Here is a 134448-nt window from a genome sequence, read left to right as displayed (position 1 = left end):
ATGCCCCAATTCGGCATTACCTTGTCCATAACCATAAGTTCAAAAGGAGCATCTGAGTACTGTGCCTGATAAACGAACATCGACTCATTTCACCTTAGATGTTGAGAGATTCTTTCACATAATATGACTGGCCTCTCAATGAAGCAAACCCTAATGCACCTAGAGCCTTGGAACTCACATGACCCTCGTATAAAAAATTGCAGTAATCTGAGAAACCAGGGGGACTGCCGACCGAGGCAATTTCCCAAAGAAATTATAAAACTACCAAGGGCAACCTCTGGCATACACTAGAGAAACGGATCATGTACACAATCTTTTTCTTGGCATTGGTCCGGGAGCACGGCAGACTGGTCTTGGCCTGGACCCTGCCTCCGAATCCAACTCTCTAATACAAACAGAAGTCACCCTCGAAAATGGACCTGAGTAACTTTCAAACTTTTCCATAAAACTTGGGTTTCACGTCTCCGATATAGGTGACCGCTGACCAAGAAAGTTTCCAAGGAGAAGATCAACCTGCGTCGGCATTTAATCTCACAAGACAAACCTCTCTGCACTTAAAACGATCAGAAAAATTTTCGGATCTCTCAATCTCCGGAAGCACAGAGACAAGTGAATGAATATCAAGATACGTCCCAACTGAGAAAAGGAGAAAATTTCAAAAAATCCCTTCAAAGGGGGAATGATCCCTATAATAGACGTCTAGTGACAGAGAGAGAGGATTTCAAAATGTTTAAAGAGAGAGAGAGAGAGAGAGAGAGAGATTGTAAAAAAACTATCCATCACATCTTGTATCAAAAACTCTTCAGATTATCAGAATCTATACAACCAGAAGTCATGCCAACAGAGAATTTAATTCTAGGAGGGAAAAAAAAAAAGAATACTATCATACATCGACTTCCATAATGGAGAAGTTAAATAGCAGTTTCTCATATATGACCCAATTCATCAGACATTCCCCGCTTCACCCCCCTCACAAGTTTACTCTTGGCAACTACCTCTCATTTCTCCATCTTCAATGATGACCAACTCTTCTAATAAATTCTGACGTGTGGCTCACTCATTTCATCTCTCCGACATTCCTGACCATCAGGGCACGCCTTCCACTGAAGACCCAAAAGACAATCCAACAATCCCCGACAGCAGTCTCTAAGCACATTGACTATATTATGGTGCCCACAGATCCAAAACAAATTGGAACTTTTGACCACATATCCATTTCACATTACTGAGTTGAAGAAAATTGGCTGGGTAAAACATTAGGCACAAGTACAGCTTCGTTAGTCGCAGCTTTTGTTGCAGCAATGTCTTCCATCTGTTTCCATGTCGCTTCATGTTTCTTCTTCATATCCTCAGCTTTTTCTTCATCCTCCTGGAACTTCTGCAAGCACTCCTCAAATAGCTCCGGATCAACATCAGAGAATATTTTCCGAACATTAAGGGTCAAGCTCTGGACAACCTGGTTCCAGTGATTACGACAATTTCTCTCCAGAGCAGGGAACACTATTGGCAGTATAACACTTCGATTTTGTCTTATTAAGTTCTCAATATGATCATTGTTCCACAAGTACAAAGCCCTTTCTGCCACCTGAAAGGAGCAACCGTTTACCTAAACTTGCCATAGTAGGGAAATTACATGTATAAAGAACGAAAACCATGAATTTAAACACGCCATAATCATGCAGAAGGCACATCAGAGCACCCTAGACCCAAGAAAATAGATGAATTAAACTACCAAACAAATTGATTTAATTTGCTCGTGTATGTTCTCAGAAAAGAATGGTGCTCCATGCATGACCACGGTAGATACATCGGAGATGCTTTCTTGCATGGACTTACACGAATCCCTTATCTAGGGTAGTGAGCACATTCATCCTTCTAGCAATAAATTTGATTCTAATTGCATACTACACCCACACATCATCGACGCTGACATATCCAAGTCACCATTTCACAACGTTTATTCCCTGGAATAAAGATAAGAAAATCGATTTAATTGCAGACACCAACCTTAACATACCATCAGCCATGGATCAATTAACACCAGCCCATTTATAAGGAATTAAACAAAGGGCTATCCAAAGAAAACTCTTAGCTTCAAGTCCTTTGAGAAAATCGCCTTCAGGCAAACATCCAGGACTGAAAGATTTTTGCAGCCTTGCATACAAAGGAAAACATCCACGAGAAAAGGAGAATTTTTGTGCTTAAGTAGGCTCAATATTCTTAGGAAATCTATATTTAGAGGAATGAACGAAGACACTATGGTAAGATTCGGGTACTTTATGACACGTGATTTACTTTTCATGAGTCTGGATTCAGTTGTAACTGATGTAAAGTGAATGCTCAAAAGGTTCTTTCAACTGCGAATCCTGTGATTTTCTTGAAATCAGGGGAATAATGACGGCCCAGCTACTTAAATGTTAAAATTAAAGAATACAACATTTGGTAACAAAGATTTTGGTCATAAAGGACCAGTTCCAGAGATATTCCTCAGTTTAAAAATTGTTCTGTAGCATGCTTACCTAGATATATTCTCTGAAAAAATTACAACATCTTGATCTTACCCTTCTAGGAAGGGGATTGCAGATCCACCACTGACACAGATAGTACCATCACCCGATCGTAATTCACTATCCCAGCGCTACACCTTCATCACAGGATTCCTAAATACTACCACAGTACTATCATGGAATCAGTGTCTAAATGCCACCCAATCCATCTCAGCGACTACTTAGGGACCTACTGATCACAAGTGCTCATTTCCACCACCTCAACTAGTCATCCATCGCACCAGTGATCGCCATCCAGTACATTTACACCTAATGCTTCCATCAATTTCAGTGCATTCAGCATCTTAGGGGTGCATGTTTTTGCAATTGAATCAGATAATGGAATGATAACAGAGAGCTCAAATTGGAAGTGAAATCATTAGGAATATTGTAATGACCCCAATCTTGGAAATATACTTAGTACCAATATTAATGCTTTTGCTTCACCTGATAAATATCTACAACAAATCATTTGAAAAAGACACAAGCCCATCAACAATGAAAAGGCTTGTGAAGGGAAGCCTGATCAGAAAGTTACTAGAAAAGCTTAGATCCGATCTTCACCAGTCCAATAATCAAATTTAAGTAATCGTAATTTCATCCAATTTATCACATCACTTTCACATTTCCGTTATTGTTCTAAAGAAGGAAGGAGAAACATTACTTTATAACTCATCATCCTCAATATCGTGAATTCACCATATAATGAGTGCAAAGAGAACTGAACAGACAATGAAAGTCAAAAAGATCACATGTCACTACTACCACTAATTCTGATACATGTAAATATAGTGTAAATGCCTAAAGGAGTCATGAGCAGAACTTAGAAGGCAGTGCTATGGGCATGTCCAAACCAATATTGTGAAAAATCAAACATATCTTCACTACTATTTGTCCCCCAAAAATTCCAAACACAATTTCATGATTCAGCTTCATTTTCTATTATACGATCTCAACATGCAGCAGTTTATCATCATAAACATAAACGTGTGTGTGTGTGTGTGTGTGTGTGTGTGTGTGAGAGAGAGAGAGAGAGAGAATGGTTTTGTGCTACCTGAAAGTGTGAACTGCTCAAGCATCGCGCAATTTGCCTGAAAAGGGGCACCATACATCTCTGGAATTCAGGTGGCTGAGTTGCTTCCAGTATTTCTTCCAGTTCACTTAAAAACATGACCTCCTTTGAGCTATTTGTCACAGGCCAATACTTAAGCAGACCCCTAATTATTGTGTCTGCGAGTTTGCAGTCTTTCTCCACAAACTGCGTGATGCAGTAAGACAATTGCTGATGGTACATTGGCAAGCATTTAGGTTTGTGCAAAGGAATAAGAGCCCTAACAAGGAATAGTTTGTGTTCTTCTTTCAACGGGAGAGCAAACCCATTGATTATGCTGCCCAAAACTTCTAAAAGTTCAGCAATCCCATTATGCTTCTCTGTTTCAAAGATGAAACGAAAGAAGATGTTGTTGATAGCTTTTCTGACGAACGGCCGATGTACCATAAACTTTCCATATATTCGATGCAGAATTTGTTTCAAATATTCTCTTTCTCTGGGATCCTCAGAATCAAAGAGATCTAGCAGCTTCAACACAAAAGAGTGATCAACATATCTCTTAGCCAACTTTGCATCAGTTTCAGGTGATGCAACAAACCTCAGAAAAAATTCATATACAATTTGCAAATGAGGCCATGCAGGGTCCATCAAGGGCTCTTCCTCTTCCAAGTCAAAAGCTTCAAACACCTTGTTCTCCCGAGGTTGAGGGGTGAACGACCTAAACAAATTCACTGATACCATTTTTATGATCTCTTGCATTACAATTTCAGTGAACTTTCCATTTGCAGAAGTGACGTAATCCACAAGCTCGAGCAGTGTTTGCCGTTTAATGTCCTTCTCTTTTAAATTCTTTGTGGGATCAGTAAAGTCAAACAAAACACAACACATGTTTAACTTTCTAATAAACAAATTCTGCTTCTCAGAGTTTGGTACGTCTCTAAAACCGGGCAACGCTTCATAAGAAGCAGGGGTCACATTATCATACTTTGAATTCACAAATTGGGCAGGCTTACGTCCATGACCATTTCCCAAATTTGAAGCAGAAGTAGGACCTGGAAGAGACGCATTGCCCAAGCTATCCAGTCTATGACTCGCAAGATCGCCACTCCTCGAACCCCCGCTGGACTTCATAGACGAGGCGACCGGGCCTCCATGGTCACGGCTTTCGGACTTGGACGGCTTCCGTGGAAGTCTACCCAGTATCTGCTTGATCATATCTCGAATGCAAAACACAGGGAAACCAAAATATCTCCAGGCGAGCAACGTCCAGAATCTAAGCCACTCTAGTCAGAAGCGAGAACCTTGACTTATCTATCAAGAACAGCTCCAGACGCATGAATCCTGTCAAACCAAATGACAAGCAAACCTTATTGCACGAATTGATCTCCCGCAAGCAGAGACACTTATGCAGGGTAAAAATTGACAAGCAAACCACAGAACATGGCATCAATCAGAGTTTTGCGTCAAAGAGACCTCACATTTTGCTGCATCAAAATGTCTGAAGTGTCGGAAGACCCTTCTTATCACTAAGAAGACCCCTTGACAGCCTCTCTGCGACCCGAGCCGCAAGGAACACCAAACCTAAATCAAGTCAAACTCCGAAACAGCCCCAAAATCTACGCGAACGACGAACCAGATGATTAAGCCCGAAACCGATTTCTTCAAGCGGCAATTGCCCTCCGAATCGGCCCGATCAGTCGCGAAACCGAGCTTCAGCGAGTGGCGACGAGATCTGGTACGATCTGGAAAAAACGAAGCACGCAAGGCAGGTACGAATCAGCCCGAAAAAAGAAAATAAAATAAACCCCCAGACTGTTATGGAAATCAACCGAGCACGAGTTCGAGGAGCCAACTCGCCCGACCGAAAGCCAAAAGCGGGGGAGTAGCAGAACATCAATGGGGAAATCGGAGAAACTTCTCGGCACTTACGGGAGCAATTCCTGTGACTTCCTTCGGAGAGAAGAAGAAGAAGCAGCAGCAGCAGCAGCAGCAGCAGCAGGAGGAGGAAGAGACGGAGATGTTTCGCGTCTCACTCCTCGCTTTTGAAAGTTGAACCCGAGCGGAGAGCGACCGAGCGACCGAAACAGCGAGAGCCTCTTTAACGACAACTACAAAATGACAGACAGAGTCAAATAGGAAGTGGCGACTTCTGAGAGTCCGACGAGCGAGCGTGCGAGCGAGAGAGAGAGAGAGAGAGTGCGCGCGTGTTTATTTCTCTAATCCATATAATTAACTCCTAATTGATATTACCATATTATGATATTAACTCCTAATTTGCATCCTTCCACACTTTTGTTTCACAAAAAATAAATGATTCGAAAAATATTGTTCTAGAGATAATTATTTGTATTGTGATACAAAAATAAACAAATTAAGAAGAATTTCATTGTCCGAAAAAATATTGTAGCATAAATTATTGTCAATAATAAGCATTTTTTTGGTTGATTAATTATTTCAACCGATACAAGCAATCATATTTTGAAAAATATTTTTTAAAATTATTTATTTTTTACGAAATAAACGGAGCATTCTACTATAAATTTACAAAACAAGGGGCGATTAACCGGCACTTTCGAAGTACATAGAACTAAAGAGGAAACATAGAAACTGTGGGGGGCGATAATGGAAACCTCTTTCACCGTCGGTTCGTGTTTGAATTGAAATGAAGATTCGTGGCCCCTTTGGTGGGTGTGCTTTATCACAGATGAATAAGGGCACGACATTTGCCCGCGGTAGACGGATTTCAACAATTTCAGCTAATGGCCTCCACCACCATTATAGTATTGTTCGTGATCACAGGCCACATATAAGCGAAAGGTACTTCCATGTTTACGAAACCTGTAGGTAAATTAACTTCGCTTAATCTTCACAAGTTTGAAATTTAATCGGCTCGAGAATTGACCACTCCTCCTTGAAAATCCCCCCAAATGCTCTCGAGAACTTGCAGATTCCTTCTCGTTAAGAGCGACCGTTAATTAATGTCCTAAAGCACCATCCTTGATTTCTGATCCCTTCCTTAAAAAAGCCTAAGCTTGAGTATCCTGACATTTTATGACATATGCAATCATTAAGTGGTCTTTAGTACCGATCGTAGCAGAAATGAGTGATTCAAAAACCTCCCCAACTTCGATCTCAAAAAAAAAAAAAAAAATATCCCTCTCGGCCTATCCCCACATCAAGATGGTGCGCATCCATGCAATCAACTCAATCCAAGGTAACCTCCTAGATCAGACAACGCCGAATTGACCCGCGCGTCCTGACAAGCCCAAGAAACGTCGACGGTCAGTACTGATTTTTCATTCGCGAGGAATTATGGTTTTCATTCAATTTTCTGACAAGGAAGCATCAAGCTAGACTAGCAAGACAGGCTTCAGAATTAAAACCCGGAATTGTTCTGCCACATGCAAGGAACCACATGCGTCAGTAATCAGGTGGTCCCGTTTTGCAATGAAAGCTGTTGACATTGAGATGAGGAGGAGGGCAGATATTTGGCAGAACCGCACTTTCCCTTTTGGAATGCATACTATCATAGTGAGATACGCTGGGGAAAACTAAAGAAGCAGGCTTATCACAGGAAAATAGAAACCCTTTTTGCCTGAGCTCAGGAGCAGAAAAGGCATTGCTTCTGGATTCTCATAACTGAACCGCAGGATGCACATCGATCTAGAAAAAGACATCCCAGCTCTCTTCTCATGACAATCAACCCTGTTTGGTACCGATCTGATAAATGACTAAATCCAAGCAATCCATGGAAAAACTAACGGCGGCAACAAGAACACCTTTGACGACCGTAACATCAAAGCAAAGCTGTAACTCCTATAGAGAATTGGAAGTCACGTATGGTTACGATCTTCTCTAATAAGCATTGCAGAAAGACCTTTCATTCGGGAACAGAGTCGGATGCCATGAGAAAGGCGTCTCCGTTAACGAGCGGAATGGAACAAATGACTAGTGTGAATTTGAAGTAATTCAAGACTAGGGTTGATGCATAAGGGCACGTAACCTCTTCCTTTTAGGTTTTCTTTCTGGCGTTCGCAAGGAAAAAAAAGTCACATCGATTTAAGGTCCTTATACCACTTGAAACTATGAGGGAACCCAAAAGGCAAATTATGTGCATTCTTCAAGTAGAAGAGCGGAAGGAGAGATGCATCTGCTTCGTCACAAACCATGTTCTGCTCTGACATCGACAAAAGCCTGAATGGAGGGTTCTCTTCCGACAAAATCAGAGATAACTTCAATAGGATCCTTCGCTCCTCCAGGAGCTAATACCTGAAAAGAAAATTATGAGATGATTTAACCATGGAACAGAAATGAAAAACTACTTCAGAGTACTCCATAAGCACTGAGTTAATCATATAGACATGCTCATTCAAATTTCAAGGAACCAAGTGTTGCTCCCAGGTGGAATGAGATAACAAAAAGAAACTCCACTTGATTGAAAGCACATACAATATATATCTAGATGCCAGAGAAAAGTACACATAAGGCAAAAGGGAACCTCTACTTTGAGAAATCATTAGTGAGCAATGTTCTCTTCTGAGAGAACATACTCAGATAATCTAATTGAAAATCACAAACAAATGTTTCATCTGCTGCTTTCCAACATGACCTACTTATGTTATAGGTAGATTGTTTTACCTTATTCCTAAACACCATTCCGATATTTTGGTTGAAAATATCATCCCTGAACTTCGAGAGAAAAATATCGGTGGCAAATACCTGTCAACTGTAGTGTTAGCATCAATACTGAGGAGGAAAAGGTCGTTATAGATCAACCATCGTTGGAACATTTTTAGGTCATTATGATGCTCAGGTTGAATGCATGTGTAAACAGCTGGGAAAATGAAGAGCTGGTAGAAAAGATAATGAATATCTTATCAGAAGAAGAAATTCCATCGTTCTTCTTCAGACATCAATAGTAATGCCAACCTCACTCCAGATTCTACTGTAACAAGCTGCTTCGTAACCAATTGCACAGCGTGGAAAACAGATTGCTGGATTGGTTCCTTCCAAAATCGGCAATCCCAGCATCACCTAAAATAGTAAAGAAAAGTATAACACCAATTTCTTTAGACACATCTCCACAACTACATCCACAATTCAGTTTAGCTACCTTTGGATGGAGATGCTTATATAGCTCGACAATATCGATGTCATCAGCAGAATGTATAATCTGATCGAAAAGGCCTGACATGCAAACAAGCGTGAGAAAGAAATGTTACTCACGCAATTGATATTGGATATCATGATTGTCCCTGCGAAAGCATTCACATGATTCCAATTGAACATCTTCTTTCTCTGTTCTATAGAGGTGTCGTACATTTCAACGTAATGAAGGTGACCCAGATTCAAACATGGAGCAGCAGGCAGAAAAGGCAAACTCTAAAATTATATTTGCAAATGTTTTTGGGAGAAAAAAGACCAAGGAGGTTAGTAGAGCCAAATGGAAGAGGGAAGGAAACATTTCTGGACACAATTTCCGTTCACCAATATTAAGCCAAAGAATTTTCTTTTTATACTGTCCACTGATACTAAAAATTTCAAATAGTCCAAAAGTAATATTCAATCAAAATCTTCCATACAGCTATGGAGCATCATCCGGCCCAGAATCCACTGGTGCAAGAAAACCAGTTCTACCTTAAGTGATCTTAGTAATCCACAGCGTTCACTTTTCTTTCTGTTGAATATGTATGAGTAATAGGCAAGCCAGCAAACAGCTCCATCTGACAGGTCTGAATTCTACATTAAAAGTATGAGGAACAGAATACTCACTATAAAGAATTTCTTGCTTCAATTTAAGTGCTGAAAAACTGTATCGCCACTTTTTTAGTGATCGGCACATTTCATCATTGACTGGCTTTGTCAAATCCTTCAAATAAGAAGAGTAAAATACATAAAATTTACACTTTGGATCAAATGGATCTGAAGACAATGTCTGTGCAACCATGTGACTAACTCACCTGATGGAAGCCAGATATCAACTCTAAGCATAGGCTTTCATAACACCTGAAAGGTCTTGAAATGTTAGAAGCCGGAGTCATCCAAACATGGGACAGCATCATTCCTAACTCACCAATTTTCAAACACTTGAGCAGGGATCTCCTCAAAATCCGGACTAACACGCAGCCCCGAGAATCTGGCAAATGATGCCCTGTTGCAGATATGCTGCATCTGAAAACCGAATGCCACCCAAATGCCACAAAAGAAAATTAAAGCCAACCTTACCACTATTCCATCAGCAAAATCAATTTCTTAAATTATGACCTCTATAGGGAAGAAATAAAGTTTAAAAGAAAGGAATGAAAGAAAGATCAGTAGCTTTACAATTCACTTCGTTCTTACATATGGAAGTACTTCTGGTTTAAAGCGTTTGTATCGTTTGATATTCACCAAAATGAAAAAAGACTAATCGAGTTAGAAATGGAAGCTTGACAACGATTTCCCATTGCTCACCACAATGTCCTTGGCACGCTCTTAGAAGTCAACATTGCGAAATATAGAAGAAGATGAAGACATGGACCCGTAGAGCGAAATGCTATTAGGTTAACTAAATCTAGAGCGCAGGCAAGTGATACATTAGTAAATTACCAAACGGAGGTATCTCAGATGCTTCAACATACCACATGTCCAAACTCATGGAAAAAGTTGACCACTTCAGAGAATCGTAGAAGACCAGGATGAGCACCGATATCCTTTGGGAATTGAGTTATCAGCAACGCCACTGGTATCTAGCACAACAAAAGTCAGATCATGTAAAATATTTCGGCAGGACGGCAACTTTTGGGCTGTTGACAGTAAATAGATCACCGAAATGAAACAAACATGGGAATTATTTCATTTATAAACATATTAATGAGTGAAACCAAGCAGATGTTCGTAATTTGTTATAAATTATATACTCTTTGGATGTTTCTCTAAAATCCTAATAAGCAAGACAACACTTCTGAGGAAGCTCCAAATGCTACACAAAGTCCTTGGAGAAAGCAGGTATCACACTGCACTAAGACCAGAATAAATGATGCATGCAATGATCACATGACCTGCTTCGAGCATTATTCAAGTGTTCATCCTAGGGATTCGGTGCTCCGAAAGCTAAAGACAGGTGGACAATATCTCAACGGAAAAGGGTCAGCCAGAGTTCACATGATATGTTATTTGTACAAACCAGATAACATGCCATATGACTTCAAACCCATAAATCTAACCTGAACCAGAACTTCCAATCAAGCAAAAAGCCAAGAGAACTTCATTTGATGGCCAAGCTTGGAGATCAAAAATATGCATAAAGGTATAATTTTTGTGGAACTAAGGCAAAAAATGATTTTCCACCAAGTACAACGTACAACATACTACCTCAAATAAAAGCATGCTCCAGAAAAGAAAAGATATTTGAAATCACAAAGAGGAGTCTTGTCATGGGTTAAGCACCTGGGCAACATTATTAAAAGATAACGATCTGTTCTGAAGAGCAACCACACATGTGTGACCGTACTTTCCTTCTCTGCAAAGAAATTCAAAATTCAAGTAAACAAAGAATTAAAAGTAACCTAAAGCTTATAGATCAAACACAAACCTTTTATACATATCAAGGTAGAAATACCCCAGGAGATCACCGGAACTTAAGTCAATAACTGAAAATAATCGAACATCACAATGCCAAACCTCAGGGTCCGCAATTTCTTCAAATCTCAAACCTGTCAAGCAAATGCATGGGTGTATAAATCACACTGTCTATAAGGACAAATAAAGGACGCAGAGCCAATTGAAGTTACCAAAAAGGTCTTGGAAAACTTTAAAGATGCCTGACAGAACTAATTTGACAGGAAAATATTGCTTAATGGCTCCAAAATCTAGATCAAAGTGCTGCTCTTGAAATGTCTTTATGTAATACAACAGATCCTCGATTCCAAAAGGGACATCTCCTTCCTCTTTTCTCTGAAACCAAAAGAAAGCACCATAAGACACTACAATTAAAAAATATTACTGTCCACCCTAAATCAACGGAGCATATTTGCACCTTCAAGTCCTTCAATACTGTCAGTTCCCTATCAGCCATGTTTGTCAAACTGGCAGAGATGTCCTCTAAGAACTCAAAAACCTGTTGCATAATCCATATAGCAAAAACAATATTAATAAAGATCTGGATGGAGAGCTGCAGTACTGAAATGTATGGTCATTCTACTTTAGAAATGTCACACATCCACCTTTGATAAATGGACAGACTCCACATACCAGTAAGAACAACATCACACAGATAGATATGTTCCATATGAATGGAATGCAAAAAATGGTGATCACTACTCCCTATCCTTGAGATTTATCTCAAAAGCGTATGTAAGAAGGTCTAGTGGCAATATTCAGCCAAACAAAGCAAAAATATGGGCATCTGGAACATCCTTTCACAAGTAGGCAAATGTCTTTTAGCTCTTCCGAGGAATGCAGGAAGCTACTCCATTTGTTATCAGAAAAAAATAGTCTGATCTGCCAGAAAATCTACAGACAAGGATCTGGTGATGGCCGCAACACAAACTATGCATTTTAATGTGTGATCTCTAGCTATATAGTCATTCAAAGGCATCTACATAATGCCCTTGATTGCAGGGGATAATACTCGCCAAACTATAGATGAATGACAGACTCACATAATTTCACCATTTACACGCTGAAATCATAACCATTTTTGTACCAAAAAGTTACCAACATCTCAACCCTCTCCACAATTCTTAACAAAACTAATCAGCAAAAAGCAATTCCGAAGAGAAGAACAAATACAATAGTACGACGCCTTTGAAGTGACAACTCACACACACACCTTTGATGGTTTTCTTGCCATTCTGCAGTCAAGAGCATATTCTGCATAATTTGAGTAGCCAAGTAATTTAGCTAATTTATGTCGAAGCTGGACCTGCATCACGAGGACATATATAGTCAACTTTATATGCCAAAAGTCCCAACTGCAAGACCTCAATAATGCAGATTCAAGGAAAATTAAGATCTTTGTTAAAAACTCGTGCTAATTCCACAATGTGCAGGCTTGAATATATGATGTAAAAGGAATCCAGAATATGAAACTCACTAATTTACTAATGAGGAACTTCACTAAGGAAAAGTAAGGAGACTAAACAAAGTTTCCATGACTAGGCGCGCACTTTTCCAGCAATTATGCTGCAACAGTACTGAACTGTCCTACTGCCAGCTCTTGGCCTTGATGTTTCATTCTTGTATTGGAAATATATCCATTATAAGGAAAAGGGGAGAGAGAGAGAGAGAGAGAGAGAATGTAATGAGAATATATGGTTCCACAGTATATAAAGGAGAAACTTTGAATAGATCAACTCAGCTGATGAGAATATATAGATTGTGCAATAGTTCTCAAAAGTATCAATAAGACAATGATAGCAATGTCAAGCCAACTCAGCACAAAGCATTTCTTCTCATGCTTTTTGATGTCTTGTCCATGATAAAGCCTTCGGAATCCAATGGAAAATTATGCAGCCAACACTATCTCGATATACTGAGCTTATAAGGATACAGTGAATGCTTAGAAAAATTATCAACAAAGTGGTGGGGATTGAAAAGGAATTCTCTCAATCCCAATGTCACATTGAGTTATAATTGTTTGACGAATGCTGTAACCATTGTACACTGAATAAATAAATGTTTAGACTTTGAAAATATGCTTGTCAGCAAATCGAGATGATTTTTTACATCCAATATAAATATTTAATGCTGATGAAACAAAAACAGGGATGCAAGGTGTACCAGATTTTCTAGAATAGACAGATTGATTTCCCCACATCTCTTTCCATATGCTGTTCCTACTGTCCTCCTGGTTGCCCCCACCTTCACAATAAAATGTTAACTCTGTGAATAGATGGAACCATCCACATTAGAAAATCCATCAGAGATCAACAAGCGGTTCATTTCGGTAAACAAAGAGGGATCCCCCAGAAGATAAACACAACAGCTAAATGATGGGACCAACTGCAGATGTTTAGACGCTAATGCTTTTAGTTGTAACTCAGAAAATTATTAAATATCTGCAAGTTACAAGCGAAGAGTCATTTTGTTTAGGTTGTTTCACTGCATGGTACAGTTACCATTTACTAGTAGATATTTTCCAGATGCCAGTGCTTATTGGGCATGATTGTTTTTTAGACACTCATTTGCAAAGATCTCAAGTCAGCTGTCTTATGCGTCGCCATGTATAAACTTTTAGAGTTTTCAGTGGATAACAAATAACAGGATCTCTGTTCTCCAGAAAATTTGTGTACTAGATAATTTGTCCAGCCACAGTGGAACAAACAATGCTCAGCTGCTACAAGTAAAAGATATGCTTGAGGAAGTATAAGAAGAAGTGCATCTAACAAGCTTATTGTGGCAGCATCGATCAGCAAGAACAGTTCAAACTGCTATCATTTACCATTGAAAACTAGATCATGTCCCCATCATGCAGACAACTTTTTAAACAGAAAACGCATTCATTTGTCAATTAATCACCACAAAGTTTGTGATGACATAAAAATTGTCAGAACTAACCCAGAACGAGTTGTACTAACATTTCGAATCGAGTTTAAGGAGCCAATTATGCTACATATGTCATCTCTGCCGAATTAAATGAGTTGTTACTCTTTTGAGTACTTCTAGTTAATTCTGTATCTGAGGTTAGTAGACGTCAAAGGTCTCATCTAACAACAGAACAACATATGCTGCATAATCTGCATGATATTCCCTGTCTCTTAGTCCAGAAAATGACGGTCATGCCTCCATCTCAGCTATAATTGGCTCAAAGCTTCTTCAAAGAGCATTATAATTCAGGTAAAGAGAATGTTCTCATCTGAAATTGACTCAGGTACCCAGAATGCCAGATTTCAAGCAAGGAAACTCTAAAATAGAGCAATGAAATGGTCAATGAATAACAGCATTCAGAAGAGATGCCAAATAAATTACTCTACAAATCCAGAAGATAATACCTTGCAGAGATCCAGCACTGCTGCAACATTTGGACTTCTAAGAGAAACCTTGTATTTATCATTCTGAACTTTGTCTAAATTCTACAGAGGAACATATCCAGCACAAATAAGAAGAAATAAGATGTATGAAACAGAATGCGACCGAAATTCCAACCAACAGCAGCAGAAATAAAAACCAATATATCCCAGCTTGAAATTTTCGGTCGGGATGATGTTATATCATATATATGAGAAGCAAGGTCAAGGCAGTTACAAAAGTTCTAGTACACCTTTCATTAAAAAGGGAAAAAGCTCGACCCATGTGCTACGATGAAGCCAAACAGCACCACCAAAATGGAATTTATGAAGCAACTGAAGCTTCGGTCTTTAAGACTCAGTGGTGGCCATCATTGTGATGTCTAACTGTTATACGCCCATTAGCTGGGCAAAGAACAACAATACTAACCTTAAGGAACTCAGGTGGCAACCCATGTAGCTCACTCTCACTGAAGAGAAGATAACTGCAATCATCATTAAGGTTACGAATATATTGGCAGCTTAGTTCATCAATTTGAGATTTCAAGCGCTGCACTTCCTCTCTTTTAGCTGTAGCAAGATTCAATCCATTCCGCTCAAAGTCTCTCACCTGTCACTGATAGGAAAAAAAATTAATATTTGGACATAGCAGTTAATACAACTCAAATACACTCTAAGAGGATCGTGCAACTTTTGAAGCATCAAATTGTGGAGATTTTAATGCAAATGAACTACAGATGGTGGATATTTCCGTACCAGGAACTGTAGATAGCAAGACGCTTCAGGATTCATCCAATCTCCCCTCGTCAAAAGAGCTTTCACAACACGATACACATCTTCACGGAGACTGAGAGGCTTGCACAGAAGGGACCAAGGATCAACTTACAAATATTCAAGTGATGCAGAATAATGTTAAGACCATAGCTGTTTCCAGGGTCCATTGGGGGCCAACACAAACCCAACAATTTTTTTAACTAAATCTTCTGAAGACAAGAAGCGTCTATAGGGACTACCTTTCATGATACTAAATGTTTAATTTCCCAATTGTTCTACTACCAAATTACATGTCACATAGATTCGGGGTTTTCCCAAAAATCAAATTGACAAAACAGGTATTCAATCACTGTCACTTCCAGAAAGGTGTTAAGCCGAATCGCTAAACATCCGGCCCTAGTCCAACCATTCGTAAAACTTTGTGATTGCATGCCATATGACTCTCTCCATAGGTATGTGACCAGGCGTTTTACCATTCTTAATTAAGAAAGAGGGCAATAATCAAAGCAGATAAAAACAAATGCCACAAATTAACAGGAGCCACTGACCTGCAACTCAATTTGTGTGCATCAATCCTACGCTCTGCTTGAGCGCTAGCTTTGCGCACATCATCCGACACCGAAACCATCTTTGGGAATATACAAGACTGCATAAGTGGAAACTCTTCCGCCTCTAATTCGGCTAGCGGCAACACAACATTCGTGTAACTAACCTGCACATGTACATGTTTGTTACGGCGAATAACCATTGAAGCAAAATCAGGAACAAAGCCGTGCAAAGCAAAGTGAAATGACGGCAGTTCACTGGATAGCCATGCCTTGTCAAGAGGCACCGAAGCGACCACATCGTGGACCTCCTTCGACCTGGCGACTATCCGGTCCGCTAATTTCGATATTTCCCGAGCGGAGAGGCCAACTCGTACATCCGAACCACGAAGATCTAGCGAAGTGACGACCAAACGGAAACAAAATCAACTTTCGAACGAGCAAAAATGCAACTGTAGAATCGAACAAGTACAAAAACGAAAATCCACCGCATAAAATGTTCTACAAGTCCAGGAACGAAGGCCGACACGCATGAATCGAAGCCTTTGCCGAGAGGCGCAGTACCTTTCCTCCTCCGATTCCTTCCGTAAGCTCTGACGGCGTAGACGGCGAGGTTGACGGCGAGAGCGAGGACAGCAGCAGCTCCGGTGAAGGCCAGGAGCTGATTCTCTCGCTTCGGCTTGCTCATTTTCTCACGGTTTCCCTGGCTTTCCATGATTCCGAGCCGGTCCGTTCTCTTGCTCACCAAACGCCACCTGCGAGGGAAACTTTTGGTCTTTCAGAGGGAAGAAAGCGAGATTTGACCTTTTAAATATTTATAAAAAGGAAAAGCGCAAAAAAAAAAAAAAGAAGAAGACGTCGCGGAAGAATCTAATTTGTTTTGCCTTTTTTCCACAAAAAAAAAAAGAAAGAAAATAAAAGCGAGTGTCCGGATTTCGGGAGGAACTGCGACTCGCGGCCGGCCACTGATTGCGAGGCCCGATACGATGTTTGTCTCATTTGTCCTTAACAGGTAATGTCGCCCGTCAAACTTAATCATTGCCTTCTTTTTCGACTTGGCCATTGTTAACTTCTAATTTTGCTTTTTCGACCCAAAAAAAAAAAAAACGTCTAATTTTGCTTCTTTTACTAAGGCCTTATTTGGTTCAGCATTGCAAATGAGCATTAGGGCTCTAAAGTCCCTTGGCCAAATGCAAATAGTATTTAATTCATTTTTTGGCTCACTTTGAGAAGATGCAATCGCATCTCGAATGCTCTTCAAAATCCTTTAGTCCATAGAGGTATTTTGGGCTATAGGACTTTGCGAAATGCAACTAATTTTTTTATTATTTTAATTTTGTCACATTCGTTTGCCACCGCCGGTCGGCCGTGCCGCCGCCTTTTTTTCAAAAAGAAAAAATATTTTACAAAGTTCATTTTTCACCAAACAATATTTACGTCAAAGTTGCTTTCCAGTGTGTTTTTAAAATACACTTTACCAAACACTACTTACATTTTGAAAAATGCCTTTAACCCAACGGTATTTGTATTTTCTCAAAATTTCTTGGCCAAATATTAAATCAAACAGGGTCTAAGATTGCATTCAATATATACTCAAACAAAAGGAAAAACTAAGATTTCATCGCCTCTTCTTTTCATTTAACTCTTCCTATTGATAAATCACGAAACATTATATCTCTCGATAAATAAAATCTTTTGACCAAACATTCACTCTGTAAGATTGGGTTTGGTTTAGTTTTGGGCACTGGACTTTTAGCATTTGCAAAGTACAGTTTTGCATTGCACGGCCTCGAGATTGGCAAATACTTTGAAAATGCTCTCCAAAAAGAAATGCTGTCAAAATGAGTTATAATAAATTCATGTTTTAATCCAAATTTATTGAGGTGGATTAAATCTAGGTCACCCCGAATTTAAAAAATGTAGATCGTAACGGGTTGCAAAGAGAAAAGCCCAAAAAAGTATGAGTTTTAGTGGGTTCGGTTAAACACTTCAACCTAGACATGGCCAATATTGAACCGGGGCCCGGAATCGGCCCGTTGACCGGGCCCACGGTTCCATAATTGTCGGAACTGGCCCGGAACCGCCGATTTCGGGCCGGTTCCGACCTGATTTTTTTTTATAAAAAAAAGGAGAAGGCCCGGGAAAAAGAGCTATTGGGCCTACGAACCGGAATCGAAACTGGCCCGAAACCGCCGGTTCCGTGGAACCGGCCACCTCTACTTCAACCCACCTAATCAAAATGGTGAAGTTAAGAAAAGAGGTCTCGCTTCCTTTTCAATGGCCGCTCCTCTCTTCTATCTCCCTCTTCAATTCTACCGACTGTGATTCATGAGCTCTCTCCCTCCTCTTTGATGTCAACCGATCAGCGTCATCGTCATCATTGTCATCGCATTCCTTGCCACCGATCTCTGGTGGCACTCCAAAGAGCCAAAACTTACATGTGCCGTGATTAATTGTATTTCGAGAAGAGTCAATGTCCCCGAGGCTTAGAACTTACCCAATAGTCTTGTTTTCTTTTAACTTCCTAAAAAAGGCAACAAGCCCAACGGATTATTAATTGTACATTTTTTAATAACCATAAATGTCTCACGTGGAGAGAAATTAATATCAACCTCTATTCATAGTTATATTCATAATTCAATGAGGGCATTGCTTGTCACGGGGGCAAGATTCACCATCCTTAGTCTCACCTCTAGCTTCACACCCTCGCCTATGCCGGATCCCCGAGGTCCCTCACTTTGATGAGCCGATTTACGTGATCGCACATTTTTCGGAGGCAACAATTCAAGTAGAAAAATTGATAAGAGTGGAGCCCATGTTAGGTCAGGTACGGATTGGATCCGGGTCGGGTCGAGTACGGGCCCCGTAAAGTAATTATTAGTCGTTATTCAGATTCAACTCTCGAAATTAAAATGCTTTCTACATCCAAAAAAGTCAACGAAATCTACTCGCTTTCATTCATCATGGAAACTCGACGGGCCTCAAACCTTTAGAAGAAGTAAAAGGCCATGGGCTGAACCGGAACCGTCTGGGCTTTGCCACCGTGCGTTTCGTACCCGAACCAGAAGAAAGTGGCCAGACCGAAGACGACGACGACGACGACAGCGACGAAGTTGATACCAAAACCTCTCAAACAGCCTCTCAATCACCACTGCGAAGCTCGAGTTCTGGTTCGTTGATCGTCTCTCGACCCGCTTGGCTTCGCCGAAAAGGACCAGCGTCCGTCGCATTCCGGCGAATCAATGGCTCCGAAACCCAAGGACAAGCCGAAACCCTCCCCGTCCCCGTCGCAGCCGCCGCCGCCCATCGAAGATCTGTTCGCGTCTCTCAACAAGCACATCCAACGATCTGAGTACAAACAAGTCGTCAAGGTCGCAGATCAAGGTTCCAATTCCTTCCCGGCCATGTACCGTCTCCTTCGATAGCTTCCGTCGTCCTTATTGACCTCCATTCGATGTTCTTCTTCTTCATTTTCGACAGTGCTGGGAATCGCTCCTGGGGATGAAGACGCGATTAGATGCAAAGTGGTGGCTCTGATAAAGAACGACAGCATCGAGGAGGCTCTGACCGCCATTCAATCAGCTAGGAACCTTCCAATCGACTTCAGTTTTCACAAGGCAAGTGCTTAAATTATCGAAACATGTTGTGCTGGTGTTGCGGTTCGTTTCACTTTTCCGCAGGTTTTCATCTGAAAGGCCTTCGGACTGTTCATGTGTTGCCATGCTGTCGTTTTGATTGATTTTTCTGAATTCTCGTCGAGGTGGAGTGCACGATGCTGCTGAAATAGCATAATTGTGAGTCGAGTGCTACTGGAATTGAATTTCTATGTTGCATCTTCGTGGCTCTAGTCAAAACATTTGACTCCAAGAGGGGATAATGTGACTCAACATGCAGATGAGTTAGGTGATTCTTATGGAAACCTGTTACATGTTGATTCTGAAGTACTATCTTAGGAAGTTATAGGATAGTGGAGTTTTGGTCCGTGAAGAATATTTACTTGCGAGCAGCAGTGATGTCCTCAAGTGGAAGAAGGTCATAAGGCGCCCCCGCCCAACCCTTGCACTTTATAAGTGGCAAAAAGAAAGAGAAAAAACCTTGCTCTTGTTTGACTGAGGCCGTGAACGATTCACTGTGCTTGTACATATCTTAATTACTCACTGTAATTGGTTATCTGAAGATTATGAAAGAATTTTTGCTCCATTACATGTTTTCTTGCTTTTTGACCCACGCATGTTTTAGTTTAATCTCGAGCTTACCGAACGCATAATCAAATCTGTTGCATGTTGAGAAAGAAGAACAGTTCAGTTGTCTCTTTATTAATGTCCTTCTTCCTCTGTTGGCTCTAAACAGGCATACTGCTTATACAGACAAAACAAGCTAGATGAAGCTTTGGACTCTCTCAAGAGCAAAGAGAGAAGTACTTCGAGCATGCTCTTGGAGTCTCAGATTCTGTACCGTCAAGGCAAAATGGATGCTTGTGCAGATATTTATCAAAAGCTTCAGAAGTCTAATGTGGAATCACTCGAGATAAATGCTATTGCCAGTTTGGTTGCAGCTGGAAGAGCCTCAGAAGTGCAAGGAACATTGGATGCACTCAGGGTCAAAGCAACTAGCAGTTTTGAGTCGGCATACAATACTGCTTGTTCTTTAATTGAAAGAGAAAAGTATTCGGATGCTGAACAACTCTTGTTATCAGCTCGTAGGTAATATACATTAATGATTCATTGCACTTATGTTCACAGGTTCGTCACTTTATTGGCACTGATAGTGTAATTTTACGGGCATCTATAAAGTCCTGATTTTTTGCATGCATTCACTATGGTTTCTTATCATTTGGTCTCGGGTAACCCATGTCAATTCACATAGCTGTACCTTTTATCCAGACATTAGAACTCTTTGACGGGATTTTTCTGCTTGATCACTTAAGAGGTGCTTTACCTTTTATTTTCTGTTTGCCAAATCGATGAAGCAAAGGTTTTTCTGTGGAATACATGCCTTGAGCACTGTGTACTTTGTTTTCACTGAATTTCTAGCACGTCATTTTGCTAATGGGGAAAACTTACCATGTGGCCTAGAATTTTTCCCTTAAACCAATATGGAGTGAATTAATTGGAGTATTGTGATTATTTTTTGTGTGTTTGTTAAGTTCATAATATTCAGAAGTGATGAAGAAGACTCTAATTTTCAATTTACTTCTTTCTCATTTATCTATATGTGCTTTTAGGAATGCATTTGCACCATTTTCCCACAGTATCTCTGTTGTTTACCTCTGGAAACTCTTTATGTGGTTCTCCCCAGATTTACGACAGACTGGTGTTGTAAACTGTAAAGTAATGAACTAAGATAGCTTCTTGTTTGACTTTGCCCTAAAAATGAGGATTTGCTCTGTAATTCATTGGTGTTGTTGGCGTACAGGGGCACGCCCCTTTCACTCCTTCAACTTTCTTTTGATTGGATTTCGCATCTCATCCACGTTTTGTACTTCTTCAGGCTCTGAAGTGAATAGGAAAATTAGAATGCTGAATGCTGATGTATTTGAGATCTTGTCAGAATTGGTCAGGAAACTCTACTGGAAGAAAACTTAGATGCTGATGAGGTGGAAATTGAATTAGCTCCTATTGCTGTCCAGTTGGCTTATGTTCAGCAGGTATTTGAAAATTATTTGATGCTTCTGCCATTGTGGAGGAGGGCTCCAATCATTTCTTATAAATATCTCTTGGCATGTAGCTTATGAGATGATGCAACTTTTTTTATATTTCTCAGATCTTTGGACGCAGACAAGAGGCCATTGAAGCTTACACTGGCATCATTACTCGGAATTTGTCAGATGAATCATCTCTTGCTGTGGCAGTGAACAACCTCATTGCTCTGAAGGGGCCAAAAGATGTCTCTGATAGTCTGAGAAAAATTGACCGCCTAAAGGAGAAAGATGCCCAGAACTTCCAGCTTTCTCATACAGTGGAATTGAAACTTCTGCGAAAGCAAAGGGAGGCAATATACACTAACCGAGTGCTTTTGCTCCTCCATGCAAATAAGATGGATCAGGTTGAAACCCACATTTTCTTTTGTGCTTCTCTACCAAGTGTGCATTTTTTTTTTTTTTCAAAATTGTGTAGATAATGGGCTAAGTCTGCCAACGAGTATTCTTTTGCTTACGAACTAACTTTGTTCTTTCTCAAATACTCAGGCCCGAGAGCTTGTTGTTTGTCTGCCCAACATGTTTCCTAACAGTGTGGCACCAATATTGCTTCAAGCTGCTGTGTTGGTGAGAGAGAACAAGGCTGGCAAAGCTGAGGAAGTATTAGGGCAATATGCAGAGAAGTTCCCTGATAAGTCCAAGACTGTTCTTTTGGCAAGAGCACAGGTTGCCGCAGCAGCTGGGCACCCTCTTGTAGCAGCAGAATCACTGAGCAAGATACCCGACATCCAGCACATGCCTGCCACTGTTGCTACCCTTGTTGCATTGAAAGAGCGTGCGGGTGATATTGACGGCGCAGCTGCCATTCTTAACTCGGCGATCCAATGGTGGTCAAATGCCATGACTGAGGACAACAAGCTCTCTTCTATAATGCCAGAGGCAGCTTCCTTCATGCTCAGGCATGGCAGGCAAGAGGGCGCTGCGCGTCTTTACGAGGAACTTGTGAAAAGCCATGGAAGCATAGAGGCAATGGCTGGGCTCATAACCACGGTCGCACGGGTGGATATTGGCAAAGCTGAAGCTTATGAAAAGAAGTTAAAACCATTGCCTGGGTTGAAGGGCATTAATGTGGAGAGTTTAGAGAAGACTTCGGGCGCAAAACAAGATGAAAGCTCTCTTCGTCGCGGACTTGCTGAAGCACATGAGGAGAGCAAGAGCAAAGAGAAAACCAAAAAGAAGAGGAAGAGAAAGCCTAGATACCCCAAAGGTTTTGACCCAGCAAATCCAGGTCCTCCACCAGATCCAGAAAGGTGGCTTCCTAAGAGGGAGAGATCTAGCTATAGGCCGAAGAGGAAGGACAAGAGAGCTGCTCAAGTAAGAGGCTCACAGGGGGCAGTAGTTAGAGAAAAACATGAAGCTGGTGCTAGTGGTGCAAATTCAAGTGCTCCTAATTCAACACCAAACCAAGCTAGCAGCTCCAAAGGGGCCTCACAAAGCTCAGCTGCGGATAAACCCAAGCCTTCTAAATCATCGAGGAAGAAGTCAAGGAATTGATTTGCAGGTTTCGCAAATTTTGTCGACAGCTATCCATCTATTTCCGGTTCAGAATTTCTCTTTTGATCTGTTTGCGGATCACAAATTTCTCATAGCTATCGCATCACGTTCGATTGAATTTAAAATCGCCAGGACTTGCAGATCTATCCTTGAGAAGAATTTATACAGACGGCCTAACGTCGGCAGGGTCTTTGCTCAATATTTTCTTTTCCATTTTTTTTTGTTTTTTGTCGAAATTTTCTTTTCCATTAGTCAGCCTGTTTTTGAATATTCCAGTCCTCAGAATTTTTGCACATGCGAAGTGCTCCTTTTTATGTTGGATTGTTATTTGTCGGCGTGCATCGACTGCGTGCACACCCAACTTTTGCCTTTTTGAATTGGAGGCAGGAATAACCTTCACTGCTCTTTTGAATTGAGGTATGGACTTTTGCCCTTTTGAAGAACGACCTTCACTGCTTGAAGGTTAGGACGCGAGGGAATTTCACTCCTTATAATAAGCCCTTGTAGGCACGAAAAAGGTTTGCGTGAATTCGTACCCGTGCAAATTGCGCATCTAACTTCTTTTTGACTAGCACGGAGAATGACCCATTGATTGCTATAGTTATAGTCGCAGAATACGGGACTTTTGATGGAGTTCTGAATTTATATTTTATGGGAACACGGGAATTTTGATGAAGGCCTGAATTTAAATTTTATGGGAGCGATGTCACCAGTAATGAATACTGAACACTCTTTAGGAATTGATGATGTTGATGTACATGAAACCATGACTCTCGTTTCTATCGACTTTGGACTCTTGGGGATTTAAAAAAAAATTTGAAATGTAACATTATTTTGATTTGAGTAATCTAAATTTTTACATAGCATGTTGGTACCCTCGTTGACTTTCAGGTATAATTTTTCTTGTCTAAAAACTACGGTACGGAAAAACTGACGTAGATATTCCTTTTCCCCTTTCGGAGGGCTTCTTCCCCGGTTGTAGAGATGATATTCCTCCGCTAATTAAAACACTTAGCCGAGTTGTGAATGTTCTATATTGCATCCCTAATCACTAATTAACTGCTCACTAATAAGTGATTCGGTTTTCACTGTTCAACACTCCCACGAAAGCTTTCACATCACGCGCTCCTCTCTTTTTCTCTCTCGATCGACTCTGAGAGGGTCAGCAGAATAAGAAAATGCAATGAGCTGAGCTACTCTCTTCCACTCCACTCCTTGCTGCTTCTCCGGCTCAGTTTCATTCGATCCCCGGCGATGGTTCCTTCGCTGCTTCAACCATCACCGCCGCGGCTTCTTCCTCTCTGAACCCTAACCACCACCGTCGGCATTCCCCGGAAGAATCCCTAATCCTTCCGCCATGTACTTGTCCGAGAAGCCTCGCCCGATCGATTTCTACAAGGAGGAGCCCGCTCCTCGCGACATGATCATCGAGGTCGTCTCCTCCAACGGCGACATACCGCCTCACCACCCGCACCAGCCCCAGCCGCCGCCGCCGCCGCCGCCGCCCCCCCAGTCGCACCACCAGATGATCCTCGGCGAGAGCAGCGGCGAGGACCTCGAGGTCAAGGCCCCGAAGAAGCGCGCCGAGACTTGGGTCCAGGACGAGACCCGTTGCCTCATCGTGCTCCGCCGCGAGATGGACTCGCTGTTTAACACCTCCAAGTCGAACAAGCACCTTTGGGAGCAGATATCGTCCAAGATGAGGGAGAAAGGGTTTGATCGTTCCCCGACCATGTGCACGGACAAGTGGAGGAACTTGCTCAAGGAGTTCAAGAAGGCCAGGTACCAGGATAGAGGGTCGGCCAAGATGTCGTATTACAAGGAGATTGAGGAGATTCTGAGGGAGAGGAGCAAGAATGGTCAGTATAAGAGTCCGACGGCCTCGGCTTTGAAGGTCGATTCCTACATACAGTTCTCTGACAAAGGCAAGTATGAATATACTGTTTTACATTTCGTTAACTAAGTTAAATTGGGAGGAATTATTTGGGTGTATGTGCTGTGTTGGTGGTGTTTGTCATTTAGAAGCTAAATTGTTGCGATCAAAAGTTGCCCGGTTAAGCTCCCTAAGCTTGTGTTTTCTCTTTCCTCTTCTGTGAGATAGGAATTGCAAATAGGCGATAGCTATGCTCTGTCATGTCGTTTCTTTCGCGTGAAAAGATTTTTCGTGAAGTGTTAGCCTTCAGAGTTAGAACTACAGGGCGTCAGCAGAAAGTTTGTAATCATTACGAAACTACTGAAGAACAAATTTCTTCTCCTATAACAAGTTCATTAGCAGGTAGTGAATGACGGTGTTGGTTGGTTATTTAGTGCAGAAGACGAATTCTCGCAGTCCTCAATGTGATTTTTGGGACTGCTACAATGAGGAATTGTCTTTCGTGTACAGCATTTCTCAAGAAGTTTTTGATTATTTCTGGAGTCAAGTTTGAAGTGCAAACTTTCTTGTATCAATAGTTGTCCAGCTGGGGACGAGTGTTTGTATGTGGGACCTAAATTGTAGAGTTGGCTAGCTTCTATTGAGGGGATGCATTCCATCTTTCTTGGCTAGTCTAGCTGGTTTCTTTTTCTTTCCTTAGGGTGGTGAAGGTCGCCATAGCTTTTGAAGAGTTAATTTCGTTCTTTCCTATAATTGCAATGCATGCGCATGGCACTTCGTTTTACTCACTACATTCTACATGTTCCAAGTGAACAATGTTGACTTCATGATGTCCAGTCATCACCAGTATATGTATAACTGCAAATGCACATCCAATCACTCACTCCATTATGTTTGCTTCACTAATTCATTTCATCGGCTATTCCCTGTATTTACAAGGGTAAATAAAATCTGATGACATTTTGTTTTGGTATTTAATCTGTTTCTTCTAGGAACTCTATAGTACAATGCGGAAATTGTATTTTGTGAGACGAATCTTCTGTTCTGTTTGATTGGCGAGAATGAGACTATCGAAGTTGGATAAGAAATATATAATAAACAAGGAGTCTGAACCTAGATCACTGCATGTCTATACCTTGAAACTGGTCGAGTCAATTTACGAGTGAGGATTTATTGTACATATAAGCATCCATATAGTCATCATCCCAGGGTTTCTTCCTTATAGAAGAGACAAATTCGATGAAAGATGATACTTTAGTTTCTCTCTTTTTCTAGAACTAGTACCTTGAGGGACATGCCAATTTATGAAAAGACGAAGTGACTTACAGTCATCAAAAAAAGATGAAATGCAATTGTGAAGCAATTGTGAATAGTACAGTGTTCTTCTAGTATGAAGGAGAAAAGGGGCAACAATTTGTGTTATCAGTATTGTGAATAAAGAGCTTTTCATACCTTTATCTCCAAAGCATGGCTATTCTAAAGTCATATTTAGTGGTCCATAAATTAATTAACCTCGTGTCGGATTGTGCTTGTTGATAAACATGAGAATCCAGAACTTCTTATTGCGGCTATTATTCATTTCTCTTTATCTAAGTGACCAAATGCATGATGAAAGAGATGAGGACCTCCTTGCCATTCCGCTGAATTGTGTGTCTGCTAACCGATCGAGGACCACATTTCGGTTCCACATGGATATTGTCTTGGTGAGCGCAATGTCGGGAGAAATTTCAATCAATATTTTACAGCTGGAAATAATCTTAGAAGAAGTTATCCTTGGGGACTGAAAGATTCTATTCATTCGATAGCTGATTGAGGGCATGCAACTGGTCGATGTACCTGTGAACTTGGTTTGCTATCTATTCTGGCCTTTTACGATCTTAAACAAAGTTACACATATCATAATTACCATTGAGTTTCTTAAGTCCACTTGTTCATAAAGAGCTCGAGGCATGTATTCGCCATTTCTCTTTTATCTCTTTGGGTTTTGTTGTTCCCTTGCTTTAGAAAACCGGTAGAATCTAAGTTCAGCATGCAACCTTTCGGAGGTTCCACACAGGCTGGATCAACAGTGTATTTACTTTGATTCTTGTGGGGTTCGTGAATTTGTGGTTCATTCTCTTGCTCGCCCCACCCTTATTTGAATGGATACAACCTTTAAAGAAATGAATTTCACTATTGCCCTTAGAACTGGAACTCAACTTCATTTGAGGGACCTTGTTTAATCTTGCTATCTTTTTCACATTTACGTGGACAAGCTGCAAGGGACTTTACCATTTTTTTGCCCTATTGCTTTGGGATTACAAAGTAAGGAGGGACTTCTTTTGCACTCTCTGTGCGTTGATTTTGGATTGTACTTATGTTTGCAGGTATTGAGGATGCTGGGATGACTTTCGGACCTGTAGAAGGTAAGCGAACTTGGTTTGCAATTTAGTATACAGATAAAGCACTTATGCTGAAATGAATAATGGTTTATTTATTTTCCTATTCTGCACGATTCAGTGCATAACTTTTTTGCTTCATGGCCATAAGGGCTCTTAGTTTGAAGATTCTCCAACTGTGCAGCTGAGCATCCACTCTTCATTAGTCATTCTCATGTCCTGTGGCATGGAGTTCCCTTCATTTTCATGTAATATGAGGTTGGCCATTTCTGATTACAAGATTAACAGAAGAATCAGGCAACTCTTATGACTGATGATGGAAGACAATATAAAGTGGTGTCGCTGTTTTCTTAAATTTGTGTAGGCAGATGGTACTTAAAAAAAGAATGAGATTTATCACCATGACAACTAATATAGCAAGTCAAAGAGCATAATATTGCATTCCTGTTTATCAAAATGCTAGCAGATAACTGAACAAGAAACTTAGCTCTGGGTATCTGAGACAATGGATTCGATTTCAAGAGTGCAGTGATGTCCTGATGTAACTATGTCCTCTCCTGCGAAAATTAGGATCTGCAGTGCAAAGATATTTTCTTAGATCAATGTCATGTTAGGCCAAGTGTCTGAATCCGTTGATGGGAAACCATAGGAATTGCTTTACCTGCTGATTAAAAAATTGTACTTCGAAATTTGGTCTGAACAGGCTTCACTTTATGATTTTTTGGCATGGTGCTTAGATTCTATTCATAGACCATGAGTTGATGGGAAACACATCTGACCTTAGAAAATGTCATTTCTTTCCCTGCAAAAGATGGAAATCATAACCTCATATTTTCAGCACAGGAATAGATGGAAACTTCAATTTATTTTTATGTCTATTGACTAGTCTTGACTTCTATTGAGGCACAAATTACAAGTGGACCTTTCGCATCTTTAGTTATCCCTAATGAGGTCCGAATGCATGTCCCCTTCTCTGGGTGACCTCAACATGTTTGCTTTTTTTTTTTTCAATCAATTTTTGGTGAAGCATTCCACCCGAAGTTAGTTAGAACTTCTGCTTGTGCGGATTTACCATTTTTAGTTTTACTGTTCAACCTGTCATTTCAAATTATGATTACTCACGTTTATTTAAACAGATGGTCCTATGGCATTTAAATTTCTTGCACTGTGCAGCAAGTGGTAGGCCAACTCTCAACCTTGAAAGACGTTTGGATCACGATGGGCATCCCCTGGCCATAACTACAGCTGAAGCAGTTGCAGCTAATGGAGTTCCACCTTGGAATTGGAGGGAAACCCCTGGAAATGGTTGGTTTATCTACTGTTATATGATAAATAATTGTTCTCCACTTTGAGGACTTCTGCCCTCAAAGTTAGCAACATTTTATTGATGATATGTACTTCTTTCCCTTTCTGTGGTTCAACAGGGGAGAGTCAGTCATATGGTGGGAGGGTCATCTCAGTCAAGTGGGGAGACTATACCAGAAGGGTTGGTATTGATGGCACTGCCGATTCCATTAAAGAGGCTATCAAATCTGCTTTTAGATTGAGAACCAAACGTGCATTTTGGTTGGAGGATGAAGACCAGATAATACGGAGTCTTGACAGAGATATGCCTTTGGGAAGTTACATTCTCCAGCTTGATGAAGGTAAGGAATGGGATAGCCGTACAAATTACGAAATTGTTTTGTCATGAGGCGCACCACCATCTGTTTAAGTCGCTACGTTACACTGTATGGACTGCTTATGCATTGATCTATATTTTCAGGACTGGCCATAAAAGTGTGCCTTTACGATGAGTCAGGGCACATTTCAGTCCATCCAGAAGATAAGATTTTCTACACGGAAGATGATTATCGTGATTTTCTTGCCCGAAGAGGGTGGACATGTTTGAGGGAGCTTGATGGGTACAGAAACATTGATAATATGGACGATCTACGACCAGGTGGAATATACCGTGGGGTGACATGAGGCCTCGGGCCTCCAATGGGAGGGGGACTTTGTAATTATGTCCATGATGGACCTGTACTGTGACGTTTAATTGTGTATAGCCATCTTGGCACGAGATGTTTATCCATTAGCCACTTCTTTTTTTATCTTTGAAAGAGGCGACTTGGTACTTCCGATCTTCTTGTCTTGATTCATGCACTGTCCGGATTATTGACATGCACATGAAACTGCTTGGATTACCGAAATGCTGTTGACATAACTGGCAACTCGGAGAGAAAAAGTCGATCGTTTGGCTTTTCTCTGAGAATTTCTTTGTGCCCTTTGTGAATTCTACCTTTCGAGAGACAGACAAAGGAGTTCCATTGCCATAGTTCTCGGGATGCATTAACAAAAATGACAGAATTTGTAGTAACTTAGCACATTGTTTCTCGGGTCATTCCATTCAAATCGTACAAAATGTGAATAAAAGATTCACGATATCCAGTTTAAGACACTGGGGAAATTACTGCTCATCCCATTCATCGTTCTTGTATGATACGAGTGTGTCCACCTTGTGTATCTGCATAACATCAGAAAGACACAAGACATCACAAGGGCTGAAGAACCGACGATAATAGCTTGCTGCTGAAGGGTCACAACACCAACTTGAAAAGATAAAAAAGAACAGAAGTCCATGTCCAACGTACCTTCGTGTCAAAAGAATGCAACTTAACCATCTGTGGATTGGCAATCAACTTAGGGTCGCTTTCGATCCACGTGAATGGGACTGCCACGTCCTTATCAGTGTATGCTAACACATCAAATACACCTACAAAGATGAGCAAAGAAAATTTCTAAATCAAGCGAGCGCGTGTGAACTATATTACCAAAATGTTCGCCGGAGGGATCTCCTCCTTACAGGGTTCATCAAGGCACGGCAAGTAAGTGATGCTCGAAGCAATCTGGCGCATAATTGCTTGAATCTCCCTCATGATCTCTTTGTCACTCTTTTCTCTCGACACTCTGTAATCAAAGCATAACAATGCCGCGTGCTCAGGGACAACAACCCCAAAGGTTAACAAAGAAAAAAGCAGAAAGCTAACTTGATTTAAGTTACCCCTTCTCGACGACCTCGCCATCAGTCTCGATGCTGAAGTTCCACCTCTCTAAGACCTCACCAGTGGCCTTGCTCATTATAACAAGAACAACCCTTTGCAGTTTACCAGCTTCCAACCATTCTTTTGAGCAAAAATTTGACATTCAGGCTCAACAGATAATTGTAGCAGACATCATTACAAGTAAAACTAAACATAAGTTCTCCTTTTGTTGTGTTTGGCTGGTGAGTTTGACACATAGAATACGCCTTATTAACGGAACAAATCAAGCCCCGAGGTCAAACCATTCAAAAACTCACAGTCAAACACTCCTCTTTTCGCCGCCCAATGAGTGCAAAAATCAATCTTTACACATTCCCCAACTCTGCATTGTCTACAGAAGCAAGCAGAACAGCAATGGGGAACTATTAAAGTTGCAAAAGTTAAAATCTTTTCTTACCAGAAAGCTGAGCATTTAAGTTGGCAATGAAGGACTTGACACCTTCATCCTGAGTAAGCAGCAACGGAAGCCCGTACTTCTTCACCTTCGCGAAACTCTCCTCCGGATACACCCCCCGATTGTACAGAATACTGACAAATCAAACCCCCAAAATGTTTTCTCCTTTACTCAATTCTCGGTCGATAAACCAAATTAGGTCCACACTCTACAACGCAAAAGGGATCATACACAAGCAAACCGCCAGAGTCCATTTTCTTACCTGTTTGCAGCATAACCTGAAAACGAAGAACCAGAAGCAGACCCACGAAATCAGTGGAAAGGTTTCAGCAAAAAACAACGAATGGATCTCGAAATAGAAACCGAGGACGGCGACGAACCGAAGAACTCGCAGACGATCGCTGCCGAGCCGCGCAGAGTGATGATATCCTTGGCGACGGTTTTCGAAGCCATGCTAAATGAGTTCGTCCCTCTACGGTTCGAATCGGGCCGGTTTCGGCAAAAATCCGCGGACAGAATTGAACACCCGACCAACCGGACAGCGCAACAGCAGGTTCCAAAGGGGGAGAAATGGCCGAATCGGCCGTGGAAAGAGCGCGAGCGAGTAAGAAGGGACTGCGAAATGGCTGGTTTGCGCGGAGATGTCTGGGAAGATTTGCTCTTATTCTTTTCTTTAGGGCTTGGAGCGTAATCAATCAAGAGGAGCGAATGATATACTGCAGTGAGAGGATAACGGCTACTTCTCTGCTTGTCTGGTCCTTCCCTCCTTTCAAAGTGCTCCTTCAACGGGTCGTTTTCCATTTCCCCCCGCTCGATTTGAGAATATTACTGCCCACGACGCCCCCGAAATGAACGGCTGGGATGCACTTGGTTCCCTGAATTAGGGCGCAGAGAAAAAAAATTATTTATTCAGAGCTTTTTTTTAAAATTAAGATAAATTATACTTTCCATCCCCCACTTTCACGTTTTATCTGATCAAATCTCTCCACTTTCGATTTTTCCAATTAAGTCCTTTTCCCCTTTCATGAATTTCCCAATTAAGTCCCTCCAACGTCAAATTTGGCAAAATCCAACTGACGTGGCCGTTGAAAACAACTCGAGAATTAGATGGGGATGTAATTTAGGCAATATGGAGCTTAGATGCCAACGCGGAAAAATTTAGCCAATGACAGTAGCGTCGGAGTATGACGGGGATTGCTAATGCATCTTTGGATGCCTTTGGCATATTCGAGTGTTCCAATTGCCTTGGGAAACTCATGTTTAATGTTACTCACTTGTGAAACTATCAAAAGCGATGTAGATATAATTCTATCAACGTGGATGTCCACCGCAAGCCAAAGACAACGTCGGTTGGGTCCGACTTGATTTGGTATCGAAGGGATTCGACCGAAAAAATTTCGAATAAGTTTGATCTTGCTTTGCTCCATCCGTAACTTGATTGTGAGAGTTGTTGCAATTCACTAGATGATCAGGGTACGCTGTTTAATTTACTATGGTGTTTACTACTTATAACGACTTTATGATGTTCAAACAAGCAATACCTATTAATGAAAATTTGGCATGTACAATCATTTTGCGACCCATAATCCGGTATTGCATTTAGCTCTTACTCTTTATGACGGGCATACTAAAATGGCGGAATATCTTAAACTCGTTTCCATTCCAATTAACGAGCTCAACGCGTGACGTGTTCGGAGTAGATAACAAGGGAAAATTGTTTGTCTTCTAAATTTACATGTACACATTCTTAAGGAGGAGGTAGAAAATGAAACATAATTAGAATCGAGACGCCGTGTCCTGGATCATGACAAAATGCATCCTGGGTATCCTCATGGTTGAGAAAGGATCTTCATTTTCCCTTTTCTCCTTTCCCAGGCTTAAAGCACATATTTTTTTAGGACAAGCAAGAAATAAGGAAATGGAGCCGCAAAATTAGTCTGGTGATACATAAGAATGACATAGAAACTCGCACGACAAGGTGTCGTGGTGTAGTTGGTTATCACGTCAGTCTAACACACTGAAGGTCTCCGGTTCGAGTCCGGGCGACGCCACTATTCTTACGTCTTTTTTTTTTTAGCTTCCTTAGCTACGTCTAAACGACATCCCCTCTCTTCCAAGGACATAATGGGAATTGCAGTCAGACCCTCCCACATCTCGCCCCCCGCCCGCTACATACGAACTCCCACAGCTCCTTTCCCGCCAAATCTCTGCGTAAACCCTAGAGAGAGAAACTGCGAGCGCGCGCGCGGGCGAGAGAGAGAGAGGGCGATGGAGGAGGAAATCAAAGCCATGTTCAACGAGAGCGGCTTCACGCTCGACGAAGCGGAAGAAGAGGAGGTACTCCGCAAATGTAAGACCTTTTGACTTCCTATTCGACGCATTTACCGCTGCGATCTGTTCGAGACTTGCGTTCAAAATCTGGCGCTGACAGATTCGATCTCGCTTGATCAGGCTTCACGTTCTGCATCAATTACAAGCTCAGCCCGTCGGATCTTGTATCGAGCTGGGACGTTTACTACCTCAACAGGTATACTCTCGTCAATTTCCATCGCTTCCTCTGTCACTGTAACTAAACGGATCTAGCAAGTGAAGCAGTTTTGCTTGAGGTTTTTCTTTCTCTTTTCCCCCTCTTTTAACCCTCAGATAGAGAGCTCTGGCAAAGGGCAATATCGATTAGACCAGAGCTAATTGTCGTCGTCTGTTGTTTACCTAATAAGCGTGCTCGTTTTCTCCGGCTCCGGCTCCGGCTCAGTTGGCTGGGGTCTCTGTCTTCTTCGTTGTTTGATTGACCCGTCATCCTAGCCACGGTTATCAGCTCGAGTGTTACAATATCTTGGGGAGCATGCTGTATCTTACTGAATACTGATTCGTGTTGGAGTTTTGTGAATTCTGTTTCTTAAGCGGTGTGGCTCTTGAATCACATGGCAGGCTACTTACCGAGTCGACGGTGCAAAATGCTGAAATGGACGGGTTTTTGCTTCACCTGCAAAATGAGGTCAAAGAGGCAGTTATCAAGGAGGAGCCGAATTTGCATGTTTACTCGAGCAAAGATGTGGACATGTGAGCTTTGTTTAGGCTTTTTGTTATCTTTTTCCCGATGACTCATCGGATGATGACCTATTGTGAGCAAATGTCAAGATCTTACATTGAAGCAATGGCATGAGGGAAATCTTTTAGACTGAGAGTTCCTGGGGAATATTAATATTGATTTCATTTTGGTTTCTGTAGTAAAAGGGCTTGGTGATGTAGGGTCAGCATCTCATTTCTTGTCAGAGGAGGATCAGAGAAATTGTACTTAGCTAATTTCAGTTGATCACATTTTTTTTTTGGCTTGATGCTGCTCCCTGCACTCTTATCTAGTACTGTTGTTGTCGAAATACTTTTCTCTGTTTTGCAAATTTGCTCGTGACATTCCTTACATGCAGGATTTTGAATAATGAAGATGAATATTCAAAAGAAGATGACATCGGCACTCCAACACATAGATCCAATCTCTCTCCCGAGCAGTCTGATCCAATGCATCAAACAAGTGGGAAGGCTTATTCTTCTGGGAAAGCATCAACACTTATCACGCCTTTTGGGCAACGAACAGAAAAGTTTGTTGTGAGATTCAGCATTAATCGCCAGTCGGGGGGAGAAAATGGGAAAATGGAACACGATGTTGAGAGTTCGGAGGATGATTTTATCAAGAAAGTACAACCTCACAAGAGATGTTCCTTGGCAATTAATGGAACAAAGCCAGAACCTGGTTGCAGATTTATGTATGATAGAACTGAAGACAGAGTTAGTACTATTTTTCATGGCATGAAACCACTCCCAAGTCTCCATTCATTCTATACAACTGACCATTTCCATTCTTGTAATGCAGTTTAACGCACTTGAAAACCGTATTAAAAGACATGAAAGTGCTCTTGTTGCTTCTGGCCTCTACGAGGAACCAGTAGATCCAACTCTTGCTTCACAGGTGATTTGGCTTCCCAGAAAACTTCCCCTCTTTCCATTTGTATTCATAAGACAAAAATGGTCCATATTTTTTTTTTTTTGGTCCAAAAAAAATGGTCCATATTTATTGGTTCACAGTTGATGTGAACTACTGATTTTTTTAGCCTATATAGATGTTGATAATGGCTATTACTGCCCGTCTCTCGATTTCTTTTCTCTCTTTTTTACAATGCATTGATAGTATTCTCTGGTCTCAGAAAAGCATATTTTCTGTTGGCATGATCTGTTGCGACGGAGAAGGCCACTTGAATGATAAGTCCATCCTGTTGCAAAGCAGGTATTACAGTTTGAATTATCCTACTTATCTGAAGCAGTATCTTATCAGTACTCTGACAGGAAGTTAATTTATGCTGCCTTTCTTCAATAAAAGAATAATTAGAGAAGTAGTTTAGTTCAGATCTGTTAAGCTCATGGTCTCAAGGGGCTGTAAGATGTAGGGCATTCCTTATCCAGTTATGATGCTCTTCCATTGGTTTAAGTATGCTTTGAGTGATCTCTTTGGTATCATAATGAATTGTTGTTTCTCGCTGAATATCCGTGACAGCGTTGAGCACTCCAGTGGGCAATGTGTCCGCCTGGACTTACAGAGATTGGGCCAGTTTTCCATTTTCCCGGGCCAGGTAGGAGGGAAAGAAACAGCGTATAGATGTAAGCAATACCATTTCAGTGTATGTTTGTTGCATAAATCAAGGACCTCCTCATTTTTGACAGATAGTAGGAGTTGAAGGCAACAATCCTAGCGGACACTGTCTAATTGCATCCAAAATAATAGAATCTGTCCCTGTGAATGCTTTGGCTGATGTGTTTCCTCCTCCGGCAAAGAAGCAAGCTCTAGAACAGGAAATTGCATCCACTGATCCAGCTTCTTCATCCCAAGAACTCTCAGTGGTGCGTAAATTGGGAGTTTTTCATATCTATCTTAATATCTTGATCATCTGGTGCCATTTGACATTTCTTCTGCTTGTATTTCTTTTATCTCCTTTTTTGTGCATTTTAAATCTCCACCTGAAGCACTACCATATCCACAGTCCTAGCGCTTTGGACTACATGGTGAAACAAAGAAAAGAATTACTTGGAATGACTTGTAATCATGCATTGAGAAAGTCTGAAATCTTCGACTTAAATGTTAAATCGGAAAGATAAGAGTGGCATAGATTGGATTTGATAGCACGTTCCATGCGATCTTCTCTCGCAAGAAGATATGGGCTTTCTGGTAGAAGTGAGGTCATAATAAAAAGGGGACTGGAGACCAAATTAGCTATGAGCTGGAAAATATAAAAGCAGAACTTGAGTATATGAATCTTATAAAGGATATGGTTCTGGTGTACTGAAAATTGCATTATGACCTCAGACACATCTATCCAATCACATCAGGAAGAAAAGACAAGTAATTCTACTTTTCAATTCATGCACATGCCATCTATCAAAGCAGTGTTGAACTCACTATGCTTGTTACTAAAAGAACAAGGGAATTGGCGCATCTTGCTAGCTTAGGTGCTTAACAACTTACCTGGGAAAGCTATTTTGGTTTGAGGAGAAACTTCTTACCTGCATACTTTCCTCATCATGGGATAATATTGATAGTGAAAGAGCTCCCTTTGGAAAGGAGGCGGAAACGCCAAAACCATCTCTTTTACATTGCAAATGGTGACGATACCTTTTGGCATTGTCATCCATAATGATGTGCCATCACTTGTGGAATTTCTAGGCTACCAGTGCGTGATGCAATCATAGTCAAAGTTTTCCACTGTGCAAAGCAAAGGAAGAATGTGCTGTTTTAGGCAATTCCACTGAAATGCTGTTCAACAGGAATGAACAAGCATTTGAGTTGCAGGGGTTACCACACTCCCTTGCCCTTCAAGCCAACCCTTTTTGCTCATCAAAGGAAGGGCACTTGTTTCTGCTAGATTGCAGCCCTCCATCCCACATGGAAATTGCCGACAGATCACTCTCACAAGTTGAACTTTCGAGTTGTTAGAGTCACATAAACTGCTTAACAATGGATATGCTTGGCAGGCTAAGAGTGCTGTTTAATTTTGTAGCTAATCAATGATGCTTATGTTATTTGAACAGATTATTGCAGCAGGTCCTTTTACTACGACAGACAATTTGTTCTTTGAGCCTCTTACCGAGCTGCTTGCGTATGCAAGAAGAAAGATGCCCCAGTTGCTTGTACTGGTGAGTTAACTGTTAATGTGTAAAAAATTCCACTTCAATAGGGAAAAAGGATAGGCAAAATCATGTTTTGATTGAGCTCGATTTATTTCAGCTCGGGCCATTTGTTGATGCGGAACACCCTGAGGTTAGGAGAGGAAGTATTGACATGACCTTTGATGACATATTTCACCAGGGAATCGTAGGAAAGGTACTTAGCAAAAGGACTGATGGAGCTTGAATGTTCATTGTTCCTTTTTATCTCACCTTGGCATTTCATCCTTCAGTTGCAGGATTACGTGGAGTATCTGGGTGATGCTGCCCGTGTAGTTCTTGTGCCATCCATACGGGATGCCAACCATGACTTTGTTTTCCCTCAGGTGATTATCGGCATACTGAAGTGTTGATTGGCTATAGCTTGTCTTCTTCGTTTGTTTCTCTTCTAAATTACCTGCCCCTGTGTTTGCAGCCTGGCTTTGATATTTTGCCTTTGGGTATCAAGCATCAGGTACATTTTCAGAAGCTCATTTATGGTACAACCATATGAGGATCTATGCTTGACAATTTGTGTTCATTCTCTCATGTAAATTGGTTCTTTATCCCAGATCACCAGTCTTACAAATCCAGGGACTTTCGAAGCAAATGAGGTGAATACTGAACCGTCAATGATGGAAAGATTGTTCATAGTCGCAGTTGATGCCTGTAGCTGTGGGTTTTAGATGCTTTAAGATATGTACCAGAGGCTGTACCTTAACAATTTGACATTTTAGGTCAAGGTAGGGTGTTGCACTGTGGACGTCCTGAAACAGCTTAGTGGAGAGGAGACGTCAAGAAATCCAAAAGATGGCATACCAAGTGATCGAATGAGTAGACTGGCATACCACATTCTTAGTCAGCGCAGGTACCAACTGAAAAGCGAGAAGTTTTCTCAAAAGCTTTCCTAGACTAAAAATGTAATTTTAGGTTGGTTGTGCATATCAATAACTTGTGATATCTTTTGGGCAGCTTCTATCCTCTATTTCCACCAGCAGAAGGCATTCCTTTGGATCTTTCACTTGCTCCAGAAGCTCTTCATTTCTCTTTGGTTCCAAATGTCCTCATCCTTCCTTCGGACATGAAGTACTTTGTTAAGGTGACCTATCCTTGCTTATTCCAGTGTTCTCACTGGAAGATCTCAACAAGCTGTTCCTTTCAAATTTCAATGTTGATATTCTATATGAGATGAATATTAGTTTACACGTATCCGTTGTTTAGAAGTGAAAATGATAAGGTTAACGCTCTTAGGTGGTGCCTCTGGGTGGAAGGATTGAAGGAGAACCGCAGGCGAAGTGCATTTGCATAAATCCGGGAAGATTAGCGAAGGGTGAAGGTGGAGGGACATTTGTGGAGCTCAATTACCGAGGAACTCCTGACAGTGCAAGTGCTTCTGTCATCGGGATTTAATCTTCTCATCAGGAGAACTGTTGCTTTTAACACAACTCCAAGATCGTATAAGAGGAAGCTGCAGGTGTAAGCATGGTAAATTTATGGCTTGAAATACCCCCTTCCGGTGAGCTGGGCTTTCTGAACTCCTTGAACTTGTGCGGTAGATATGGAACCCAGCGCTAGAGCAGAAGAAGAGGGACACAGCAATTGGATGGAGGTGGGCATAGACATACCAGGTTCGTTCCCATGTCAGAGATGATGCCAATCTTATGTAGCTTTTAACAGCAAGTTTCTTTTATTTCCTGATGATTACTGCAAGTTCGTTTTTAACTCTTCCATTCCTCTGCCTGTGCATGTCATTATAATTTGGGTAAATACTTAAAGCCACTTAGATGAGAAAATCAGTGACTGGATCATAGCAGATATCAAATTCAACCCTACTTTGCAAAACGTAGAAATCTTCGAATTAATCAATTGCAAACAAGAGAGAAATGCTGTTTAAACATGTACAGCTGCCCTTCGGCACCGTGACTACTCCTTACTGGAACACCAAAGAGCAGTCTTAAAAAGAAATTCGCAATCCACAGACTGACTTGTGACTAACCCCATGTCTAATTCTTGTAAAATTCAATTGGAGAAACTAAGTAATTACAGCATTAACGACAATCCTGACGCGTTGTGTACATGTACACTTCTTGATTTCCAATTAATCCTATCCGAAACCCCATTCAATCTTGTATGTACTCAGAAGAACATCAAGACTCCCAGCCTTCTTACCCATCCTTTTTCTGCGCATCGAAGCTCCACTGATCCCGGAACCAGTTTTTCCAGTTATTCAGGATCCAGAGCAAGCTCACCAAAATCCCACTCCCCATGATCACAACCCAAGACACCCAAGCCCACTTGGGTATCGAATCCTCCACATCCTCCATCGAGTAGTACATGACCAGGTCGCACAGGTAGGCTGGCGCGACCACGCCCCGCACCACCGTGTAGAAGGCGAAGAAGATCGGGGATATGAAGCGGAAGAACCGCCTGGCAAAGGGCGCCTCGGCTTTCCGGGCCTTGGCGAGGCTCCAGGTGTTCTGGCAGGGGCTGGTGACCTCGGCGAGGATGAGGAGGAGGAGGATCGCGTGGGCGCCGTGGGCGACGACGTAGCGGCAGGTGAGGAGGACGAAGAGGGTGACGAGGTGGTGGACGATGAAGAGGACGTCGTTGGGGAAGAAGACGAGGTAGTGGATGAGGTCGATGAGGAAGTAGGCGACGCTGAACTCGAGGACGGCGTCATGGAGGGGCGTGTTTGGGGAGGAGTAGGCGGCCCGGTGCCACGGCGGCGAACCGCGGGTGGCGATCGCGGCTGTGACCGCGGCCGGGGTGCCGTGGACGAGGGAGGTGAAGCAGCTGGAGGCGAAGGGGCGGCCCCGCGAGCCCCAGCGGCCGAAGAGGAGGAAGTAGCTGAAGAGGTAGACCAGGAGGAATGCGAGGAAGAAGGTCTGGAGCGTCGCCCAGGGAGAAATTGCTGCTAATAATTCCATGACACGAGAGAGAGAGAGTCCGCGTGTGTTTTGCAGGCGTTGACCTGAGAAGCAGAAGTGGGAGGAGGAGGAAGAAGAAGAAGAAATGGAATGGGAGGTTGGACCCGAAGTTGGGGGAGTGTTTTGTTGCTGAAGATTGTGGTTTTTGGAATGGCGTGGAAGTTTCGGCTGTGTCTGAATGAAGGAGCGTCGAAGGAAGGAAGGTGGTTTCGTCGTTGCCGAGTGACGACGTCGGGATCGGAATTTTGGGGAATCGGATATTTGGACGGCGTGGTACTTTCGTCTTATTCGGTTTTCACTCGCTTTACTCGCTCTTTGGGTCTTCTTGGGCCCTAATTGTGACTCGCGGTTTACCCACTCTGATGACGTCAGCGCACGTCATTCATACAAAGTAAAAACTGAGTCTATGCGAGAACTCCTCCTTTAAGAGCACCCGATGGACAAAACATTTGGCGTGACAATCCTTCAATATGTTCAGTTAAATCGTACACAAAAAGATTGCGGGCACGAATGAAAATTTACTTATCGGGTAAATCTCGTGTGGCTTTCGAATTGGGAGTCACCAACTTTCATCCCCAGTTGACGTGGCGAGGAGGGGGATGAAGGGGTTTCCGAGAGGTTGAGAGCGCCCTTCGCTTATTGGCCACAGACGGGCGACGATGCACGTCACTAGTTAGACTCTGTAATACGATATATTCCTGAGGCCTTCATCGGATATTCTGATGATGCACTCATCCTAGGCCTAGGTTAAATCAAACCTCCAATAATCTTGGTCTGGCCCACCCGAAACATTATTTTTTAACACCCAATTTTTCCTACACAAGTTTAACTTTGCTTCCCTTTTTTGTATTTCTGGCCACCAACGATCGATATTTAGAATCACGACTTTAGCGCGAACAAGACCCTCGGACTTTACACAATATTAAACACATTCGTCTGTCTGTATGCAGATAACCACACTCGATTTCTGCAACCTGAGAAACGGCAATTTTGTTTCCTAAGCAGTCAATCCAAATGTTTGGCTTACTTTGTTTTCGTAAAGATGACTTTACTAGTCTTTACCCATCTGGCAATGCATAGTTTGGTCTGATAAGAAAGTGAATCATATAAAAGGATGAGAAAGGATCCTGTCCCCTCCTGTCTTAATCTGTCAGTTTGAAAATCTGCATACCGGGCAAGTCCCTTTTTCTTTCTATTAGGGTACTCAGAGAACGATAAGATTCGTTAGTCAAGATGATCAAAGACTTTCGTCATTACATACAAGTAACCAATCCATCGTGAAACGAACGCTTCACTAGCCTGTACGGTTGGTCTCCGGTAAAACTCTCTCTCAAACAATCATTCGCCCAGACCATAGTGCAAAAATGTTCCAAGGAGCGGTCGCATTGTCGCCAATGATTTTGGCCACTTTGCTTGCCCGTGGTGAACTGGGTCTCATCATGAAGCACAAGCCGAAGAGGCAACGGATACAACGAAAGTCAACTGGAATTTAGTCAAATGATGTTTCAGATCCGTGTGAAATAATACTATATTTGGATGTGAAAACGAAAAACACAAATTTAAAAAAAAAAATGAGAATCAACAGGAAATACATAGCAATTAGCAAAGCTCCACTTTAGCCACGAGTTCTGAATGATTCCACCCCGAAATGTATTGTTGTCTAGACAACTCTCGTCTTGGTGACACTCTTCTCTGCTATTCTAAAAGGGCACTGTGTTAATCCTTTTATTGTCTTTGTCCTAATCGCCAAAACTATCTGAGGCTGCTGTTACTATGAAGCATGGCAAATTCTCATTGCATCCTGGAGGCATTCTTAAACTCAAAGCTTTGTTTGGACTACATCGAAAGGCAATATCAGTGATCTACATTACCATTCCGCCATCGATTGTGAACACCTGCAAATGGGGGGGAAAAGTAAATATCTAGCTGAGAACTTATGTGCATAAAAGAAAACGAGAGATGACAGCAACGATAAAACATTAGATCAGGCCCTCCTAAGAGACGCTAAATATCAAACACCATCACACCAAACCTAAAAATTTAAAGCCAATACAGATTATGCGCGTTTTAGCTTTCTACAACAAGCCATACCTACGCTTAAAGCTTGCACCTAAGAAAAACATGCAAATATTAGACTTTACCTGTCCAGTGATGTAACTGGCTGCAGGATTGATGGCCAGGAATTCCACAAGTCCAGCTACTTCTTCTGGCTGACCGTACCTCCCTGGATATGCAACAGACACGATCACTATCAGCCTTAAATATCCCAACACGTTATCTCGATCCCTCGGATCCTTGTATTCATTAGCATGTTGTTTTTATTAATGATCAGAAGATGGTGAATGAAGAGTTCATCATCTTTGTTGAACTCCTGAAGGCCTTAACAAGTATGATGAGCTGCTGTATCAAGCTGAAAAAAGTAAGTAGGTCCTTTTTACAGCAATAACCAGCAGGCAACCGGATTGACTCAAAAGCAAATCAGAGCCACTTATTATGAAGTCTATCGAATTGTCTCACCTAAAGAAAATGCCTAAACAAATAACATGTGTCGACCTTACGCAACAGACGGTCTCTTTGCATATCTCACCTAAAGGAATTGTCTCCAAGATTTTCTTCTCCATATCTTCCCCAAGTTTCGCAGTCATATCAGATGCAATGAATCCTGGAGCTACAGCATTAACCTAGAACATTTCCCGTTAGATGCAAACAGAAGTACCCAATGGAAGTAGTTTAATATGGTAAACAAGATGGAAAACTGACGTTTATGTTTCTGCTAGCATATTCTTTGGCAACACTTTTTGTTAGACCAATAACCCCTGCTTTAGCGGCACTGTAGTTGGCCTGCCCGACATTACCAACCAGACCAACAACGGATGCTATATTGACTATCCTTCCCTGCAAAACAGATTTTTGAATGGGATTGGACAAATATAACCTCATTGAAGCACGTCAACTTTACTGTACTTAAACGCTGGGTCATAGAAATTAAGCATAACTAATGTGCTAAAACTCAGCATAACAAAGAATTCAAAGATGGAAATGCCGTGTTACCTTTTTCTTCTTCATCATGATTTTAGCTGCCGCCTGCATACCATACAGGTTCTCAGTTCTGTATTAGAGGAACCGTAAACTTTTTTTCTCTGATTTAAAAGGAAAAATTGGAACACATACCTGAGTGCACAGGAATACACCAGTAAGATTAAGATCGATAACATCTTGCCACTGAGATATCTTCATTCTCATTAACAAGCCATCCCGAGTAATTCCTGAAAGCATGATGCATGTTATATAGCAATTAACACATAGATCAATAATTCCATATTGACAGCTACCAGTCACCTGCATTGTTTATTAAAACATCAATCGTTCCCCATGCATCAACAGCCTGCACATGAAACAACCATGCAGCATAAGAAGTCATAACAATAGCATCAAAATTAAGCAAAGATAGCACCCACCCCACCAAAAGAAAACCAAAGAAGAAACAACATGAGAAACTTGGCTTACAGTTTTGATCATAGCTTCCACATCAGCTTCTTTTGAAACATCTCCTCCAAATGTAAGAGCTTGACCACCACATGCCTCTATCTACAAATGCAAATGCAAGTTAAAGGCAGATTAATATTGACTTCAGAACCAAAAAAGATGCCAGCAGCTTTCTCAACCGAATCACCAATCAGTTGCAATATCGAATCCAATTATTTTACTTTGAGCAGATTATGAAGTTTCCCTTTTGATATTCCATGAACTATCAAGAGCAGTCCACAAAATCAAAATACCAGAACAAGAATCAGTAGGAATTGACATCCATACATCAGAAAGAGGAGGAAGTTATTACAGTATGCATGATTTACCTCCTTTGAAACTTCCTCAGCCTCCCGTGATGACCTAGCGTAATTAACCAGTACCTACAATAGGTTGAGAACAAGAAGACCATTCAGAATGATAATAGGCAATAGGAATGATAGGCAAAAGAAATTCTCAAAGGAGTTTAGATAAAGACAGATAAGAAGTGAAAGTATTTCCGAACCTTGCAGCCTGCTTTTCCCAATGACAGAGCAATTGCTCTACCAATACCTCGAGATGCTCCAGTCACAACAACTACAGGGGAATCTACATTTTGTGCATCTGCAGTGCTTGCTTTTTCAGCAGTGGCAACTTGAGCTCTGACACCTGCATATACCTTTATACTCACCAAATCTGCTCTCCAGCAATAACCAGCCAATCCTCCTATAGAAACTCGAAAAGGGCTCGCTACTTCTATGCAATAGTAGGGGTACATGCACCATCTACCTGATGCTCTTCCAATATGTGTTGTTAGTGGACCTTAGGAGGTATTGCATGTTTCTTTGTCTTTTCTCATGACACTAAAATCTTCCATTCTCATCTTATACTAATTTATCAAAGCCAAACAAACAGGCTATTCTAATAAGTTTCCAGAAGTATCTCAAAACAACTGTTTTTGTATCCACAGTGGATTAATTCTGTTGCAAATTATAGAGTGGGGTAGACGCTCCTACCAGATACTAAGCAAATAAGCAAAAAGTTGAAACTAATATACAAAAACTCAAGGGTTAAGTTCACTTTTGGTTGCCTAACTCGTTTGATTATTGCAATTGGGTCCTCAGACATTTCTTTTAGCAAGCCCTCTGATTTACTTGATTTGTGCAATCAAGTCCTCAGTTTGCTTACTTGGTGCAATTGACCCCTTTCATCATCCGCTATTAGCAACTCCATCCAAAAGTGAACATTCCACCAAACTAAAAGAGGGACCTAACAAAAGTACCTACTAGTTAGATAGAAACATAAATCTTCAATTTGTCAGAGAACCACAGCATAATGAGTGCCAATGATTTAAGTTAATTTACTTAGATCAAGCAGCCTTCCTGTAACACTCTTCTCGATGCTCCGGATCTTATTTCCATCTAGCAAACTTCTCAAGTTCCACAATGACACTTAAAGTTTTCCTAGTCTGAACTATGAAAACAAGTCATTAGCTCACTCATTTACGCTGCAAGTAACATAGTTTTCCCCCAAGCTATCTCAATCCACTTGCGAGTTGCAACCGAAGAATATCTGATCCTTTGCTTCAGTGAGACAATCCCAAAACCAAAAAGCACTGTAAGGCATTATCGCTAAAATTCCAACTAACCCACAACAACCATCATATGAACCCTCACTTCTTGCAATATCTTGCACTAGCAGTAGCAGTATATTCTTTTGGAAATGCATTAACAGAAAAATCAGACACCATCGATCCAAACTTCTAATCACCCCCTGAAATTGCTTTTATGAAAGCGCGAAGCTAATCACCTGACGTGCGACAGCCTATTTTACCTCAGCTGTTTCCTTTAGGTACCGGTAAAAAGCAATCAATCAGAGCGGATAACGAAAACTTAGGATTAAGCAAACGCCATCAAAAGGAACCGCAGCGAAACTGCACATAAGCACGAACAGCACCGCAGTCGAAAGAGCATGATCGATCATTACCAGGAGCAGCAGACAAGCTTCGCGACTCGCATTGAAGACCTGGAAAAGTCCGGAGCTGACGAGATCCGACTCCGCCGAAGGGCGTAGACAGCTGCCGCAAGAAGGAGAGCCTCGGCTTGGCCGAAACTCCGGATGATCCGAAGGCGACGACGTTCGACGCGGAAGCGGCAGAAGCGGCCATTAGAGATCCGGCGAGTCTCCGGAGGGCGAGAATGGAAGAGGAAGAAGGAGGACGCGCAGCGAAAAGCGAAGCCAGAAATGCGAAAAGCGCTGAGCGATGCTATAGGAAGAGGAAGAAGAGAGAGAGAGAAGAAATGGCGCTGGCTTTGGGAGTTTCTTGAGTGCTGTTCGTTAGTGAGGGCGATGGAAACGAAGAGCACCTTTGTGGTGAGTCTCAATTTGCGACTTTAAAGCAGGTGGTGCTTTACTGAATTTGGCAGTTTTCCGAAATTCCGAAAAAATCCCCCACGAATCCAGCCAGCTTCTTAAAATTTCCAAAATGCGCCATCATTTTGGCTTTAACAACTCGCAACGTGACACTAATTTCTTGTAGCTCTCCAAGTAGCATTGACATCTTGGACCAAAAAAAAAAAAAAAAAAAAGTAGCATTGACATCGACACGCGATACGCGAAACGATATAATACGACACGCTAACACGTAATTCTCAAAAAATAGAGAATTTAGACATGTTATACACTAAATGTATATTTTTCGTATACACATGATAAATTATCACGTATATATAAAAATATTAGGGATGAGTTTTTTTTTTCTTTTTCTGTTATAGATTTACAATTAGTTTTTTTTTTTGGCTAACTGGGTATATTAATTTTTGTGTGGCTAGATCAATGACTTAAGTATATGTCTTTTTAATAAATCAACATTTTGACCCGTAATTTATTGAAAATGCTTAAAATTGACTCCGTGCGTGTCGGGATACTGGACTCAAGTATTGTTGGCGTGTCCGGAGTGTTGACCATACGTCGATCGCACGTCAAAAAGTGTTGAAAGAGTGTCAGAGAGTGTCCGAATATGTCAAGGCCCTCAAAGAATGTCAATGCTTTCTAGGACTAGCTTCTACACGGGTCGTTCTTTTTTAGAGGGCTTTTTGGTCCCGAAGAAAACACATTTCGTTCACGTCCCTTGCGCTGCATGCACATCAGTAATGTAAAAATTTCTCCCAGCTTCACAATCAGAAAAAATTTAAGATTTGAAAAATTAGAGAGAAGAATCACTGCAGATGAGAGGTGAGCGCTGAAATGAGAATTTCGTGAATTGAAGCGAACCATGTTAAGCGTTTTCAATCAAGCGAGTCGTCCACGCTATAGGGCTTATTGAGGTTTATTTTATTTTATTTTATTTTTGAGTTTACTATACTAGGGTTAAGGTTGGTTTGGACCAAAATGCCCCTAAGAGAGGCGCAATTGCACATGTTGATGAGCACGTGTTAATCGGCCATTATTTTCAAAGGGTTTTTTTTAATAATGTGATCATATTAGATGATATTTTAGATTGAAGTCAACTATGAATAGAATTTCAAGAAACGAGCAATCCTCCGAATCAGGGATATCAAAAAAGCCCGCGCCAGATGGATAGACTCGACCCGAAAATTCATTTAATTTTCAGACATTTTCGAGCCAGGTTTGGTACTCGGGCCGGGCGGGCCCGCCGCCTTACTTTTTTTAAGACAAATGTTTTCTTTTAAAATTAATTTTTATTTTATTTTTTTTATTTTTTATTTTTTTCATTTAATGGGTTTGTTAATTGATTTTGATTCCAAAAAAAAAAAAAAAAAAAAGAATCGGACTAGAATCCGACCTGACCCGACCCGGCCCAGGTCAGGCCGGGTCAAGCTCAATATTGTTCTGTTTCGGGCCGGGTCAAAACCCGACCCTACCCGGCCCGTTGACACCCCTACTTCGAAGGGTTAATGAGCGATTAAGCTTAGGAGATGTCTGAGAACAAAATTAGCTCTGGGAGAACTTTCGGAAACGGTGTGTCATTTTAGAGGGATTTTAGTGATTTTTCCTTTTTCCTTCTTCAATACTGTTTTCTATGCAAAATGAATTTACATTATGTGCTGCAATTACAATTGTCAACAGATAAAAGTATATGATTAAAAAAAATAGCAAATGAAAAAATAACAACATCAGTGATAAATCAACTCTCATTGTACCAAAAAAAAAACAGGAGAATATTTTCGTTATCAATAACAATTAAGATTATAATTTTTATTTACTTAATACTCTACCCGCCGCCATTTACCATCCGCCCACCTATCAAACAAAACCTGGAGCAGATATTATCATGCCAATTACCAAACCACGGTAAATTTGTCAAAAACAAATTCTAAGATTTTCCAACAACGTTGAAGAATAAAATCAACCCATCTAAAACTTCCAGTCAAACAATAAACCTTTTGAAAAAGAATTCTGTTGGAAATAACTTTTCAAGTAACATCCAACTTCCGTGAAATAGAAAAGGACCCGAATGTCAAGTATAGTGAGCTCAGAATTTTGAGAATCCGACCGCATCTTGACAGGTTTCCAATCAAACTCACCAAAAATGAAATTACCGATCCGCCCATGCAAGTTAGGTCGGTTTTTTCGTTCAACCATATCTCAAACTTCTCTCTCTAATGGAGCAAGCCTAGTTAAAGCAGTTCGACTCCTTTGTTCCAGAAGAACAAATATGATTCCTCACCCCAAGGCGATCACGAAAGAAGAGAGATGGCACAATTACAACACGCACCAGCATCCTGCCCATTGATGGACAAATAAGACCTCGCACAGCCATGTCATTTGAATTCTCCGCGTCTTCAACAAGGTTCTAGCTCGAGAAACGGCAAGAACATGATCTTCAACCGTACAGAGGCAAAGGGCGAAGTAACTAGCAAACAGGGCAGTTCTTCATGCACCATTTTGAGTTCGCCGTTTCGAGTTGTTCTTGCGACGAATCTTCACTAAGGCCTTTCCCAAATCCTGAATACCAATGAGATGAAGTAATTAATGAAACAGACAAATTTTGACATCAAACATAGCTTCTACAGATGATGAGTTTACCAAACATACTCAAGTTCTAAGTACGGTTTGTTTAATCTGGCAAAGCACCATTCGATTATAAAAGCAGACAACTTCAATCTCCAATCTCACCCATCTAAACACTCACTTCTAACAGCATTCTTGACATGGATTTGGAGAAACCCACTTTCCAGAATATCTTCTAACACATTGAAGAGAGATAATATCATCTTCCAATCCAACCAGCCTAAAGGTAAAAGTCAATGAGTTGCCTTACGTCCACATGTTTTTCAACGGACGTAACTTGACGAAACTTCTATGGAGAAAAAAACCACAGCAACTGAGAAGGCGATATATAGACATCCTAAAGTCATATAAGGAGACACCCACGCATCCTAAAGTCATCTAAGGAGATAGGTACTTCTTTTATCAACCCCACGACCATATAGACGAGATTACAGGGTATTCTTCGTATCTCGCTCATTCGCCGTTCTACTGTTTCAGCCGAGATTCTCTAAGACTTCACCAACTGTGCATGTTTGCGGATTTGCATACATCAAAGAATAGAAGGAATAAAGAAGTATATGCAGTATGCACATACGAGAGACCTATCTTCGCAAACATTATTTCTACTTAATGAATGATCCACCGACATCAATAATAAAGCACAACATTTGAATGATAAGACTTGATCTGAGACTTCAAAACGCACCTGAATCGAATCCTCTTGGTAGGAGTCAGTCGACAGGAGACCATCCAAGTCATAATAAGCTCTGGCTTCTTCATCAAGAGCATGAACTACTACTTTGCCTGTAGGAAAACAAGATAGTTATAAACATAATAATCACACATGGACACAACCAATATAACAGACTCCATTTATGATAAATTCTCAGCCTTAATGCAAAACACACATGAGATCTCCATTTTTGACATGTAGAAATCAAGCGGATGAATACAGGTATCCAAGAGGAGTCTGTTGTGACGAACAAACAATAAAAAGAAATGTCAGCTGGTCAGAGTCACGGCTCGAATTGTTATCAATTGAAGTACACACCAGAGTCGACCACGACCCACTTTCCTTCCTTTACTTCTTTTTTTGCCGAAGATTTCCCCCCGCTTGATGTTGACCATGATACGCTCGGCAGCATCAGTCTTCGAGCTCCTTTTTGCTTTTGTTTAGCCTGCATTGGCCAAAAGCATCTCAGCACATAATGCTTCTCTCGATAGACTTCCAAATGGTTAGCGTACAACTACTTCGCATGAATAATTATTTCCGAGAAGGATTGTAGATATTTCCAAGTCGATCCCACGCTATGTAAATGTTCCTCTTCCTTGATAATCGAACATATGGTGTGTAGAACTCTAATTTTGGGCTCGACGTGATCAATTTTCTCAAAATTGCTAGGCGCGAAGATCGCATGGGGGAACAGAAAAAGACTCCTCCCACATAACCAACAAATCCTATGGGAAACTGTTCTTAGAGATCGAAAGGCTAATCAAAAATCGAACGCAAGAGTCGATTAGGAGCGATGGACATGCCTTGTAAAGAAGGGCTTGAGCGATGTTCTTCACGTGCCAAGAGGACCTGCCGGTGGCCAGCACGATGTAATCGGCCCAGTCGCGATCCTTGCGACCCGGGATCACCTTCACGTCGTCCGCCCTCACGTCGCTGAGCACCTTCTCCACCTCCTGCAGATCGAGGATTGACCACTGATCAACGCCGTGCGCCGCGGCGGTGGAGGTGGAGCAAGCGCGGCTCGCCCCCAGAAACCCTAGACTCCACTGCTGATATTGAGCGAGAGAGGATGACGGCGCGAGCCGCGAGCGTAGAAGAGCCGACCACATGAGGTCGCCGCACCTCTTCGAGATTGCGAGGCTCCGCCGATTCAGTCGGAAATGGCGGACTGCTTTGCCTCGCCTTACTGTCGAGCGAAGCCGGCATGCACTGTGCAGACCAGAGACGGAAAGACGTAAGCGAAGCGCCGTATACTCTTGACGATCAGTTTAGGGAAAATTCCCAAAAAACCCCCAAGTGAGACAACCGTGGCAAATTGGCCTCCCAAAGCGGACTGTTATCTCAATTTGCCCCCCATTTTACACGTCTATCTCAACTCAAACAAACCCTAGCTCATTGGCGGTCAAGATATTTGGCCGGACGATGCACCCTTTGACTTCACGTGACCATTTCGCGCGAGAGGAAGGGGTCTTTTGGTCGAAATTTGTGTTGAAATCTCTGATCGAACTCAATTTTCATCCTTCTAATTGCAATGGGATTGTTTGAAATAGGAGCGATCGATTATCGGTGCGGTCCGATCCCGCACTAGAATCGAAAATTGGACCGGAGGGATCGATTTCCAATTTTCGAAACTGTAAATCGAACCGAAGATCCTTACAACCAAATATACCGGTTCAGCCCTATTCTCAAGTAGTCCAGTGCAACCGTTAGTTCCACACTCCACAACTCACTATTTCGAGGATGATTTTTCTTTGCATTTCTCGGAAAAGAAGGGGGAAGATAAATCGAGAATGAACGAATCAAAGTGGATTGACAAGATGGAGGAGAGAGTTCAAAATCCGATGTGTTTTATGGACCAATTATAACTCCAAATAAGATAAAAATTATCATATTCGGTGTTTGAAAGAACACCGAATTCGAATATGTGCGGATATAAACCAAATAAAAAAACCATACCTAGGAGTGAGATAAAGCCGAATATGATATATAAATATAAAAGAACAAAGAAAAAAAAATGCTTCCTCTTCTCTGTTCGACATCGTCCTCTTTGCACTTCTCGATCAATCTCTCTTCTTGGCGTTGGCTCACCACCACCGCTGTCAAGGAGAATTTTTTGACAAATCTCTAGCAAAGGGGTTCATCCTCTTCTTCGCTTTCAAGGCCAAGCAGATCGATTTCTTTCTTCTCTACTTGAAGCCAATACTCTCTCATCGATCAATTAATCAAAGCAACTCACTGATAAGGAATGAAAAATTTACAGCCTACAAAAAATATAATCAACTCGTTCAGAATGTCTTAGTACATTGTCTTCTCTCTCGAGCAGAAGAAAGCTCACTAACGAGTCAAAAACAAGCAAGCTAAAAAAAAACACTCTGGATTTCTCTTTTTGGCATTGATCTTCAGTACTGTTGCTGCACATTTTCTTCGATTTGATCTGTATTAAGCAGGTGTGATTTTAAAAAATCTTCAAAGACTTTTATCCTATCTTAAATTGTACCGAATTTGTGATGGGATTTTCCACAATTCGAAGGATATTTGAAGAATTTTCAATCTGACCTTATTTTAGTCGGTTCCAATCCAAATCTGAACGATCAAACATAATCTAATTCTCTCCTGCTATCTAAACCCCACCACCAACGATTACCTCTCTTCATCTCCTATTCTTCTTGTTTTGCAATTTGATGAGCATACGTGCAAGACCAAATGGTGGTGGAAGCGACAGAGCCCGGAAGAAGATCACCCCCCTCCTTCTCCCGCCCCGGACTCTTCCCCCTACCATACCCCCAGGTTGGCCCCCGCCCCCGCCTCCGCCCCCGCCTCCGCCCCCTCCAACCCCTCTGCCTTCGCCTTTGCGGTGGTGGCTACTACACCTCCACCTCCTTTACCAAGCTCTCCTTCGGCACCGGCACGGAAAACTAACGACAGAGAGAGAGAAAGAGAATCGACCAAGGCTGAGAGCCTCCAGCGAGCGAGAGGGCGAGAGGCTGCAAGCGTAAGCTAGGCGTGCGAGCATTGACCGAGATGGTGAGAGGCTGAGAGCGTCGAGGCGTGCGAGGCTGCGAGGCTGCGAGCGTGAGACTCAGAGTGTCGACAGAGGGTTTCAGAAATTTTTTTTTGGGGGGGGGTGTGTTCTCAAAACGGAGGGTTTCAGATTAGGAAAGCTTGCCTTAGATAGTTTAGAATATGAGATTTAGTTTTATATTTAAAATAAAATTAAAAAAAACGTCCGTTCAGTTGGGCGGTCCATCGGTCCAGCTCTTTCTTCGGAATCGGGAATCGGATCGCCCGGACACCGATTCCATTTTTATGAGCCGGGAGCCGAACTAGATCTCCCCAAAACTGGACTGAATCGATTCGGTCCAATCGGTGTATTATGTTCAGCCCTAATATGAGGCATGTGTATCTAATCTAAGTGTTAATTGAGACAAAGTACACTCTAAGGCTTTGTTTCGAAAATGAGGGAAAATGGAAAATCAAGTGGAAAGTTGTGAAATTTTAAATTTTTTGTGAGTCAGAAAGTAGATAAATATTAGCATTTTGGTTTTTTTTTTTTCGCTACCAAGCTTGCTCCCAAACATCGCATGAGGAGCAATGTGCGAAAGAGGTCCCACTTGCGGGGAATATTTTCGAAATTTTGCGTACGTCGTAATGTTGGATAGAGATGATTAAAATGTAAAATATTAGTAGCAATAACTATGGGAAAAGAATGAACAGCAAAATAGACAAAAGGGTTTACAATATAATGTTATGTGAATTATATTGAAAGAAATAAATTGAGACTAATGCTAATTTTTTTTCGGTCGGAAGAGTCATGCTAATTGGAATGTCCTTTATCGTGTATAACTCAAAATCAAATAAGAGTGTGAAAGGAAAAAAAAACTATTTCTCTATTTTAAATGGCAATTCTCCGAAGCCTTGCACATAGACAGATTTGATTCGATTAAATTATAATTGTGTATCATTTAAAATGAGTAACTATAGTTTAAAAATTTAATCAAACCAGCAAAATCGACGATGATCGATGTAAATTGTGGGAGATACAAGTGGTACCTTAATTTTGACCCCAAAAAATAGGATTTTACTTTTTGAAATGTTGATATTATTTACGTTTTGTATTTAGCTAAGGCATACCATTCACAAATTGATTGATCAAATTACTTGACAAATACAAAGATTGGTACCCTCATTCCCTTTTTGCATAAATTTGATTATATGTCCAGTATTCACATATAACCAAGTCAAGTCGAGCTTGAATATCAATTTTTAATAGTCGACTGAACTCAAGTTACTTTCAAGCACCGAATTTGTAAATGCGAGTCGAGTAATTTTCGTAGTGTACTAGTTTGACTCCTATTGATTATCCCATTAGTTTATGGATACGAAGGAAATTTAAAAATACGCGAAAACAACATAAGCGATACCCTATTTAAATAAGATAGATGAATCTACTTCGAGCCGCAAACTTTTATTTATGCCTTTTCATTTGTAATTTAAAATTAAAAGAATATTAAAAAATTATGTATTTTTGTATGCCAATATTTGAATTATTTGAAAAAAATAAAATGTTTCAGGTTTAATCAATTTCAAAACATAAACTGCGCAAGACTACAATATAAATCAAAAGTTTAAAAGCAGAGTTTATGATTTTCACACGTGTAAGACTTTGGCGGGAAATCGAAGAACACACGGATGTACCAATTTGTTCCAGGCTCCATGTTCTTCCCTCCTCGCTAACCTTAGCTCGCTCCCTCTTCCTATCTCCCATGGACTCCGACTCCGATTCGGACGGCTCTCACGTCTCTGCCACTCCTCCACGAGACCACATTCCGCCGCCGCCGCCGCCGCCGCCTCTCAAACCAAGGGCTAGACCAACCTCCTCTTCCCGCTCCTCCGCCAGAACTCCCGCTCCAAAGCCCCAAAGCCACCGTCTGCCGAACCCCTCAAACCTTCCCTCCCAAGATCTGACCGCGATGTCAATACCATCTCCTCTCTCCACCGCGCCTTTCCACGTCCGCCGTCCTTTGGATCCACCGGAAACCGTCGCCACCATCGATTCCTTCCAGATTCTCCCAGCTGGCCACTTCTCCAAATCCGCTTCGTTTTCCAAACTTCAAAGACCTTCTCTCAACTTCGAGAACGAGGAATCTGATTTGGCCAGATCGAAATCGGAGCTCAAGAGTGAAACCGTGGAGAGAGATGGATCAGCTGTCAAATCCACAAGTTCAGTGAAAGCTGCGAGGAAGAACCTGAACTTGATTAGAGCTAATGTGGCTCTTCCTCCAACAAAGCTGCGAAAGAGTGGCGGAGAAGGCAATTTTGTTAGGCTTAACATGAACCACAACAGCTACCGGCGCAAATTCCTTAGCAAAAGTGCAAGGAAGAATAGCCGCTCCTCAGGCTTTAAACGATTCCCAAAAAGAAGAAAGGGGAAATTTGGGGCTGAAATTGAGGCCCAAATGGAAGGGGTTTTCGAGGAAGAAGGGCTGGTCACAGAGTCCACGAAACAAAAGATTATGCAGGAGAGTGAGAGTAGGAAGTTTGACAGCGAACTCGTTGAGGCGGCTCTTTCGGCTGTTAGAAATGACGCTTCAGATGTGAATTTAGTGAAGCTGTTGAAATTGGTCTATGGTTATGATTTGTTCCGTGACAGACAATTGGAGGCCATCAGAATGGTTCTTGCGGGGAAATCTACTATGCTGGTTTTGCCAACTGGTGCCGGCAAATCCTTGTGTTATCAGATACCTTCCATGATCTTACCTGGGATGACCCTGGTAGTGAGCCCTTTAGTGGCTTTGATGATTGATCAGCTAAAACAATTGCCTCCAATGATCAACGGTGGTCTTTTGTGTAGCAGTCAGGCAAGTGGTTGGTTGTGACTTGTCTCGGTGTTCCATCCTATGCTTCTCGGATTTGAGTGATTGTTTTCTTTGTTTCAGACGTGGCAAGAGACATCAGAGACACTGAGGCTGCTCCAAGAAGGTAGCATTAAGGTGAACACGTTAAGAATCTTATTCAAGTTGCTTGTTGAATAGTTATTAAAATTTTGGTGTTCTGGACAAGGTTTTGGCAGTCTATTTTCTCTTAAAGGTGCACATTATATCATTATGCAGGTCATTTACCTGCATCTGCACTTGTATTGATAGAGATATTTATCTTTAATTTATCGTGCCATGTATATGCTCTGAACTTTGTCCATACTCCCTTTCAGCGTCATTAAGATTCTTGCTTTTCCCTATTTTTAAGAGCTGAAACTTAAAAAGATGCTCTTCAGGTGCTTTTTGTTTCTCCAGAAAGGTTCCTGAACGAGGACTTCATGGGAATATTTTCTACTGATCAACTTGTGTCACTCGTGGTAATTGATGAAGCTCACTGTCTATCTGAATGGTTAGTCACAGAAACTAGTTTCTCATTCTGAGACCATGAAGCCAGTCATTCCCTTTCTTTAATCTCTAACGGTACAAGTGAAACTTGAAAAACTATTAATCTGCTATTAAATCTTCGCACAGGTCACATAATTTTCGGCCTTCATATACCAGACTCAGGGCTTCTCTGTTTCACGTTAGGCTCCGTGTTAATTGTATTCTTGCAATGACAGCAACAGCCACTTCAACAACCTTGGATGCAGTAATGGGCGCACTAGAAATTCCCTCTTCCAATCTCATCCAGAAGGTTCCATTAAGGGATAACCTGCAGTTATTCATCTCCATGAGTCACAACAGGTGATTTTCCTTCTCCATATGTGTTTGCTTGACAGGCTTTATCACTCTGGATTGCTTAATCTATTGAACTTGATAGTCAGAATTTGTATTTGACAGGATGAAAGACCTACTGATGCTATTAAGGTCATCTCCCTATTCAGAAGTTCAGAGCATCATTGTGTACTGCAAGTTTCAGGTTCATTCTCAAGTCTTATGGTCATCTACTTAATTCTTCATAAAAGGATGGAAAATCCTGTACATTTTCAGTTACACAGATGTGCACTTCTCTATTTTAGCCCCTGGTTTCTGATTTATTTACTCTGTATCTTATAAGTAGCTGCGGAGCACAAACTGTCCTTTGGGTCCAAGTAGTTGTTTGGACATCTTGTTGCCATGATTTTTGTACTTTGTAATATATGTTACCTATGATTGCACTCATACACTATTAAGATCTTCAATAGAACAGTGAGCTGTACTTATTGACATTGCAGTCTGAGACAGATCTAATAAGCAGATATTTACGCGACAACAATATCTCTGCAAAGGTTGGTTTTCTTTATTTTTTCATACTTAAGTTTCTTTCACCTTTTCTCCTGATTTCACATTCAATTGCTGAATTCAAGTTCTAATCTAATATAGTTGTTTGTAATTGTTAAATAGAGTTATCACAGTGGGATCCCTACAAAGGACAGAGCCCGTATACAAGAGTTGTTCTGTTCCAACAAGATTAGAGTGGTAGCTTTATAAACCGGTCCTCTATGCATCGACAATCATCTTACATCTCGTTGTTCTTGGTTACTGTACTTCCTATATTATTGTTGTGGGCTGTAGAATTTTTAAGCAATAATTTGTTTTCTTGTATGAAGATTGTTGCAACGGTGGCATTTGGCATGGGACTCGATAAAAGGGACATTGGAGCGGTAAGAAGAAAACATATTGCTCACTTTGACCTGCAACATGAAGTGGTCCGTGTCGTTATATGAATAGTTATAGATCGATTCAGTGGCATTTTAGGCTATCAATGCATGGATGGAACAGCCCAACCCGTGGCATATAAGTGATTCAATGGACACAGTGAACCCAAGCAGCTGTTGTGCGCTTGTAGCCAACATCAACTGATGCGGAGTTTTGGACTTTTGTACTTTCACTTTTTTGAACTTCATTGGAAAAATTCTCAAGGAACTGGAATGAATATCAATAGCTCGTACCATAATCTATAGTCGTGCTATTAAAATCATATTCACCTTAGATATCCATTAGCTATCTTTCTTCGTGTCTCATCAAGGTTTCTTTTGTTCCTGACGTCACTCATTTGTACCTCCTCCAGATAATGCATTACAGCCTTCCCAACAGCTTGGAAGAATATGTACAGGTTAACCTCTCTTTTTATTTCTTCTTTTCAAGATTTTCATTACAGTAGGTTCCCATGAATGATGAGCTTAGAGTATTGTAGGAGATTGGCCGTGCTGGACGAGATGGGAGGTTGTCTTATTGCCATCTCTTCTATGATGATATGACATACTTCAAGCTCCGTAGTCTCGCTCACAGGTTAACAAATTTACAATCCTATCGCCTGCTTCACTTTTGTTGAGGGACATCAAACATCTTGGGCTGACTTGCATTTTGGATTTCCCCTATCTCAGTGATGGAGTGGATGAGTATGCAGTGGATAAGTTCCTTTGCCAAGTTTTCAACAATGGCACAACTTCACATGGACAAGTCTGTTCAATCATGAAAGAATCGGCATCTCGACGGTTTGATATGAAAGAAGAGGTACCTGCCTTGCAATTTCACTGCTACAGATAATATTATTCCTAGAGAACTTTCTGAGATCAGCAGAAGCCAGGATATACTGAAGAACAATACTAATTTTTTCCATACTAAATCTTATATTGTTACTTTGGGGCAGAGTCCTATGCTAGTTTGATGTTGTTTTGTGTCCCTAAAGCTGTTGGCGGTGTTGCCATAGCTTAAATTTGTTTCTGCATCAGCAACTGATTATCACATGCAGTTGGTGGCAGACAAGTTGAATTTATTCTTGCTATTATTTGTAAACAGTTTGCATGCTCAAGAAGCAAAAGAGAAACCAAATGTAGCCAACTAACTTCACTATGCAGACCTGGTTATTATATATTTATTAGACTCTATGTCGAATGTCGTTCTTGGTTCTAGTGATCTTCGAAAATTCAAGTGCCTCTGAGATTAGCCTTGCTCTGTATTAGGGGATCTGCGGTCTCTATTCTAAATTTCAATGTTGGCAGGTAATGCTCACAATTTTAACGCATTTGGAATTGGGTGAAGTCCAATACTTGCAGTTGCTTCCACAATTAAATGTAACTTGCACTCTGAACTTCCATCAGGTACATATAGATATATCTTCTGAACTTCCATCAGGTACATGTAGATATATCTTCTTAATTGTTCATTACCTTAGAAGCAGGTATGCCTTTTATGAGCTTGAGGACGTATCCTACTACTTCTCTTATTTCCTAAATTGCATCGGCTTTTTGTTGGAGTTAGTCAACGTATATAAGAGGAAAAAATAGGTTATCTGTTCATCTGATTGTCCAAGTCCGACTGCCTCCTATTTCTGTATAGAACTAGGTGAAGATAAAATAATCCAATAGCATAAATCAACTGAACGAGTGTGTTTGTTTCATGGCCCATTTAATTACTGATATGCAAATGTAGTTAATAACACGACCTGTTAAGGCTTCCTTTAACATTACAGATTTTGCATTTGTCTTGGTATGGAAATACTAACCTTATTGTACTGGCTACTGAGATGGTTATAATTTGTCCTTGTGTAGACTCAACCTGTGTTGCTTTCTGACAAGGATATTGTAGTTGCTGCAATTTTGAAAAAGTGAGTAAGATCTCAAATCTGATGCACAGGTGGTCCTTATTCATGTATTTCCTACTAGATTCACTGTGCTGTGGAACTATTTTAAGCCCAACTGTTCACAATCACCTTCTTTCGACATTCGCAGGTCAGAAGCAAGACAAGGGCAATATGTGTTTGACATACCTACTGTGGCAAATAGCATTGGTGTCACAGCAGCAGAATTAACTAATCACCTGCAGAATCTAAAGGTTTGTTGCCAAAAATCAAAAGACAATGGTTACATACTTGATTTCATACTGATCTCATTTGGCAGCCTTTTACCACAGAGGCCTTTTCCCTAGCAAATTGAGTAGAATCCTTACTTTGGATATATATGACCATCTTGAAATATGCTATGATACTGAATTGATTTGTTGGATCGACATTAGATGCATCAATAGTAATGGTCTGTTAATCCTCAGTAAATATTGTTCATGTTCTGCTTATACTTGTCCTGAATTAATTTCTTTCGCTGGTAAACACCGGGAATTCTCACCTCCTTATGTGACCCTATGAGATATGGATGGATGGGGTATAAGGGCTAATATCTGCCCGACTTGAAACTGACTGAATGTTTGTTGGGAGCATGCCGACATTAAATTCGACAGATACAGGGGTGAGTGTGGTCTTCCTTTGGATGTACCAGTCAGCTTCTACTGCTCAAATTGTCAACTTGGAGATAAATGTTACTAGATTGCGATCTTTGTTGTCTTTGCATTCAGTAGTTGAAAGGAAATTGTTCCAGTCAACTACAAGTTTGGGCTGTCTGATGGTCACTTTGTGTATCCTTTGACAAATCAAACTGATCATCAGTTTGGATTTTGGAGCATTTATTCATTTATCTTCCTACAGCATTATGCCTCAGTAGTGGTTGCATCGTAGTAGAGACTGTAGCCTGCACGTTGGTTTATGAGATGTCCAGCTGTTGGTTCTATCTTTAAAGTTAATAGGAATCCTTGACTTCATCTAATATTATTTGGAATGTTTGTCAGCTAAAAGGAGAAATTACATATGAAACGAAGGATTCAGCTTATTGTTACGTGGTAGTGGACGTTCCTGAAGATATTTGCTCCCTCTCAGCAAACGTGACAAAATGGTTGTCCGATATTGAAAGTTGTAAGGTATTGTTGCTAGGTTCTTAGTTATATCAAATGCACCAGAGCCACTGAATGATTAATATCCTTTGATGTTGGATCAAATTAGGTTCATAAACTGGATGCCATGAATGGTGCTGCTGTCTTTGCATTGAATACATGCGAGAGGACCAATGGTTGTTCCGGTACCCAACACACGTGGTGCTTGCAGAGGAAGATTATGGATTACTTTGACAAAGATTATCACTGTGATATCCCTTCTAAGATGACTCAAAGCAGGTAATGGAACATTTGCTGTCTAATCCGACATACATAATGATCTAAGCACTCGATTTAAGGAAAAAAATCTATATTGAGATTTTTTCGAAATATTTGATTCCATCACGAGCGTGTGAATTAAAATCAAGATATCTTATTCCACTGATAGAACTACCGTTGATCTTGGCAGCAGTTTTTTGAGAGCAGATATTAAGGTATGTGGAATTTTGGATTTTGATTATGTTAGAGAATTTTTGTGCTTTTCAAGTGCTTAGGCTTTTATTATTGGTTCCAGGTTTTTCTACAAAGTAATTCCCAGGCAAAGTTCACACCAAGAGCAGTCGCAAGGATATTGCATGGCATTTCAAGCCCAGCCTACCCGTCTATGATTTGGGGCAGAACTCATTTCTGGTATCTTGTCCACTTTCTTTGTTGATAGTTTTCACTGGATCATCTGATTAAGATCATGTTAATACACTGTTTGGAGGATGATTTGGATGAAGAAATCCAATTGGATATCCTCCTTGATGTCAGGTTCCTGTGGAAATGTCTTTTGAAGAATCAGAATTATTTGGGAGCAATTTTCTTTCTTGCTGTCATTGTTTGATAACTTCAAACCTGTTAAGTTTTATGATTTAACTGGGTGGTGGGTTCATCATGGACAATGAATCAAGTGACTTGACACAACTTAGTGTCTGACAAAATCTTGTTCACTTTGCTAATTTGAGTTTAATTTTCAATTGTGTTAACTGGGTGACCTGTTTAATCATAAAAAATGAATCGAGTGATGACACGACTTAGCATCTGACAATTCTTGTACTCTTCGTTTGTTAGCTCGCAATTTTCAATTTAATATGCCCATCAATGTCGGTAATCGTTAATTGATTTCGGTTTTTACCCATTCTGATGAAGTTGCATCATCATCCTGTTTATTCACGACTCTTATTGATGTCACATGCTTCTTAAAGGAACATGCTGATGAGCCGAAGTTTTAATTCTCAAAATCAGGGGAAGATATATGAAGGTGGATTTCCAAGTTGTGATGGAAGCAGCAAAGGCAGAACTTATGAACTTTGTCGGAAAAGACACTGTCTAGTCATTTATAGATAGGTCTATTTTGTCTGCGACAATCATACTGGAGGGTGTTTTTCAGGTAAGTAAACTGCCCAAGCGGTATCAGTTTGGGTACCCTTGTTCAAGCAAAAAGGAAAAGAAAAGAAAAGACAGAAGTACCGTTGTTAAGTGAATTCTCATTTGGAAAAAAATGTCTAAATCCCAGACTAATGCTCTTCTTTGCAGGCTTTGGTGTTTGACAATCTGAAACTTGACAATTGCACTCTTGGATTTGTATAGACTGAAATTAACAATACTTCTGGCTATGAGGTTGCAGCCATTTAAGTGCACTCATGGTCGGTTGACTTTCTCGTCCTGTTACTGACCTTCCCTTCTGGCATGAACTAGCTTTATTCTGGAGATTTGTGCGAGGAAACTTGCTTGGTAAAAGCTTGTGGGAGTTGCAATGCCAAGAAGAAGGCCTTGAATGGATAATGGATGTTGTGCTCTGTTTATCTGACTCAAACGGATCACCCAGCAATCACTGTACCTGACTTGGAAGAAAGTCCGTGAAACTGTCTTCCAAGAGTGGGAGGTGGAGCAAATTGCTTCGAAGCGTTGAGGTCTTTGACGTGGTAGCGAATATTTTCAAAACCAGTTGATTTTTTTCCATGTTACAATCACCTGGTTGGCTAGCAAGTGATCATTTCAGGCAAGTGCACATTAATTCATTCGCTGCTCTTTCAAAGTCAAGCCATGAGAATCCGTGCCTCCATCATGACAAGGTTGCTATGTGATTCTTCCCGACAGAATTACACTTGTGGATAAAAATGTACTTAAGCTGCATTTTGTCTCAGGATGGTTCACAATATATTGCTCCAGTTAACGTTTTTCCACTATTCCAATGACCAAGAAAGTGGAACACATGATGGGGTCATTTACCTCTTGATGGCGTGATCAATTTAGCCGATTCCACTTAGTGGCAGCCGACTTCTCTAGAGGGATAAGGCTTAGTTTGGTGTTGCAAATGTATACTATCTATTAATGTAACGGAGAAGATCAGGGGTTTGTGGAGTACTTAAACAAGTCACCAATCACGGAGCAGCATGAGTTTTGTCGGCTTGCGTCTTGCAGGTAAAAGGATGTATGCTTGTCAAGGAAGGCGAGGTGACTTGACGAGGAGAAAAGGAGGGAAGGAAGTTTGCCAAATGAGCCTCTTGAATTTGCCTTTTCACCGCAATCCATTGATTGATGATACTTAGGCCAAACATCTGGTAAGACGAGGAGCTACACCCTTTTGTCATTTCTTCTCTATTTGGCAGCACAGAAGGATCATATATGCAAGCTTGCCTCCATCCACCTTATGGGAGGAGCTAACTTATGGGAGGAACTAACAAGATGCTAGTGGCATGATTTGCTAATAGGATGGATGATTCTGAGGAGTTATTTATTGTATCTAAGAGGTAAACTTCTACTGGAATGACTAATGCTTTTCTGATTTGCACTAGCGATGGATCTGGACCGATCCTCATCCTTGCCTTTTAGAGTCAGAAATTGCGTACCGATGAACAGTCATTTAACCCCAATTTCCATAACAACGTACTCCTAGTCCTCATCCTGGTGATCGTTAGCTCTTGCGGCTGTCCTACTAGAGGATGGTCCAATCAATCTAATGCGGACCTCATGAGATCTATGAAACGAAATAATTTTCTTGGGGTAAAGATTGTGCAGTGCTTTCTCTATTCATTTATAAATAAGTTGGTCCCTTGCAAAGATAAAGTAAAGAAGAATATTTCTCCGAGCTAGTTGCGTCTAATCCAAAAGGAAAACAAAAAGGTAGGACATTTGGCAAGCAAGTACCTAATACCATTAGTTAACAATGGTGCTAACCAATGACCAAATGGAAAAGTTTGATTTGACCGTGTTCTTAGTTAGTTTCCCCATTCGTATGTAGTCTTAGGAACTGAAAAATCAAAAGAGAAGCAAAGGCGTAATTTGTTACTTCATTTCTTCTTTATGGGTGAACTTCATGGTTTTTCATTGCTAAGAGTGCGACAAGAATGGAAAGACCTGTGGACCAGAGGGATTTCTTTTTCCTTTGATAATTGAGTTTTCGAAATGATGTGATTGAGGCGGAAAATCAATTAGTTTCATGGCATTTTCTTCCATTTTTGAAAGTTGAGATCATGCCATGGCTCTTTTTCATGAAACCCCGTAATCTCATACTTTTGCCAGTGCAATGCACCGAGAAAGGGAATTGGGAAGAAAAGCTAGAGAAACTTGTGCTAATTATTTGAGGGTGCAACACGTTTGTTGTTGGTAGGAGTTGCCTAAGGGCCTCTTTGGTAATGATTATGATTTTTTGATTATGTTTTCGAAACAAAAAAAAATGAAAAACCTTTTCATAACGTAAATGATTTTGATTCTCAAATTCTCAAATTTTGTTCTCGGGATTCGATTTAGAGCAAAAACTTTAATAAAAAAAAATTTGAATTTCTGTTCCATGATCACTTTTGAGAAACAAGATCAATATTGCGAGAAGGCTCAAGGAAGGCTCTCACTTTGTTCCCTCGACCCCCAAAAAAGAACTAAGCCTCTAGGAAGAATGCTCCACTAGCTAGCTCCAACACTGTCATCGGCATCTCTCGTCGCACAACTCTGATGACTTTTGTTTCGTTGTTCGGTTTCCTCGTCGTCTCTTTACCAACGATCTCGCTGAGGTGGCCCTAGTTAGCCTTGAGTGAGGGGTCCTTGATGATCCGAGCAAGGGTCGGCCTCATCGGCCTCGAGCAAGGGTCTCCCTCGCCGATCCGGGCGAGGGCCACCCTAGTCGGCTTCGAGTGGAGGTTGCTCTTGCCGATCCGGGTTCAGCCTCGAGCAAGGGTCACCCTCACAAGCTTTTTGTTGGCCGATTTGGGTGAGGGCCGCCCTCGTCAACCTCAAGCGAACACCGTTGCTCGAACACCGTCCCATTTTGTCCCTACCTCTTCTTTCTTGTGGAGCTTATGTCCTTTTTTAAAGATATTGCATATGTTTTCATGCTCTACGAAATAAATAAACTAGTTATGGATTATGCATGATCTGTATTCATTTTATTAGTGATGCTATATAGCTTGACTTTACAAAGGCAAGATATAATGATTTGACTTAAACAGAAAAAAATGGGAAGAGAAATTATTCTGGAAATAGAAATTTTGTATAGTTATTAAACTCATTTCTACTCTTGGGAATAGAAATTTTGTGTAGTTATTAAATGCGTTCTAATTCTCTAAAACTCACGAACAAAATAAAAAAGAATCAATTCCGGAATTGATTTTTTGGACCAAAGTCATTGCCAAACACACGTCGGTTTGGCAATGATTCTTATTCTCTAATTTTGTTCTCCGGAATAAAAAAAGATGAGAAACATGTTTGGTAACGTAAATGATTCTAATTCTGTTTCCAAGAACAATTTTGGAGCAAAAATAAGAATGAAAAGAAAATTAATTATGAAAAAAAGAATCACTTTTGAAACCAGAAAAAAGAACAAAGTCTCAATTCTTTTAAAAAGATTAAGGCCACATGGGCTCCTACGTGGACTTATGAACTTTGAAAAAATTAAAATTAGATTTAAAATTTATTAACAATAAATTTTAAATATATTTTTTAAAATAAATTTAAAAATAAGCTTTAAAATTTAACAAAAAAGTTACAAATTTTAAAAAATGCAAAAATTTTATTTTTAAAAAAAATAAAAATGGGGGAAATTAATAATGATAATAATAATGTTAAAAAATTTAATTTTTTTAAAATAATTTTTTAAAAAAAATAATTCTTGCTACCCGATTATTCTTGGGAACAACAATTTTGTTCGATTACCAAACACGTTATGATTCTCTAAAAATCATCCACAAAATAAAATCAGAAAATATAATTCTAATCAAAATTATTTTTTTGAATCAGAATCATCAAGCCTTACCATCTTGCCGCTTGGTGGGAAGGCATAGCTATGCCGTCACTGCTCCGGTCTCTCCCAAAATCGAACTAAAACCTATTAGAGTATTTTGTAACATAAAAAAAAATTGAGAAATCTGATTTTATTTCGGTAATAAATTTAATCCTACTTAATTAAATAAATAAAAAGCAGGGTCATAATAATATCGAACGAGTATTGTGTACATTCGATACATGTGAGTTCATGATCACGTGAGTCTCCCGTGGCCACGGACGGCTCAGATGTGGACCGTGCGTGCAAGAGTTTACGTTGGAAATATTCCGCGAAACAGAATTAATCGATGCCTTTTATTCTCTACACTTTCTCGAGACCAGAAAAGAAAGCAACTACCACCAGAACAGCGACGTGCCTTTCTACCGTCTCGCCGCGCTCCACTCGAGCGCCAAGACCCATTTTTCTTCTTCGACACGTGAAACTTTCGCCGGAGGCTGCGATGTGGACGAGGTCATTGGTCCAAGCCGCCGCCTCATCGTCCTCCTCCTCCACCGCCGCCGCCGCCGCCTCGCCGATGTCTTCTTCATCGTCGATCCTAATGAATCATCCCCTCGCTTCCGCTCTCGTCGCGTTCGCGATCTCTCAGTTCACTAAGCTCTTCTTCTCCTGGTATTTTCGCTCGCTTTCTCCTCTTTTGCAATGATTGCGTATGTACTTGGATTTGTGTCTAGATGTTGATTCTCTTTGAAATCCTCTTGAGCAACGTGGTTAGAACTTTTTGTTGCATTGTACTTCTCGTGAATTGTTTTAGCAACATGAATGGTTGCCGCAAGACTAACATGGAGATATACTTAGAATGCCAAGGCCTGAGGTTGAGTCCGGGATTAGTATCTAGATGTTGATTCTCTTTGGAATAATCACTTTTAGCATCTCACGTGCTTGAGGATAATCCCCCACTCACTGATTGCTCTCCCTAGGACGCTTTCCTTCTGCTATTACCTCAGGTTTTTCTTTGTTTATTCACGTCTTTGGAGCACTTGTGAGCTCGAGAAAGAGAGAAGGACAATCAATAAAAGCACAGAGTAATTTCGCTGTAGGAATATTTCTCGCTATGTCACCTCCAAGGATAGTTCGCTTTTTGGTCACTGTGCAGCTGTGTCGCATTGCAAGCACTTATCTTACAAGGTTTCTTGTTCATCTGGACCCTTAATCTGCTTTCTCTGCTTTTTGCCCCAAACTGCGCACCTGCTTGTTCATTGGTTGAGGCCTACCGTACTTGTAATGATGGGATTTGCTGTTAGGATGAAATGGTTTAAAGTTTGAATAATTGATTGAATTGATTCGATCGACTCTAGGAGGTCTAGCAGAAAATGTGGCCAATCACTCCACAGTTTGATCGGATGTCTCTCTCATCCATCGAAGAAGAATGATCTACTGATTCACTGAGGTTGAAATTCAATTTTGTTTCTAGTGAAGACTTGCGTTAGGAATGTAGCTATATGCTTCAAAGGAGCATGCATAGCATTTTCTAAAGTTTGTTTTTACTTTTGGTTTATTGCGGTTTGTCTGATTCCTTGAAAATTTCTAGTTTGAAACATGAGGTTTTAGATTACTATTAACTTGTGTGGATGAGTAGTATAACCTAATTTCTGAGTCTTAAGCTTCGGTAGATGCACAGGTATAAAGAAAGACGACTGGATCTCAAGCAACTTGTTGCATCAGGGGGAATGCCATCATCTCACTCCGCAACTGTCACTGCCCTAGCTGTGGCCACTGGATTTCAAGATGGCCTGGGAGGATCACTGTTCGCAATTGCGCTAATCATAGCATGCATCGTATGGCTCAGCCTTTCTTTATCACGTTGCATTTTTGCGTGACGTATGATTGAGCATGTTGTACCATGCTTTTCTCTGTAATGTAGAAATCTGGTTGCAGGTGATGTATGATGCAACTGGCGTAAGATTGCATGCTGGTCGTCAAGCAGAGGTGCACTTTGCTACTCCTTTGTTCTCGTTTGCAAACTGGCCAGCCGCTCCCTTTAAGTTCTGTCTTTCGGTTTGGGCTTGAAAGTTTGTAGAATCTTCTGTTTTCAACCATCAGTGGCTTCGTGTAGGTTTTAAATCAAATCGTGTACGGACTTCCTGCTGAACATCCTCTGGCTGAGAGCAGGCCATTACACGAACTCTTAGGCCATACTCCTCCTCAGGTTCTCTTTACAGCATTTTGATAAACTTCTATATGGCATCTTATCATCTATATTACAATGCTCTTTCTTTGTGAGATATGAATTGTTTAATCAAGTTGTTTTTCAATTCACGTCTAGCTGAGTAATTTATTGCTCAATTGCCGGTTTCATAGATTTGCATCCTAGATTGGCACATCATGGTAAGAGCAAGTACTTTTTCTTCATGATTCAGTTGACAAACTTCTACAATCTATTAAATGCATGTAGTTAAGAACCATACATGAGGCTTTCTCCTCATATGTTTCCTACTTGTAAGCACTTAGTGGTCGTACAGGACACTCATATTCTGCTAAGAAGTTGGTGAGATTCAGACCATTCCATGTAGGGAGTTCTGCTAGATGTAAAGGTAGTTATAGAATATTTTGAATGTCCTGGTGGTGGCGAAGTCCTGGTAAGCGTACCAATAAGGCCTGTGAAAATCAATATGAGATAGTGCCTATATTTAAATGATCTAGGTGGAGCTCATTTACATACTGGTGTTGGCTCTTTTTCAGCACGAGTTCTGCGGAACTTGGGACATTGATTTTCTTATAGGATCAGAAAAATAGCATTTCAGAGCATGAGGCCCTTGCATGCAGCCTGGCTATCTTGTGCCTGTGATCTGAACTCTAGGTCACAACAACCTCACTAATCACCACTGTACATACATAGACAACACTCATTCATTCGTTCACAACCATATCTATTCATGTCTAATATACATGTCTGTTTATATGTACATATACTAACACATACATGCGTTTCATTTTTACTTAAATCTCCAATGACCATCTTTTTCCCTATTTCGGGGGTAACCTGCTTCCGATCTATGTACATTGCGAAGGATATGATTATGCTGCACATCTTTGCCTCAAGGGCACTTGTTGTCAGTTACCCGTTGAGGAAAAGTTGGTTTACCATTTGGATACGAACCTTATAGGTTATTGCTGGTGGATTGCTTGGGATTGCCACAGCGGCTGTTGGTCATTTGATCATAGTAACTTGTATCTGAAATTGAAATAGAAGTAGAATCGCAGGAGTTCATTCTCGTTTGTGGTTATCCTGTAAAGCCCATTGATTGGTACAGACTCAGTGACAGAGACTTGCAGATAGGTGATAATGAACATATTTTTTTCCTTCAAACTGGTGTCATTACTTCCGAGTCTCTTGTGTTCCTCACTAACTGCATCGTGTGAAATTTACCCTTTTTTCTTTATTTTTGTTTTCGCTACAACTGCCTCCTTCACAGGCTGGGGAGAAAATGTTTATAATATAGTTTGTAGCTCGAAAACTTCTCTAAACGACCGGAATACATAGGCAGTGAAATTTGCCCTTGCAAATGATATTTAAACTGGGCTATCTTATTTTGTAGATCAACTCATCCGGGAAAATTACTGGGAGTGGTATAGGAACTCTGTGCTTCATGTGTAACATTCAGAGAATTTGAGAAAGGAAACCTCAGTCAAGGAAAAGATAACGCTTGGTATATCTAATATACAAGAGGTCTCGGAAATGAACCTTAAATCATTCAGGACGCGTGATAATAATTTTCAATTGATCACATGAAAATAATGGTCGGCCCCAGAATTTATTGGGATCTTCAGGTTGGTCCAATCATTATTCAGTGATAGAGGCATCTCTTTTTATTTTTTCTTAAGCACACTGTTGATATGGACCGGACGAGACCAAGAACGATTTCGTCCCGAGACAGGTCCACACGCAAGTGGGTCCAGATGCTCCGAGGGAACCAACACGGCTGCATGTGATTTTATTGCCGCAACAGGTTTCTCCTTCATTTCCATTCAATCCAGGGCGGTCATCCATTTGTACCTCCAAGGAGTGAAGTGAGAGCGTCCAAACTCGGCCATCAGTTAACCCCATTTTGTACCAACTAGACGGACCCTCGCCCTCGTCCATGTGATCGGCTCAGAGGCCCCTCATTGACCTTCTGATCCCCACATTCACCCGGGCCTCACACCCGCCTTTCCCCCGATCTCCCACCATCCACCTCGACTCCTCGAGCCATTATTGGGCGCTATAGGCATGCGCAATCTCCTTTCCATTACGTCAATCCCGCTGGACCATTGGTTTACGCGATTTCATAGTTATGAATGGGGTGCTTGTATGAGAGAATTACTACTTAGTACTCGCACCCCACCAATGAGGCGAGAAAAACCGACTCTAATGGCTTGACCCGATGGGATATGATTGACGGTCATTGTGAATAACTGTACGAACTCGTGTGTTCTTATGGAACTCATTACGGTTCTCGAAAATAATCGATATTTTACCGACTTGTAAAAGGAAGTTTTTTTTTTTTTTTTTTGGTCGGAGTAAAAGGAAGTTCGCGATGCGTACACTTTAACCAGTTACCGTTAAAAAAGGACAACCGACCTGTTTCAGCGAGATGAAACCGACTCTCCGGCCTCTGGGGAGCAGAGCAGAGAGAGAGAGAGAGAGAGAGAGAGAGAGAGAGAGAGAGAGAGATACCTCCGATTCCGTTAAAACACAAGTCAGAAAAAGTTGCAGAACTCGGCAGTGAGCTGCATGTTACCTGTTCATCCCAGCATTATTAAACTCCGCAGTTTCCCAGGTAAATACATTTTTTTAATAAGGGATTATCTTCTCTTTCTTTTTCGTTTTCTTCTGCTACTGCCAAGTGCTCTGTCTGTTTGGTTCTGTCACGCGTCAGGAACCATGCAAATGCGAGCATGTGTGGGTGCAACTGCTTTTAATAATGTTGTTCACTGTGCAGTAGATCTCAACTTCATCGTCCCTCGCAGCTCAGCAAGACCCCCAAAGAATCCATGCTTTTCAAGGCGTTTTCTTATTCTCTGCGCAAAAAAAAGAAACAGGCCCATCTGCCATTTCTGCTCCTCTGAAGCCACATTGCGCTTCGTTTGAAGATCTGTATCCTCATTGTGATTTAAGCAGGTACCAAACCCCCCCCCTCTCTCTCTCTCTAGCAATTGGATGATTGGTGGGTGGTGGGGGATTTCGAAACTTGAAGATATTTGTTTTTTTTTTCCTGGAGGATAAATCTGAAGTGGGTCCCTTCCAACAGCAATGGAAACTTCATATCTTGTTGTGTGGGTTGGGGGGTTTCTTGCTCATTGATGCTTATCTGATTTTTCCGTTTTTAGCGGTTTGTGCTTAAGCAGCTTGCAAGAGGCAAATTTGCCTGCTTTCTCAATTTATCCTCTTGACAAGATGCTTCAGATTCTGCCCCTTTTCTTTGAAGTCCTTTCTTCACCTTTTCCCTTATGATTCATTGAAGTTAGCCCTGTCATGCTCAAATGCGTAACCTGTCTCTTGGGGCTACCAAGAAATGTGAATTGTTCTGGTTTTCCAGGTGCAGAAGGATTAATGAATCTTGTTACAAGCGCCTTCAATGCAGATCTGATCTTGACCATCATGACAAATGTGAAGGATCCAAGGTGGATATAACTCATAGCTATAAGTAGACATCTGATCTACTGAGAGAGAGAGAGAGAGAGAGAGAGAGAGAGAGCGAGACAGAGAGAGAGAGGTATTCAGGGACAATGAAATCTCCTGTAGAAGATAAGAGCTGCTACAGTCAGGGACCAACGCAGGAGATCTCGAGTGGTAGTTCCATCGGCTTCGAGTTTCACCAGGCGAATGGAAGCAATCGAGCTTCCCATCATCATCGGACCGCTCTAGGCAAACCAACCCCGTCCAAATGGGATGATGCGCAGAAATGGCTGGTTGGGATTTCGAGAGTGGGTGGAGACAAGAGCCAATCGAAAACCAAACCGAGAAACTCCAACGCCGATGACCGAAGATTGATTGCCCCGGCCCCGCCAGAGCAGGAATATTCCAACGGTGAGGATGAATGCGAGTTTGAGCAAAATGTAGGCATGGAACATGCAATAGCAGGTCAATATGAAGTGGAGACAAAGAAGGTGGAGTGTGATGAGTCCGTCTGGAGGATCAATAAGCCAGCGCAGAATTGCATGCCAGCCGTACGATCAGTGTGCGTGAGGGACATGGGGACTGATATGACTCCGATCACGAGCCAAGAGCCATCTAGGACCGCTACCCCAATCAGAGCCAGGACTCCTGCCGCTCGAAGCCCCATCAATTCGGGATCTTCTACTCCTGTCAGTTGTCAACATGGGGCTGCGTTGATGGAAGGCAGAAGTGGCGTCGCTCCTTCTGGTGCGCACGTGATCGGTGCCTGTATGAAAGGCGCGCATGCCTGTGAGCTGAGTGGGAACATGAGTTCAAATCATGCAAAGAAGTTGAGTCCTCTGGAATCGCGAGCAATGGCTTGGGACGAGGCGGAGCGCGCCAAGTTCATGGCCAGGTGATTCTAGTCAGAGAGTCCCCTCGTTTGGCGCTAGCTAACTGTAATTTTAGACATGATAGTGTCCTAATGCTTTTCTAGTTGAGGATCGAGCAATGTCTCACTATTGTCTCAGGCATTGGTGGACTCGGCAATCAAAAAGACGATTAATTTTTTGTATCATTCCTGTTTTGGCTTGTAGGTATAAGCGCGAGGAGGTAAAGATACAAGCCTGGGAAAATCATGAGAAAAGGAAAGCCGAAATGCAAATGAAAAGGATGGAGGTACCCTTCTTTCCCTGTTCTAATTATCCACATTGACAGATTTTTCTTCTGGCAGTGATACTGAATAGCTATCCCCCAGGACCCCCCTACTATTCCTCGAGAGATTGATGCTAGAAATATGCTGATTCCCTGGTTTGCGTGCTTGATGATTCTAATAGTATTGCCTTGTTCTGGCTAGACTGCTGGAAATCATTCTGTGAGTGTAGTGGGAACACTACTATGTCGAGTGGCTTTCACTACTGTCAGTTCCAACCCATGAGGACTTATAGGAATACTTCACTTAGCTGTAGTCCGAGGAAAGTGCTGAAGAAAACATGGCATTTGCGCCCGCCTCCATTGTCATGGTTTCTTTCGCAGCCTCTGATGCGCAGAAAGGGCTTGTCCTGTCTGCTCTGTGCATCAGAAGTGCTCAATAACACAACCTTTGAACTTCACCATATTTCTGTTCCCGCCCTTTGTTACTCGGGTCACCATTCACGGTAGAACTATTCCTATTCAGCAAGTAGTGATTCCGCGAGGGCTTTGAGTAGCTTGAATTCGTGGAACTTGCTCAAATATTATTCTGCGGTTGAACAGTAGATTTTCCTTCCATGATTTTAGGGAGGATAGCAAAAGGAAGTCCAGGAAAAGGGAAGAGTAAATAGGTTTCACGTATCAATCTCCATGCGTATCTTTGAAAATTCATGACTTGATGCAGCATGGTTAGATGGCTCGTTTTGAATCTTAGATCCTTAATTCAGGGATTTGAAGATATACGAACTTTGTAGTTTATCATACATTTTGCAGATACTCCACGAAACAGGGCATGCGTCTCTACAACAGCATTTCTAATTCCTTTTGGTCCGTCTCTAGGTCAAGGCCGAGAGATTGAAAGCTCGCGCACAAGAGAAATTAGCGAACAAACTCGCTTCCACGAGGAGAGTAGCGGAAGAGAAGCGCGCGAACGCAGAGGCTGAGCTGAATGAGAAAGCTGTGAGGACGTCGGAGAGGGCGGACTACATAAGGAGGACCGGCCACTTGCCCTCTTCCTTCTCGCTCAGGCTTCCTTCCTTTTGCTGGTAGAGCTGTAGCAATGTAACTACATCCTGCCATTGTTTTTTATCCGAAGGAGAAGTTGTTATTTGCACGTTTAATTAGGTTACGCAAAACTTCATGGATTCAAGATTAGAGTAATGGTGATTGTTCGGGTAGCCTGTCTTGTGGAAGGATTTTGCATGTTGATTGATATGTGATAGGAAAATATTTTCCTGACAGTACTATCATGGATAATACAATTTTAACCGTAAATCCAAATACTATCACAGTGTGTTTTGCATAAAGAATTCATTGATTGGGGGATGGTGTGGTCAAAATTGATTGACAGCGTTATTAAATTGTCAAGTTAGCGTTTTTCTCTGTGATAATAGGGTCGCCTTACTTTATTGTAGATTCAATTCGATACGCCGAGTTAGTATTTTAAAGGTGAGAATAGAAGTCAATTCACGATAATTAATTTACGCATTTATTTGACTTGAATATTTTAATGAATTTTGTTTATTTACGGCATATTTGGATAACAAAAGTGGGAGGTGGAGAAAACTTTCGTGGGGGCGAGGAAAGAATTGATGAAGAGAATGGTTTCTCAAGGCGGAGAATTAGGGTCCGTATGGTAACATTTCTGTTCTTGGGAACATATTTGGAACAGAAATAATTTTTTTGTGTTTCTGTCCCCCACTACGATTTTCGGGAAAAAAAGCACGTTTGGCAAGTAAAAAAAAAAACTTTTTTTTTTTTATCAAAATGAAGGATCTACAACTGCCGTCGGCGGCAAGGTGACCGGCGGGGGCGACGGCTGGTGGGCGGTGGCGGCGGCCGGCGATCTGCGGCCGTCGCGGCCACTTTAACTCCTCGCCGATGATGGTGAGTGGTGGTGGCTTGCAAAAGCTCGCCCTCAAGTTGTTTCTAAAAAGTGTTCGAAAACTCAGAAACAAATTTTTGTTGTTTCTCATTTTTGCTCCAAAAGTGTTCTAGAAACACTTTTCGAACAATTTTTTACCATCCGTATTTCCGGAATGTTACCATACGGACTCTTAAGACCTTGTTTATCTCGCAATAAATAAATGATTTCAGAAAAATATTTATTATTGACTAATTATTTTAAGCGATATAAATGGTCGTTTTTAGAAAAATATTATTTTTAATTGTCCATTTTCAGCCAAACAAATGGATTTGCTGGGACGGGCATGAAATTGAGAGGGAATAAAAATACTTATGTGGGAAGTACACTTTCACCCTTGAGTAGGAGAATGTTTCATCAAGGCCATACTTTTGGCTTAGATTCGTAGGGAATATTACAAGGATATCATTCCCCTCTTTGTACTTTCTTAAATGGTACAGTGCATTGTAATTTTCTCTTTAGTTGTAGGGAATATATTAAGTAGATTACTAACTACTTTGACAAGATATAATTGGTCGCATATAACAATTTCTTTCTACATGGTGCTCTAATATTTTTTTTCACGTTTATTTTAAATTTGCGAATTCTCTAAATAATAGAATTAAAACCCAATAAATTATCATGTCAACTACATGGGTTCCCTTGATAATTACTTTCAAGCTCACTGACTATTTCAAACCAAAAAGAAAAAAAAAATCACGTTTTTGTGAAATTTATATTATTTCCCGTTACTCGCAAGCCCATAATGAAACCACAGTTGCCCATCCCCGTCATTATCGCCCACTTTACCGGCCATCATTTATTTCCCGCTCCTTCCAACTGCTTTCTTAACGTGGCGCGAAAAACGTTTGATTGTAATATCTTTAATTTCAATAACACTCTTTCTAATTCGAGGTTCCGTATCGATACGAAAGAATATGTCGGACGTCCATTTTGAGAGGTCGTCATATCACCAGTTTCCAACTTTAGGCGCAAATCTACTTGGAGGGACTCAAAATAAATCTCCATGAGTGCACCTCCTTGAAGCTTGAACCATCATCATCTCTATCATACAGTCATTCTCTCCAATTTCTATATGCTTATTTCAAGTCAACGCGGTCAACAGCAATATGCCTTGGAATCTTCTTTGGACAATCGAACCGCACACAAGAGGCCCATCATCAGCCCATATAAAATGCGCCGCGACCAATCGAGATCTCTCTCTCCTACTCGCTACTCTCTCGATCGAGGCCTCTCTCGCTCTCGCAGAGCAGCGACTCGCCCCCATCTTCTCTCTCCTCGCCATTCTCTCTTCATCGTCGGTAAGCCCTTCAACAGCTTTTCTCTGTCCACTGTTCTCTCTCCCCCCCCGCCCCCCTCCCCCGGCGGCGATCGCGGGACCCGAATTTTTTCCAGGCGTGACGTTTTGGGGCGCTTCGGTGTCCCTTAGGGTTCAGTGTCGAATCTCGGTATATCTGTCATCGATTTGCACCTGAATTTCGTGCTTCCTAGACAGGGTACATAGATTGGCGTTGCTTCGTTGTTATTCAACTGTTGAATTGGGTGTGGAATTCTGGTTATTCCGATTAGGGGTGCGTGCGATTAGGATTGGGATTTCTTTTTGTGTTTTTGATTGTTGTTGTTGTTCAGTGGAAAATTGAAAAAGACTGGTGTATTTTTCTGTTTCTGAGTAGAGGTGCAGTTCTGTTAGGGTTTCTTAGATTGAGCGTGTATTTGTGAATATACTATATGGCGGCTGGGAGGCATGGAGGTTATCGTGACAATGAGTTGAGGGACCGTGAGTCTAACATGTATGTGTCAAAGCGGGATTTGGGTTATTCTAAGGAGGAATGTGACCGGAGTGGGAGCAGTAATCACGATGGGGAGCAAGTCCGAAGTCGTAATGCTAGAGATAGCGCTAGGGTTAGGCAGAAGGATGTTAAGGAGAGGGAAGTGGCAAATGGCGCATACCACTCCTTTTCGAGTAGAAGTGACTCTGGGAGTAGTGGAGGTGGAGGTGCAGGTGCAGGTGGGTCTAGGCATCGTGGTATTTCAGTTAGGACCATGGATAGAGAGCCAGGTGAATTGTCCAGCGAAAGTGGGTCTGACGACGCCATTGAGTCTGACACACAGGTTAAGGACATAGAGGTTTTTAAGACGGCAGAGAATGGGACCCACTCCCCAGTAGTGGAGAAGAAGAGGAAATTCTCGCCCATAATTTGGGATAGAGATGATGATGAATCAAGTAGGGCAGTGAAAAGAAGGGCTTCCACCACAGTTACTGCCCTTCCTCCTCCACCTCCACTTCCTAAATCATACCGTGAGATCCCTAATACTCACAATGGGGTTGTGCAGATCTCTTCAGTTAAAAGTGATTTAGGTCAAGAACCACAGTCTTCCTCACCTGTTACTGAAAATGTTAATTTAAGCGGTGAATCTGGGGCTGACTCTCCGTTAGGACTGTCTTCAGCATTTGCTTTACCTTCAGATGGTAATCCATGGGGTAATGATCAGGAGGCAACACAATTAGAAGATGAAGATTACGTGCCAATGCGTAACATATCATCTTCTAGGTGGGCAGCTGGAGATAGTTCTCCAGTTGATGAGGGTGAAATAGTAGAGGATGAAGATTTGCCTAAGAGAAGAAAGAAGACACCGCTGTTGGAATCATTAGGAATCAGAGGGCGTGGCAAATCGGTCAGTCCTGAGCTGGGGAAGCTTAAGAAAGATGGTTCAGACGGACTTAGTGGCAGGTCTTCTGAACCTGATGGGCGAGGTGGTGCTGCTGGGTCATCCAGTGATAACCGCTATTCTGACCATGACTCGGATAAAAATGATTACATGGATGTTGATGAAAAGAACCGTCATGATGATATGATCAATGATATGTCTGAAACTAATTCAGAGAGCGATGATGATTCTCGAGGAACGCCAGAACCTGCTTGTCCGCCTCAAAGAAGTGTAAATATGCTGCAGGGTTGTCGTAGTGTTGACGAGTTTGAGAGGCTTAACAAGATAGATGAAGGGACTTATGGTGTAGTCTACAGAGCTAGGGACAAGAAAACTGGAGAAATTGTAGCACTGAAGAAGGTAAAGATGGAAAAGGAAAGGGAAGGTTTTCCTTTGACTTCTCTGAGGGAAATAAATATTCTGCTAGCTTTTCATCACCCGTCAATTGTGGATGTGAAAGAAGTTGTGGTGGGGAGCAATCTTGACAGTATTTTTATGGTGATGGAATACATGGAGCACGATCTTAAAGGGCTAATGGAGACAATGAAACAGCCTTTTAGTCAGAGCGAAGTCAAATGTCTAATGTTGCAGCTATTAGAAGGTGTGAAGTATCTTCATGACAACTGGGTGCTTCATCGTGACCTTAAAACATCAAATTTGCTTCTTAATAATCGAGGTGAGTTGAAGATTTGCGATTTTGGATTGGCTCGGCAGTATGGGAGCCCATTAAAGCCTTACACTCACTTGGTGGTTACTCTTTGGTACAGGTAAGCTAAACAGTATCTGTCTCTCTTTGTTTAATTCCCGATGCTGGCATGTGACATCTTATTGCATGTTATTGTTATCACTTTTGTGTGTTTTTCCATAGTTGTGATGAGATATGGCTTTGTGCAAGCCCTCATTTTCCAGTAATCTATGCTATGGATTGTTTGTCACGCTTTTTAATATTTGTTCTGCAGGGCACCTGAACTCCTGTTGGGGGCAAAACAGTACTCAACTGCCATTGACATGTGGTCCCTGGGCTGTATCATGGCTGAAATGTTATCCAAGGAGCCACTCTTTAATGGGAAAACTGAATTCGATCAACTTGACAAGGTGAAAGACCTCAATCTGCTTATATTTGCTGTTGTACCGTTGCTGCTGCTTCAGTGCTTCACTGGATTTTGATTTGGTTACCCGGAATCCTGTCTGCAGATATTTAGAACTCTTGGAACCCCAAATGAGACTATCTGGCCGGGTTTCTCCAAGCTTCCTGGTGTCAAGGTTAACTTTGTTAAGCACCAGTAAGTATGCTTTTTCCATTTATAAACTGCTTGAGTTTACTTGGCATCCAGATGTTCACATTCTTGATAACATTTGTCCCAGGCTTCCAGCTTTGGGTGATTCTGGTCTGGGTTTCTGGCCTTCATGGTGACAACTTCAGTTCCAGAGTATATTTCTCGTTTATTGATTGACAAGTGTTTGTGTTACTTTCAGGTACAACTTGTTGCGGAAGAAATTTCCACCAACATCTTTCACAGGATCCCCAGTACTTTCAGATTCTGGTTTTGACTTGTTGAATAAGCTTCTTACTTATGACCCTGAAAAGGTAATTTTAGATCTACATGTAGTATCGTGCTCCACGTGTTGTATTTGTAGGATGACTTACTTGGTCTTTTATCTTTAAGCAGCGAATAACTGCGGAGGCTGCCCTTAATCATGAGTGGTTCCGTGAAGTCCCTCTGCCGAAGTCCAAAGATTTTATGCCTACTTTTCCTGCTCAACATGCTCAAGACAGGTAACTTGTCCTAGCTTGATACTTTGTTACTTGGGGGAAGAGCGTGGGCCATTTCTGAAGTTTTGTACCTATTCCGGTTGTCTTTTTGGTAACTTATAGTGGTCCCAGTTTGTTGTCCCACTTATGTACTTCTTTTGGTTGCGTTTTGCGTTTGTGATTAGGCGCATGCGAAGAGTTATGAAGAGTCCAGATCCTTTAGAAGAGCAGCGCAGGAAGGAATTAATGCAAGGCGAGCTTGGGGGTGGAGGTTTGTTTGGCTAAATGAATAGGATAGCCTGTAATCCTCATGCTGCAGTCTGTATGCACAAAATGGACATGGTCGAGGTGAGAGTTGCATTGACGGGAGTTGGGAACATATTTATCTGGAGATCATTCATGTTATTTTTTAGCAGGCACCATGCTTGGGTGGAGAAGTTTGTTCTTGGTCTCCATTAGTAAGCCAGATTTCTCGCTGGTTCACTTTGTTCATCGGCTTTGATCACCAATAGATATGCATCTGCGACCCTGCTTGCATCGCAAGGTGTGGCATGATGGCCTTCTTATTTTACTTATCAAGGAAAAATTTCAGTTGAACTTTTGTATGTAAAATAGCATTGACTGTACTCTGTAACAATTTTTCTTTCGGTTTGGATTTTTTTGGCTATTACAAGAACTAAATCGCTATTCATCTTTTCTATCTTTTTGATATTGCCGCTTTGTTTGCAAGAGATGGTGGTCTGAAGTTGAAGGACGTTCTTTTCTTTACATACAGGAAGAATATCAAAGTAACGAGTAACCTATATTTTTGGAAGGTAAACTACCAATTCTAGATTTGAGGGTCCATGTCTCAATATTTCGTCTCTTTTGGGACAATATCTATGTGTATGATATGGTGGATAATGGATCGATGTGAGAGATATCTTGATGCTGTTTGATAATGATCAAGACCATTGGTCTCGTCCAATCCTTTTCTTTGCCATGGCATTTGAAAACTTGTCTGCCTTTTAAGCATGTGTACATGGAAGTGAGTCTGAGGTAACGGAGATTAAAACTTGGGAAAGCCGTTTTTAACGATGATGTTCTAGTGTGTAGCTGATTGAGAAGTTACTTATACATTTTATAAGAACTTTTTGGTGGCAGCCTGAACCAAAAAATCACCATAATCTGGCAAATTCGCTGTCATTCATGTTCGGTCATGTTTATCGCAATAGACATTGAAGATTTAAGCCTTTTGAAGCAACTAGCTATTTTGACCCTATGAGCTGGAAAAGTGTGAACAAAATTAAAAGGGAACAAATTTGCCCATTCGCTATTGTTTTCTTAGTTTGATCACAATCTTTGTTGAGGACCTGAGGTAAGTAGAGAACACGAAGTCAACAAGAGCTATGTCATATTTTTGATACTTCTCAAGAAACTTTTCTGCTTTATTGAGTTGGCCTTTTGACTTCTAGCTCTTTTTAGCGACGAAGATTGAAATTCACTCGATTGCCTCCTGAGACATGCGGATATAAGGAATTCATTGATCGTCTCTGTAAAGCTGGCTGCTGGCAGGTTATTGGTAGCTTGACTAATGAGATATCTTCTGTTTGTCAATGCTTACTGCGTTTGCGGCTTTTTGAGAAGGACGTCTAATTCTTGCCCCATTCGCTTGGATCCAAAATATTGTAACTACGTGACTTATTTTGTGAAATGGGAAGCCCTAGAAATGTCCTTATTGTGCTGATGGCATGTGATGGTGTCAAGATTTCTGTAATTTTTTGGAATTTTTTTGACGTTTGTCTGCGGCTGTCACCTGCAGTATCCAAGTTGCAAGCAGGTTGAGGAGTTTACCTTCAAATTGGATTATAGAACTTCCATTAGTTGTTCGTTCAGGCTCATCAGAGGTACCATATAACTCTTAGTTTCGCTTCGTCATATTGACAGTATCATGTCCAGTTTGGTTAAACCAGATCTTGGTTATTTTATGTTAATATATTGCACTTCATTATGAATCAGAATGTTGCTGGGCATGAGATTTCATTTTAGCTTCTGTCAGGAATATGTGCCATCACTAATGGGAAACATTATCCGTCTGCATCATGCTTTTGGTGGACGAAATTTTCTTGGCTAATTGTGTATCAGAAGTTGATAGATGCTGCATGCTTCTTGAAGACTAATCAGTTTATCGGACAGGAATGAAGTCTTGAAATTTGTCTTTCACTAATTGCAGCTTCCCTTTTTTATCGTCTAGTGGAGTATATTATGGACAACAAATGCCTTTTTGAGACATGCGTATTTATTTGCAAGCTATCAGTTGCAACATTGTGGGAATTGCCTTAATGCTAACTTTTAAAGAGTCATGATGCCTCGAGTGTTTGTGGGTTCATGTCCGCAACCCTCTTTTTTTGTCTTGCCATGTGGAATTTGGACAAAACTGAATTATATTCAGGCTCAATAATGGTGGAGTGAAGGATCAAGCTCTATTACCTTGCTGGTTCGACCTTATCTCTGCTTTTGTTGCAACCCTGGCTCTATTGTAGCTGGAGCATTTCATCGTCAAAATTTTTTCTGCTCCCCCGATTTTTCATTACATCTCCTGTGACTTTGGTTCGGAGAAACTTGGAAGTGCTATTATGATAGGGAAATATTCTTTCTTAGACTCAAGTCCGTGGATCGGGTGCTTATTGGTTTTGCATGTGGGACCTATATGTGGAGCCCATGTTGAACCCACGCCATCTATACGGTTGTGATCGATCCGGTCCATATTGGCTTGGCTCCAAGCGAGAAATTCCCACTGTCATGGGACTTATTACCTTTTATTTGGCTTTATTTATGTGAAGCTCTTCCACCTTTAAGGGAATATAGAGAATTGGCAGGCCTCTGAGAAAATATGATGCATTCGTCTTGGCATTCATTGTTAGACAACGTTCAATAGAAGTTGACAAAATTGGAAAATGGTATCTAAGGTTTTTTGTTTTTCAGAGTTGCTATTAAGTTATACGCTTTACCAGCTCCTAGACAAGAGTTTCATTTGAATGGATGAAAAATGATGCAGCTTGTTGAATCTATTGAATTACATTAAAAGTAAATAGACAAAAATTGGGTCGCTATTAACTGCATTCCATCATCGAGTTTAGTAGGATGCGACTTTCTCTTGTTTCCTAGAGTCATGGCCCAACCTGTCGTGAGTATGGGCAACTATGAGCAGTGATTGATGTGAAGAACGAGTTTTTACATTTAACTATCTTGCTTCGGACCAAGAAAAAAAAAAATTGTGACGGCTATACATGTTTATTTATTTTTTTGGTTTTTTTGTACGCCTGTTCTCTCTTTTCTCTGGTGCCTTTAGGGTAATACGGAGGCAAGAAATTGGCGTCTTGAAGCCTGGATTGAGTTGTAATCTAATGGCCGACACTCGCAGAAGAGAAATCTTAGATGATGGAGGCTTCTTCGAGGAGGTTTATGGCTGGGGGTTTTTAATCTTCTGTTATTGTTGATCCATAATGTGCTCTGGCTCAAGCGTCACGCTTTATCGTGTTTACCCATGAGAAGAACATCGGACGGGAAGCTAGGATTACAATAAGATGGCGATGCAATAGCCAGAGAAAAAGTTGATGCAATATAGGAAGGAAGTGACCGAAGAGTCCGTTCGCTGATTATGAAATCTGATTTGTTCACTCTGCTCATGGACGAGGACCTTAAAACGTTTCTCGAGAGGAATATCTTTCGAATGTCACTTGAAGCAGGAGAAATGCTTGCGCGGATCTTTGTACAATGATTGGGCATGTAAGTAGCAGCGAATGGTCACGCATGGTGCCGATTATGGTCAATTGGGCATCGCCATTGGGCATACAGGTGTTCTAAAATCGAAAAAATCAAAGTGACGGAGTCATTCTATAAAATCTTGTTACTTCTCATTTCACCATCGAGAAACTTCATCTACTTGAATTGCTTCGAGTCTTGGAAGCATGCTTAATTTGTTACCCTCTTCTACAATTCAAATTGTGTTTTAATCAATCAATGATCCAAATACCAACTTCTCTAACCCTCCGTGGTAGTTTGTGTCATATGGAGCGGCAATATTTATCTAGAAGATAGGCTGTGTTAGAAACTTTAAAGAAGACCGAATCATACCGCCTAAGCGAGTTGGAGAAAACTATACGGAGATAATGATACAATCATTTGAACGTCATTGTGCTCGATTCAGTAAAAGTCTTTTGGAAGATTCATGTGTACCAGAACCGTGTCTTCCCAAACATTTAAAATGCGGTTCAGTAGATTCGCACGAAGGCCCTCTGATTCAAAAATGTCGATACATGATGGGTCTGTCCTGTGCCATGTCTAATACTCTCCAACATTGATGACAAAATAAATCTGTATGAAGACAGATTCCACTATTGATGTCGACCGGGTTGCAATGGCAAGCTACATTCCCGCCCAAAATGGTAAAAGAGCACACGCGGTAACAGCGAAATAGCAAAACAGGAGATTTATGTGTAGATTCATCACCAACCATGGACGAGTTACACTCCATGTGTTCTCCCAGACTATCTCCTCGACAAGGAGAAGACGATGAGCTTCTTCTAAAGACCATCGTGACCTCCATTTAGAGATTGTGAGAGATTCATTCGACGATGAATATGCAAGTCATTCACCAGGCAACCCCAAGGTTTTCGACCAAAACAAAAAGGGAAAAAGAAAAGGAAGTGCCATTATTAAGTTTTCAAGTCCAAAACTAGTATTTCGACCAAAAAAACAAAAGTCCAAAGCTACTACGGCATAAGAAAAGCCTATAACTACGATACAGGAGGAGCTCTTTTGGATGGGAAAGAAGTAGTTTATGCGTGTGATGGCCATCCACTCATTGCAAACGGCATTTTACAGAAATTAACTCTAAATGTGAACAAAGTTGAGCAGCCGAATTAGAACTACACAAAATCAAAATCTGCCAGCTTTCAATGTGGACTACAACAAATTCGCCTCACAGTTAAGGGGGCGTTAACAAAGTAGATAATAATGTTCTTTGTGCGAAGAGTGCAATGTATTGAAATCTAGCTGCATCTATAACATCATTTTAGTCTAGCAGAGGATAATAGACAGTGAAAAAACTGAGGTTTTGTGGAAGAAGATAGAGTGGCAGCGGTCAGAACCTGGCTTGGAGACTTCAGGATTCTTGATGTAAAAAGATCGACGGATAGGTCCTCTGAGGAAACTCAAGCAATTTGCCAGCTTCGACAAGTTTGTATGAACAAAGCCATGATCGTCAAGAAAGTTGCTAGAGAATTCTTATGTCTGAATGAAAGCAGTTTGGCAGCAAAAGTGACCGCATGCTTGTCACAGACACTGAATACTTTTCTGATCTGGATAAGGATGCTTCACCGAATTACTGAAATTCAGCCTGTCTCAATGGCTTGACTAGTGCTTTAAACTCATTTCGGTCAAATGAATCCAAGTTAAGCAGCCAGAAGAGCTAACTGGAAGAGAAAACTATAGTTTTCCCGAGCACCCAAGTTACCAATGAAAGCTCGATAAAGAAGATTGTATTGATGAGAGCCCTATCAACTGTCCATCCATAAAGTGTGATTCCCCCTGGGTTGGTCTGCAGGTACATTACTGTAGAACAAGAAGGATCATTTGTATGAGTAACTAGGCTACAATTTTACAAGTCAAACAATTTAAATTACAATCAGATATGTCGTTTAAGATGCTACTGGCATATGCATTTATGAGGATGTAGGAATACATAGAGAGATGAACATGCACACAACTGAGATTCACAAAGTGCTGCTGGAAAGGGAACAGACAAGAAAAGAGAAATTTTGCCAGCTCATTGGTTTATCTGCGCAAAAGATATTAAGTAATGCTTAGAATATATAATTAAGGCGAATAAAACAACATATGGAAATCTGTAAAATCAAAGAGCACAGTCAAAAGAAGGATGAGAGTACAGTTGAACATCAGACTTTGAAGATTTCAGACACAAAACCGTAACTGGTAAACTGTTCAGGTGGGGTGAATGAACACGTAACTCAGTCATAGGAAACAAAAGAACCAAATATTGGATCAACAAATGACAATCAAAGTCACCAACTATGGACATTAAAAAAGAAAAGACAACCTTACATGGGATCTATGATGTAGAACTTCACATGCGGGAAGAACACACAAAGCAATGTCAACACAAGAAGTATTTTATCCAAGAGATACTTTCCATGTCACCTCTCTGAATTTGCTCGTTATAAGAGGCTCCCTATGTTGGAAAATCATGTCATACAAAAATAATAAGCAATTTCCATGCTTAGGACCATTAAATGAGTGTCGCACAAAATGGGACCTAAATTAAAAAAAAAAATGGCATACAAATGCATCTTTAGCTCATCAGTGTTTACTGCAGAAGGTATCTGGAATCTGCAGTAGATGTAGTTCAAGTGAAGATCAAATTTCCAGATCTAAGGGGAATATTTTGATGCATCACTCCTCATGAAAAGATTCTTTTCAATATAAGATTCATTGAATGTGCAAAAAACTGTGAGCAAACCAGTGAGTCAAATCAATGTTCAAAATAATTAGCTCCATACCCAAAGCCTGTCTCTTGTGATAAGTTGACATATAAGTAGCAAGTTGTGTGCTGGTTGGCATTCCGACATATTCCAAAGATTCCAGGTCACTTTCAGAGTAATCTATATGTATTGAACTAAATGCATTCATGGGCTCCTTGCTTCCTACATTATCTGAACCTCGTAAAGATGCTGAACCTGTAGAGCCACATGTCATCAATGCATGCCATTTGCTTGCAATTGAGGCAATGCCTTGGGCCCTATGTGAGATCCTTGTAGCAGCATGCAAGCACAGACTAATCCCAACAACTTGGACAATGGTGGAGACCTACAAAGTTGAAAACAAATTGTGCAAAGAGATTAAACACTAAAATTGAGCTCTCAAGAGGCGCATTAAAGAGGAATTCATTGGCAAAGATCCCTTTCTGCAAAGCCCAAGAGGAAACTCTTAAGTTGAAAGGAAGTAATAATAACGGAAAATGAAGTAGCGTATGACTTACAGCAAAATCACCACCATTAATGACGGTAACGAGTCCACTGTATCCCGTTATTTGGAACAGAGTTATAAACTGGCTTGCCGTGACCACCAAGAATTCTAGGAGGAGGAAAATTCTGAACCTATGGCTTATCTTGGAGAGATAGTACCGTAGACGAATGTGCTCTTCAATGAAAACCAAAACATCAGTCTCTCTTTCCAAGAGCTTCCCGTAATCATCAAAGTGAATAACTTGCAGATTGCAGACCAAATGAAACAAAGTGCTGGCTGATAGAGAGATTGTACTGACATAAGTCCACGATATGACCAACGAGAATAAAATATAAACTGACAGCCACCGTGATTCACGATCTATATATACAAGACGGACCACTTCACGCACAGTCTTCAAAACGAAACAAGGAAGTGACCATAATATGAGCAACCGTAGAGAACCCTGCACAAATTTTGGAGTAAACAAGTTCTTAAGTGATCATAAAGAAGTCCTAGGAACTCAAAAAATAAGAAACTCATCGTACTCCCGAAAGTGGCACATCGAATGTGTTCCAGAATGTGACATGATAACAATTTGCCCTCGCCCTAGCGGTAATTACCATGATGCCATTGTCGCTAAGATTACATGTTTTCGGACTCCCCATCATTGCTACTAAGTAAAAAGAGATTGTTGTATGGCCACATCAGTAATCAAGGACTGACTAAGGAGTACATATGGAATTAGTGGTTAGTTTGGAGGCTTCTGAGACGGCATTCCAGAAAGTAAGATGCAGCAGAGACTATAATTAAAGGATAATAATTCTAATAGTTGCTGGCTGGCTGGCTAAGAGTATTTTTCCTATGTGACTGTGAGCTTGTTCAAAGGCAGCAAAGACAAAAATCCTACCAGCAATCAATCCAGCAGTCTTCATTCATCCATCAAATTCCTAGAACTACATGCATAATTTTACTAGGAGACATGTCATTGTCATCCGCTGCTAGAGAGAATTCAATCTGAAAGGCTAAATAACATAGCTATTTTGCCATGCATTGATAAAGTTGAGACTCAAACATGGAAGTTTGAAGCACATTCAAAGAATCGACGCGTTCTTACAAAATTACTCCATGCGCACACGATAGTAAAGATTCAAGGCAACAGCCCCACAGGCCAGTCCTTCAACAAACAAATAAGGAACAATTCCAAGGCAACCGAAGCAAGTGCATTCAATTGATACAACTCGGCGTAGAGATTTCACTAAGCACACTGATCTCAAAAGACCAGAATCCACTGACCTTAATCTGCTTGATGTACTCGTCTCGGAACCTGGACATCTGGCCACTATAGCGATCCACGAATAGGAACTTCCTTATCCCATACTTGCGAAGATTGTGCGAAAGGCAAAGCAACGAGAACGCGGCGAGGCACGCCTGCGACGCGACTATGTCTAGCTCGAAGTTCTTGATCTGGTACTGCTCGCAGTCCGAGCAATCGGAGAGCTCAAGCACGATCACCGGCAACACCACGCCGATCAGTACGAACGCAGTCCACGACAGCAGGGTTCTGAGCACTGTCGACTGGTTGAAGCCTAGGAAAGAGAGGAACATCTCCAGCTTGTGGAGCGTCTGATCGAGGTGCGGGTCCTCGTCGTCCTCCTCCTCCTCGTGACGTCGCGGCGGTAGGTGATTGCCGCGACTCTGGTCCTGAACCAGAAGAGGCGCCTGTACGGGTGGCTCTGCCGCCGCTGCTGCATGAGGATCCGCCATGGAAGGCAGAGCTCGGAAACGGCGATTCCCTCCAACTCGCGCCGGCGAAGAAGCTGATTCGGAGTTGGAAATCGAGCTAAAGTCCGAGTAATGCCGTGGGCTACTACACTTTTGTCCTCCCTTCTTCAACGAAGTGTCACCACGGAGTCATTAAGTTCAGGCGAAGCAATCAATGGGATCGCCAGACCAAAAAGGAAAACAACAGGAAAAAATTATCGTAGGGTCGCGTCGGATGCGGGTTTCAGCACGTTCTCGTCCGTCGATCGTCGTCGTCTCGTCTCTGAGCGCCAACGGCTGACGATGGATGAGGAGGTGGCGCGACGCCGACCGTACGATCGACGGGGAGGATCGACTTCCTTGGTGCGCCGCGATGCAGAGGATCTTCCGGTTACTTTATTAATGGATTTTGCTGGGGCCATTTATTGTTGACGGGGATCGGATCCAGAACGTACCACCAGCTTTTGTGGGCGAACTGGAGTGAATCAGACCCTGCAAAAGTTTGAAGAAAGAGACAAATTTGGCTCGTGCTTGCGAGTTCACTAAATTAATTAATTATTAAAATAATCTATTAGTTTTTTTTTTTTGGTCGAAAAAATAATCTATTAGTTAATTATCTAAAATTGTGTGGATCTTTTGAGCCCGGATGCCACATTGCTACCGGGTGGGACGGCCTCCCATTCTTTGTCTGGACACGTGGCGAGCATATTCTCTTCTTTTGCCCTTTGAATCCAAATGAATGAATCGCCATTATTCCGAGTATCATAAACCAACCACAGTGGGAAATTAGGACGCGTTCGCGTTTAATCATGAAAATTACTTAAAATTATCTTTTCTTTACACTTCGTTCATAATTTAAAAAGTATTCTTTTTTGAACAAATTGTTCGAATTGTTTTCCTTATCGATAATAATTTATGTATAAATATTTTTGAACACGACGAAAATATTTTTCCATCGTTCATTTTTTTAGATAATATAAGTGATTATTTCTAAGAAAATATTTTCATAAAATAAACCGAGCATTAATTCATAAATGCATGCTTTTGGTTCAAAAGAATAATTCAAAGCATATTGGAGAGTTCGATGGATTGCGTTATATTTTGGTCCAACAACTCTAGCCTACAAAGTGAAGAATGTCGCGATTTGAAGATGGTATGAGCCGTGAAAAATTGTTGCCCAGGTTAAAGATAACACGGGTATTCCAAAAAAGTGGCCGCAGATCTTAAAGGTAGAAATAATGCCACAAATGCTGTTTGATGTCCCTTATTTTTTGCAAATGCTTCGGAGACTACGGATTATGCAGGTCAATACGATCTCAACCATTGATCATGGAGGTCTCATCGTGAGAGTCGGTAGATCAACGGCCGAGATGAGCTTAATTTACCTGATTTATTGACCGAATGAATCCAGATTCGAAGGAAAGCGACCCGATTTCCCCAGTGTCGTGGCTAAGGAGGGAAGAATTCGGCAGGACGAAGATATGGGAGCAACCGGGCGCAAATGCGGTACGCAATGATAATTGATAGATGCTGAGGAAGCACTTCAGTTAGATTAATTAATTAATAAATCTGTAGCTGATTATCGACTCCTGTTCCTGCGGGAAACAAAAGGAAGAAACGAGAAAGGAACGGCCAACTACAATTACAATTCAAGTCAAAGACTTCAAATCTGGTTTCCATGTGATTCGCACGCGTGTACATAAGACTCGACTCACCACCACAAAAGAAAAAAATTTGATGAGCCAATGGATTAAATCTAATCATAGATATTATATCTCACAAAGGTTGACGATATTTTAGTGGTCTTGTGCTTATTTCATTTAAAAAATTAACTTAAAGAATGAGATTTTTTTTCACACTTATTGATCGTTAATCCCTGTCACAATAGTTGTGGGACAACCTAACACACAAAAGGGACAAATTAAACGCCCTGAAACACACAGATGAACCTCGCTTGCAAAGCTTGGTTGCTGCTGCCGGTCTCATCTTGTTCTCGTCAGACGCAACACGCTGTTCCACTATAAACACGACACGTGGTTTTAGTTAGTGACTGCTGATTTCCTTGTCCAGAGAGCTGTCGATCGTGACCCGGGAAATAGGAGTCCGAAAAGGACATCCATTGCAGTTTTCAACCAAGCAAAGAAGAAAGTCAACAGCTGATGTTTCATTTGACCTGTGAAGCATCCGTAGCTTCTAGTTCTGGGGTTTCCAGGCTTCCCAGCCAACACCAAACGTTGCCTTATTTCTAAATTGCAAGATTTATGAACAACGCCTGTTTCCTAGAGTAGCTGGCTTCCTGAAGTGCTCAATCAGTTGTTTTAAGGTGGTCCTATGAATTAGAATGATTTTCCTAAGCAGGGAATAGCTGAGCAACTACGGCACTCGAGACTTCTGCAACAGACGAGAGTGTGCTGCCCAGATAAATGGCATCGAAAGTCCCCTTCTCATATGATCCACCCAACCTTTTGAAGCATGCAAATGGTGGCCCCCTTCTTGACAATATGGACCTCCGATACTCCAAAACAAGATCAGCACTGCCTGCCTGTCCCATGGGGTCCTCGGTGCACTTTTGTAGCGTTCCCCACCTGGAGAAATGAGAAAGATCAAGCAACTTTTTCCAGCCCAAATCCATTTGAAGGGACCCCAAAATTCATCTGTGCGTCTTGTACACTCCGAATAAGCCTAAATATTTGCAACTTTGGGAATGAAGAAGAGAAAAGAGTACATTCGTACCAACTGTTTCTTAAGAACCCGGATTAGAACCCAGATTTCAGTCAATGTTGGCTACAAATCGACAGATTTATCAAAGCAACCACTTTCATTTTCCCTGAAGAAGCAACAAAGATCAGCAATGAAGTGTTTCTTGCTGTCGCGTGCCTTTCTTGAGTAAACACGATTGCATTGATACCCCCATACATAACATGCAAAGGGGTTTAAATAAAGCTACAGTCCAAAGAATTGGAAACATCAGAAGCTAAAACAGTCCTAGAGAGCTTAGCCTATCTAAATAAACCAAGGACAGAAGCTTCCTCGGGGACAGCTTCAGCTTCAGAGAAAAGGTTCCAGCTGACATCTTCCCATCTACGCCTACATATCGGCGCAGTTGGTTTTGATTCCCTGAAGAGGCTGGTATCGCCTCAATAGCATCTTGCTACCATTAAAATATCAAAGAGAGGATTTAGAAGCATTAAGATTTAGGAGGCAGAAAAAAGGTAAAGTAATGTTTTTGCTTCTTATTCGATTTCTAGCATGCGCAGCCTGTTAGCTGCACCCAGACTCCGCTCCTATCGTGATTCACAGGGATCTGCAGCAGAAACTGGAGATTTTCCCAAGTTCCTGGTAAATCCAAGCATTAGTTCTCTTCCACATCTCTCGATTAGGCCTTCTTTCCCAGCTAATCTAGAGCTTTATGACACTGATTCATCCGTGTTCAAATTTCTCAATCAGCTTTTGGAGCATGCCAAGCTACTTTAAAGGACTGGTTGCGCTTGTCGTGCTTGTTTCCTGTAATGGCACTTAACTAAGCAGCTCTGTTATTACATATTTGAGCCCAATTAGCAAACTGATCATTTCAGTAACTCATTAGGAAAACGGGATTCCAACTGAGCCCATCAAGGGAGCAGGGGCCTGCGAAATAGGCATAGGCATTGTTCCTAATCCATTTCGCAAAGATTTAGATTAAAAGTTGCCAGCGTAATCGGAGGAATCCAAGATCAGAGCAAAAGATGTTGCGTGAGTACAGTCAGCACATGGACAGGGACAAGTGTTTCATTTGTCATAGCACCGAGAGCAAGAAACATCCAGACCAATCCCCCTGTCAGGAGAACATGAAGAATGCAAACTTGCCATATGAAAAAAACAGATCTCATGAACGTTGGCAATTTTATCCTCAATCTGGTACAGCTACTCTATTTGGGTCCTTTTCAGACGATTATGATAAGATGTCTTCAAGTCTAAAACCCATCATTTAAAATTCCAAATTCACGTCCAAGTTTGCATCTGCATTGAGGGGGACTGGGTTGCATAGCTATCTACTTTCGCATAAGCAATCTTGTTCCAGGCCCAAATGCACTATTGGTTCACGAAATGTTTAATCTTTAGGCGCAAATCTGCTTATCTAAAAAGGTACCCACTTCTAAAAATGACAGTAGTTTCTAATGCGATGGTCAATGCTTTATTTATAGTCAATGAGCCCGGCCCGGCAGCGCACGTGTGTGGGTCGACCTAGCTTTAGGTAGGTCTTCTCCCTTTCACAAAAGTGGGGTGCCCTTTAGAGCTCAAACTCATATTTGAATTTCCAATATTTAAACCCATCTCCCATCTACTCTTTTTCCAATGTGGGACTCTCCATCTTTTATTTACCATTCAACCTCTTATGGGACTTTGAAACCAAAGTCCCAACAGTTTCATCCTTTGCAATCCACAACCCACAGAATCTTTTTTAAAATAGTCACTTTTCTTCTCTCGTGATCTCACGTCCCAAATAAGTTCCTCTCGCTCAAGAATCCTACCAAACTCCTCTAGGTCAGAAACTCTGAAGTATTCTAATTTCTGCTCCAGACTCCAGGTCAGGTTTAAGTCTGACTACTGGAATCATTTGAAGAGTCCCAGGCAACTCTGCCAATGCAAGGGAACTCAGCACGAGATCAATCGGGCAGAAGCAAAAAGACCAATTTGCTTGCACTTGCACACTACTGCTTATAATCAGGAACGAAAGACCGGTCTATTCTTCCGAGTTTCAATGGGCCACCGGGAAAAATCTTAACTAAAACACCCAAGAGGAACCCATTGCCCACCTTCATGCGACAGTATTAAAATGAATTAACCAAGAAAGATTCCTGTTTCAGAATATCATCATCCGTCAGAAGATGTCGGATAAACTTGTCTGGTGCGGCAGTTCACAAGCAGAAAGCACGTATCCCAGCGTTTCAGTCACTATCACGGAGCAAATGCGAATAAAGGAGAGCAAGGTAATAAGGTAAGCGGTGAGGGCTCATACCACTTCATTTAGAGCAGCTGTGGTCCCATCGTCTTCAACCAGTCGTATTCCACTTCCATTCATAAACGAACAGATCATTCCTCTCTGTATTTGGACGGAACAACGTCCCATCATTCAATCTAATTCCTTCTTCTGTTCAACGCAATTCGCCCAGCTTCACACTCCGCCCCTTCAAATGGCGATCCAGAACGCTACCTCCACTTCTTCCATCGATCCGAACTCTGGGTTCTGCCCAAAAACCGGGACTTACCACAGCCTCAGACCTCTTGCTCCGCTTCCTCCGCCGTCCGCGCCACTCTCTGTCACTGACTACATCTTCTCCCACCTCGCCTCCCATCCTCCGCCGGCGACCGCCACCGCTCTGGTGGACGTCAGCACTTCCCGCGGCGTCGCGTACCCGGAGCTCATCCGCCGAGTCAGGTCTCTGTCCTCCTCCCTCCGCTCCCGCCTCGGCCTCTCCAGAGGTGACTGTGCCCTAATCATCTCCCCAAATTCGCTCGATATTCCGGTCCTCTACCTCTCTCTGTTCTCCATCGGCGTCGCGGTCTCTCCCTGCAATCCTAGCAGCACTGCTCCGGAGATTCTCCACTTAATCCAGCTCTCGAGACCTTCGATCGCGTTCGCCATGTCCAAAACCGCTAGCAAAGTCCCTTCCCCTCCGCTCGGAACGGTTCTAATCGACTCGCCGGAGGTCGAGTCCCTGATGAGGGTTGTGGTTCCAGCCGGCGATCCCGACCAAATTGATGTCTCGCAATCGGACACGGCGGCGATCTTGTACTCGTCGGGGACGACAACGGGGAAAGTGAAAGCCGTGGCGCTGACCCACCGGAACTTGACGTCGATGGTGGCCGGATCCTACGCGGTGAGAGCGGCGAGGGCCTCCACGGCTGTCGCACTGTGCACGGTGCCGTACTTCCACGCGTTTGGGTTCACCTACTGCGTGCGGTCGGTGGCGATGGGGGAGACGCTGGTGTGCATGGGGAGGTTTCGGATGGAGGAGATGGGAAGAGCCATCGAGCGGTTCAGGGTCAGCCACACGGCGGTGGCCCCGCCGGTTGTCATTGCGATGGTGAAAGGCGGGAGCGTGATGGAAGGGTACGATTTCAGCTCGCTCGAGGTGGTCGTTTGCGGCGGCGCTCCACTTCCGGCGACGGTCGTCGCGAGGTTTAAGGATCGCTTCCCCAATGTGCAGTTGGCTCAGGTGAGCATCCCATGGCATGAGAGCTCAGTGCTCCTTGATCCCTTGCTCAAGGGCAGATATCCCCAAAAAATATTTATGATTATTATATCTGAAAAAAATTTATCTCATAAAAAAACTCAAATTTTACTTTTATCTCAATTTTACCGAATTTATATCTAAAAAACCTCAATTTTAGCCTATGTCTCAATTATCCGAAATTTTTTTTATCTCAAAAACAATCTTCAATTTTTATTTTTATTTTTATCTCAATTCTACCACCGTCGCCCTTCCGTTCATAATAACCGTTAGTTAATTACACGTGACTCGAATTTTCTCGTTAAAGTTATTAATGAATCTTCGAAATTTAGAAACAGTAGGTTTTAGGGACAACGATATTTTAGATTATTCGTCCAAATTTCTCCATGCCTAGCCATTCTTTGGGCCGTTGAGTGCCAAAAAGAATATGAAACGTGTTGTCTTATGTGATTTTGTATCTCCCGGCAATATATTGGAGAAGCAAATAACAGAAGGAAAGTTTGAGGATTTTTTCATGTCGGTTTTGCTGAAATATAATTCATTAACGACGTAGAAATATCATGTAGGATTAACTAATGATGATTATGAACGGAAGGCTAACGATGGTAGAATTTGGACAAAAGTAAAAATTGAAGGTTTTTTATGAGATAAAAAAAAGTTTCGGATATAATTGGGACATATGTTAAAGTTAAGGATTTTTTATGTACTAAGTCGGTAAAATTAGGACAAAAGTAAAAGTTGAAGATTTTTTATGAAATAAAAAAAAAATTGGATATAATTGTCACAAATGCTAAAGTTAAAGTTTTTATGGGTATTAAGCCCTTACTTAAATAAAGCGAGAAGGGCGAAGAAGATGGAGGCTTTTGAAATATTGAAAATTGATTTTACATATCAAAATTTAAAATCGCATAAAAGCAAATTATTGGACATTCTTTTAAATAATTCATAAATTTTTGGTCTTTATCCTTACGAACAGACCAAGATTATTATTGCAATTAAACATTTTCTCTTCTTCCTCCCTTTTTCATGACTTTCTCTTCGTTCGTTTTATGAAAAATGACATAAACGATCCATAAATTTTGACACAATGTGTAATGTCGTCCATACACTTATAACTTATTCAATATGATCCTTAAATTATTAATAAATGTTTAATGAATTTCTTTGATTGCTTAAATGGTAAATCGGACATTATATGATGATGTAAAATTCATGCGTTGAGTTGGATTTTTCAACAAGTCCATCATTTTTTGCATCTACTTTAGAAGAGGAAAAAAAATTGGGTATTGACATGTCCATCTTTATTTGATGACTTGGATTATTATTTCCAATTTGAAGTGAAAATCTTAAGTGGACGGGGTAACTTTTTTTTTTTTTATTTGAACTTGATGGATTGAAAGTCACATCAACAAATTTCGTTAATTTGAATCAACGGAAGGACGATATTGAATATTTTAAAATAGCTTAAAGACTTGATTAAACACTTGTCAATAATTTAGAGATGATATTACACATTGTATTGAAATTTATGGATTATTTATCTCACTTTCCCTTCTTTCTATATATATATAAGTTACTCTTGTCGATTGTTCTTGCTCTCATACTAAGTTGAACATAAACACTATCACCAAGAACCTTGCAAATAATTGCTTGCAATTTAGATTTCTGTCCTCAATGCTTTCTTTTGCTGTAAAAAAGAAGAAGCCATTGGACAGATGATTAACATCTGTAACGAGTTGCTGATTCACGAATTTTATGCAAAGGGATACGGGTTAACCGAATCGACAGGACGAGCCTTTGGGACTGTTGGTCCGAAGGAATCCGCAGTAGTCGGCGCGACCGGAAAGCTCGTGCCTGACTGCGAAGCTAAGATCATCGATCCCGACACCGGAGCATTCTTGCCGCCTTGCAAAGTCGGCGAACTTTGGGTCAGAGGATCTTCCATTATGAAGGGTAAACACGTAACAACAACACTGCACTGCAGATTGCCACCAACTTTAACTGGAACTCCCTTGAATAACGAATACCAACTAAAAGCTCCTATGTCTTACCTTGTACGCTCCGGTTCAATTAGGTTATGTTGGAGATGAACAAGCCACCAGGGCGATTGTGGACACGGAGGGGTGGTTGAGAACCGGCGATCTCTGTTACATTGATGGACAAGGCTTCCTCTTTTTCGTGGACAGGATAAAGGAGATCATCAAATACAAAGGTTACCAGGTAATTTAATGTCGTTTACTTGGATTTTTTTCTCAATTTTCGGGTTGCTTTTTGAGCGAAATAACTCTCGACGGATTGTGATGAGAAGAGCTTAAGCAATCCAGTAAGGCAAAACAGTTCTTTTCACATGATTCTGGGTCTTGAAGTATTTTAAGATGTCAAAGACCACGTTAAGACAGTTACATTCAAGAAATGATTCAGTAGAAGTGTGCTTTGCAAGGTTTATCTAGATTGAATTCAGTTTTTGTCCAATCAGGTGGCACCGGGGGAGCTGGAGCATCTTCTTCAATCCCATCCGGATGTTGTAGATGCCGCCGTCGCCCCGTATGTGCTCCAACCCCATCGCCCATGAGCTGCTCTTCTCAGAAAAACCCAAAACTCTAAGTACAGAATATGTGACATCTACTACTGATTTTGGGCAGGTATCCCGATGAAGAGGCCGGTCAGATACCCATGGCCTTTATTGTGAGGCGACCGGGAAGCGCTGTCGATGAGCCGAGCATTAAGGCGTTTGTTGCACAAATGGTACTCCGTCTTTCTGTCTTTTTACCTTCTCTTGATTGCTCTCTAATTGGTTTGGCGAGTCGGACTTCAGGTTGTCCCCGATGATAAATTCGTCATGTTTCGTTTACTCTGGGACAAACTTGGGTGCAGGTCGCCCCCTACAAGAAAATCCGACACGTCATGTTCATCGATTCCATACCTAAAAATGCAGCTGGTAAAGTTTTGAGGAGGGAGCTGAGCAAGCTCGCGTCGTTGGGAGGTGCTAGTAAAATATGAACTTTGAAGCTCACCGACGCGTAGCTTTCCGTGTTTTAGTTTCCTTCAGTGCCGTAGGGGTAACCGGTGGCCCTCGTTCATCTATTCATGTGACCAAAAATTGTTGGACCGGAGCTCTTTGGGTCCGATACAAGTAAATGGCCAAAAGTGACCTCAAGCTATCCAAATGCTATCATAGTGTCTTGAAAGGAGAGTGCTGTGTGTTGCTTGTTGCTTTCCAGTAAAACACATGACAACGGGGTTTCCAGTGCATTACAGTTTCTTAGTTTGAGTGAGCCAGTAGAGAAGTTGCACAAAATACCAACAAAGCAGAATGAACTCCAAAAACTGGAGTTAATGTCTTAATTGATGATATCATCCAAAGATCAGCAGTTACCATCTCGATCAACACAGTATCAAACTTTCCACGCCAAGAACGAACCTAGTAGATTTCTTCTTCAACAGGTTCACTCCACAAAGTTGCTCAGCATTCAAGAACACCAGTTTCGTAGATTCCCTTTCATAAGTTGGAAATTCTCACGGTGGGTCAATGAAACAGACCAACCAGACCAACTCTTGTGAGCTAACGGGCCATTTCCAAATTCAAGATTCCATCATTGCTTGTGGGACACCGATTCTATGCGTCAGGTTTTTTTCTTTCTTTTCCTTGAGACGGGGAGAGAGACTGGTAAGTCCCTAAAAAAGGAAGTAGTTCCGAGACAGGGGAACTGTAGAGGCTGCAGCACATGTGAGGACCTCGCCATTGGCGATCACTGTGTAAGTCTCCGGGTCCACGGTGATACTTGGAAGCGCATCATTCAGCTTCATATCCAATTTAGTTAGCTTCCTGACATTCCTTACAGCTTCCACCTTCTTCTCAAGTCCATATAGGGCCTTTACATCAGCATTTGCAGCTGCCTGTTTAAAAACGGATAGCTTAAAGGAAAAGAAGAAACCCGCACAGAGAGAGAGAGAGAGAGAGAGCCATGCCTTGCTCACGAAGGCAATAGAATTTGCACTTCCAGCCTTGCCAAAAGCTCCAAACATGGGCCGCATAAATACCGGCTCGGGAGTGGGAATGCTTGCATTTGGATCACCCATATTTGCCCATGCAATTGTGCCACCTTTAATCACCATTTCAGGCTTTGCCCCAAAGAAGGAAGGCTTCCATAAAACCAAATCAGCCAATTTTCCAACCTGCAATAGAGCTAAAGGATTTGATAGAAGCGGACAGCTCTAAATTATTATTGCTGGCCCAGAAAAATAATGGAAATGTCGATATAAGCTTGTCCCCAACTGACATTAGAGGCAATTGCACAAACCATGATGAAATGGGAACCAAAATAAACAATTACCTTATATAATTAAAAAAACAGAAACAAGGACCAATATTTCTCTAATTGAGGAAAGCTCAGTACTATATAAATGAAAAAAATGAAGGGACCACATTTTTTTTGGTCGGAATAAAGGGACCACTTTACATTATCCATTTATGTCATATGCTAGTGTTGGATACCGGAATTGGACAAAGGGTAAAATAAATATAGTAACAGACCTAGCAGTGGCATGTTTATACAGCAGGCCGAGACTTTAAATAAATGTAAAAGTCGGGAGAAGATTATACCTCAACTGATCCAACCAAATGAGAAATGCCATTAGCTATGGCTGGATTTATAGTGTACTTTGCGATGTATCTCCTGATACGAAGGTTGTCGCTTTCCAGTCCATTAGGGTCAATTGACCCCCTTTGCGACTTCATCTTATGGGCTGTCTGCCAGGTTCTGCAAATGACCTGGTGAAGGAAAAGGTTATGTAAGTGTGAGACCTCAGTGCATTCCTAAACTTCTTTTTGAAAAGGAAAATACTTCAAAATGAACAAGAAGGAAAGTTAGAAGCACAATTAATAAGTTGGACAAACTTTGAGGACAGGCATCATTCCATTGACTATCTCAAATATTCAAAACTGATAAGAATGGTCATACACTTAACAAAACCATTATAGATTGCTAAGGCAGGGATCATACACAGAAAATATCTGCCAGTAAGTGACCACCGTGTTTGTATCAAAGAAGACCTTCATGGGGTACTTATCAAAATATAAAGCAACTTAAGCAGATAAGCACACGGCATGCGAGTTGCAGACATTTTGGTTGACCCTAGAAATCAGGAGTTAGAGTCGGCAGTTAATGAGCTTAATGTTGCTACTGCATGCAGCCAGTTCTCATAAGAATCAGCTAGACAGCCCATGTATGTACACTCTCAAGCAAATGAACATTCACAAATGGACGATAATCAGAAAATTTGCAAGGGAAAGTGCAGATGGAAAGTGAAAATTTGTCTGCAAACAAAGTGGGCAATCCTATGCCATCAGATAAAATCGATAATAAACTGAGAGTAAAGAAAAGGAGCCTGGCACCTCTCCTATACGACCCATGGCCTGTGAATCAGAAGATATTATGCTGATTGCTCCCATGTCATGCAATATATCTTCTGCAGCTATAGTTTCTGCCCTTATTCTTGATCCAGCAAAAGCTAAATCTTCTGGAATATCCTTATCAAGGTGATGACAGACCATCTGCATGCATTCAAATCAAAAGGAAATTAAAGGTTGCACAACAGCACAAAGGAAATTCCATTTTGCACATGCATACCAACATATCCAGATGTTCGTCAATGGTATTGGAAGTAAAAGGCCGGGTAGGGTTTGTTGATGAAGGCAGAACGTTTTTAACCCCGCATACTTTGATGATATCTGGAGCATGACCACCCCCAGCACCTTCACTACCGAACGGAATAAAAAGAGTAAGCTTACTTCTCAGCATCAATCGCAAGGAAAAGGCAGAATGGTTAATCTAGTCCCAATAAACCACAGAATATGTTTTCATTTACAAATATTCCATAAGATCTTTTAACTTGCCAAAAACAGTTGGACCTCCCGCGCATTCAAATCAACGAGCAAATAAGCAACATAACACTACTACTTGAAAGCCATCAAATAGAACATAGCCTGCAAGGCACCTGGCTGAGATGAAACTAAATGAAATGCTAAAGAAAGAGGCTTTTAATCATCACAAGTAATTTTTCGACCAAAAAAAAACCATCACAAGTAATTTTCGTGCTTGCAACATCACAAGGAAGCACGATAGGTAACATATGTAACACTTGACTTGTTTTGACACGTCATACTCGCACCACATGTTGACATTAAGGTGGTAAGAACAAAAGCAGATGTCTGCCAGGCTTCTTCACATAGCATGCACATGGATGTCAGTCTAAAGCGGTTGTTGAAACTTAACTCATACCTGTGATAAGTATGGATAGTTCTTCCTTTAAAAGCCTCAATAGTATGTTCCACAAATCCAGATTCGTTTAATGTATCAGTGTGAATATTAACCTGCCATTCCCATCCCAAGTAAAGAAAGACGGCAATTGAAGTCAGACATATAATGAAGACTTCACACAGAACTACACTGACCTGGATATCATGCTCATCGCCAACAGCCAAAGAATTGTCTATAGTAGCAGGGGTAGTTCCCCAGTCCTCATGCAGCTTCAGCCCCATTGCTCCAGCCTTAATTATTTCATGCAGCGCCTCAGGTCTTGAGGTGTTACCCTGAGAAAGTAAAGGAATAATTACTTATGCACCCAGGAACATGGGCAAAGGACACATGCTCGCACAGAGAGAGAGAGAGAGTTATAAGAATTTTCTATTGGCTATTAATTTATGTTTCACAATAGAGTGAAAGTCTGCACTTGCCGTTCCACAATATAAACAGAGCAGGGTACATGTAAGTTAACCATACTTTTCCAGTGAAACCAAAATTTAGGGGCAAATCGTCAGTTGACTGCAGCATCAATTTCATTTGTGATGGTGCTGGTGTGCATGTTGTTGCACGAGTACCATCAGCAGGTCCAGTCCCACCTCCAATTAATGTTGTAATCCCTACAAATGAATGCAGAGTCAGAGAGAGAATCATGTCCAATTTGTTAGCGCTATTTGGCTGATCAATAAGTTGACGAGTGCAACGTGGTGGTGCCTGATGGTTTCCTCTCAATATTATTCCTGATAATTGGGAGCCTACCACAGGTAGGTCGACATCAAGCCCATATAAATACCCCACTAACCTCAAAAAACAGGTAAGATGCGACTAAAGCCTGGATAGGAAGCTCCAACATGAAATTGTTTGTAATAAGTGGTATGGTCGTATTGCCTAATCCACTAATACAAGTCTGCTCCTTAAAATTAAGGCAACCCCGTGGGGCTCAAGTGAATCTCCATTTGCCAACCTATCACATCAATTTGATGGTTCGTCCCAATAATAAACATGAGGATATAAAGGAATTTACTATTTGGGCCTACCAATATGTTGAAAAGAGGGGATAATGGTGGCAAATGGATAGTAAAATAGAAGATATAAAGCTATATAGAAAAGAGGGACTCAAAGAAAAGATGAAATAGGTAGTATTCAATTCTAAATGACTGTTTGAATCAATACTGCTTTCTGCCAGTGCCTAATGGGAGTCATTACTGCACTATGATAAGCAAAACTACTAGCACCTTTTCCTTGAAATGTTATATGCAATTACCTCAATGGAATCCCATTTTAATTAAGCTTTTCTCTCGTCTAGGCCTTTTTAACGTGTCTACAATAACAAATTGATTGAATCATGTTTGGAGCGTGGAGGTTTATCCATTATGTGATTATGCCGGAACAGGAAGTCCTTATGATCCGGCATGAACATGCTGGAAGTCCATATGTCCCTGAAAGGATTTGCTTCGAAGGTAAAATGTCATCATGCTGGAAGTCTGTAATTCTCATCAATGATTTGGAACTAATAAATGTTTGAAGTTATAAGAAGCCGCATAAAAGAAAGGATAAAAGTCCTATACATAGTATAACACTTCAAACAATATGAACAGAGATAATTTGATAGATCTAGATCCAAAAACCCAATGTCCAGTGAACTGTTATCTGTGACATTGTATAATACTCCGTATAATATGAACACAAACTGCAGTTACCATGAGCTGAATGAATTGCAAGAAACAAAATCTCACCACTTGAAATTGCTTCATATGCCAATTGAGGGCATATGAAATGAACATGGCAGTCTATTGCTCCTGCTGTTATAATCATCCCTTCTCCAGCTATAACCTCGGTATTTGCCTACGGTTTACAACTAAAGTATTAGGGTACAGGAGGAATATGATTAAAACAAGTGGGCACCATACTGTAAGACTTACCCCAACAACCATATTTGGAGATACACCATCCATCGTATCAGGGTTGCCTGCTTTTCCGAGGGCAAAAATTATACCATCTTTAATGCCAATATCCGACTTAAAAACCCCGGTATAGTCAATGATCACAGCATTTGTTATAACAATATCCAGAGAATCAGCCGGTTTATATCCACATGTCTGGCCCATTCCATCTCTTATGACTTTTCCACCACCAAATACACATTCATCGCCATAGATAGCACAATCTCTTTCAATTTCAGCATATAAGTTAGTGTCACCCAACCGTATCTTATCACCAGTTGTGGGGCCATACATGTTAGCATATGCCTCACAAGATATAACTTTTGTGAAAGTCAAGGATTCTCCAGTAATACCTGCACTGCAAACCGCTCCTTGTGTTAGTTATTACTATGATTAAGTTAAACTGGTCAGTGCAGATTCTTTCGATATAGGAATGATTCTAAAGATGTTATTCTGGAATTCCCCAAACCTGGCTCCTACTTCTTCTGGATTTCTGATTCCTCTGGAGGACAGAGTTTCCACTGCTGCTGAGCATGTGGCATCATCAACAGGGCCGTCAGCGAAGCCATTTCCTCCTCTGATTACCTTCCTACCTCCAATGCTAACAAGTATGACGCTTTTAGTTTCTCCTGGCTGCAGAAGTATTCAACAAGGTAGGCAGAATATGTTGGATAATCCGAACAAGAGAATGAACTCTAAACAAAAGAATCAAGTATGGTTGAATTATAAACAGTAATTTCCATAATTGACTATTTTGAGCCTCATAAAAATATGGTCATTCTTGTCATACATAGAATACATCCAATATACGACAGGCCTTTTCCAAAATACCACTTATCCTACCGTCCTTTTCTTGGTTCTTCAATTACTGGTTCAATTATAAGTGAACAATTCTACCGAAAACATTAGAAGTCAATAATCACACGTATTATACTTTTGAGAGTGACATAGTGATATGGCATGAGGTACTTCCAGGAAAGCAACATGCCTTTGACTATATGATCTAGAGAAGCGAAGATATTTAAGAGCATGTTGGTTCATCCTTCAAAGAATCTTCAAGTAAAACTCTACCTCAAACCTTGTAGCAGTGCCTGCTGGTATATTAAGCCGCATGCCATATGCTTTCTTCCTATCAAAGACCAGAAATGGATTCGCCTCAATGAAGTGATAGTGACTGCCCACCTGAAATAAAGAAGAGGGAAGATATACCAAAATATAGTATAAATAAGTCCATTTAAAGCAAAAGCATATAAACTAAACAAAGAAAGATACATACTATAACAAGGACATTTATAAATGAATCTTATATTTGCTGGGAAAAGAAGCATGTGAGTAGTATGTTCAACACCTAAATAAAAAATAAAAAAATAAAAAAATAAGAAAAAACAGTTTCCTCTTTGATTATTTAGCATCTTATAAACACAGAAAATTCTCGAATGCTGTAATATGCTACTACGGTAATGAATGCCCAAGATCCACTCAAAACTGGACAAGGGACAAGCTTCGTGATCATGAGAGTCATTGTCACTGCTCTCCTGCGAGACCTAACGAACAAAGAACCAATGATCCCAAAAGCTTCAAAACTATTTGCTGTCTACAGCCATAGAATATCAATAGACCATGGGGATGTAAAAACGACAACAATCTCATTTAGGATCCACTTCAAAGAGATCAGATAAAATAAAAGTGTGGATTGTCTATTACTTAACATGCCCACTCCTGAGTTGTCAAGAAGATCTTATACAGCTAGAAGATTAATTGCATGCGACTTAAAAGCAAGTTTAAAGGAACCCTTGAAAGATCATAGCTGCTGGTTAATCTGGCAAAAAATAATCCTTCCAATGGAACATATCAATTCCACGTTCAGAAAATTTGTGGCCATGTGTTGCATATCAGGTGAAAAGACAACAATATTCGTGGAACAGCCACATTCTTGACCAACACATAGTATGAAGGTGATATAGACAGATAAAAGGAAACAGTTAGCATAGAAAATCACCTGAATTGGCCTGTCTCCTGTGTTGGCCACACTGAGAATAACTGCCTTTCTTCCACGATTTATTACTACATTCCCGTTGCCAAAGATGACTTCTCCAGGAACTTTGTCTTCTTCAATATAAGAAAATTTCTCCAATGGAGGTACTGTAGAAAAGGTTTGATCATTTACGTACATTATCACAAGTCTACTTTCGTAAATGACTCTTAAGACGCCATTTGTGCATGGATTGGTTAATTATCTGTTGTGTTGTAATGGTTTATGAATAAAGCAATGCCGAAGGATTTATCGCTGGCATTTGTAAAAACGTGCTAAATTGCTAATCCAGATAAAGGTGAGATTTCAGTTGTAGAGAACAATAAAACATGAATTTTTGTTTTCCTGCGCTTCAGCTAACCAGAGTTTTCAACATATTGAAATGCCATGGGCTATGAAGCATAAATTACAATGGAGCTGTGTTGCCTTTCACAGGTCAAGTAATCATAGAGTTGGATTTGAGATTGAAAGGCTAATGATTGGTTCTGGCGAGCTACATGTGTAAGAAATAGAGAAAAAACAGAGAAGACAGAACAGTTCTAGGCATTCAACTATCAAGAAACTACTTGCATGAAAGGCGATATTACAAGAAAGAATATCAGTGCTTAAAGTGCTTCTCCTGCTCTATTCAAGACTAAAATCACAGTGGTTGTGAACTGAACTTATCCTACAGAAGCTGCATCGATCAAGCAAGGCTCCTCAGCAACTGAAGACAAGTGACTCCACTTTTTCAGATGCATGCTTACCAGGTAGAAAAGAGCCATGCAAGGCAAGGTCAAGATTCCCATCTTCTCTACAAATCACATCGTGAACAGTGATTAGCTTAGTCCCATCAGGAAAGGTCCCTTCAACCTGTCAGCATTAGCAAGCACTCAGTAGGAGAAAGATAGAAAACGATCTCAAACTCACTGGTTATCTTATAAGATATCTTCAAAACAAATATTTCACTGTTGATTAATGAGCTGAGAAGAAAATGACAACATAGTCATCATATAGTAAAGTTTAACACCTGCACGGTCTCCAAAAGATGTGGAACAGCCGGAAGAACTTGTCTCCTAATAAAAAAGAATAACATCGCATAAACATTATATGAAGCATCTTGTGATTCTTTTCAGTGTGAAACATATGAATAACTATATATAGAGACCACGAGATAATGCTGAAACTCAGCTGATGAGAGTTACACAGTCAAAAGTAGAGCAAGGTAGCCCTAAGAAAAAGGGTTGTTCCTCATTAAACCGTAGAATTTTCACAGGCCGGTAATACATGGTGGGAGCATCTGAATTTTATCGAAGTCAATGTTTAGTTGATCGAAAAGAAAGGAGTAAAAAGCACAAGTATGAAAGTGTCTCATCTAGCAAACGAGGAAAAGAATACCTCCCAAGAAGCCGTTTCCCCATGTCCATCAAATCTGCAACAGTTTTGTCACCATCTCGAACAAACTCCAGAATCTACGCAGAAGACCACATTCAGAGAAAGATTAATCTTCTTCCGCAACGATTTTTACTAATCTATGCACCTTATAGCATTCCGAAAACAGTAAAGGACCGGGACCGGCATTTCAACTGGGTACCAGTTCAGGTTCCTTTACAGCTTCTGATAGGTTCGCCTGATTTATATGAACCGGATTACAAGAAATGGTTCCATTTGCATTACGGTTATGAAAACCCCTACTCACGCATAGAAAGCTGCAATAAGACTAATCTTGTTCTGGCCAGGAAAAGTCATTATCGATCATTTCCATCTGTATTCAGCCTTTGCGAGTCGTTCCAGCTCAGTTGTAATCAAACTTCCAAGAGTGAGTGATGGCACTTCATCACATCTCACCCTTTATCTCCTTTCACAAGCAATTGCCAAATATGTTGTAATGAGAACGGACTGAAGAAGCTACGGACCTGCGCTGCAACGAGGGCGACCGATTCTGTATAATTGAGCCGGAGTCCGCGAGCGAGGCGCTTCTGCGCGAGGAAACCAGCGTGGTGAAGGCTCAGCTTCTCCACCTCTCTCGGACTCAGCTTCATTTCTCCAGAGTTAACGCTAGCGACGCCGAGCCTAATCGAAGCAAACCAAAAGAAGAAACAACAGCGTCAATGATACGACCAAACCCGAATTGACCCAGCGTGCAACCTAGTGAGCCGATGCAAAGAGACGATTCAGATACTGATGAGGGAACCGAGAGAAACCAGCGCAGGTTTCCGCAACACTGACACTGCTCGTTCCCACTGCGTCGATTCATGCAAGCGACAGGAGAAAGCGAGTCCTCGCCACTCACCCGAGACTGACAGAGAGACAGAGATGGTAGCGACCTTCGGAGTGGAATGAATTGATTGATGGCGTCAAATGAAACCGAGAGTCACCGTTTGCGAGGACCTATCGCTCAGCACGTGGCAACAGCAGCGATTAGTCTCTCCTTGGGCGGCTACTTATGCGTCATCATCTCTGGAGCTCTGCCGAGTCTGCTTCGTGCCTTCCACATGGGAATCCAACGGGAGCCCATTTTTTTTCTCTAATGGTTTGGATTGTTGCTCGCAGTGGCGTCGTCACTCGCATTTCAAAAGCACTAACTTTGGTCTCAGCAAAGACAAGACTCAACTCGGAGAGAGCCAGTAATCCCAATTCATTGGCCGCGCCTGCACAATTCCTCTTCACTTCCTTCTTCAATGGAGGGACTTGCGATTTGCAATGGATGACGCCGAGTCCATATGCGACCTCCTGACAATTCACCTTTTCAGCCCAATGGAGGATGAGTGACGATGACCCTTTTTCCGCTTGTTATTCGTCAGGCAAGAAGCCGTGATACGAGGCCAAATCCCTCGTGCCCTCTTCCTTTTGACAGCTTCCTTCGAAGCTATGGCTACTCGGATGATGATGAATTGGTTAAGTTAGCTCAGCAGTTCCCTGGGAGATGCAAATTTTTACTCCGAATGTGAGGCGGAGACGAGCATGAGGGTGGGTTTTGCGGGAGCGTAACAAAATTCGAGAGGCAGTTCCAACTTCCAAGCGAGGTCAGTATCCCACATCGGCTCCGCATAAGTTAAGAGCTCGTCACCGAGCTATAAAAGCTGAAGTAGAGCTTCGTAGAAACTCACGCAGCCACGCAGTGAGCACAGAGCGAACTATTCTTTCGCCTTTTACTAAAGAATACCGTGTGCTCGCTGCATATGGTGGCATACGCCAATTTTTGGAGGGATTTCTGCCTTTGAGGTGGGAACCCCACAACTCTAGTCTAGTTTTTTGGGTTCCTTAGACGCCCCATTATGTCTTTTACGAAATTTTCGTCGTTTCTCCAGAGCTCGCTGGTCCTATAGGTATAAGTGCCCATTTGTTTTCCTGCGATGATTGAAATCTTTAGTGGTCAGGGGCACTGTCTCGCGACTTTTAGAGTTACGCGCACGTAAGCCATTGTAGCTGAGTCCCACATCGGGAACTTGAGCAAGTGTAAGGGTGATGCAGGGGGTATTTGATTTCGTGCTTGACGACTGAAGAAGACTTAAAAAGGGTCGGTTGGCTAAATATGCCACGCTCACCCTAGCTGGTGAGTGCTGTATGGCTATCAAGACATATGGCTGACATAATTTGTGGAAATTCCCAGGGTTGGCTCGCTTAGCCGACCCTCCTCCGAAGTTGGAACTTCTGTTCTTTCTCCATTTTCTTTGTACTGTGAGAAACGGACACTTAAAGTCAATTATGATTTGTTAATCCTCTACATGAAATGAAGGATAAAGAGGTCTTGTAGCTTGAAATTCGGAGTCGACGAACTTTTCCTTTTAAGGCCCCTTACTACTGCAAGGGTTTAGGATAGAAACGATTAGGAGAAGGCATAATATTGGGGCAGGCATAATTGGGCAAAAATGAAGTAGAGGTAGAATAACAGGTGAGTTCCAACCTTACATTCAGCCTTCTAATAGATGATCGCCAGGCAAGATATCGTCACAAGACCACTTCAAGAAGACCTTTTCTCGTGGAACACCTCATTAAACTATCAAAGATAAATCAATGTTATTTGGTGTCAATTGGATGCCCAAGCCATTCAACTGTGGATAACATCAGCTCAGATGGACCGTTCCCAGTCCTTGGCAAGGAAGACAACACAAGCAAAGACATGCTCTAAGCACAGAAAGAGTTCAGAGTCATTAGCCATCGTTCAAATTGGCCTAAATGGAGTAAGCCACAAGGATGCAATTTTTAAAGTCCTCTTGATGCTGGCCGTCGCCAACAATGGCAAATTTCTCGCTGACTCTGTTGAGAGAAGGAAAACAAACACAAGCTATAAACAGGGAATGCGGGCGATATCGACCACATTGGTTTTATGCCTTCCGTTCGACATTCTCTTCGCAGGATTTTGATATTTAAGACGATCAATCATTGCACAGCTCGCATGCTGTATTTTACATGAAGAATTCATCAGTGCCAAGGCAAGAGACTCCCACAGTCCATTTATCTTGGCGTTCAACCAGTAACTGAAGATATTGAAGAACACATGCAGAGACGATACTTACTTAAGAGTGTCTATGTCAGCAAGAACACTAGATATTACGGTGATTTAACTCTGTTCAATAGCAAAAAGTAGCAGACTGCTGCTGCAAAGATTGTATAAATGGAGAAAAAGATTTAGGATCTTAAAAGCTTTTGAGACAACTCAAGCCTCCATTAAATAAAATGGTTGGTCTCTCGATTCTGCAAATTAAGGACACTAACAGGCAATTAGGACAACGGCCACCATACAATCACCTAGTGACCACTTTCAAAGCCTGCGTAGCGGCTATCAGCCTTGCCAGCTCCCATACCAGAATAAGATACAAGTACTGGAAGGAGAAGCTACTTCAGATACAGATATGATGGCATTTGCAGATTGCCGGAGCGACTGAACTCAAACATAGTCTTGAGAACATCGCAGAGGGAAGATTGTTTTACATAATCAATCTCCCAGGACTCCTGCCTGCGACATCTCACAGCTTAACTGCGATGCTGCCTGGTTCAGAAGGAAAATCTGATGTACAGCCCTTCAATCTATGAGGCAGTAGCTCACAAGCATAGGTGACATTGGGACAAATCTTCAAACTCTCCTGGATAGAGCTCCTGGAGACCAAGCTAGTTCTATCAGATCACATCCCACGAAAAGAAATTCCTTGGCCAGCAAGCGCTTCTGAGGGCCACCTAAGTGCCACTTCAGCATAATAACAAACTTCTTGGCTTAATTCGATATGACTTTTTTCTCTAAACAATTGAACCAAACAAACTTCACTCCCCATATTTGCCTGAATGACTATATAAGAGTTCAAATGGAGATAGTAGTACGTGATTAGTATTCAATAGATCGATATTGCATACTTTTTTTTTTTTTTCCTTTTCTAGTTCTCCCAATTAGACTGCAAAAATAATTGGTCATTCATTGTTATGTTCTAGCAATTGGCCAAAGAATCAATTTTTGATCAACTTCAATGAGAACAAGAGCAACCCGGCTAAATCAAAAACTTATCGGCGACTGACCGATTTCTTGTAAGTCATCGATGTCCACTTCCTAAGTAAATACACAACTTACGAATAACTTGTCAAGATTAATGAATAATAACAAGTATCAATTGAGAAGTTTCCACTGACCTCACTACGCACATTTCAAATGTTGCCATCAGAACGAAAAAATTACCAGACTTTTGGAGAAGTTACTAATTTCACTCTGAATAGTATGCACACATGCAAAATTACTAACACAATTGAATAATTAACCTCTGAACTTTAAAAGCATTAATCTCTTATGACTTGCAGAAAATTCACAAGGATTAAGAAGTAAGAACTCGCCATCGAGCTCAGTATAAAAACCCGAAACTTACTACCAAGGCGGGAAATATTCGTTATCATATCATACTTACTTGAAACTTACCATGATTAATTTCAAGGGCATATTCTGCTGCGACCAACGGAAATGAACCGGTATAAATCAAGAAACTGATCATCCAGCACAATATGCAAAGCCGAAAGTTACCAACCTCATGAGAAAATTGATAGATTCCAAGTGAAATTCAGCAGGATCCAGACTCCGAGCTCTACCCCTTGAAATTTAGTAGGATCCGAAGGAGCAATTACAAATTTTGAGTGGAAACAGAATGAAAATTCTTCACCTAGCAATAGCAGAAGTGGCTCCTTTGTTTCTTTCCATCTTACTTTTCTTCTTGTAGTCATGCATTATTGGTCAGAGGCTGGCACAGACTTTGTAACGTGATTTTATATTTGATCAGCTATCAAACTTCACCGTTTGTTCAATTAGTAAATGTCAACATTCTATATCTCATGTCCTCACGTAGCATCTTTGATATGAAAACAGACAGTCTTCAAAATGGAAACGTCAATGTTCTATGTATCATATTCTTTTTTTTTTCGGGCGAAATGTATCATATGTTCATCTACTTTCTTTTCTGCAACAATTTATGTATGAACACAATTTAATTCTCAAGGAATTTTAAAGATTTTTTTGGAATTTTTAATTTGTGATCAATTATTTAACTAAATGAAAAAAAAGGACTCGGGCTTAACGTGCTCGAACCTGGCTCGCGGGCCGGCACGGCCCAATATGGCCATCCCTTCCCTTGGTCGGAACCTCGGGGGCTCTTTCTTGCAACCAGTAGTAGTTCACTGTCCTAGCAACATGGTAGGAAAAGAACTCTGCTCCTACTACTCCAATTATTCTCTTCTTTTCAATTTGCAAACAGAGCTCAAGGGGATACATGATGGCTCGTATACATGCAATTTTTCTACTTCAAGCAACCAAAACTTCCACATGATTTGATCTGATACGACAAAAATTTCTTGTGCTAGCTTTTTTTTCTTTTTCCAATCAGCCACTCACGGATCGACGAGGCCACGGGTACTCAAGCATCAGTGCAAAAGCACCTTCTATTTCGATCCGAACTCGGGGAAATGAAGTTGGAGATCCCCCTGTCTGATGGAAATTTGAATTGACATTGGAATGGAGGACTAATCCGTTTCTTAGGTACATGACAACGATGATGTGAAATATCCTTCAGTTGCAGATGCAAGACACGGAGACATCATTCAAGGTTTCCAATATGACTTTCTCTAGCAAATCCCTCCAGTCATCTTTTGTTCAACCTAACAGCCAGAGCAAAAAAATGCTTGTGAGGAACTTTGGCAATGGAATCAGTGGAAGAACTCGTTCGGGTTTGAAAGCTTTTTTTCTAACAAGCAAAATCTCTCCAAATGATGTACATTCCAAATGAAATAACTGCAGAGATAAGATTTACGGGATAACTATCTGGATCTCTACAATGTGATTATTGAATATACAGAAAATCACAAGCATTAAACAAGCTAATATTGAATTGCATAGACTAAAGGCCACTAGACCAACGCAATTCAAGATTTTGTGGGACCATTGATTGTATTTCAAGAATTTGTACAACCCAAACACAGAAAAAATGCGAATGCCATTAAATTTTAAAACTATGATTGGCTTGGTCCAACACCACACCTATAGACTAATCTACATGTCTTATTCTCATATGATACAAATGTAGAACGACTGCTTGGAAAGATGAAAATCTCAAAAGTAGATTACTTACATCCTGGATTGCACATTGCCAATTGGAGCCAGCAGCGCATCATAGTGTCCGTAACTATGGTAGAGGACATTAATGGAGTTTCCAGTGCCATACTCTCGGCCATATTCAGCTATGATCTTCAGTCTACCCGAAAATCTTTCCTTCATAAAAACTGTAATGGGCATCCTAACAAGTGAAATATCATATAACAGGTAGGAAAGTTATGAACCCACTGGAATTGAGAATCCTTCATCCAAGACCAATCGATTGCATTCCTGAAATCTAACTACTTCCTCAACATTCTAAACCAAGTACAAACCTTAAGAAGTCAGCAAACATGCGAAGCATGCAATCTAAGGGAAGGGAACTCACTGTAGGATGTGCGAGCACATAAGCAATTCAGGCTCTCCTCCCCATTTATGAGGCTGTCTCATCTCTGCTACGTAGGTGTCAAAATCACCTTCGAGAAACCTATGCTGGTACTTGATTAGTACAAAGATAGACGATCATACTTAAAATATAAAACATGATTTATTAAGCGCAGAGGTGCTCCTAGAAACAGATCCCAATTCTCAAGAAATGACCCCACGATACTGGATCACCATCAAAAGAGAATTCTAGTTAAACAGCACAAGGGTCATGATTAACCACCGACTTTTGAAGAGGTTGGAAAGTAAAAAATGGGATCATCATGGATCTGTCCCGTTTGAGAAGTTCTGAGTATAGAGCCAAGCCAGGAAAAGGAAAATCTCTGACCACATACCATTCAATTTCTGTTCTCCTCTTAACAAATTCATCAGCAACCTGTCAAAATTATCAGTATTTTCTTTAAGATATTTATGGCAGAACTTATCAAGAAGTCTAATCCAATTTACACAGAAACAACAAAGATAATCTGTAGAGAATGACAGAATTGCAAACTAACAAGACAAGCAAATCAGCGATCCACGAATTTATGTGTGCCAAGTTCTGGAGATATTCGGCTATTAACTCTGACTCAAGAAGCTAAGAGATAAAGCTGCACTACTGAAAGCGCAATCTCAGTTGCACCATGTTTAAGTGATGCCTTATTTATAAGGCACATAACGTGCCAGAATTATTAGGTAGCAGATGAGAATCAACTTATTTCCAGAGACATACTGAAATTGATGGAATCAGAAAAAAAGCAATCCTACTTTAGCTCTAAGCTCGTCTGCAAGTTGTTTCTGAAGGCTTTCACTTGGTGATTGCTTCCCAGCTTTTAGGTACGCACCATGAATCACAGAACGAAACAAACAGCTACCATCTCCAGCTATGCCTGTCCCAATCAAACACATGCATGGCATGTCAAATCTTTTCCAAACTCAAATGTTATTTTTGTAGATGAAAACTCAATATAACTAACATATCTTGCCGATACCCATATCACAAGTCGTATGCAAGTACAGGTAAAGTCCTGCAGATGCGCAACATGGTGGACCAAGAACTTTGGGATCGGTATAACGGGTAAGATTTACATAAATTTTCGAGAGCATCTTAATTCATCTAGCATGTCCTTCTCACATACCCCAACTGAACCGCTGAAAAAGAGTTCCAAAGCGGCGGAAGCAGGAGAAAAAACATAATGATTTGTGTTGCACTACTTGTAGAGCAAACACTCGTCACAACATAATGAAGCAGATAACACATCACAGATTCAAGAGATTCCAATGAAGTGGGTACCGTTTATATACCACAATAAACAGAGCTCTTCTTTATTCAAAGTTCATCAATGAAGTTCATTATGATCTTGGTTTTAGTTAAAATGCGAGGCACATCATGTATTTCAGCTTATATCTACATTTGAAACCCATCTTTCAATCTTGAAAACAGCAAAAATAAATCGGCTAAAGATCAACATCAGTTTTTTCCATACTTTCGTACATGAATAAATTTTCCCATTTTTCCAGGTAGCCATCTCTCAAATTACTGCAAAAACCAGAGAAATTAACACATCAACACACACGGACCATGCTCACTATCCATGCTGATGACCAAAAATACTGGTGTATAAGGGAAGCAAAAACTAGAGACCATAGCAACACCTATGGATAGTTATACAAAAGAACCATTCAATGAACTAAAGTAGAAGGAAGATTCAAATCCCAAGCAAGCATAAGCCCAACCCATGCATCAAGCAAAGCATCAAATGACTTCCAAAGCCAAAACCCCGAAAAAAAAAAAAAGAGAACCCTCAAGTCTTGAGCAGAGAAATATTCCTAATCTTCTGATCGTTCAAGAAAACAAACAATGCCGAAACGAGGCATCTCTCTCTCTCTCTCCAGCTCAAACACTCAATGCATGCCGAAACAAAAACAAAAACGGCAGGAGCCAAAACAGGCACATACGAATCGTTCGAAATTGAGCCGGGTCGTTACCAATCAAGTTTTCGGGTTTCGGCATCGTTCCGATTGGGATGGTCCGCATTCAATCAAAGGGTATTCGTGAAAGGAAACCCACCACTCCGACCTTTCGAGAGGGGAAGGAAGGAGATGGAGAGCTTCTTTCTACCTGTGGTTGATTGAATGCGTGTCGCCCTGGTTGCGGTAGCTGACTCTGAGAAGTTGGCACGAGAGAACAAAAATGATTCGGAACCTTTCCTTTTTGGTGGTAAGCTTTGGCTGCAAAAAGTTGGCCATGGAAGAATCGAATCCGATGCTCATTCGTCTTCTACGATCAAGCAGCAAGACGACAAGAGCTCGATCGCATGAGGGTTTTGTGAGACAGTGACGCGATGCTCGAACAACGGAGGAAATCCGGTTTCCCTCTGAAATTGAAAATCTGTTGGGCCCAATTTCGAATCTGTTTCTCGGGATCCATCTGATCGATGTCCACATGCCCGTTGATCCATGGCTCGGATAAAGTTGGTCAAATAGAGAGAGACTCGAAGTGTTGTAGGATGAGTATTATCTAGTGGGCTCACGTATTTTCTCTAAAATTACTTCTACACTGAAGAATTAATTTAAAAAATAACACAAATGATTCATGAACTTTAACTCGATTTATAGTGTGATATCTAGATTTTAATTTGTTTAATGTATGCCTTAAAATTTAGTTTAGTATGTAATATCGTCCCTAGATTTTTAATTTATTCATTGGGGTTCTTTAACTGAAAATATTCAATCTTATCACTAAACTTTAATTAATGTACAGACAATATTGAACATTTTCATAGAGTACGATAACTAAATTGAATATGTTATATTGAACAAATTAAAAGTTCAAATATTACATTACACGATGGGGTAAAATTCAAGGGCTACGTTGAACGCATTAAAAGTTCTAAGACCTCGTTGTATATTTGGCCAAAGTTCGGAGTAATGTCATTTTCCAAATTAATTCTAAAGGAATCTAGTTTCCCTCCACACTTAAAATTCCATCAGGCTCGTTTGAAGCCTATTGTATAAGTATCCATGCATCTCCTTACAAGGCAAACAATGTTTATACAGCACTCGCGTGCCTTAAGGTAAATAAAACAACATCGTTCTAATTGGAAAATCATCTAATAGAATCTTGATAGAAGGCTAATGTGCCAGATGGATACAAGTTTAGAATTTTTAATGTCGCAAAAATTAGAATAAATGTGTCGATGTGGGCATAATTTGAGGTTTTTGATGTTACAATACAAAATTCAAGATAAATGTGTCACGATAAAATTTTTTAGTGATTTTTCCTTTTTTTTTAACTTTTTATTGTTTGACCTAAAATTGGGCCAAGGTGGAAGCCGCATCGGCGCTATTTTGCGTCCCCTTGTATGGAAAAATGATGTGAGTTTCAATGAACTCACAACAGTGATCGATCTAATTAGGAAAAAGTATAAAAAAAGTCTTAAATATATTGTATTTGTATTAATTTAGTTCTAAACACTTTATATTTATGCCAATTCAATCATAGATTTTCTGTATTTGTACCAATTCAGTCTTAAATCTTTTACATTTGTATTAATTAAGTCAATCCGTCCAATTTTGATCGGAAATTCGCCGATGTGGACGTTTGTTATCCGACGTGACACGGTTGGCGCCGACATAGATATTTTTTAATATTATTCAAACATTTTCAATAAATTTTTGATAAATATTTTGATTTCTTCTTCTTTTTCTTTTCTCCCAATCATTAAAAAAATATTTAAAAAAATATTAAAAAATATCAATATCAACCGGCAGTAGGACAACAGACGTCCACGTCGGTGAATTTCCAAATAAAATTGGCTGGATTGACTCAATTAACATAAATACAAACCAAATTGGCACAAATGTAAAATTTTTAGAACTAAATTAGCACCAATAAAAGTTTTAAGATTGAATTGGCATCAATGTAATAGGTTTGGGGCTTTTTTATCACTTTTCCCGACCTAATCGTGAATACCACCCATTGTCAATCACCACGAGTCGGACATTGCTTATTTGGGCTCACAAAATTTTCCATTCTTCTTGGGTTACATTTGTTTCATGGATAATTAATGATTTGGAAAATATTTTTATAAAATGATTGCCTGTAATGCTTGAAATAATTAATCGATGTAATTCATTATCAACACCAATTCATATACAGATATTTTCAAGGTCGATGAAAATATTCTTCGTCTAATTCATTTTTTTAAAAATCATAATCGATCATTTTTAGGATAATATTATTTAAAATATTTATTTTTTACGAAACAAATGCAACCTTAGTAAAATTGAAATACTTCTAAAACTAGTAGCGTCTCAAACGAACAAAGTGCGTTTTAGTTAATGGGGCTCGCAAAATCCAGTGCATTCAAACTAGCCCATCAAGTGGTTTTCGCCATGACAGGTCTAGTCTTGTAGCAGCCCAAGTTCAAAAGCCCAGGCCATAGCCCTTAGCCACAGGACGATTCTTCTTCCTCGCTCTCGTACCAAGCTTTCGGGGGGCTCCCCTTTCTTCTCCTCTGCCGTCTGTCGCTCTCTATACTCCGCAGCTCTCGATTGATGGCAACAGAAGAGTCCTAGGTGCAAATCGACGTGTGCGACAAGCATAATCAAGATTGACGACGCTGTTTGGCGTTCGGTTTTCCACCCTTCTGTCTTCGTTCACGCCGATCGCTTGGAACGCCCGATCCAGATCGCAGGTCGCCGGCGACTTGGGCGCTTCCCGTTAACCCTGAATTCAGATTGCGGGTACATTCTCGGTGAAATTTTACCTCGCGGTAGACATTACGGGCTTGTGAATCGGTGTTGAGCACATGAAGATCTTGTGATTTGCAGATTGAGGAAAACGGAGAGAGCGAAATAAACTGCTGGTGATATTGACATGGTAACGTTAACTCGAGCTTCTGAATTGTGGAATGATTAGCATACATTCATGTGATTTCACGATTAGTAATAACGTACTTATGAAGCTCTTTTGTCCAGTCGGCACTGTTCAATTTCCATTCGTTTCTCACGGTAGTACTGCTGGTAATATGTACGTGTACTTATGTGAAGATGCACTTTCCGGCCATTCTGGAGCAGAGGACTGGGTATGTTCTCTGAATCATTCACCAACAACTGTTAAGCTGATCGTGATTGTCTATCGTATATTTTTGGTAGTTTTGTGTGGGAGTAGAAGTGTCCTAGGTGCGGAAAATGTTCACCTCCGCGTTTGCTATATGAAGTAGTTCACTAGAAAGCTGCAAGTATCATTGTGATATGGGCTTTTGTGAAAACCATCTTCCCGCTATACCTGCTAGCTTTGTGAGAGAAGTAAAAAACATGAGTGATCATTGGGCTTGAGGTGCTTGAACTGAATTTTCCCTTAACTAGCGAACCTTGATTTATTCCAATTGGACTGCTCTAAGTTTGTCCCCAAATATCAGTATTTTGAGCTGGTGGTGTCAGCAAATGCCACGTATATTGCAAACACGTGAAAACAACACAAGTTTGATGTCGGTCTTTAAGTTTGGGGCATTGATGTACATAGAACACAGAAAATCAAGAAATAATAGTCAGAATGAAGAATGGTTGCATCCGTAATCAGTAAATGCTCACTGCATAATCTTGGAAATTTGCATGAGAAGAGTTCTTAAGAGAGTATTTGTTTGGCCATATAGAAATTAAATAGTCCTTTTAACCTCGTTACAACTTACATATACATTGTGTTGAAATTCTTTGAATTGTTCGCATATTGATTTCATTGTTGACAATGAGTGGCCATAATCTCTTTGAATGACCAATACTGAACCTCTTAATTAATAAACATTTTGGCATGTATTGAGGTGAGGTTTGTGGAAATTCAGTAATACAACACAAAGTAGGTAAGCTTATGCATATTAGTCTCGCCTTTGTGATCCCTGCCTAATGGACTCTTTACCACAGTTTTCATCTGCTACATAGTACATTTATTAGTCTAGTTCCTTATGATCTTGCTGTATACCTTTCAGGTTTCGTGGTTTCTTTTGGAAGGCAGCTAGAATAGGTATGCAACCCTATCCCTGCTGCAGCATGCATAATTTTAATGTCATGGGCCTTTGAGTGTCCTCTAAAGTTTTACCTAGTCTGGATGCTTGATTTTTGCTTCATGCTAAAATATAGTCCAAGAATGACATTAAGCTATCAATCAATATCTTGTACATCCATTTAGCGAACTGCCTCATTTATATGGTGCTTAAATAGAACGTGGATGTCATTTGATGTGATCGGGCATTCCACGTCAAGATCCTTTTCCTCGTAAAATTGAAGAAATGGGTTGAACTTGGTGTAATTTCTTTCTTTGACTCCTGCATGAAGTTCTTTAGCATTCCTGTTCACATTTGAGCTTGCATATTTATTCCTGGAAATCATCTGAGGGAATGGATGATTTGTTCTTTCTTCCGCCTGCAATGCATCTCTTTGGCTGATGATCTTTTCTGCAATTTTTGGAATAGGTGAGCGTCTTAGTCCTTGGGTGGCCATCGGATGTTTTTCAATGGGCGTGTCCATAATATTCTTCTGAGCAACACGCTTGTAAGCTTCATGTTCTGTTAACAGTTATGTATGCTGTGTAAAAGTAATAGTACATTGTTTTAAGATATGCGCAATCATTCACTGTCGCAGGGGCAAGTTTTATGCATTTTTTGAACTGGATGGTCTTCTAGATGTGGCTCACTTGCTTTTACACACCTTGCGTATCTTTTCGTGAGAAGATTTATAGCCCAAGCTCTTGAACAAGCCATTATAAGTTTAACAGCATCGTGCTTGAAATGAGTGTTCTAGTTTCTATTTTTTGACATGACTAGAACGAAAATGCAATGTAGGTCCATTATAGGAGAAATTAGTGATAGCTCTTCAGAGATTGCCATCTAATTCGAGAAGAAAGCTTGGTGTCGATCTTAGAGAGAGAGAGAGAGAGAGAGATTGATGGAGTGCGATCTCTTGTATTATTGTCATGGGTAATGTTACATCGTGATTCATGTAGTATTACCTGGTTTGCTGGCGGTCAAAGTTTGGACGATGAGGGAAAAAAGGATTGGATTAGGATGAAATCAGGATCGGACGGTCCTTGAAGCCAACAGGGACACAAGCAAGAACGTTAACTGCTAGTTTGATCTTGAATCTTCTCAAGACTAAACCCTTCCCTCCTCCCCAGCTAAATACTGAGAGGATGATTTTCTTCATTGGTTTCTTTTTGTTGCTCTGAGCTGTTGCGTTCACCGTCTCGTCGCCATTTTCTTGGTCTTCTCCTCCCAAGTGGAGAGGATAACTCCTCAAGAACGCTCTCCTAACATTGTAGTCTTCATAGCGAAAACTCCTTGATCTTGCCTCATTTTCATCTAAGCCATTGCAATCCATGCCTGAGCATTCTGTGTCGAGTTGCTGAGCTGAATTCAAAGTTTTATAGTCTGTAGATAGTGTGATGAGGTTGTCAGTAATTTATGGAAAGGACTGGATAATCCCCCGAGATACTAGAAGCGAATCAAGCTGATTGATTAATTTACTGAAAGCTATTGTGTACTCTTGTATTTGGTTTACTCACAATGTTCCACAAGGAGATACTGGCGTGTCCTGCATAATTCATCCATACGATAGAGACAGATAGGTAAATGAGTTTTCAAATGCTTGTTTAGAGTTGATCTTTTGCTTATGTCATTGTAACAGTTGAGTCTGGACATGATGCCTCATGTTTATTCGTTGTTTCTAGTGTTGAATATATGTGTAATTTGTCTGGGAGAGTTGGTATTTTTGCCAGGGTAGACAATCCTCCAGATCGAATGTGAAATTCTTACTTGGTTAGGAAACGGCGTTTCTATAATTCCGATTTCTATGTTTCAGGTCTCAATCTGCGCTTAGAAAACTAGGAATCACACTCTCAAAACTCAGCATTTTCTGTCATATTCCTAAATGAAAGTCACTGCGATCCTTCCTATGCTTGGACTAAATTATATAGGCATCCCCCTTATTTACAAATACCTTCACAATTTGCCCCCTCAGGATCAGTAATTTATCCTTTCTCCCCTATTTTGTATTTCTGCTTTTGAAGGTTTCTTATATACAAAAATTCTGGGTATCTTCGTTCGGCAAATGGGTTGGGGCGAGAGCATTCTTGTCTTCTCTGGCTCTGTTCTTATTCTTGCTTTCTATCATTCGGTCAATTCTGTGTCTTCTCAATTGTGTGGTGAGTTTATAGAGGAAACGTTATTCTATGATCCCTAAGATATCAATATAGAGAACTACGAATACAAGACAAAATCAGCAGCTTGCCGTCAAGGGGCATTGATCTCTCTGGAGGCATCACATCAAATATTTTAAATCTTATATGCTTGGGAATGCTAATCCACGGGTAAGGCACGTTGTAAATGATCACGATTGGTGTCACTGTCATCGCTCAACTATAAGGAAATGGGGATTTTTCTATCTTCTTAGGTTTTTGTCCAATTATAAGAAAGAAAGAAAGAATATCCGATAAAGGTTGACAAATTCACGAGGGATAGCTGCAGGAAAGCCCGTAAGATCCCTAGCCAAACAGATGATAAAGCTTGAAGTGGGGCTTTGCAGATTATTGTGTGAGGATTGCCACGGGCAATAGTACAATACAGATGGGAAGAAATTGGGTGTAAGGGAGAAAATTGAAAAATAATGAAGACCCGATACAGCCAAATCGCAAGACAGTTGATATCAGGTTATAACTTTAGTGGCGAAATAATTTATGGCTTAGAAGTAAAGCGAAGCGAAGGGCAATAAGCAAGGCAAACCATTTGCTTTAGCCTGTAACAAAACCATTAGTACCTCCTCCAATTAGAGAAACATGATCATAGAAGTTTCAGTATGTCTCACTTAATTGCCAATATACATCTTGCCAGAGGTGGTCGTCATTGAAAATTTGGCTGATTTCTTTGTGGATGGTTATAATGGAGAATCATTTTTAACGGGGGTTGTATCGGATAAAGGGCATACACGAAGCAGCCAATGCAACACCCTTCGTCAAAACAACGTTTTTTCATCGACGATGTCTATAGTGAGAAGTCCATGAGTTCTTTTATAGGTAACAATTGAAGGACGTTGGTCACTTTGCAAGTTCACTCTGAGAATCGAAGATTGCTTGGACCGAATTGAATTACTGGCGCGCTTGGTATTAATTGAGCGCGATGATGAAAGGTGGTTTAGTTAGGCGGTGTTGATATAGACGGAGTCTTTGTTGAATTCGAAAGCAATGTGAATGGCGCAAGCAAGATGCATAATTTAACTTCATGCGGACATGTTTTTCTGAGGCATGTTGAGGGCTGCGACGAAGTGAATGGGGCTACGAATGTAGCAGAACACATGCAACATTTTAATGGGGGTCTCTTCTCTTCTATTGAGTTGCCAGATTGTAATAATCTAGAAACACGTTGCCCTATACGTAGAGCCTTGACCAAAGGAATGGGCCGAGTAACTAAGCCTTTGTTTTAGATGGGATTAATCCTTTGTTCCCAAGTAGAGTAACCTTGTCACAATCTCTACGGCCTCATAGGTGGAGACTCGGTTAATATTTGTGGATGGTAATTCACACGATTTTTTTTTTTTTTTTTCAGATTGGTTGAGCCGGAGATTTGGATATTTCATGTTATATAACAAAACCGCATTTATATGAATGAAATCATTTCTAGCTAAAGTGTCAAATGAGTGGGTCGGATTAAAAATGGTCCGGTCATATTGATCAATTTAACCCGTTCTGACATATTTGCATGTAGTACAAAGCCAACCATCCCATACCCGACCCAATTGATACTCAACACATGCACAACTATACCCGTATTACTTAAACACTTCTATATTTAACTAAATCATGGAATGTTTGTTTGTTATAATTGTTCTAAAAAAATGATATTGTTAAAACACTTTCATACAATACAAATCTAGTGAAAAATTATTATAATATTTTTATTATTTTTTCTTTTCAATTTTCTTTTCCTTTTTTCCCCTCCGAAATCCGACGGTCGGGGACGGTGACGGGCGAATGGCGATGATGGGTGGCATCCTACTTCTTTGAACAATTTTTATGTTTTTAATTTTTATTTCTTTCTTTTACTTATAAAAAATAAAAATCAAAACAGAAAATAAGAAAATATAAACTAATAAATTTTACAAGCTAAGTGAATTATAAATGAGTTGGGTTTGTCTAGCTAAATGGTTTGTAAATGGGTTCAAATCCATTTACGACTCACATATAATTAGGCTAAAAATCTATACCCATTAACAACCCATTCATTATAACTTGACTAAATCATATTTGACCCATATTATTGAATAAGGGTTAAAATATAGTTTTTTTTTTTTTTTGTGGCGAGCGTTAAACGTGGTGTGGAACCTCTAATTTTAGCATTCTTGAAGGGTCCAACTTGTCTGTTCCAATCTCGATGATCGACACGTCAATAGCTCTACAACCATTGTTCCCTTTGATGAATATAAGGAAATTGTCTTTCGACTAGAAAATGTATCCAATGATGTAATGAAAATTGATAATAACGACGAGGAAAACATGTGAAGTTTATAATTTTAAGTCGTGGCATGCAGTGAATCATGTTCGCTATTGAAATATAACATGTCTACTTTACTAGAACGAGTCCCAATATTTATCAAAATCCCCTTTTCTTTCGGATTGTGCTCCCCACGGAACTTATCAAACCCCTAAATAAAGAAAGACTGTCATTCCTAATGTATCACTCATCACTTGTGTTGTGTGATAAGCAAGTCTGTGCATTGTAAGGCGCTCGTGAACAAAATCCTTCTCATCTTTTTGGTTTTTGGTTAAATCGAGAATGGATAAACAATTATCAAGATGGCTTCGAAGCACGAGGATTACTCGGCCCAAGTAGACAGCTAATGCTTATGATCTTATGCATGCCTCTGGACTTAGTTTTCCATCTCTTTATTTTTCTTGTTACACCAAGACGGTGAAGTGACCATCCCGTTGTCCGGCTCAAACCAAAAGAATATAGACAATGATACGAAGTCGATTCACGGAATTGACTTATAAATGACAGGATAATTTACTTACAATGTCTATCCGACATTTTGACATATCACATTACAAAATCAAGAATTTGGAAAGCACGCCTCGTTCTCCTGAGATTACTTAAACCTTCAAAGTAGTCAAATCCAAGGGAGTGTCCATAAGTTGCATCGCTCCTATCCCAGGTAGAAACTTCATGGAAGTTGCCTAATGGTGGTTTTGTGAGGTCATTCGGTGTTGATGATGGTGACTGAGAAGGGGACACCGTCGTATGGGGTGGCAATGTTGCTGTGGCGGCGAGAGCGGTACAAATGCACAATGACCAACCGGTGTATTGATTAACGAATGTTAGGCTTTGTTTCGCGAAAAATATATGATTTGAAAATTATTTCTCTAAGAATGATTACTTGTATTGCTTGCACAAATTAACATTGATTAATTATTTTTAAGAAAATATTTTCTAAATCGTTCATTTTTCACAAAAAAAAAAAAACGGAGCCTTAGGATGAGTTTGTTTGAGTGAGTTTTATGTCTTGTTTATTTATTTTTTGCAAGTGATTCAAGCGATCATTTCTTAAAATACATTTTTTTTCAAATAATTCATTTTCCTTGAAACGAATACATCCTTAGTTGCCTTTACCAAAAAAAAAAAAAAACATATCCTTAGTTGCCACTAGCAAAATGACTCTTGGGCTTAGTTTGTTTCGTGAAAAATGAATAATTTCGAAAATATTTTCTTAAAAATGGTAGCTTATACCGCTTAAAATAATTAATCAGTGAAAAATAGTTTCACTATCGTCAATAATTTATGGCCAAATATTATCATGGACCAGGAAAGTACTTTTCGTTCGTTCATTTTTTTAAAAGATATGAGCAATTCTATTTAGAAAAATATTTTTCAAGTTATTCATTTTTTACGAAACAAACGAAACTTTGATAAGACCTATGCATGCCATGAAAATTGCGTACTAGATTAAAGAATAGCCAAATCCAATAGATTACAGCAGATTACATGAAAAGCTACTATAAATACTCATTCGGTAAAATATTATGGTGAAATAATTAATGTTGTTTATTCGATATAGAGCGTCGAGAATTGAAATTTATTCTATTTTTTGATAATTTAACCTTATAAAAAAATCAATTAAGTACCCCGGGTTAGTGGCTACACTAATGACATCGGAACCTCTGTTTTTAGTTCCTCCTATCTGTTTTTCAATTTTTTTCAGTTTTATTTTTGAGAGTTATCGGTAAATAGATGGGACGAATATTTCATGGAATAAATGCGAGATAGAGACGGGGAGCGAGTAGGAGGGGCGACGTGGCTGCTCTGAATCCGAGATAGTGGAGACAAGAGTCAAAGATGGTTGGACAAGTGAAGCAGACGGAGAGAGAGTGACAATTCAAGATCGAAGGTCGATCCCGATTGGTCTGGCTCTCGCTATCCGTGTTCGCTTTGTGACCGAGAGAGAAGGCAAAGTCGCATTCATTTGAGACGCTCGATTTGGTGCACGCTTCTCAACATAAGTTTCAAATAAAGATTTAAAGTATAGTTGTTTTCTTTAAAAAAATCTAAAGTAAATTTTATTTCAGATAAGGACCCGAAATGACGAATTCAATCTCAAATAGGGGTCTGTAGTGATAAAATTAATCTTCAATAAGATCCCGAAATAGATAACTTAATCTCAAATAAGGCCCCAATATCACACTAGCCAAATGGTAGTAGTGTGATCAGGGGGGACATTTTCGTCGAATAGCCTTTTTTTTCTTTCTTTTTTTGCATCTTCTTGCTCTTCCACTTCTCTCTCTTTTTCTTTTTTGTTTTCTTTTCTCCCTTTTCTTTTACCTTCTTGTCTAGTGCCGCAGCGTTGAGGCCGAAGTCGCCGATCACCATCGTCTCAATGATGTGCAAGGCTTCATTGAGCGCATTGAAGGTGCTCTTGCGGAAGAAGTCGTGTCGAGGATGGAGAGGGCGCAGAGGATGCCATCCAAGGTAGAGAGGGACGTTTTGGAGGTGAGAACGTGAAAGGAAGGAGAAAGAAAATGAAAAATATATAAAAAGAGAGAAAAAAACAAAGAAAGAACGAAAGAAAGCGAAAGAAAAAGGATTTTTGACGAAAATGCCCTAGGCAGCATGAAGATTGAGTGATTGAAGAGCTTGAGTCCTTATTTGAGACTAATTTGATAGTTCAAATTTTTATTTGAGACAATATTCACTTTGAGTTGTCTAAGAAATCACATCTCCTTCAAGCCCTCATTTAAAATTTTCCCACACTTTGTGAGATACTTACGAAGGAAGATCAAATATTTAAATTTAAACCATTCCCAGTGAAATACAAGTAGATAAATATTAGGGTTAATATCACGAAAAATTTCAAACCGGTACACCCGTAACAAACTTATTTCAAATTATTTTTTTGACCACAAAAAATCCCAAACTGGCATACTTGTGACAAATTACTCCAAAATATTTTTTCGACCAACAAAAACCCCAAACTAGTACATTTACGACAAATTTATCCCAAACTAATTATTTTGATCACCAAAACCTCAATTGTTACAAATGTGACAAATTTATCCTCCCTTAGTTTCATTTAAATTGGATTAATACCACAAAAAACTTCGAACTAATACCCATGTGACAAATAGAATGTAAAAACCCCAAACGTATACATCCGGCAATTGTCACGTGTCATCAAACTCGGCAATTTGAAGATAAAATTTAATGAAAACTAAAAGGGATTAAATTTGTCACTGGTGTACCAGGTTGGATGAATTTGTCAAATGTGTACCAATTTAAGATTTTTAATAATCAAAAAAATAATATGAGGTAAATTTGTCACATGTATATTAATTTTGAATTTTTGTAGTATTAATCCTAAATATTATACTTTATAGCATGGAAGATTATCTACACAAAATATGCGCGTGCACGGCTTTCGGGACGAAACAACAAGTAAAAAAGCCAAACGAGAAAACCCATATTTAAAATCATACTAGGCGTCATGAGAATTCATTTAGAACGACTTTTGCCTTTTGATTTACTATTCAAATCCAAATCTCACAACTCACGTATCTTGAAATATTTAATTTTTCAATTCCAAACTCGCAAAACGTTCGTGGTGGCGCGACGCGTAAGTTTATAGACAGTTTGTTGACCGAAAAAAAACAAGTTCAAAAATAATTTTGTTCAGCGACCTTTCTGAAATCCAAATAATGTCGAATATTTCAACGGGGGTCCGCCTTTTTGCTTTTCCTTACGTACAAGCATAAACGAGCCCTAAATTTGAGAACCAGAAATCAGCTTTGCATTCAATGAGTTTCTTATTATAGGCCGGCGCAACCAACAGATTCGCACTCTTCGTCTTTCTATTGAGAGATGGGCAATTGGGCATGATCTATTCCCTGTTTTTTTTTTTTTTTTGGCCCTTTTTCTTGAGGAGGGGACTGAGAAGGCGGGAAGAAAACGCCAATCAAAAGATTTTGCCCCGGCACCCCGCAGTCCCACTTCCGTATAAAACCATTTCTTTATCCCAAGGCAAGTTCGGTCTCGCACCGTAGGGACAAACAATTGAGGAAACGACCAGCAAGAGCAGACCGTTTCATATTTTTGTTTTGTCATCTTTCGGACAACGACGAAGAAGAAGAAAGGCTTCGTTCTCTCTCCACATTGTTTGTGGCGGTACGTAGTAACCTAAGATGGATTTATCTACAAATACATTGAAGTTAACGCCCGTATAATAATTAGAAAAATCCAAAGAACACGAAAAATATACAACGGCACGTGATATCACGTGGAAATCGGATTAGGAGCGGCACTTGAAATTCGCCTAACAAAACGGACGCAATGCAAAAGGAGCAGAAGTTGACTCCGATACCATACAATCTAGAAACTTAAATAAATAGGCGGTGAGCATATAAATCCATTTTTGTCTCTCTATTTCGGCATAAGCTAAGCTTATGCCATTTTCTTGGGTCTCGAAGTTAACTTCGGATTGGCACTGGCATGTTCACGTCTCTTCCTGATGCCATTTTGAGAGCACAAACTCACTCGCTAGCTAGACACTAGAAGAGCCTAAATCCCTATTTACAATTACCATAGTTTGTCCCGGCACGCACATTCTCTCGTCGCCATGTTTTAAGCACGAGATCGCATGTTCCGACTACTGTTGAGTAACTTTTTCAGGCTTTGGAAATATCTCATCTAATAATTGATTCATCATATAGTCAAGCCGCGAAAGTAAATACACTTTTTTTTGCAGGAAAACAAAATACGCGGCGCGATTATTTCACACGCTACTTTAGCAATGTAAGTTTTTTGGGAACATTATTTGGAGACCAAAGTGGCTGTGGACCACAGGCCTGCCCGTAGCATTACTTAGCTTTCAAGACCGATCATCTTCCCTGCCAGAACTTCTGTTGAGTTTGAGTGGGGCACAGGCTTTTTTCTCCTTCGAGCATAAAGCCAAAACCATCAAATCATTGCCCTCCAGGAAAGAAATCCAAATCATCCCTTCCCCTCTCCCTCTCCCCCCCTCTGTCTCTCTCTCTCTCTCTAGCAGTCTCTTCAGAAGATCAGTGAACTTCGGGCCCTGGAGCTTTCTGCTGCAATGGAGGAGGTATAAGGGGGAAGACAAACAGAGACAGACCGTCATGGGTAATTGTGTCACTGTTCCCAGGAATCAGAACCCCGCCGTGAAGCTCGATCTGTCCGTGACCTCCAAGACCGACGGCGTCCCGATTCAGGAAGCGAGCGCCGAAGCTCGGAATTCGGTGGCTGAAGCTGGTCCGAAGCCACAACCCACGCCTGTGGCGAGCTTCCGCGAGCTCGGTATGGCTGTGTCCGAGACTTTCGTTTTTTAGACGCGTTCATGATCGGATCGTGCCTTTTGTGACTTGTTTCGACATTGCAGAATTTCCTTTTTGCCATTCTGTGACTGTCTGTATAGTGAGATTGGGTAGAAGCAGCCAATTCCTCTGTGGGTACAAATTTTGAGGTTTATGTGTGTGGTTTAAGTGTCTGTTTCTTCCAAACACGTACATCTTTGCCACATTTTGGCTTCTCTCATTTCGTAGTTGAGTTTGTACTGTGCATTTTATAACCATGACTGTCTCAATTTGCTCTGTTCAGATGTAATTTAGATTCTTTGCTCCGTACTAAAATGCAGTTGGATCGAGAATCGTAATATAGTTCCCCGGTGCTTGTGGGTTCTTGATGCTCAATGTTGTGCTGTTGTTAACTGGCTATTGAAACTTGATTGCCTAAATCGTAAAGTTTCCGACGTAGGTACCAAGGAGGAGATGTTTTTTGAATCTCAAGCGTGGTGGGAATCTGACTGTGAAGATTATTTCAGCGTCTGCGATGGTAATCTCATATCTTGCAACCGCTTGCTCTTATAGCCGATTCACGCAATGTGTTTGTTGGATATAGAAGGCTCATAACTTATGTGACCTGGATACATTACTTGTGTAGATACAACCCCGTCTCGCGGCAACACTCCGGTCCACCCCAAAAGCTCTTTTGGAAATGTGGTAGTGAATAAAAATCTTCCGGCAGAGGGAGCGCTTAATTCTGTGCCGCCCCCACTGACTGAACCCAAAAAGCTGCTTATCGAGCTTTTTCAGGAAAGTTTCAATGATGCTGCTCCTGATGAAGATCAGAGTTTGAGGGGAAGGTTGAATGCCAAGTCAAGTGATATCCCACTCGCTACCGAGTCCCCAGTGAAAAGCCCGTTCAGTATAGGAAGGAACTCTGCCTACAGCGCCGAGGCGACCCCAAACCGATCATCGAAAATGGCAAAGTTGAAATCTGGACCATCTTCCCAGTGCTGCCTACCGAATTTGGTACGAAACCTGAGTTTTGGTGAGAGGAAGAGGAAGATGAGCCCCAGCTATGGTGGTGGAAGCAACCCGAAGCCTCAACAGGTCGATAGTACACTTGCATAGCATTGCTATAATCAACTTAACTGTATAAAGCTTCCGAACATCTAGTCTGTTAGACTTTTAAGGCGGGCTTCTATAGCGATACTTGGTGTGTAACTACTTGGCAAACTTGTGTGTGCTCTTTGAGTGATGGCTCCCGGAATTTCCCAAAGTATCATGACTAAGAAATTTTCTGGTGTCGGATGGTGACTATGCATTACCAGCCACTTTACTGCACATAAATTTTATATCACGAGGCAAGCTTGTGTATGAGCCCTTGAGGTATTATCCATGTAACTTTGTTGTTGGAGGGGATGTCCAGTAATCGGAATAAGTGGACATTCTTTCTGCACTAGCAGATTTCCCCTTTAAAGCCAAAGATGAACTATTTTTGGCTGCATTTAGGTTGCTAGAATTTCTACTTTCTGTAGTTTCTACCTGTAGGTCACTGCATGAGGTTGAAAATTTTGTGGAGGAAATGCTAGATTTGGTTGCAGTCGGAGTTCGAGTGCAAATGTTGAAAATTTAAAACTAGTCTGAAGACCTCGGCCTTACACGGCTGATATAGGCCTTTCCGTCACGGGAATCGGTGTCGGGTCAATCTGGCGAAATTTTACAATGAAAGAGAACAGTTTACTCTATATTGTGTGTTGTAGGATGGGGCAAAAGGCAGGGGATTTACAGAAGCTACTAGCTAGTAGTATCGGCCGAAGCTTATAATGGCCATGTCCATTAATATAAGCAGGACTTGACTCAAAAGATTTCTTTTTCCTAATGAAGTATCTTGTTCGTCTCTTCTTAGTGAAACATCAGGTTCTGTTCTCCAAATTCCTCCGCAAACGAGCTGTTTTCAGCTGGACGGCCAAATAGAGCTTGTCCCTTCATCTTATCAAAGAATCTAAAATAAGCTCGTCTCCAGGACCTTTTTATCGCCACGGTACCGCAAATAGTCCAGAATCCCACCAGAAATCCTAGTGCTATGCTTATGTAGAACCATACTCCGTGATCATCTTCCTCGTTTCCTTTATCTTCGCTGTCGTGATCTGGTACGTCCCACCCCATTGGAGTCGAGCAATTCTCAAGACAATGGAAGCCCGCAGAGGCCTGGATGTCCCTCAAAGCTGGATGGATTGGACGTTGGGAACTGGTTGCCTCTGGGAATTTCTCCATCCAAGTTGTTGTATGACAAATTCAAACTGTTCAATAGTGTCATGGAAGACATTCCTGGAGGAATTTGGCCCGAAAGGCGGTTGAATGAGAGGTTGAGAGTTTCCAACTGTTTCAACCCCGATATGTTGCCCGGTATGCTTCCCGTCCATTGCTTGTTCGACAAGATCAGCGCCCTCAAGGTGTGTACAGGCGGCTGCTGTTTAATGAGCAAGAGGGCAACTCTCCAGAAATATTGTTGGTGCTCAGCTTTAGCCATTCAAGGAAAGATAGTAAAGAGAACATTTGGCAGGGAATGAAACCGGAGAAATTGTTCTTGGAAAGATCCAAGATCTTCAGCTTCGGCATAATGGTCCACCCGGCGTAAATATCTCCAGAGAGAGCATTGTTCGATAAATCAAGATAGATCAGATTAGTCAGCCTGCTCGCTGCAGAAGGTAGGTCCCCAGTGAGTGAGTTGTTAGACACATCCAGGTACTTAGAGGCCGACATGTGGCGCTCAACTTTTGCTGGGACAGGTCCTGAAAGCAAGTTGTTCCGCAAAGAGAGTTGATTCACATTCGACCAGAGTGGAAATGAACCCTCCAACCGGTTGGAAGCTAAGTTGACTATAGCTTGAGACCCGAAATCTAAGAACCTGGGAAGCTTCCCCACGATTCGATTTTCAGAAAGATCTAATGTCCAAAGCTGTCGAGACAGTTCCCACAGCCAGTCAGGCACCGTACCCGAAATCACAGCTCCTGAAAGGGTCATGCTTGACAGTTTCTTCTGATCCTTCAGCCATCTGGGAAATTCCGGACCCAACTGGCAATTCTTAATCCTGATGGAACTGAGATGACCCAGCCACGGGTGGTTCCGAACTTCAGTGAACTAGCCCGATTGGATGAGAGGCCAAGATTTTTCAACTCTTTTAGATTCCAGAGACGTGTTTCCGTAATAAGACCTTCCCAAGAATTCGAATATGGTCCCAAAGTGGTCAGTTTGGACAGTTGTCCTATGCTCTCTGGTATGGTACCATTCATCTTGTTGAAGGACAGGTTCAGCTCAACCAACCATTCATCTTGTTGAAGGACAGGTTCAGCTCAACCAACCGTGACAGATATCCTAGGGAACTCGGGATTGGTCCCCAGAAGGAATTATCGGAGAGTCTAAGAACTCTTTAAGTATCTGTGCGATCCCAAGAGTCGGGCAACGGACCGTTGAACTCGTTGGCACTCAAATCTAGCTTCTCTAAGTCGCTAGTATTGCATCCAGACAAGCCCACTGCAAGCTCTCTTACGTTTCCCGTCAAGTTATTGTAGGATCAGTCTATCTCCTGCAGTTTGCACAATACACCCTCTGCAACAGCGGGAATGGAGCCCATGAGTTCAGAACCGCTCAGTGTGAGCTCAAGAAGAGTTGTGATGTTGAAAACCCACAGAGGGATTGTGGAGTTGAAGTTGTTGAAAGAGAGATCAAGAACTGAAAGCGTTATGAAGTTCACAAACAACAGAGGTTCAGGGAACTCAGAAAGCTGACATCCCTCCAAGTGCAACTCCATAAGAGAAGGAAGCATGTTAACCTTCTCCGGGCAATGAGCAGATCCCTTCTGGAGATTGACACCTCCCAAGTTAAGGTAGTTCAAAGAAGAGAGACTAAAGAGCCAATTTAAATCCGAAACTCTGAGCTCTCGACTGGCATAAGGATCAGCAGTGAGGTCAAGCTACTGCAAGTTTGAGAGATTCCCTAACTGGGGAGGGACTAATCCACCAAATGATGCTTGGGAGAGATTAATATAGGTCAGCCTCTTGAAAGAGCCTGTGAAACTGGGAATGGGATTGCCTTGGAAATAGTTGTGGCTCTGATCCAACTTCCAAGTAACTCAAGTACTTCAAAGCAAGCAAGGAAGGACTTACTTGGCCGGTCAAACACATCGGCCTGTAGTCTTCTAGCACAGATTCAGCATCATCAACATCTACCAGGTTACAAATGTCAGGGCTTCTGAGATCCAGCTTCATAACACGGCCTGTGTCGTTGTCACAGCTCACACCGACCCATTCGCAGCAATCCTGGCCGGTCCAGGAAGAGAGCCAGCCGGAAGGGCCTTCGAGACCAGCTTCGAGTTTCAACGGGGCTTGTCTTTCCTTCACAGGGCAATTGGTGGCGTTGGAGCTTATTCCATTGGCTTCAAGCGGATGAAGCTGGGACAGCACGGAGATAGAAAGAAGTGGAAGCTTTCACGGTGACCATCTACACCCAGCAAAATCTAACAACGATAACGCATTTGAAAGAGACTAGACTAGGAGGGTTGTAAATTAATTTACCATTTTAATAATCTCTTCCAACGATTTCGTATGATTTTCCTAGTAAAACCAGGTTAGCAGTTAGCACTTGGAATGTAAAAATTCCTGTCACTTTCTTTTTCTTAACTAATTACACGAGTGCTCTTTCGGCTATAACTCGATAGTATTGTACGAACACAAACTATGTTGTTGTTCGAATTAAGCGCGTAATCGTTCGCCGATTTTTTCTAATTAAGTACTCGAAAAGAACGTGATCGGTCACCTCTCGAGACAGATTGTTGGGATCGCCCTTATTTTCCGAAGGAAAACGATAGGCTGACGGCACCGTCACTCTTATTTTCTCTCCAGTGGGTTGCCCAACCAGTTGTCCATTCTTTGCAAAACAAATCAAGCAGTCCAGCTTGTACCGTTACAATTTGCTTATAACGGTGCCGCCACGTTAGCCGGGTCCTTTTTTGAACGAGGACTCTCTCCTTTCGTTTCGGCAAGAAATTCTAGTCAAATAACCAGGACAGAATCATGGAGGTTCTCGGATGTTGACCTACATTCTCGTAAATTTCCACGTACTATAGTTAAGAATGTTCCACAATCTTTTACTATTGAGGGATTTCGTACGAGGATCCGATGCCGCTTTGTATTGAATCTTATCTTATAAGCCACGTGGAATTTTCACGGAAGTCGCCCTCGGTTATGCATGAATACAATATTATTTGATCATGGAATTCATCGAAATTACAATGAACCAACCATTTTATTCCTCTTTCGGATCCCTCTTTCATATGCTTTCACTCATCTGTTTATTTCGCAAAAAATAAAAAATTTAAATTTTTTTTTAAAAATAATAATTTGAAATAATTAATTAATGAAAAATATTTTCAACATTGATAATGATAAAAATTTATATTTAAATATTTTCTTGGATAATGAAATTTTTTTTACAATTTATTCATTTTTATAAGCAATACAAATGATTATTTTTAGGAAAATATTTTTTAAGATGTTTATTTTTCGCGAAATAAATGAAGCCTAAAAGTTGATTTATAACCTCTTCCTAAGGATTAATACTATGAAAAATCCCAAACTAGTACACCTGTGACAAATTTATCCCAAAATATTTTTTTTACCATCAAAATTTTCAAACCGGTACACTTGTGATAAATTTATCTCAAACTTTTTTTTTATCACAAAAACGCTAAACTGGTACTTTTGTCATAAATTTACCATAAACTAATTTTTTATTAAGAAAAAACCCCAAGTTGGTACACCAATGATAAATTTATCCTCCGTTAAATTTGATTAATACTACGACAAACTCCAAATTAATAAACTTGTGACAAACAAAAGATAAAAATCTCAAACTAGCACACCCATGAATCGCCACATACCATCCAACTTAGCAATTTGATGGTTAGATTTAACTAAAATTAACGGAGAGTAAATTTGTCACAGGTGTAGCAGTTTGGGATAAATTTGTTACAGATGTACCGGTTTGAAATTTTTGGTGGTAAAAAAAATAATTTAGGGTAAATTTGTCACGTATGTATAAGTTTAGGATTTTCTGTGGTATTTACCCTCCTCCTAATAATCCCGTTGACAAAAAATGGCTCTTGCAATCACAATTCACACGTTTCTCGATTCCAACAACTATAATGCGAGACAATGCCGATGACTTTGAACTACAAGAAAATTGAAAAGTTGGACTAAGGTTCCATTTATTTCACTGAAGATAACTATCAGAAATTTTTTTTATGGATTTTCTAGTTTTTGGTTCACAGAAAATAAACTACTCAATAAAAAAAATTTCTACCGATGAAAAGAACACTTTCAGAAGTGAGGTAAATTGTTTCATTAAAAAGACAAAATCATTTTTCCTTATCTTTTCTCCTTCCATTCCTTGACCATCCTTTTTATTTAATTTTTTTATTTTAGTTTTTTTCCTTCTTCCTTGGCCAGTGGCTTGCCGCCGCCACCCGAGGCTGGCGACCTCGAGAATTCGAAGGAGAATCATGAGGGAAAAACGTTGAGCATCCGCCTCAGAAGCTAGCGGCCTAGGGTTTTAACTAAGCCCGATCCTGAAGCTCGCGTGAGCGAGATCTCTTCTCTTTCGTCTTTCTCTTGGATTTATTCTCTGTTCGTCCCAGATTCTTCTTGGTCCCTCTGTTGTCTGCTACTCTATTTAAGCTTCTCTGCCGGGCTTAGGACTTAGGAGGATGGGGGATGATTACTGGAATTGGCAACAATCGATTGTTGCTGGTGAGCTCTAGCAAGCCTCGAGCTCGCTTGTGGGGCAAAGGAAGAAGAAAACAGACAAAAAAAGGGAAAAAATAATAAAGAATTAATGTTTATTTTGAAAAATTATATAAATATTCACATTAGTGCTGATCGTACAACATAGGACAATTGACATCCACATCGTCAATTTTTGGTCAAACGACGGCGCAAAAAATCAAATTAGATTTTCCTTACCAAACGACAGAAAATATTTTTCGGTTCATTTGCGGGTCTCGATTAAATACCAT

At 40.9% G+C, this 134448-nt stretch overlaps 18 protein-coding genes and 3 non-coding genes across 60 annotated transcripts; 13 read left to right on the top strand and 8 right to left on the bottom strand.

The window, feature by feature from the left end:
* Positions 1 to 766: 766 nt before the first annotated feature.
* LOC115749346 (serine/threonine protein phosphatase 2A 57 kDa regulatory subunit B' theta isoform-like) lies at positions 767 to 5760 on the bottom strand. 2 transcript variants are annotated; one of them, XM_030686110.2, is made up of 4 exons: positions 5527 to 5760; positions 5071 to 5339; positions 3601 to 4938; positions 767 to 1585 (listed from the first exon to the last, which is right to left on the bottom strand). In XM_030686110.2, exons 3-4 carry the CDS (start codon positions 4810 to 4812, stop codon positions 1223 to 1225), a joined length of 1575 nt encoding a protein of 524 aa, XP_030541970.1. In that variant the 5' UTR covers positions 4813 to 4938; positions 5071 to 5339; positions 5527 to 5760; the 3' UTR covers positions 767 to 1222. The 2 variants fall into 2 exon arrangements, with proteins under 2 accessions (XP_030541970.1, XP_030541969.1); XM_030686109.2 differs by having other exon boundaries at positions 5076 to 5339.
* Positions 5761 to 7208: 1448 nt separating this feature from the next.
* LOC115749342 (probable thimet oligopeptidase) lies at positions 7209 to 16703 on the bottom strand. Of its 4 annotated transcripts, XM_048279961.1 has the most exons (21): positions 16469 to 16703; positions 16177 to 16298; positions 15908 to 16071; positions 15342 to 15432; positions 15016 to 15195; positions 14571 to 14651; positions 13360 to 13440; positions 12410 to 12502; positions 11615 to 11695; positions 11370 to 11532; positions 11171 to 11291; positions 11026 to 11098; positions 10218 to 10325; positions 9671 to 9768; positions 9558 to 9603; positions 9370 to 9466; positions 8711 to 8784; positions 8527 to 8631; positions 8236 to 8316; positions 7748 to 7866; positions 7209 to 7621 (listed from the first exon to the last, which is right to left on the bottom strand). In XM_048279961.1, exons 1-20 carry the CDS (start codon positions 16617 to 16619, stop codon positions 7756 to 7758), a joined length of 2121 nt encoding a protein of 706 aa, XP_048135918.1. In that variant the 5' UTR covers positions 16620 to 16703; the 3' UTR covers positions 7209 to 7621; positions 7748 to 7755. The 4 variants fall into 4 exon arrangements, 3 of the variants coding, with proteins under 3 accessions (XP_048135918.1, XP_030541965.1, XP_048135919.1); XM_030686105.2 differs by having other exon boundaries at positions 7463 to 7866; XM_048279962.1 differs by lacking the exons at positions 7209 to 7621; positions 7748 to 7866 and adding an exon at positions 7881 to 8125 and having other exon boundaries at positions 8177 to 8316.
* Positions 16704 to 18927: 2224 nt separating this feature from the next.
* LOC115749344 (signal recognition particle subunit SRP72) lies at positions 18928 to 23295 on the top strand. The gene is made up of 6 exons (XM_030686107.2): positions 18928 to 19288; positions 19385 to 19521; positions 20255 to 20607; positions 21455 to 21551; positions 21668 to 21949; positions 22092 to 23295. Exons 1-6 carry the CDS (start codon positions 19147 to 19149, stop codon positions 23094 to 23096), a joined length of 2016 nt encoding a protein of 671 aa, XP_030541967.2. The 5' UTR covers positions 18928 to 19146; the 3' UTR covers positions 23097 to 23295.
* Positions 23296 to 24160: 865 nt separating this feature from the next.
* LOC115749347 (trihelix transcription factor GT-1) lies at positions 24161 to 29423 on the top strand. The gene is made up of 5 exons (XM_030686112.2): positions 24161 to 25021; positions 27336 to 27374; positions 28521 to 28652; positions 28772 to 28993; positions 29113 to 29423. The coding sequence occupies exons 1-5, from the start codon at positions 24454 to 24456 to the stop codon at positions 29313 to 29315; spliced, it is 1164 nt and encodes a 387-aa protein (XP_030541972.1). The 5' UTR covers positions 24161 to 24453; the 3' UTR covers positions 29316 to 29423.
* Positions 29424 to 29637: 214 nt separating this feature from the next.
* Positions 29638 to 31562, bottom strand: LOC115749349 (mitotic spindle checkpoint protein MAD2). Of its 2 annotated transcripts, XM_030686115.2 has the most exons (8): positions 31434 to 31562; positions 31205 to 31380; positions 31087 to 31102; positions 30828 to 30958; positions 30391 to 30511; positions 30193 to 30296; positions 29981 to 30102; positions 29638 to 29853 (listed from the first exon to the last, which is right to left on the bottom strand). In XM_030686115.2, the coding sequence occupies exons 2-8, from the start codon at positions 31275 to 31277 to the stop codon at positions 29797 to 29799; spliced, it is 624 nt and encodes a 207-aa protein (XP_030541975.1). In that variant the 5' UTR covers positions 31278 to 31380; positions 31434 to 31562; the 3' UTR covers positions 29638 to 29796. The 2 variants fall into 2 exon arrangements, with proteins under 2 accessions (XP_030541975.1, XP_030541974.1); XM_030686114.2 differs by having other exon boundaries at positions 31205 to 31554.
* Positions 31563 to 32801: 1239 nt separating this feature from the next.
* On the top strand, positions 32802 to 32875 carry TRNAV-AAC. The gene has a single exon. It is a non-coding gene; the product is annotated as a tRNA-Val (tRNA).
* A 60-nt stretch (positions 32876 to 32935) lies between these two features.
* LOC115749345 (DNA polymerase alpha subunit B) lies at positions 32936 to 38764 on the top strand. Its single transcript, XM_030686108.2, has 16 exons — positions 32936 to 33174; positions 33276 to 33351; positions 33753 to 33884; positions 34250 to 34607; positions 34693 to 34788; positions 35024 to 35103; positions 35371 to 35446; positions 35538 to 35714; positions 36900 to 37004; positions 37096 to 37191; positions 37268 to 37360; positions 37450 to 37488; positions 37586 to 37627; positions 37751 to 37881; positions 37986 to 38112; positions 38265 to 38764. Exons 1-16 carry the CDS (start codon positions 32949 to 32951, stop codon positions 38421 to 38423), a joined length of 2013 nt encoding a protein of 670 aa, XP_030541968.2. The 5' UTR covers positions 32936 to 32948; the 3' UTR covers positions 38424 to 38764.
* Positions 38765 to 41410: 2646 nt separating this feature from the next.
* On the bottom strand, positions 41411 to 45826 carry LOC115749348 (3-oxoacyl-[acyl-carrier-protein] reductase 4-like). The gene is made up of 12 exons (XM_048279963.1): positions 45431 to 45826; positions 43971 to 44113; positions 43795 to 43848; positions 43448 to 43528; positions 43280 to 43325; positions 43112 to 43206; positions 42992 to 43024; positions 42701 to 42835; positions 42528 to 42621; positions 42082 to 42164; positions 41719 to 41835; positions 41411 to 41596 (listed from the first exon to the last, which is right to left on the bottom strand). Exons 1-11 carry the CDS (start codon positions 45609 to 45611, stop codon positions 41803 to 41805), a joined length of 978 nt encoding a protein of 325 aa, XP_048135920.1. The 5' UTR covers positions 45612 to 45826; the 3' UTR covers positions 41411 to 41596; positions 41719 to 41802.
* Positions 45827 to 47896: 2070 nt separating this feature from the next.
* Positions 47897 to 50466, bottom strand: LOC115749350 (protein Iojap-related, mitochondrial). 2 transcript variants are annotated; one of them, XM_048279964.1, is made up of 4 exons: positions 49994 to 50466; positions 49509 to 49635; positions 49152 to 49261; positions 47897 to 48412 (listed from the first exon to the last, which is right to left on the bottom strand). In XM_048279964.1, exons 1-4 carry the CDS (start codon positions 50297 to 50299, stop codon positions 48341 to 48343), a joined length of 615 nt encoding a protein of 204 aa, XP_048135921.1. In that variant the 5' UTR covers positions 50300 to 50466; the 3' UTR covers positions 47897 to 48340. The 2 variants fall into 2 exon arrangements, with proteins under 2 accessions (XP_048135921.1, XP_030541976.1); XM_030686116.2 differs by having other exon boundaries at positions 49164 to 49261; positions 49994 to 50459.
* Positions 50467 to 53903: 3437 nt separating this feature from the next.
* LOC115749362 (ATP-dependent DNA helicase Q-like 5) lies at positions 53904 to 62632 on the top strand. 6 transcript variants are annotated; one of them, XM_048279960.1, is made up of 20 exons: positions 53904 to 55048; positions 55127 to 55180; positions 55462 to 55574; positions 55697 to 55909; positions 56006 to 56084; positions 56380 to 56433; positions 56549 to 56623; positions 56755 to 56808; positions 57216 to 57260; positions 57342 to 57436; positions 57532 to 57661; positions 58150 to 58248; positions 58699 to 58754; positions 58879 to 58981; positions 59765 to 59893; positions 59976 to 60145; positions 60318 to 60339; positions 60420 to 60535; positions 61093 to 61277; positions 61424 to 62632. In XM_048279960.1, exons 1-19 carry the CDS (start codon positions 53954 to 53956, stop codon positions 61232 to 61234), a joined length of 2844 nt encoding a protein of 947 aa, XP_048135917.1. In that variant the 5' UTR covers positions 53904 to 53953; the 3' UTR covers positions 61235 to 61277; positions 61424 to 62632. The 6 variants fall into 6 exon arrangements, with proteins under 6 accessions (XP_048135917.1, XP_030541997.1, XP_048135916.1 ...); XM_030686137.2 differs by having other exon boundaries at positions 60315 to 60339; positions 61133 to 61277; XM_048279959.1 differs by having other exon boundaries at positions 60315 to 60339.
* A 2778-nt stretch (positions 62633 to 65410) lies between these two features.
* Positions 65411 to 68467, top strand: LOC115749370 (uncharacterized membrane protein YuiD). Its single transcript, XM_030686155.2, has 5 exons — positions 65411 to 65774; positions 66784 to 66940; positions 67041 to 67091; positions 67219 to 67311; positions 68270 to 68467. Exons 1-5 carry the CDS (start codon positions 65452 to 65454, stop codon positions 68339 to 68341), a joined length of 696 nt encoding a protein of 231 aa, XP_030542015.1. The 5' UTR covers positions 65411 to 65451; the 3' UTR covers positions 68342 to 68467.
* A 1231-nt stretch (positions 68468 to 69698) lies between these two features.
* LOC115749368 (remorin 4.1) lies at positions 69699 to 73078 on the top strand. 6 transcript variants are annotated; one of them, XM_048279955.1, is made up of 5 exons: positions 69699 to 69922; positions 70085 to 70263; positions 70688 to 71656; positions 71838 to 71919; positions 72772 to 73078. In XM_048279955.1, the coding sequence occupies exons 3-5, from the start codon at positions 70872 to 70874 to the stop codon at positions 72979 to 72981; spliced, it is 1077 nt and encodes a 358-aa protein (XP_048135912.1). In that variant the 5' UTR covers positions 69699 to 69922; positions 70085 to 70263; positions 70688 to 70871; the 3' UTR covers positions 72982 to 73078. The 6 variants fall into 6 exon arrangements, with proteins under 6 accessions (XP_048135912.1, XP_030542012.1, XP_030542013.1 ...); XM_030686152.2 differs by lacking the exon at positions 69699 to 69922 and having other exon boundaries at positions 69952 to 70263; positions 70727 to 71656; XM_030686153.2 differs by lacking the exon at positions 69699 to 69922 and having other exon boundaries at positions 69952 to 70263; positions 70713 to 71656.
* A 1972-nt stretch (positions 73079 to 75050) lies between these two features.
* On the top strand, positions 75051 to 81188 carry LOC115749364 (cyclin-dependent kinase G-2). 14 transcript variants are annotated; one of them, XR_004016319.2, is made up of 9 exons: positions 75052 to 77331; positions 77524 to 77659; positions 77759 to 77847; positions 78041 to 78152; positions 78235 to 78341; positions 78503 to 78665; positions 78734 to 78861; positions 79048 to 79132; positions 80119 to 81188. XR_004016319.2 is itself a non-coding variant. In XM_030686147.2 (6 exons), exons 1-5 carry the CDS (start codon positions 75584 to 75586, stop codon positions 78121 to 78123), a joined length of 2079 nt encoding a protein of 692 aa, XP_030542007.1. In that variant the 5' UTR covers positions 75051 to 75583; the 3' UTR covers positions 78124 to 78152; positions 78235 to 78345. The 14 variants fall into 14 exon arrangements, 2 of the variants coding, with proteins under 2 accessions (XP_030542007.1, XP_030542003.1); XR_004016318.2 differs by having other exon boundaries at positions 78503 to 78861; positions 79093 to 79132; positions 80119 to 80203; positions 80749 to 81188; XR_007198595.1 differs by having other exon boundaries at positions 78503 to 78861; positions 79093 to 79132; positions 80119 to 80203; positions 80551 to 81188.
* A 2005-nt stretch (positions 81189 to 83193) lies between these two features.
* LOC115749367 lies at positions 83194 to 87634 on the bottom strand. 3 transcript variants are annotated; one of them, XM_030686149.2, is made up of 5 exons: positions 87012 to 87633; positions 86619 to 86981; positions 85357 to 85788; positions 84878 to 85184; positions 83194 to 83912 (listed from the first exon to the last, which is right to left on the bottom strand). In XM_030686149.2, exons 1-5 carry the CDS (start codon positions 87087 to 87089, stop codon positions 83770 to 83772), a joined length of 1323 nt encoding a protein of 440 aa, XP_030542009.1. In that variant the 5' UTR covers positions 87090 to 87633; the 3' UTR covers positions 83194 to 83769. The 3 variants fall into 3 exon arrangements, with proteins under 3 accessions (XP_030542009.1, XP_030542008.1, XP_030542010.1); XM_030686148.2 differs by having other exon boundaries at positions 86619 to 87632; XM_030686150.2 differs by lacking the exon at positions 85357 to 85788 and having other exon boundaries at positions 86619 to 87634.
* Positions 87635 to 92094: 4460 nt separating this feature from the next.
* On the top strand, positions 92095 to 96685 carry LOC115749332 (4-coumarate--CoA ligase-like 9). Its single transcript, XM_030686089.2, has 7 exons — positions 92095 to 92126; positions 92160 to 93286; positions 95065 to 95254; positions 95376 to 95521; positions 95778 to 95845; positions 95944 to 96046; positions 96176 to 96685. The coding sequence occupies exons 2-7, from the start codon at positions 92261 to 92263 to the stop codon at positions 96299 to 96301; spliced, it is 1659 nt and encodes a 552-aa protein (XP_030541949.1). The 5' UTR covers positions 92095 to 92126; positions 92160 to 92260; the 3' UTR covers positions 96302 to 96685.
* On the bottom strand, positions 96608 to 118478 carry LOC115749363 (urease). 5 transcript variants are annotated; one of them, XM_048279856.1, is made up of 18 exons: positions 118464 to 118478; positions 105474 to 105633; positions 104956 to 105029; positions 104588 to 104633; positions 104325 to 104430; positions 103546 to 103688; positions 102618 to 102728; positions 102016 to 102179; positions 101526 to 101904; positions 101340 to 101448; positions 100084 to 100223; positions 99756 to 99893; positions 99583 to 99674; positions 98932 to 99061; positions 98697 to 98855; positions 97905 to 98072; positions 97271 to 97477; positions 96608 to 97198 (listed from the first exon to the last, which is right to left on the bottom strand). In XM_048279856.1, exons 2-18 carry the CDS (start codon positions 105597 to 105599, stop codon positions 96977 to 96979), a joined length of 2514 nt encoding a protein of 837 aa, XP_048135813.1. In that variant the 5' UTR covers positions 105600 to 105633; positions 118464 to 118478; the 3' UTR covers positions 96608 to 96976. The 5 variants fall into 5 exon arrangements, with proteins under 5 accessions (XP_048135813.1, XP_030542001.1, XP_030541998.1 ...); XM_030686141.2 differs by lacking the exon at positions 118464 to 118478 and adding an exon at positions 105851 to 106442 and having other exon boundaries at positions 105474 to 105630; XM_030686138.2 differs by lacking the exon at positions 118464 to 118478 and adding an exon at positions 105751 to 105824 and having other exon boundaries at positions 105474 to 105630.
* On the top strand, positions 106670 to 106789 carry LOC115749451. The gene has a single exon (XR_004016337.1). It is a non-coding gene; the product is annotated as a U5 spliceosomal RNA (small nuclear RNA).
* LOC115749453 lies at positions 107071 to 107196 on the top strand. Its single transcript, XR_004016339.1, has one exon. It is a non-coding gene; the product is annotated as a U11 spliceosomal RNA (small nuclear RNA).
* LOC115749371 (OVARIAN TUMOR DOMAIN-containing deubiquitinating enzyme 4-like) lies at positions 108469 to 113943 on the bottom strand. Of its 3 annotated transcripts, none has more exons than XM_048279857.1 (6): positions 113123 to 113311; positions 112310 to 112431; positions 111898 to 111938; positions 111507 to 111605; positions 111156 to 111320; positions 108469 to 108675 (listed from the first exon to the last, which is right to left on the bottom strand). In XM_048279857.1, the coding sequence occupies exons 1-6, from the start codon at positions 113187 to 113189 to the stop codon at positions 108528 to 108530; spliced, it is 642 nt and encodes a 213-aa protein (XP_048135814.1). In that variant the 5' UTR covers positions 113190 to 113311; the 3' UTR covers positions 108469 to 108527. The 3 variants fall into 3 exon arrangements, with proteins under 3 accessions (XP_048135814.1, XP_048135815.1, XP_030542016.1); XM_048279858.1 differs by lacking the exon at positions 113123 to 113311 and adding an exon at positions 113531 to 113943 and having other exon boundaries at positions 108470 to 108675; XM_030686156.2 differs by lacking the exons at positions 108469 to 108675; positions 113123 to 113311 and adding exons at positions 110517 to 110685; positions 113501 to 113938.
* Positions 116007 to 118225, top strand: LOC115749393 (protein kish). Of its 3 annotated transcripts, none has more exons than XM_030686194.2 (5): positions 116007 to 116267; positions 116378 to 116426; positions 116525 to 116631; positions 117532 to 117566; positions 118015 to 118225. In XM_030686194.2, the coding sequence occupies exons 2-5, from the start codon at positions 116424 to 116426 to the stop codon at positions 118080 to 118082; spliced, it is 213 nt and encodes a 70-aa protein (XP_030542054.1). In that variant the 5' UTR covers positions 116007 to 116267; positions 116378 to 116423; the 3' UTR covers positions 118083 to 118225. The 3 variants fall into 3 exon arrangements, with proteins under 3 accessions (XP_030542054.1, XP_030542052.1, XP_030542053.1); XM_030686192.2 differs by having other exon boundaries at positions 116007 to 116301; XM_030686193.2 differs by having other exon boundaries at positions 116008 to 116289.
* An 8489-nt stretch (positions 118479 to 126967) lies between the features above and the next one.
* LOC115749391 (uncharacterized protein At3g27210-like) lies at positions 126968 to 129249 on the top strand. Its single transcript, XM_030686191.2, has 3 exons — positions 126968 to 127389; positions 127846 to 127923; positions 128032 to 129249. The coding sequence occupies exons 1-3, from the start codon at positions 127212 to 127214 to the stop codon at positions 128502 to 128504; spliced, it is 729 nt and encodes a 242-aa protein (XP_030542051.1). The 5' UTR covers positions 126968 to 127211; the 3' UTR covers positions 128505 to 129249.
* The last annotated feature ends 5199 nt before the right edge of the window (positions 129250 to 134448 follow it).

This window comes from Rhodamnia argentea, chromosome 6, assembly GCF_020921035.1.
Source record: "Rhodamnia argentea isolate NSW1041297 chromosome 6, ASM2092103v1, whole genome shotgun sequence".
Lineage (NCBI taxonomy): Eukaryota > Viridiplantae > Streptophyta > Magnoliopsida > Myrtales > Myrtaceae > Rhodamnia > Rhodamnia argentea.
Note: the sequence above shows the minus strand (reverse complement) of the source record. Positions and strands in the feature narration are given on the sequence as shown.

Bases quoted from the DNA above. Each gene is read 5' to 3' on its own strand.
- LOC115749346 (XM_030686110.2), bottom strand. From the start codon at position 4,812: ATGATCAAGCAGATACTGGGTAGACTTCCACGGAAGCCGTCCAAGTCC. The intron at 1,586-3,600 runs GTAGCACAAAAC...TGCTCCTTTCAG, and splicing joins TGAGCAGTTCACACTTTCAG to GTGGCAGAAAGGGCTTTGTA.
- LOC115749342 (XM_048279961.1), bottom strand. From the start codon at position 16,619: ATGGAAAGCCAGGGAAACCGTGAGAAAATGAGCAAGCCGAAGCGAGAG. The intron at 12,503-13,359 runs GTACACCTTGCA...CTCGTGATGCAG, and splicing joins TGTCTATTCTAGAAAATCTG to GTCCAGCTTCGACATAAATT. The intron at 11,292-11,369 runs GTAACTTCAATT...TTTGCTTGACAG, and splicing joins AGTTTTCCAAGACCTTTTTG to GTTTGAGATTTGAAGAAATT.
- LOC115749344 (XM_030686107.2), top strand. From the start codon at position 19,147: ATGGCTCCGAAACCCAAGGACAAGCCGAAACCCTCCCCGTCCCCGTCG. The intron at 19,522-20,254 runs GCAAGTGCTTAA...GGCTCTAAACAG, and splicing joins TCGACTTCAGTTTTCACAAG to GCATACTGCTTATACAGACA. The intron at 21,950-22,091 runs GTTGAAACCCAC...TCAAATACTCAG, and splicing joins ATGCAAATAAGATGGATCAG to GCCCGAGAGCTTGTTGTTTG.
- LOC115749347 (XM_030686112.2), top strand. From the start codon at position 24,454: ATGTACTTGTCCGAGAAGCCTCGCCCGATCGATTTCTACAAGGAGGAG. The intron at 25,022-27,335 runs GCAAGTATGAAT...TTATGTTTGCAG, and splicing joins CATACAGTTCTCTGACAAAG to GTATTGAGGATGCTGGGATG. The intron at 27,375-28,520 runs GTAAGCGAACTT...TGCACTGTGCAG, and splicing joins GACTTTCGGACCTGTAGAAG to CAAGTGGTAGGCCAACTCTC.
- LOC115749349 (XM_030686115.2), bottom strand. From the start codon at position 31,277: ATGGCTTCGAAAACCGTCGCCAAGGATATCATCACTCTGCGCGGCTCG. The intron at 30,103-30,192 runs GTAAGGAGGAGA...TCATCTTTGTAG, and splicing joins GCCGTGCCTTGATGAACCCT to GTGTATTTGATGTGTTAGCA. The intron at 29,854-29,980 runs GTACGTTGGACA...GATGTTATGCAG, and splicing joins TGCATTCTTTTGACACGAAG to ATACACAAGGTGGACACACT.
- LOC115749345 (XM_030686108.2), top strand. From the start codon at position 32,949: ATGGGAATTGCAGTCAGACCCTCCCACATCTCGCCCCCCGCCCGCTAC. The intron at 35,447-35,537 runs GTAGGAGGGAAA...CATTTTTGACAG, and splicing joins TTTCCATTTTCCCGGGCCAG to ATAGTAGGAGTTGAAGGCAA. The intron at 37,628-37,750 runs GTGAATACTGAA...TTGACATTTTAG, and splicing joins GGACTTTCGAAGCAAATGAG to GTCAAGGTAGGGTGTTGCAC.
- LOC115749348 (XM_048279963.1), bottom strand. From the start codon at position 45,611: ATGGCCGCTTCTGCCGCTTCCGCGTCGAACGTCGTCGCCTTCGGATCA. The intron at 44,114-45,430 runs GTAATGATCGAT...AGGTATATGCAG, and splicing joins AAGCTTGTCTGCTGCTCCTG to GTGTCAGAGCTCAAGTTGCC. The intron at 43,326-43,447 runs GTAAGCCAAGTT...TTTCATGTGCAG, and splicing joins TGGAAGCTATGATCAAAACT to GCTGTTGATGCATGGGGAAC.
- LOC115749350 (XM_048279964.1), bottom strand. From the start codon at position 50,299: ATGTGGTCGGCTCTTCTACGCTCGCGGCTCGCGCCGTCATCCTCTCTC. The intron at 49,636-49,993 runs GCATGTCCATCG...TGGCCAATGCAG, and splicing joins CTCAAGCCCTTCTTTACAAG to GCTAAACAAAAGCAAAAAGG. The intron at 48,413-49,151 runs GTCTCAGATCAA...ATTGGTATTCAG, and splicing joins CGATTCAGGTGCGTTTTGAA to GATTTGGGAAAGGCCTTAGT.
- LOC115749362 (XM_048279957.1), top strand. From the start codon at position 53,954: ATGGACTCCGACTCCGATTCGGACGGCTCTCACGTCTCTGCCACTCCT. The intron at 56,085-56,379 runs GTTCATTCTCAA...TTGACATTGCAG, and splicing joins TTGTGTACTGCAAGTTTCAG to TCTGAGACAGATCTAATAAG. The intron at 60,536-61,092 runs GTATCTTGTCCA...TGCTTCTTAAAG, and splicing joins TGGGGCAGAACTCATTTCTG to GAACATGCTGATGAGCCGAA.
- LOC115749370 (XM_030686155.2), top strand. From the start codon at position 65,452: ATGCCTTTTATTCTCTACACTTTCTCGAGACCAGAAAAGAAAGCAACT. The intron at 65,775-66,783 runs GTATTTTCGCTC...GTAGATGCACAG, and splicing joins ACTAAGCTCTTCTTCTCCTG to GTATAAAGAAAGACGACTGG. The intron at 66,941-67,040 runs GTATGGCTCAGC...ATCTGGTTGCAG, and splicing joins CGCTAATCATAGCATGCATC to GTGATGTATGATGCAACTGG.
- LOC115749368 (XM_048279955.1), top strand. From the start codon at position 70,872: ATGAAATCTCCTGTAGAAGATAAGAGCTGCTACAGTCAGGGACCAACG. The intron at 71,657-71,837 runs GTGATTCTAGTC...TTTGGCTTGTAG, and splicing joins CGCGCCAAGTTCATGGCCAG to GTATAAGCGCGAGGAGGTAA. The intron at 71,920-72,771 runs GTACCCTTCTTT...GTCCGTCTCTAG, and splicing joins TGCAAATGAAAAGGATGGAG to GTCAAGGCCGAGAGATTGAA.
- LOC115749364 (XM_030686143.2), top strand. From the start codon at position 75,584: ATGGCGGCTGGGAGGCATGGAGGTTATCGTGACAATGAGTTGAGGGAC. The intron at 78,153-78,234 runs GTAATTTTAGAT...ATCTTTAAGCAG, and splicing joins TTACTTATGACCCTGAAAAG to CGAATAACTGCGGAGGCTGC. The intron at 78,342-78,502 runs GTAACTTGTCCT...GTTTGTGATTAG, and splicing joins GCTCAACATGCTCAAGACAG to GCGCATGCGAAGAGTTATGA.
- LOC115749367 (XM_030686148.2), bottom strand. From the start codon at position 87,089: ATGGCGGATCCTCATGCAGCAGCGGCGGCAGAGCCACCCGTACAGGCG. The intron at 85,789-86,618 runs GTCAGTGGATTC...AAATTTGTGCAG, and splicing joins AGTACATCAAGCAGATTAAG to GGTTCTCTACGGTTGCTCAT. The intron at 83,913-84,877 runs GTATGGAGCTAA...CTTGTTCTACAG, and splicing joins TCACAAGAGACAGGCTTTGG to TAATGTACCTGCAGACCAAC.
- LOC115749332 (XM_030686089.2), top strand. From the start codon at position 92,261: ATGGCGATCCAGAACGCTACCTCCACTTCTTCCATCGATCCGAACTCT. The intron at 93,287-95,064 runs GTGAGCATCCCA...TTTTATGCAAAG, and splicing joins CCAATGTGCAGTTGGCTCAG to GGATACGGGTTAACCGAATC. The intron at 96,047-96,175 runs GTACTCCGTCTT...ACTTGGGTGCAG, and splicing joins AGGCGTTTGTTGCACAAATG to GTCGCCCCCTACAAGAAAAT.
- LOC115749363 (XM_048279856.1), bottom strand. From the start codon at position 105,599: ATGAAGCTGAGTCCGAGAGAGGTGGAGAAGCTGAGCCTTCACCACGCT. The intron at 103,689-104,324 runs GTAAGCATGCAT...CCTTTTCTACAG, and splicing joins GCATGGCTCTTTTCTACCTG to TACCTCCATTGGAGAAATTT. The intron at 101,449-101,525 runs GTAAGTCTTACA...TGTAAACCGTAG, and splicing joins CTCCAAATATGGTTGTTGGG to GCAAATACCGAGGTTATAGC.
- LOC115749371 (XM_048279857.1), bottom strand. From the start codon at position 113,189: ATGGTCTCTAGTTTTTGCTTCCCTTATACACCAGTATTTTTGGTCATC. The intron at 111,321-111,506 runs GTGAGTTCCCTT...TTCACTTGTTAG, and splicing joins ATGTGCTCGCACATCCTACA to GATGCCCATTACAGTTTTTA. The intron at 108,676-111,155 runs GTAAGTAATCTA...GTGATCTGATAG, and splicing joins GGCAATGTGCAATCCAGGAT to AACTAGCTTGGTCTCCAGGA.
- LOC115749393 (XM_030686194.2), top strand. The intron at 116,632-117,531 runs GTATGTTCTCTG...TATACCTTTCAG, and splicing joins ATTCTGGAGCAGAGGACTGG to GTTTCGTGGTTTCTTTTGGA. The intron at 117,567-118,014 runs GTATGCAACCCT...TTTTTGGAATAG, and splicing joins TTGGAAGGCAGCTAGAATAG to GTGAGCGTCTTAGTCCTTGG.
- LOC115749391 (XM_030686191.2), top strand. From the start codon at position 127,212: ATGGGTAATTGTGTCACTGTTCCCAGGAATCAGAACCCCGCCGTGAAG. The intron at 127,390-127,845 runs GTATGGCTGTGT...TTTCCGACGTAG, and splicing joins GGCGAGCTTCCGCGAGCTCG to GTACCAAGGAGGAGATGTTT. The intron at 127,924-128,031 runs GTAATCTCATAT...TTACTTGTGTAG, and splicing joins TTATTTCAGCGTCTGCGATG to ATACAACCCCGTCTCGCGGC.